This window comes from Haemaphysalis longicornis, unplaced genomic scaffold, assembly GCF_048455015.1.
Source record: "Haemaphysalis longicornis isolate Haplotype H1 unplaced genomic scaffold, Haemaphysalis longicornis Haplotype H1 scaffold_2, whole genome shotgun sequence".
NCBI lineage: Eukaryota > Metazoa > Arthropoda > Arachnida > Ixodida > Ixodidae > Haemaphysalis > Haemaphysalis longicornis.
Genome location: NW_027526295.1, coordinates 205,744,124 through 205,880,674, shown reverse-complemented (window position 1 = coordinate 205,880,674; position 136,551 = coordinate 205,744,124). Strand labels below are relative to the sequence as shown.

Below are 136,551 nucleotides of genomic sequence, written 5' to 3'. Positions count from 1 at the left end.
TTTTGCGTACCTGCACACTATGCGTGCACTTTCATTAAACAGTGCTCGTTTGCGTCGCCGTTACGAATACATGGTGCAGCGTTAGCTTGCCGTTTTGTTGCGTGTCTCAGAGACAAAATGCCGCGACTGTCAGAAGCGTGAAATCTGTTTTGCGATTCCGAAATTAGTGGCCGTAAAACAAAGTGGTCGGGCGAACTAAGAGGCCGCTCGCTTTCCTTGTTTGCTATCACTTTACTTAATTACGCTCTTGCAGCGTACATTCCCAGTTCGCACTTAATAGCCTAGAATGAGGGTCAGCAATGGCCGAGTTCCTTGCAGCCGACACGGCAGAGGGCTGGACGGCAAATGGGGGGGGGGGGGGGGGGGGGGGGGGGGAGGAGGGGGCTTTGAATGCAGAGAGAAAAAAATTACTATTTGACAATAATCTGGCGAAGTGTGAAGATGGGGGAGGGGGGGGGGCAATTCAACTGGAGGACGCCAATTCTCTGTTTTTGTCTCGCTGTCTAACTCCATTTGAAGTCAAAACTGGCGTGTCGGCGTTCATATTCGACGACCCCTGCACTAAAACCAACAGATGTTATAGAAGTACACATCTCTGCAGGCAGCGGGCGTGTGATTTGGTGCGTGTTTTGCGTCCTTTAATAGCGCTTAATTTGATTATTTAATTGGCGCTATTGCCCCACCTACTCGATCGCTAGTATACATGTACCCTGCCGTTCGTAAATCGTGCGGCGTAAAACGTTACGCAAGAATCATTTAGTTTGCGAAAATACGAAACAAAATTTCCACTCGTTTCAAAGGCGGTGCCAGGCCAGCAACCTTTTGCAGTTACCTCAGGATGTAAGATGAGCAGCGTTCCGTGTTCATGCTACTCGTGAACTTTCCTTTTTCGACCGCACGCAAGAAGAAAAAACTGTCACTGTCGTCAAACAGTTAAACCACCCGTCCTAGCGATACTGTCCCACGCCGCGACCACCGCGACAGCTCGCTCAAAAAAAAAAGCCGACAAATCGGCTTCTTTTATCGGATATTATTTTGTTTAGCCTCTGCAGCTACTTTAAGGGCTATTTCATACAGTATGCAGTCATTTAAACCCGCCACAAAGCGCCACAACCAACTTTCACTCTGGATTGTAATTGAAAACACATGAAGGGCGGCGAGGGTCGTCTGCTTTTGTACTACCCAGAGGCGTCGGCCGCTAGGGGCGCTGCATGTCGCCAAAACTCCAGCGCAGGAGGCCTATCCACTTTATCCTGTCACTCCACCTCTACTTCCCTTTCACTGCACTGAGTTGTATGCAGGTGAGCTCCCTGCCGAGCTCAAAATATCCCCACTGTATTTCCTTTCCTTTTCCTCTCCCGCAAACCACAACCCCCCCCCCCCCTTTTCGCCTTCGCGGCGACCCGCGTGTCGTCGTGTGAGGCATGAAATTTTGGTCGCTACTTCCGGTCTGAAATAACCTGCGTTCCGGAAGTCACGTGATGCAAGTGAGGTGTTTATTTTTCAGTAAAACAATAAGATATACCAAGAAAACTTCTACAACATCAAAGTTGTTACAAAAATTACATTTCAATTGCAAGATTGTGAAATACTTAACTCGAACCTATTTCGCGAAAAAGCGAGATATCACGTGACTGCGGTGATCATCTATTGCCCAACGCGATGTCGTCTGCCCAACTCGGCTTCCAGAGGTACATACCTCGCTCGCGAACAACGCTAATCAGTGCGCGTCTGTTGCGTTACCCATGGATGTTCTGGCTTATATTTCCACGTGGTAAGTTTTAAGTACGAGTCATCACCTTACCCTTTTTGCACTTCTACTCTGCCCAGACGATAAAAATTTCTGAGTGGGTAACCGAAAGATGTACCGCCTTTTATCTGCACAAAGATGCGTAATTGGCAAAGCTAAACCAATTAATAATTTCAATTGTGTGACTGCAGACGATCGGTAGCTTTCAAATTCGTAACGAATGATTGAAGCTGAAACAAGAACAAAATCCTCGAGGCGCTTACGTCCTTTGATTAAGGCGAAAAAAAGTTTGGCGTTACTTATGAGCAACTCCTTTGCTGCTACATCGTATTTGTATATCCTTCTTCGCGTTCCTTTCTTCGTCTTGTGGCGCGAATTACTTCGAGGGGCTTCTCCTCTAGTACACCGTGTTTGCGTCTCTTTCTTCCCTCTGCTCAGCCCAAGGACGTCGCGGTCGCGGTGGCTGCATTTCTGATGGAGGCGAAAAACGAAAGCGTCCGGGTGTGCAAGATTTCAGCGCACGTTAAAAATCCCCCGGAGGTAAACATTAATCCGCGGCGCCATCCACTGCGGTGCGCCTCATAGTCCACGTGCAGCTTCGGCGCCTTAAACCTCAAAATCAATCAATCAAACCCCTTTCTTCGCTTTCGTTTCTCGCCCTGCGGCACGGATTACGTCTTTACGTATCCAATTTTACGTTTGCGGCTCAATTTAGGGAATTTTGGGAAGCGGGCGCATCAGCGCCTCGAAGCTCCCGATTCCTGGCCAATCCCTCTCGTGATGTCACTGATATGGGCCACGGGAACAACACCAACAACTTTTGTTCCACCGTCGAGTTTGAGTCGCCCGTTCTCTAGCGGAGCGAGAGAGAGAGGATGAACGTCTTTATGAACAATAAATTAGCAGAGTGGCGTCCTCATTTCAGGACCCCATTGAACCAGAGAAGTGAAGTAGGCCGTTTGGCCTTAAGGGGCGCATGGTTAAGCAACTAACGAAGCAGTGCAGAGAGACATGGGCTGGGCGTCGATTGAAATTCGAGAGGTTCAGAGTAAACTATGCTTTGAGGGGAGGTTGAGAGCAATGGATTAACGACGTAGGTGGACAGCTGAAGTTTTTAGGGACATGTACATGAAAAGCGGGGACACGCAGTGAACAAGGAAGACTAGAAGGCTAACGATCAAATATGAAAAGAACGGCGGAGAAATAAGACAGCCAAGGTAACCAAAAGAAGCAAGGCATACTGAAACAAGAAAACCACACCGGGACACTCGTTTTCCAACGCCTCGCGCTAGAACGTATTTTTTTTTCTCTCCATGGGCAAAAACGCGTATACTAAAATCCCGGTCCATCTCCACTAACGTGAAACCTGGGGAGGTGGCGAAGCATGCCGTGTATAAGTGTATTCTTGGCGCCTTGCCATGGCATTTTTGTCAACGGATATGAAACCGTAGGAAGTAGAGGTATACAGCTTCGCACTCAAATAAATGCTTTTTTTTGTCTTTTTCCTCCATTGTAAGTCTACTTCATTCACCTTCTTGAAACAAGATGTTTGCATGGACCTGGGCGTGTTGCCGATTCTTTTTTTGAGCGGGCTTCTGATAAGACGAACAAATTGTCAAGGTCCCTTCGAGTTCGTCTCAGCGAGAGTTCAATATATGCTAGCGGCAAAAAGGCTTGCGTGATACACGTACAGTGCATGTCAGGATCAAAGAGAAAATTTGTCCGTCCGTACGTGTACGTAAGTGGCAACTCATTGGCATCGTCATCATTAATTGTCACCCACTGCCCCATAATCTCGGGGAGACCTGACTTTCGTGAGGAGAGGAGTAAGCACGCCATCGCTGTCGCACTCCACGTACGCGAAAAGGGCAGAGGTCGTCCTGCTCTTTTTACTGTAGTGGTATTGACAGGGGCAAAGCGATCCCGCTCCTCTTGATAGTGCTACGGATGAGCTGACAATGCCACCCCAAATCTCCTTTTTCATTAAGCACAGTGAAGCCATTACCATATTTGTATACGCCCATGACCAGTCACCGTATAACCTATTCTTGCCAGTACCTCCGAAAGAAGATATTAACCCTGGACTATTTTTTCCTGACCGTGAGGTGACCCATTAGCGTCGTCAATAATTAGGAGTCTAATTATTCATGGCGTTCGTGCCTCACCTTGCCAGTCCGCCGGGTGGTGATCATTGCAGTGCCATCTTTTTTATTGTCTGCCTTTTCATCACGTGCTACATGAGCCTGCAGTGTAAGAGCGATATCTCTTTTACATGGTGTCTGTTCATGATGCGAGGTGGTATCCGCGACCATCACTTGTGCCTGTTCTGGAGCCCCGTTTCTGTAGCTGCCCAAAGTTCGACGACGCCAAAAGCCGAGGCGTTTTATTATCCGGTCCCGCCATGCCGGCAACGGCAACGCTTCGTTTGTCCAAGGCGGTGGCACATGGAAGACTTCCTTTGTCGCCGGTCTGTCGGATGTGCCCCCGTCCCGATCGCCACCCTATATATCTGCCCGCCCTCGCGTCGTGTGTGTAAACATGCTGGGGGGACCTAGTGCACACCGCCACACCGACGCCACTACGCGACGTGTGCGTGAACCGGACCGCTCGAGAAGGAGTGATTGATGAGACTGAAGCGGCACGCAAAACGGGGCGACAAGGCGTGTTATTTGCACTTTGGCGCCATCGACGCTGACTCAGTTGGTGCCAATTCAGCCTGCGGGTATCGAGCGAGCGACAGGAGGGGGGGTGCAGAGGTCGAGACCTGAGCCGTTGTGTTTTAAAGGTTCCCTTCGAAACTGCCTATACAAACGCTTTCACTTTTTCCTTAGCGCCTGAAAGCAATTTCGAAGCTATGGTTATAAAGCGGTATTGAGGAAATAGCCTGCCGCAGCAGTATAGCTTTTAGCGTCTGCTTTTCTTTTGTTGAAATTGTCTTGAAGTGGCTATCGAACCAGTTTATTGCTGCGTATCAAAGCTTGTTGTTATAGTAGTCATGATACCAAAAAAATTGGCTCTAATCCACGCTGTGAAGGTGGTAGGAAAGCAAAGCTTTAAATGACACCCACAACAATTGCCCATTCCACGTCACTTGAATTCACACACGTGACTCTACAAAGAGTGAAACCAGAGATTCTGCCAGCCAATATCTGGAAATCGCAGGGGCGGCTTCCCGAACGCAGCAGCGTCGGCCACGGCCGAGCTAGAGCGGCGGACGCCGCCGCTGTGCATCGGCAGAAAGAAAACAAGTAGGAGTGTCTGTCGAAGGGTGAGACAGCGGAATCTAGCCATCCTGATGTGCTAGCTCGGTGCTACACCACCGCGCCACACAAGCGCAGACATCGAAACGATTCGGCACGTGAGCTTAGTGATTCCCATTTATACCGATTTAAACTAGTTAGTTTAGTAACTTTGATAATTTCGAGAAAGCTGAGCGGACTTTTATAATCGCTGTTTATTTGAACCAGTTGCTCCTTTCGCCTTTTGTAATACCTCTTAAAACACAACCGAATTGGTATTCACCAATTTAGAAAACGGAGTCCCATTTGTGGCAAGCGGCGCGCAAAAAGCGTTTCTCTAGCGGCCAGATGTCTGTAAGTGGTCTCTACATTTTGTTTTCCCGCCCTTTAAACCATTCCTTAAAGGGGCACTGACACAAAAATTTTGCATCTTGTTTTTTTTGTTGCGATAAGTAGCTAGTGACCTACTTATAACCTGTAGAAACCTCATTTGCTTCAGCGTGCGACGGTTGTTTAATTAGAGGCATTTTCAATGCGGCCAGTCGCAGTTTCGGTTTCAGCGAGTGCCGCGAAACCATGGATTTTGTGGATTTTGTGTGAACAAAGCTGACCACGTGACCGTCGGAGGGATATCACAGAGCAGAGCCGCCGTAGCACTGTCGAATCCGCATCGACGGCAGTTTCTGCGAATGCCCCCACGTACTGATCTCGTGAGGCGCTTAATTAAAAAGCGACCGTGGATGTGACGCAGGCGCTGCGAGTGCAAATGCTACCGCGACTAAAGAACGACGCGCGACGCTCGAGACGGTGGGTGGCAAGACGCGCGCTGGGAGCAGCCGGCCGGTCTGCCTACAGGTCCGCCTACAGATGTGTTCGGCTCAGCACTGCGGCGGATATTCGAGTGCCGCTCTCGTAAGCGGCGCAGATGACAATTTTTAATGCAACCTGCCATCGCATCATTAACTTCTTTCTCATGTAAGCCACCATGGTCGGGACTTGGGGACAATTTCGTGCAGCGGTAACAAGCTATCACTTGAGCTACCTGCGCCGGCCTGGGACACTTCGCGGCCGTGGCCGCCGCCTGCACAGCGACCGTGCGGCTAGCGCAGTGGGCTTTTCGTGCCTCCGGCGCGTTTTCGCATCCAATGGTAATAAACAGTAATAGAAACAGAGTGCCTGGAATCGCTGTAGAACTTTGGTCGTGGCCAGCTGCCCGATTAGCTGACGAAATCACGGCGCCTCCGCCGCCTACGATCGGGTCGTTCGTTCTCGAGAGCAGAAGCTCCGCCCTCCGGTCCTCCGATTGGAGCGGCGAGCCGGGCGAGCCGGCGAAAAACGCCGGCAGTGCGGAAGCGGCAAACACAAACTCGTGACGTGTTTGGATGTTGTTTATTTACACAATGTCCTCGGGATGTCGATTGCGCGTGGTCCTCTGCTGGCTGCTCGGTTGCGTTTCGCACACTTTAAAATTGATTTTAAATATGTTCTAGGCTGTATTCGCCGCTGATATTTTGCAGATGATGTATATGTGTTCCCACCAATCTATCTCCGAAGTTATCTCGCCTTCAAAATTTTGTGTCAGTGCCCCTTTAACGTATCTTTGCCGTACGACCACTTAATTCCGTCGGGTCCCGGTTACCCAGGAGGTGCTGCCGTGCGAAGGAAGCGCGCAATGGATGCGAAGCTGCGCCAAAACTGGCCCAAAACAACCGTCGCTAAAGCAGACGACAAAGCCGTCCCGCCGACGCGCCCACCTGTACGACCAGGCACCTGAGCGCGGGAAACGCTGGGTAACCATTATCTGCGCCATCTCCACTGTGCTCCGTGAGTGAAAACCGCCATCCCCTTCGCCAGCCGCGTTAGGAGTCTCTTGTCGCGCACGCCACGAAGAAACCGTTGGCTGGTTCCTACAAGGATCTTCCGACATGCTTTCAAAGTTTTTGAAACGCGATTAGCACTGCAGATCATTGATGCATATTTTAGACGCACAGCCCAATAGCCGAGATGAGAGCGATTCGGTGCACTTGTGTATTAACCACAATAGCCTCACCGCGTCAGATGATCAGCCGGTGCTCTTGGTCTTCTAGAGTTTCTATTGTTTCTATCGCGGGGCGTTTACATGCATTTTCTGCCCTGTTCACTTCGTCCACAGGGTCAGGCTGTTCTACGTACCGCTGCTTCGCCGCACAGCATGGCAATAAAGCATCTGGCGATGACGTCGTGTGAAGTAGCGTCATAAACAGGAGTTACGTCTTTTCCGGCATGGCGTCACTTTTTGTGTGACGTCCCATTTATCTTTAATCATCGACCTCCTCTTCTCTACCACTTTGGGCTTAAATAAAGTTCCTTCTCTCTCTCTCTTTCTCTTTAATGACGGACACTCTTCGAGCCGGTCACATTGACGGGACCTCGTGTGTTTCCTACGCGCCTTTCAAAAGCGAGGCTTCACTATGTCGGGCTGGCAGGGAACAAATCGGCAGAGCAAATATCAGGCCTCTCCTGATATTCCAACTGAATTTTACTATTGTGTGGTCATATCCGCAAAATTCTCTCGTCGATCGGCAACGTTCTGTGACAGAGCAGAGCGGGGAACCGGTCCCGGCGCTAGTGCGTCTGCCCAGAGGTGAAAATACTGGTCGAGCGCATGCACAGGCGTGCGTTCCGGGTACCGTACCGGGACCGGTTAGACAAGAATTTCCATCGTGCACTGGGCGCCGCCATTTTTTTTACGATCGAAGCGCCACCTGACGGGTAATTTTTGGGGACTGGGGCGAGCAGACGACGCCGCAGTCCCGCGCTGTTGCTCCGTGCCACGCGTGGATATCAGACGTACAGGCGGCACCGAAAATCGATAAGTGTCATTTATTCCGTATGTCAGCAGCGACAAGTTCAACAGTGTTTTAAGGAGAACGTTCAAAGCGTCCGAGAGCTGTCAGGTTTGCCCATAAATTCCGTTTCCAACCCCCTAGGCAGCGGGCCACCCCACACGCGTTTTGTCCTGACGGGGGTTGCCTGTGAGGCCACGTTTCGCCGTGCCGGCAGGACGCCCGACTTTTCTTCCCCAATTTATAATTATTTTCTGAATTGCAGGCTGGTTGCCGTTATTGACTTTACTTGGCGATGTACAGAAGCTACTCGTCCGGGCGTGATTACGCCGTTGTTGACTGCACCACCAATCAGCGTAAGCGCAAAGTGCTCATGCAAGAAACCTGTGAAGTGCACCACGAAAAAATAAGTGTCTGCATGTGCGGAGTCTATATACTTATTCGCTGCACAAATTTCGTGAGTCCCTTGAGTGCCGCCGCGAATGGGTCGTCGCCCTGAATCGGAGACTTCGAACGCAAATTTGCCAGAATAAGTATGGTCGTACGCTGCTTTCGGAAACGCTGTTTATTCACCCTCATACCCAATCCTTATCGCACGTTTTTGTTCTGTTAATTTCATCAACGGGAAGCCGACAAAGATCAACCAGACACTTAAGCTGCAGCTCAGGTAAGCGAAAAAATTAGTGCCCTTCCACTCTGTGAAGAAGGATGACCTGCAAAAATTAACGCAGTCCACGGAGTGCACGAACCAAAACACCTTGATCGTAATTTGCGATGGAGAATACTCTGAAGGATTAAAGCTTTGATCAACATGGAGCTGTCTGTGTCCTCCCGCGTCGTAAGCATCTTACTGTTTGTGTAAGGCCGGGTTCAGACTGTTGCCGCAACTATCGTAATAACTTTAAAGAGTGACGTCATTTCACATGTCATCCAACCGAACTGAGTGATATGCCGTTTTTTACGTCCATAGATCACGATACGGCTTTCGCGTAGATATGGTCTGAACATAGCGTAACACACAAACCCATAGCGTAACACACAAACGGAGTCTACCACTAAGGACTCTGGACAGGTCCCATTGGGCCGTTTAACGTCCACGTTTAAACTTCACCAGCACAACGGACATGCCATCCATCAGTACGGGCATGAAACCCATAGCTGCGCGTGCACGCCCCCCTTCTCCCTCCCACTATTCTCCACTACAAACCTGCACCCGCATTAACCGGCAACCAGTCCGGCGCGCGTGCTTAGAAGTGACAGACGCGGTCGAAAATATCTCCTGAAAGCCTTCTGAAAAAGTGATATTGGCTCACGCCGGCGTTCCAAGCGGGAAGTTGCTGTTCATCTGGGAGGGATTCGCCGCTGCTCGACGAGCTGAACTTGAGACGGTGACGGCAGTGCCAGCAGCTTTCCATTGTTTTTGCGCCCATTCGCGCTAGTGTTTGGGCCAACGCTTCAGTTCTTGCTCTTCTTCCTCCAAACGAACGGCATGCATCCGTCCCATAACGATTTAAAACCTGGAAGCCCTTGAGCTCTTTTCTCGCGTACGAACATGTGGTTGTCCCTTTTCCTTCCCCCTCGTATGCATCTTACTGTTTGTGTAACATGCCTGTGTGACACATCAACCCACACCCCAATCACTCGATTAAGGAGGGCAGCCGACTAACCGCATTGAGCCATGTTATTTCGACATCTCTCCCACCAGCACAACCGGCATTTCATCGGTAGCGGCATGAAGCCTAGCTGTGCGTGCACGCCCCCCTATTTCTACCTGCAAACCGTGCACGCATAAACCGGCAACCGGTGATGGCGCATGACGACCGGCGATGACGATCGGCGATGACGACCAACACCACAGGTGGTGTTGCTTGGTGGCGACGCATGAGAAGTGTGAGGGAAAGGCAGTCAGAGAGATGACGCCGTAGCCACAAGAGTCGTACTTGGTGTTGAGTACGACACGTGTGGCTACGGCGTCATCTCTGACTGCCTTCCCCTCACACTTTTCATGCGTCGCCACCAAGGAGCGCCCTCTCCCTGACACTTTCCCCAGACTCTGTTCCATTCTCTGCTAATTCAAACCACGTGATGTTTGCGCGGGAGGTTCAAACACAAAATGCAACAACATGCTCGCTGCTCCCTTGTGCGGGGCTAATCCGAACCACGTGACATTTACGCGTTGGGTTCAAACACGATTTGCAACATGCTGTCCGGCAGCGGCGGCGCACTGCGATCGAGGTAGCAGCAGACTAGCGCACGCAGCCGTGCGTTCGCTGATCACGCGAACACTTCCTGAGACGCAGCAGAAATGCGCCGTGCCGAGAAGACTGCAGCTCGCGCTGCGCACAAATTTCATATTAGGGAGTGTATTAATCGTCAGCGCATTTTTTTACGTCCATCCGTGCTTCTGTTTATTTTTTGCAATCATCTGATAACCGCACACCGCCGTTAGCTGCCGACTGCGCAACTTCGCAAAGGCGAATCGGTGGAGGCGAGGAGGAAAATAGTTGTGAAAGAGGCGTCCGCGGTGCCGTGGGGAGGAGCCCTGGAGCGGCGCCGAGTAAATCGGGGACACCGGAATGAAAACTGGGGGGTTAGACATATACTGCTTTGCATGCAGTAAAAAAATTCCCCCGCATTTCCCCGAGGGGGAGAATGTGAAAGTGCGAATGCACGGTTGTCGGCCCGCTTGCGGCGCTTGCGCTCGGCCCCCGCAGCCCACCCCCCGCACGGGGCACCTTGAGTAATCTTGGTGACGGTACTGGCGATACCGCGGACCCCGAGCCCCCCAACATAAGCTGTGTCCTACCGTGGTGATGTGTTTTTAAGGTGAAGGGTAGAAACCTCTAGCGGTGGCCGTCGGAGCCGTGGTCAAGCTCCGGCCGATGGGCTCCCTGCCTGTCTACCAGGCAGGGAGCTCCGGGACCTCTTTGACTACCAGGGTAAGGTCAAAGGAGAAAGTACCCCCGTCTCCCTGCTTTTCAATGTATCATATGGCATTTTCTAAACCCCCCCAGACGTGATCGGCCCCCGAAAAGGGGCCGCACCGAAGTTTCTTTTCCTCCTTTGCAATCGATCTCTCCCCCAAAGCCTGATAATTTCTCGCGGTTTCTGATCATGGAATCTGTTGACAAGACAAAGCCCATCACTTCCCAATCTGTGTTTCTAATCTCCAAGTTTCTTGAAAGCCTTATCGGAAAGTCGTATAAGGCTAAGAAACTCACAACGGGAGAAGTTTTGATAGAAGTAGAAAGCAAGCAACAATCCTCTAACCTCCTCAAGCAAACGCGCATGGTAGATGTTGACATCAAGATCACGCCCCATCGCAGCCTCAATAGCTGCCAGGGCGTGATCTCTGATCGGGATCTAATGAATGAGACTGAAGCAGACCTGCTCGAGGGCCTCCGAGAGCAGGGCGTGACAGCAGTGAGGCGAATCACCATACGCCGAAATGATGAAATAATTCCAACCAAGCACATAATCGTGACACTTGACCGCTCTAACCTTCCCGAGTCGGTCAACGCAGGCTTCTTGAGATGTCCAATCCGACCCTACGTGCCGAACCCGCGCCGCTGTTTCAAGTGTCAGCGGTTTGGGCACGGCACAACGTCTTGTCGTGGTAAATTGACGTGCGCAAAATGTGCAGCACATGATCATCAAACTGACAATTGTAAATCCGAGAACTTCACCTGTGCCAACTGCCAGGGACCACACGCTGCCTATTCTAGGAGCTGTGGAAAGTTCAAAGAAGAAAAAGAGATCATTGCCTTGAAAGTCAACGAAAACATCTCCTTCCCAGAGGCACGGAAGAGGTTCGCCTCCTTCCCTCTGGGCAGGTACGCCGACGCAGCTCGCCGGGGGGCGGAGCGGCGTCTTGTTTCGGCGGGGACCCAGTACCGAGAGTCGGACTTGGTCCCGCCCCCGCCCCCCCCCCCCCCCCTGGGTTGCCTCTGGTAGCCCAACCCGCCACCACGCCGCTTGCTCAGGCAGCAGCGGTTGTGGTGGCAACCTCTTCTGTCGGGGCCGGTGCCGCTCCCGTCCGTGCCTCCCCATCGTCCAGTGCGTTGGAGTGTGCCATGGACACCACGAGCTCCGCACCGGCTCCCACCGCCACCGCACCGCCCGTGCCACTTCTGGTGCCGCCGACACCACCGGCGGTGGCGGGTCAAACGAAGGGCCCCCGAAGGGGGGCCAAGTCCGGGGGGCCCGGTTCCACGGGCACACCCAGGACATCGGACGACGAGATGGACGTCGTGCCGTTCTTGCCTGCAACGCAGCGCAAGGAGCGGCCTCCGACGTCCAAGCCTACAGATAGGCCGCCCAAAAAGCCCAATCCAAGAGTCACAGCCCCGAAAGACGACACATAAACATACACACTCCAGTAGCTCTCACACTAAATAATGGGAAGAGAAAATATTGTACAATGGAACTGCAGAGGCCTTCTGAATAATCTTGACGACGTGTATGAGATTCTGCATACCAATCAGCCAAGTGTAATGTGTGTTCAGGAAACACATTTGAATTCTAAACAATCAAATTTCTTGAATAGTTACCTGGTATACAGGAAAGACAGGGATGGCTGCACACACTCTTCTGGCGGTGTGGCCATAATCGTCCGGAAATCCTTAGCATGCCACCCTGTCACCTTGAACACTATCCTTGAGGCTGTAGCAATACGCTTAATAATATTTAATAGGTTGATAACGGTATGCTCCATATACATTCCTCCTGATGTTACACTTTTGAGTTCTGACTTCGAGGCGCTGGTTGACCAGCTGCCCGAACCATACATTCTAACAGGCGACCTTAATGCTCACAATTCTCTTTGGGGCTCTTCTCGTACGGATGCCCGAGGTCGCCTGATAGAGAGGTTTCTTACATCCTCTGGAGCATGCCTTTTCAACAATAAACAGCCTACATACCATAACATAGGTCACAACACATACTCATGTCTTGACTTGGCTATTGGCTCCGCAGTTCTCTTTCCTCTTCTCGCGTGGGGTGTGGGCACGGACCCATATGGCAGTGACCATTTCCCCACTTCATTAACGTATATAGGTAAAGGCCCGAGCAGTCCATCTTCCCATAATAGGTTCAATGAAGCACGAGCTAACTGGAACACATTTACAGAGACATCCAAACTACACCACACATCCATAGGACACCTACACGTTGAAGAAGCTACCCAACTCCTCACGGCGCACATCCTCGACGCCGCCGAAAGGTCCATTCCCCACGCCTCTGTTGCCCCGCGCAACCAGCGGAGGCCGTGGTGGAATGAGGACTGTAGGCGGGCGCGAGAGGCCCAGAACAAGGCGTGGGGTATCCTTCGCCGGTACCCCACGTCGAGTAACCTCCTCTTGTTCAAACGGGCCAAGGCGTTAGGAAAACGTGTGCGCCGTGAGGCAAAACGAGAGAGTTGGCGTACATTCATAACATCAATTAACTCCTACACAGACACACGGAAAGTATGGACACGAATACGCAAACTCAAGGGACATCAAACACACAGCCTACCTCTGGTCAGTACAACAGGGGACACACTCGAAGACCAGGCTGACACACTCGCACAACACTTCCAACACGTTTCTAGTTCAGCACACTACACAAACACCTTCATGAAACACAAACTCGTGGCCGAAAAGAAACCTTTACATGACAATGACAGGTCAGCCACCTCTTATAACTCCGAGTTCACGCTTCATGAGCTGAGGGGTGCTCTGAGCACGTGTCAACCCTCAGCTCCAGGCCCAGACAACATTACATATACAATGATACAGAACTTACACACAGACACTCTTGTAACACTTCTTCACCTTTTCAACAAGATATGGCTTTCGGGGCACATTCCAAAGTCTTGGAGGGATGCCATAGTTGTAGCATTCTTGAAAGAAGGGAAGGACCCTTCTTCTCCCGCTAGCTATCGACCCATTGCCCTGACCAGCTGCCTGTGTAAGCTTCTCGAGATGATGATAAACCGGAGGCTCGTGTACTTTTTGGAGTATACGGCCTTCTCGAGAGCTGCCAGGCAGGCTTCAGGGCGGGGCGATCCACGAATGATCAACTTGTGGCACTAGAGTCATATATTAAGGAAGCCTTCATTCATAAACAGTTCTGTTTAACTGTGTTTTTCGACCTAGAAAAGGCCTATGACACCGCTTGGCGTTATGGGATCCTTACTGACCTCAAGTCATTCGGTGTTTCTGGTAATATGTTTAACACCCTTGCTAGCTATTTGTCTGAGAGAACCTTTCGCGTCAGAGTTGGCTCTGCACTGTGAAAGGTACACGTGCAAGAAAATGGCGTGCCGCAAGGCGGAGTTCTAAGCTGCACTCTCTTCATAGTAAAAATGAACTCCCTTGGGAAGGCACTGCCGCCTACAATTTCTTACTCCATGTATGTAGATGACGTACAGATATCTTTTAAATCATGTAATATGTCCATCTGCGAACGTCAAGTCCAGCTCGACGTCAAGAAGCTTGCCGGCTGGGCAGACAAGAATGGGTTTAAATTGAATCCTGCAAAAAGCTCCTGCGTTGTGTTCTCCAGGAAGCGCGGGGTCCATCCGGACCCAGACATTACTCTTAATGGCATGTCGCTTCCTGTGAACAAGGAGCACAAGTTCTTAGGTGTGGTGTTTGATCACAAACTCACATTCATTCCCCACATCAAGGAACTTAAAAATAAATGTCTCGAAACAATGAATATACTTAAGGTTCTCTCCCACCAATCCTATGGTTCCGACAAAGAACTCTTGCTTCGCTTGTATACTGCTTTGGTTGGGTCTCGTTTGGACTATGGCAGTGTGGTGTATGGGTCGGCGACTAAGACAGCCTTGCGAATTCTTGACCCAGTTCTACACCTGGGCCTTCGTCTTTCGTCGGGTGCTTTTCGCACTAGCCCTGCTGAGAGTCTTTATGTTGAGTGTAATAAGTGGAGCCTTGAGAACCAACGAACATACATGGACTTGCTTTATGCTTTTAAAATTTCATCGCTGAATAATCATCCTTTTTATCCTGTCTTTAACGACACATCCACATCTCTGCTCTTTGTAAATCGCCCATCCGTTCCTCTGCCCTTTTCACTTAGAGTGAAAGAGCGAGCCTCGGATCTCAGTGCTTTGTTTTTGGATGTGTACAGGTCATCCCTTTCAAACAGTTTACCGCCTTGGCAAGTTCGTCCTGTGTCGTGCGACCTTTCTTTTATGAAACTTGACAAAAATCGGGTACCGCAGGCTGCAATACTGCAGCACTTTCTGTCTCTGCAGTTTAAATACCCACTTGCAGAATTTTACAGTGACGCGTCTAAAACCTCCACTATGGTCTCCTGCGCTGCTCATGGTCCGAATTTCTGTGCAGCCAGAACCATGAGCGTCCACACGACAATTTTTTCAGCAGAGGCGTATGGGATTTTGCTGATTGTACGGCACATACTTGAAAATCAAATTCCAAAGTCTATCATCTACACAGATTCCTTGAGTGTTGTTCGCGCTCTGTCATCGCATACACCCCCCAAAAACCACATAGTTAATCTTGTATTCAACACTATCATGTCCGTGTATGCACAAAAGCACGAGCTGGTCCTCTGCTGGGTCCCAGGACACGCAGGGATCGCTGGGAATGAGTTGGCAGACGAGAGGGCCGCTGCAGCTGCACTCAGGAACACTGTAGACATTACGACCATACCCTACACAGACCTCAAGCCTCACATAAGACAACACCTGCGCAGAACATGGCAAACACACTGGGACGAACAGACAGACAACAAACTACATGTAATAAAGCCACACTTGGGACGGTACACATCTGACTCACGCAACAGACACACGGAAGTCGCCTTGGGTAGGCTGCGGATAGGGCACACCCATGCGACGCACTCGTATCTGCTGACGGGATCTTTTAGACCCCAGTGCAGCAGGTGCGGAGATGCCCTATCCGTGGTGCACATACTAATCACATGCAAGGCACTTCACACAACACGACACAAACACTTCAGAGAACTCTACAGACAACATATTCCCCTACATCCATCGTTTTTCCTAGGTGACGAAGCCATTGTTTCCGTGAAACGTGTTTTTGAGTATTTGTCGGACGTCAAGTTTTTAAACCTCATTTCCTATCACGCATCATGAAATCTGGCCCTATACACCAGCCATGCTCATTGTCGTTTTGTGATTTTACTTTTGTTTTTGTTGATTTTACTTAGTGTTTAAGGTATCACCTCTCATATACGACTATTGTTTTGGCGCTCTTTGCCCCAGTTGGCCTTGCGCCATAAACATCAAACCATCATCATCATCATCATCCGCAGCCCACCGCCTCGCCGCCTTCTGTTCCATCTCTTCCATCGGGTTTGTAGTATCACGTGTACACCACGCAGTTATCAAGCCGCTATAACGCCGCTGAGTCGCCAACGCACGCCGCTGACGACGTAGTTTGAATGCGTTAAAGATATAAGGCGCGTCACTAACACTGATATCACCGTCGCGTCCGTGGCTTGGTCGGTAGAGCGCCGCGCTGCGGCCGCAAAGTCCTCGGATCGAAACCTGGCGCCGGATGCTGTTTCTTTTTTTAATATAGAGGAGCACTGCGGACGCCGACGCCGCCGCCGGCGGTGGATGGTTTGGGGTCGCTTATAAAGTGCATTCGCACTTAAAAGTTGAGCCGAAAGCGAAATAAAAGCGTCGCGGTGGCGGACCACGCCCGGTCGTGTCGGCAAATATGCCTCCTACGTACGCTCAGAAGTGGGTTGGCGCAATAATGCCTCCGATAGCGCGCGCGATAGTGCAAATTTCTAAGCATGGCTTGCTGCTGTCGGTGCTCGAACGTGTTGTCATTTAATACGCGCTCCCATACCTCATACTGAGTGGGTTGAGAACGGAATTTATGGGCAAACCTGACAGCTGTCGGACGCTTTGAACAACTTGTCGCTGCTGACATGGAATAAATGAAACATCGATTTTCGGTGCCGCCTGGACGTCTCATATCCACGCGCGGCCCGGAGCAACAGCGCGGGACTGCGGCGTCGTCTGCTCGCCCCGCAGTCCCCAAGAATTGCCCGCCAGGTGGTGCTTCGATCGCTAGAAAATGGCCGACCCGGCAAAATTCTGGTCTATAAGGCCGGGTTCAGACTGTTGCCGCAACTGTCGTAATATCTTTAAAGAATGGTGTCACTTCACGTCTCAGCCAATGGAAGTCCGTGACACGGCGCTTTTTACGTTCATAGATCACAATATGGCTTTTACTTCGGTAGTCTGAACATGGCCTAACACTAATGATAGAGTGGAGAGAGTGCGTGGAAAGAGCTGCCTTTAAAATTGTAGCGAGCGACATTGCCGAGACGACGTCAGTCGACACGCCTCCGCCAATGCACTACACACACATCAGAAGAACATACCCTCCTCCACACCACAGTCTTTCCAACCACCAAGCTCACATATATCGGCGTCTACAAACAGAAACCTTCTACAACCACACTATCCTCTCCCACATATCTCCGTCCATTTTCCCCCACAACTGCCCACAATGTGACATCCCTCTCACAACCTACCACCTTGTGTATTCATGTCCCCACCACCCCCACCCCATTCACTGCCCCTCCCTTGAGCAGTGGGAGTCTGCGCTGACCAGCTCAGCGCCGGAGCATCAAATCGCCCTGGTGCAACGAGCCCTGGATTCGGCGCAGGCTCGCGGCCTCCTGGACGTAGGAGGCTGACCACGTCCCTTTCCAGCTCCCTTGGCTGCTCAATAAAATGTTTTTTACCACCACCACCGGTGGCGCGGCGCCTCAGCGGGTCCCGTGGTCCCCGTCAATGCCTGTACGCGTTGTAGAACCGAGTCTGCAGCCAGTGCAGGGGGCAAAATGGTAACTAACGGGAGCGACGGCGTCGCAATGCCGATACTGGTTTACAACAAAACGAGCGACAGGCAGCCAATGCCGCTTCTAGAGCGAGCAAACGTCGCCGCCGAGACGGTTGGAGCTCTAATCACAGCTGCCACGGTGTACGAGGCACGGGCCAGAAACGCTGAAGCCGGAGCAAGGCGTACGTATTGGGCCGAGCCTCGGGTTTGCGTTATATGCTCACGCATTCATAAAGACCCACCAATGGCACTTGAAATAATGTTTATGCCACATCAATCCAAGAAAATAAATGATAAACACTGTGCGATCAATATGGGCTACTCCTGCGGGCCTAGCATACTTTTGCTCTCGCACATTGATGTATACAATTAGAATGAGCCGCACACGCGAGACATGTTCCAAGGTTTCTGCGCAGGAGACTTTTATATGTGGTCACATGAATTCGAACGGAAAGCATGTTTAAATAGCTACAACAGAGTGCGCTGCATTAATCTAAAACAAGTTATATAGCTCCATGAATTTTTAGTTTTACGCGTATAGTATTCTCGCACAACTAATATCGAAGGAGACAGCTTGCTTTGTGCGCAGTTGAAAGCTTATTAAGTGGTTCTGTAGGTTTCAAATTTATTGTAGCTGTACGCCGTAACTCTAGTGGCGTTTTTTTTACGAGTGAAGTGAAAGTCTTGAGCGCGCCGCGACGTATCTGTACAATACTCGCATATAAAGTAATTTATTACTCTGCCAAATATCACTTTTTCTGCTATCGATTTCGTCTGTTCCTAAACGGTCTGCCAAAAACACAAAAAGAAGGCTTCACCTCTCTAAACCTCCTTTATACACAAGAATGGTTCAAACAACGGATCGGGTGTATATGTATATATATATATATATATATATATATATATATATATATATATATATATATTGAGAGGCAATACCAGGAGACTTGGCGGACGACGTTTAGCGGTACCCTGGCAAGAACAGGATCAATTCCGATGGTGATGATGGCGCGTCCGAGAAAGACGAAGAATGATGAAATGGACGCACACAATGAAGCGACGACGACGAAACGTAAAGGCGGTATTGGCCAGTCAATACTTAGCTATGGCCTGATGACGGGACATTTAAGATTCACGCTTGCAATATATGTATATATATATATATATATATATATATATATATATATATATATATATATATATATATATATATATATATATATATATATATATATATATATATATATATATATATATATATATATATATATATGTGTGTGTGTGTGTGTGTGTGTGTGTGTGTGCTATGGGGCGGGGCGGTGAGGTTGAGGGAACAATCACAAAGTGTAGCATTGTTGCAGGTAACGAATTCGCGTGACGTAGCACGTCGATCTTTTTTTTTTTTTTTTTTTTCGCCGCGTTCGGGACCTTTGAGATGACTCTTTCCCCGCTGAGCCACCGTCGTGCGGAACGCCCACGTTCGCGCGGCCGGACGGCGAGATAGCGCAGGACATGGCGCGACGAGAGCCTCACCTTTTACAGCGGAGGACGTTGCGACATGCCGGCGACGCACGAGCGCCTGTACGGAGTGAACGTCTTGCTTTTTATATCACTGAAGTACAGCTATCGTCATTATCGTACGGGTCTGTACTCTTGACGATCGACGGTTTCCGAACGCGGCTTTTGTATTTTTTTGTATCTTACTAAGATTTCGGGACGTTCGATCGGTCTGTCCGATACGTTGTTTGCCCGATCGGCAGGTGCGTTTGTCTGTTGGTGTGTTTGTCCGATATGGTTGCAAAATATATCCTGGTCGGGCTCGTTGTTAGCCTATAAACGGCCGCACATACGTAAACATATGCCAACTCTCGGCTAATGACTACAGCGTAAGGTTATGAGTGGCCACACTTTTCGTTAAAATTCAAGGTTATATTGCCAATACGAATTGGCTATGAAATGGCAGCCGTCGGTGACTATGGTGATGTCTCATTTAGGCCAAACTTTGGAATCTGTGTTACCATTTCAGAAAATTTGTACGTAAATCCCCTGCGGCATCAAATACCACTCGGAAAGCAGGCATGTTCCTCAATTCTTGCCTAGGTCGGAGGTGAATCGGCTCGAATCGCTTTGTTTCTTTGCAGCTAACACCGGGAATATCTGACAAATTTAATTTTTTCTTGTTCAAAAGTTGCTCGGGATGACGGCGTGGGGAAGGCAGAAATTCGTATCAGAAGTGTTAGCAAACGTTGTTCAGGAATCCACAGCAATGAAGTACCAGTGACCTTATTAGGAAAGCGCAGTATCTGCTGTAGATTCTAACGGTGAAGCGTGCATTAAGCTCCTGCTAAAGAAAATGCCCCGGCACACCACCACCCTGCAGACAATTAACTTTTGGGGAAAAACAAGACCTACTTCGTTCACTTCTGGGATGCGTGACGAGGCCTTGTCGAAGGTGGAAGAAAAGAAAACTTTAAAAGGAAAAAAGGAAAGCAGAAATAGACAGGCTTTCGAAGGAGTTCCTGAAATACGCGTAAACTCAGTCTTCCGCCAAGCAACTGGCATTAGTGATGTGAACGCCCCATTGGAAAGATGTGGCGCCGCAGCATGTGGACCATACTGCAGATCCCTCATACACACTAATCCTGGTAACCCATAATGTAACTTCTACACGCAAATAACCTATAGCATAAAGGTAACAATGGAGCTAATTTCATATTTTCTTTATCCCAGTCCATTTCAAGGGTTACAGGCGTGAAAAGTGGTGTAAGTGTTACGTCAGCGATTTATAGGTTACTTTAACAAAATCTGACATGTAACCTTTACGTTGTAACTTATAAAACGCCCTGTACCCTATAAGAGATGTTCGTCGCGCCTTCTCTCCAGGCGGCCGTTGATTTCTCCGTTGCATGACGGGATATAGAGAAATGGCGGCGCCCGCAGGCCCGGTGGCTGCGTTTTCGCGCCACTCGAGCCTTTTAACCGCTGTGATACCCCTACGATGAAGCGAGGATTGCTGTTACAAGACTTGTTTGTCGGCGTGAGTCGTGGAGGCTGCGGCGAGCCCGTTTCTGACTGGCAGCGCTACACGGACCGTTCTTTTACGACCAGCATCAAGTTCGCATGTTGGACCAATGCCCCCGGCGCCAGTAAAAGCGAACTCGGTGAGTATATTCCCGTAACGGTATCCGTGTTTTCATTGGATGTATCTTTTCTGTGGGGGGCTTTTCAATTTGAAATTGCAGCATTCGAGAGGGATTTTCATTACCTGACTGGTGGCTTCGCTGGACGTTTTCTGTTGTCCGCGACGGCAATTGAATGAAATCACGGGCTTCCGTTCGTTGCGTCAGATTAGAGCGGACGATCGGTCAAGCCAGCACATTGTAACAGATAACGGCGCTCGTACCCTGCTTTCTGCTTTGTTTGCGCGCCTTCGTCATGTCTTGAGCGCTTTTTTTACGCTGTTGGCTGCATCGGGCGCACTTGACGAGTTATTGGCCCATGTAATTGTCAGGTAGCTCTGTTTGAATAATTTAATTTTTCACCCATTAAACTCTTATATTATCGCGCTATTCTGTGGGTATTATCATTTTGTTTCAGCCGTCGGAGAATGTTCATTTTTCTCGCTGCATATATTCAGAATGGTGTGTAGTTTATTGTTCTTGTAGTAATATATCCGGTTAAACACAAGGTGTGTGCTGTAGAAAAGTAGTCCACTAAATGCTGCCCCAAATTTCTAAACTCACTTTTGTCCAGCACAAGCCTCTTTTTTTTTTTTACGAAAGATGGCCCTACCGCACAATAAAAAGTTTTCATATTGTAACGTAGTATTTTAGTCACATACTGCCGCTACTGTAGCATGAAGATCGGAAGGAAAAAGTCGAGACGTCGAAGAGGTTTTAAAGGTTAACTTGTTTACTTTACAGATGACATTGGTGACATTTAGCACATATGAATTAGAATGAATACACTTGTTACATAAATTAGAAAGACAGTCAATAGATTCAGAATACTCAACGAAACATGGTTGGCGGGCGAAGGGCTCCCGGCGTCTGGCCCCGACGATCGGCAGCAAGCGGCTCTCCTGGTGTTGCTCGCCCTCTCAATCGCCAGAGGGGCCGCGTTATATTTGCTTTGGGGGGACGCATTGGGGGAAAAAGCGCATCCTAGCGTGTGCGGACTATCGGGAGCAAGTCTTAGGCACACCCGCAGCCAATCAGGAAGACGCTTCTAAGCTCCAATCAGACATGTCCCCGCCAAAGTGAAAAGGACCAAAAACACAGACACAAGGTTTCGACTCGAAAACGCGCGCTTGGAGAATTTACGGGCGTAGAGCAAGTAGTTAGACAAAACGCACTAAAGTAAACAGGGGAAAAGGGAAGGTCGTCGGAAGAACACAGCGGCCCGCGTAGGCGCGCAACGGGGGGTCGGAGACGCCAGTGCGTGCGGTAACAGAAGCCCAGGCGAGGGTTCGCTTCCCCCAACAGCCGTCGTCTCCCGGTCGGCCGACGGGCAGACACACGCGCCGGAGTCGTTTCTCAGAAAAAAGGGCCAGGGCCGAGCCGCGTCCGAAGCGCTTTTACACACAACACTTTGGAGGAAGAGCCCTGGCTGCGGGCACAGAACGCAAAAACCGAACGAACAACATCAAGAGACCTCGGCTTCGCGACAATATGTACAACACTCCTCATTTTTGTCATATTTTTCCTTGAGTGGGTAAATTTGGTGTTAGTCATTTCGAGAGAGCGGGTAATTTTCACCGTGTTAAGTCGGTTCATTATTCTCATTTGCACAAATCAGTCGTTTATTTATTCGCGTGGTATTGCAGGACAAATTGCTTTTTCGCGTGATCCTAGTGTATTGCAGTAAAGCGACTTTACAGAATGGTGGTATGTATGAGCCAGCATGCAGGCTGTTTGATGGTTGTTGTATTTTCGGTGATACAGAAACTCTGATGAATTTGGTTACAGGTTGGGCTGGCCAAGTTACACAAAGACAGGTGCAGGTGTAAAAATGGGTGTTGCACCCCCATCGGTTCCTGGCTGTTCGAAAATTGTGCTTGCATCTGGCTATCTATGCTATGACTTATCAGCACAACTGTTTTTCTTGCAGGCAGTGTTCTTTGAACTGACAACCAGGACTCCCCTGCGTATGACACCAGTTGAAATGAAGTCTGATTTCATTGGAAACAAAGGTGTGAAAATGCGATAACTAAAACATATTCATTCAAATATTCTTTGTAAAGATGGCAACCAGGCCTGCACAGACAAAAGTATGACTCACTTGTAAAAACGCGAGGCCTTTCTTCAAGTGTTATGGTGTTATATTTCGTATGTTATTTTGCCTCATGTTTAGTGACTCTTTCTATCAGTTCTTTACTGCATTTAGGTTATGAATTTACATAACGATGTCCTCAGCATGGAGCTTTGTAGTTTTTGAGCAACTCTAGGTATTCTATAAGATGGGTAGTTTTGCAGAGCCAAGAGGGAAAAGAGCTCTTTTTCGAAAAGAGCTCCGATTACGAAAAAGAGCTCTTTAATAAAGCTCCAGTTATTTGTGACTGCTTGTGTTGTGTTCTTTTCTTCGTCGTCAAGTTTGCGGTGGTTTTTCATTATGAATGTATACCAACTGCCCAGCTGTCAAGCCTATTGCATTTTAACCCAATAACCCTTCCGGTGATTACAAGTACAGACCTCCTGGAAATGCCACTTGAAGATCGGTGCAAGTTCTAGATGGATCCACTCCCACAACACATCTGGACGAAGAAAAAATGTAAGGTGGCGATTCCTTTTTACTAATAGCCGAGGAAGGAACCACCGATCAAAACACTTTACGGAAATGAAAAACTTTTCGGCTTCCACATGGGATCCTTGTTCAAAATGAAACTGCCCGTACGAAGGGAGGGAGGGGGATTTTTAAGTACAGCCAAAAATGTGACGCAGACGGCGTCAGTGTCGTGTAAGCTCGGTTTCTGGGTTTAGTGCGACGTTCGCTCTGTTGCGTGTACTAGTGATTCCACTTGAAGGCGAGGAAATGTTTTAGATGCAAAGCATCTCTTAGTCGACCCTCCGTCGTCCGGCGTCCGCACCTCTCCTCCTCTCCACAACAGCTGTGAAAACGCCGCTCTCTCTCCCCTCCTCCTCCACACCACCTGTGCGCTACGCGCGCTGCTGCTCCTCTCCCCTCTCCCCACCAGCTGTACAATCACGCGCATGCGCGCTGCTCCTCCTCTCCACTACCTCTGCTCTGCAAATAAACCCCGTCCGCGCTCCGCTCAGTTGCTTCTTCGGTACTGCTAGAGTCACTAGATAAGGTATAGTGACACTAGGTACTGCGCTGTCCGATGACTGGAAATGGACGCCGACGATTCCGTCAGCGAACTGGCTGGCACACCTTCAACTAGCGCCAGCCAGCACACTGTCAGAACCGTGAGCACCTCCGAAGACAAGGCAGCACAGAGGAGAGCTCGCGACGCCGAACGTAAATGGCAGCGTCGAGCAGCGGATTCCTCGCTTCGAGAACGAGAAGCCGCTTTGAAACGCCAGCGGCGAGTAGCTGATCCAGATGGCGTTCGGCAACGTGACAACGCTTCGAAACGCCAGCGTCGAACAACGGATTCCTCGCTTTGAGGACGAGAAGCCGCAAAACGTTCCCCACTACTCGATAAATAAAGAAGACATTTAATACGCTACTACACGTGTCTTTACTCTAACAACCAATTCACATGCTACTACTCCACGGCTTTGCATCCCCTCAGGGTTCCCACGTGGGAAGATGGTGTAATTTTTTTTTGTTTTCTCTTTTGCCAATGTATGGGCGGCACCCCAGTTTATCTCGTAGCCCAAAGTTTCTGCCTGTTCTGGGTGCGCATGCAGAAACATTGCGCGCGATAAACTGGAACACGGCACGATTAAAATCCTGGAGGTTTCGCCGGTATCACAGTGGCTTCGCTTGTTCTGAACAATGCGGCCAAATTACTCTGTGTAACGATTTGTGAAGTGATTTGAAATTATTTGAAAGGCCGTAAATCACTCTATCTCTGGTGTGGCCTTTCATGTCAGTCTGTGCCTTCATTTCCGTGCAATATATTTTTTTGTACTGCACATGCCTGTGGTTTGGTGTGAGGGGCTTATGGTTGCACTAAATGTGGTTCTTTTTCTGAAATTTTCTGTAGATGGCTCTTCAAGGTGGGGAAATCCAAGTGACGGCCCCTCACATATACACCTCCATCTACGGCAGCCGGGACAGCTATTTAGACGACCTCGGGAAATCTTCAGCGTGCCCTGATTTTGTGCGTGCTTGGAGGAGGATAAACATCTTTATTGAGGGAAAAGGTTGCGTGGACTCTTCAGGAGGTGAAGTCCTCAGTCCAGGACTTGAATTTTAGATTCCATTGAAAGTTTGCCCAAACGACAGATTGCAATCGGTCTAGAAACTTGTTAGTGCTGCATAAAAAAAAAAAAAACTTGGAGTGGGAATCACAACTCAGGTGGAACTACAAAGAGGAACCTAAGAGGGAAGTGTAAAGATGGATCCGTAAAGACGAATGAATTCCGAGTGTAATATAACAGACTCTTGGTGACACGGAGAATGTAGCGAATCAGTCGTAAACACTGCTTTTTATGAAACAGTAATTTTGTAATAAATGTTCTTTCTACTTTCCCACATTCTGCGTTTCTTCTTGTGCGGAACCATGACAATAACGATGTACTGGGAAGGTGCACATCTGAGAACCATTCCATAAATTTAGCTCAAATTCGAATTCGTAAAATTGTTCGATGGCAGTATCCAAACAATTCGAAATACTTTGCATACATCCGTGCAAACATTGAGGTAAAGAATCTGTATATTTGGCCATGTTTATGAGGCTGTTCACGCAACATTTATTAAATAGGTTTTATAAGGATATATGAATAAACCGAATTTCACCTGGGTATCTAAAGCAATATAGGAAAAATCTAGTACTCATTAGGGAACCATAATAACACTGTGGTGGTTCGCAGCTTTGCTTTTTAATAATAACCCACAAATGTTTCATAATAATAAATGTGAATGTTCAAAACTACTGATGCCAAACTTCTGGAAATGTGCTTCCTGTTAAATGTGCAAACATGTGTGCATGTACTGCAGTTCTTTTTTGATAATCATGAACTAAGTTGTCACAGAAGAATTTTTGGCTTAAGGTTATGTTATCACAACTTTGGCGTTCTTTTGAAGTATGCTATCTAGTGCATGTTTCCACTAAAGCTTGGTTTCACTAAAGCTTAATGTTGCCTAACTAAAGCTCAAATTCATGCCCACAAATTGCTAATAGAACTATCATGCATGTTTGATGCTCGTTTCTTAAACGGCACAACGCTGATGCAAACATCAAGTTTGGTTATGCCTGTTCATGAGACTTAAGCGTTGCCAATACTCGCGAAGATTTTTGAGTGACAACCTGGGTAAAGATTATCGAACACGTAATGCTATGTATGTATATTAGAGAACATTTTCAAGCTTTCTGGCACCGCAATTATAGGAATTATAAAAGAAACTTTTTTTAGCCACAGCCGTGTGGCCGGCAGTTTATTCAAGGGACGAACAAAAGACACCCGAGGCTTCCCGAGTTTAGACGGCGCAATGGAGAGCATGGCCGCACATGTCATCATCTTCTCCTAACGCAATGTTTGTTTACCACGCGGGAAAGGCGCCTTCGGGGTCTCGCCGCAACGGTGCCGGCGAAAGCGCTCGTGGCACGCAACATGACAACTTCCAGGTGTGTGGCTTTGGACGGCGGTAGATGTCACTTATATAAAGGTATACATGCTGAAAGCGGCAACGTAACCTATAACAAAGTAACCCTTACGTGTATACGTATATAAATGTTACTTAAATATTGGTTACTTCTGTACCTCATAAATTATAAGTTACAAAAATTCGAAAATGTGCACCTCTATTAAGGGTTACACAGCTTAGAGTGTACGACCAAACTGGACTAGACGGATCAAGTATAACTCGCCTGCTTCACGAGGATGCCAATACCTCAGCCAGCTGCTAGAATACTTACCACAGAAAAACCTATTTGAGACAAGACAATAACCGTATCTACACTGACTACACGGGCACGGAACCGAATAACGCGGACATCAACGTGGTCATGATGCAGGCACATGCTCAAGCTGCTTTGCTTGCAACTACTCCGCAACACCATACCGGGACCATACCAGATCACATACAAGTTGCCGAAGTTCCTTAACGAAAAAGACCATCTTAACAATTTGTTCTGAATGGGGGGTTAGCCCCGGCTTGACAAGTAGTGGCGGAAATGGGGTTCATGCCAAGGCCCTGTACAAAAATTGAGCCTTGAGAACTTGCCACCCATCATGCAGGCGCGGGAAACATAAAAAAAAAAAAAAAATTGGGGGGGCGGCGGGGAAGTCACGGTAGGTTTTGTTCCCCTGTGGTTACAAGCCCGACACCTCCTGCACGCACACCGCGTCATCTACTGGTTTGCTGTGAACGCTACCTACATTAACAGGGTTACCAGCGCACGCAGGCGGGGACACGGAAGGAAGAAACGACAGGACAAGGTGCTGAACTACAACTGATTTTTTTATTCAGAAAAGAAAGACGTATAAAACCCCGCACACCAAACTTGTATAAAACGGGATATCGTCAAGTCTTGCCTTAAAAAATCCTTTTTGATATCCTGTAACCATTCAGCAGAAACAAAAGTTTCAGTGTCCAGGTTACTCGCCTGATGACAGCGGTCTTTCCGCATCATTTGCTGACATCAATGCCTCGTGCCTTGTTGAAGGACGTCAAACGTGGCGACCAGGAACGCCCGGCGATAGTACCATGGAAAGAAAAATTTGTGGTGCTACCATACATGCGCAGGATTGCGCACGATCTCAAGAAGATTGGTATGCGCGCATGCGTTGACGTCATTTTCTCTGCCCCTAATAAGCTTTCCAAGCTGTGTCCGATGGTAAATCGCGGGCGCAGAGAAAAAGTGGGCTGCCTGAAGAAGAAGCACAGGGAGCAGTTTGTCCAGTGTAACGAAGGCGTTGTTTACTCTCTCTCCCTAAACTGTGGAAAGACTTATATTGGCCTGACGGGTATCGATGCGTCAACGAAAGGCTCAGGTAACGTAAGAACCCCGTGGGAAAGGCTGTTGTTTCGGGGCATTTGGCTTCGCACTGTAGTAAGAAGTCATCACCAGAGAGAAGGATAAGCACGCACGCGAGGTTGTCGAAACGCTTGCAATTGAGCGGCTTAAAGGAGCATTGACACCAATTTTCGGCGTTAATATTATTGCACAGTTCGCTTCCTTCACTCAACAGAATACCCTGGGTGAAATATGAGCGGCCTGCGACGCGAAGAACATAGTTTAATTGGATCTCATTTATCGCGCCGACGGAGCAGCGCGCGGAGCGGCACTCAGCAAATGGACATCAGCGTGACATCATCCAGGGAGAGCCAAAAGAAGTGACGCGGCAGCGCTCGTCAAAAGCTCGTGACGTCACTTAATGCTCACTTCTTGAGCGTGGCCCCACGAGCGGCGAGCGGCGCAACACCCTCTCAAGCGGGCGCCGGTGACGTCCGCACAAAGCGGTGAGGTCAGGCAGGGAGTCTGTCATATGCGCCGTTCGGGATGAAAGCGCGGGAATTTGAAACAAACGATTTTCAGGCTGTTCAATGTAATTAACTATCGCGCGCTCAAGTATTTGAAGTGCTGTTTCAGGTTCGCCAGGCCATTAAGCATCGATAAAAGCAATAAAAGTGTAACATAAAATTTTCGTGTCAGTGCTCCTTTAACGAAAACTGTATAAGCAGTTGCGCTCTCGCAAAAAGAAAATGATTTTCTGGTGCAACGTTTGTAACATGCTGAAGAAGAGAGGATAAGTGTTGACGTCCGGTTGTGTTGGCCATGCTGTTGGATGTGCGGGGTTTTATATGTCTTTCTTTTCCGAAAAAACAAAATCAGTTGTAGTTCAGCGCCTTGTCCTGTCGTTTCTTCCTTTCGTGTCCCCGTCTGCATGCGCTGGAAACCCTGTTAATATGCATCACCAACTAGCCCACCAAGCCATCCTCGTGAACTACGTGTATTGTTTCGAACAACTGCTGAAAAAACTCCCGCTTGTTTGGAATCTGTAACCCTGTACCCGCCGTGGTGGCTCAGTGGCTAAGACGTTGTGCTGCTGAGCACAAAGAGGCGGGTTCGATTCGCGTCCGCGGCGGCCGCTTTTCCTATGGAGGCGAGAATCAACAACGCCCGTGTGTTTGAGATTTCGGCGCACGTCAAAGATCCCCAGGTGGCCAAAATTAATGCGGAGCCCTCCATCAACTAAGGCGCGCCTCATGGCCTGTGCGTCGGCGCGTTAAAACCCCACCATCAATCAATCAGTAACCCGATGGTATACGCCTCGAGCTTCGCGATCGCTGCGCCGCCTGCCGCCGCTTCTCCGCGGCGTTGACGGGATTTGCGCTGCGTGACTGATAGGGGCTCGTGCAGTGTTTTGGTTCTATTTCGCTTCTTTTCGCCTTTCCGCGCCCTAAAAAAAAACTTGTTATGGTGACGACTATAGGCAAAGAGTACGTTTAGGTCACTTAAAAAGCAGCTGCGTCTTTGTAGAGTACGCGATCGCCTGCAAGAGCTACCCGGGGACGCGGTTCTGCGCGCTTCGTCGCCGCTCTTCCAGGCGTCGGCGACGGCAGCAGCATATCACCCATGTCACCTCCAAAACATCAGGCACAGATGAATTCTACTGACGCCTCGTTTAGACCTGGTACTGGCACAATGAGAGGTTGGCTTCATTTTGCAGCGTATTCACCGATGGCTGCAGCACGAGCGGGACAAGATCAACGCAGCCATCCGCAAGTCCCACAAGACGGCACTGGGACTTCTCCACAGCACAAGCAACCGGGCCCTTGCGTCCCTCGGCGTACACAACACACTGGAAGAGGTGTGCGAAGCCCAGCGCTCCGCGCAGCTCGCCCGTCTCGGTACTACCAAAACGGGTCGCCTGATCCTGCAACGGGCCGGCCTCCGCCCGCTACGGACGGAGCCGCTCTCGGAAGACACCCACGAACACAGGAAGATACCCAACGACATTGCCAGACAACTGGTCGTCGCACCGCTCCCGCGCAACGTCCACCCGGACCGCAACAAGGAGCGAAGGCGAACCAGAGCCCGCGCACTCGCGGAGACGTACGCTACAGACAACACGGCGGTATACGTGGACGTCGCCCAACTCCCGGACAGACCCCACACCTTCGTGGCCGTAGTGATCCGCGCCACGGACGGAAGCATCCTGAACGCCTGCAGCTTCCGCTCCCCCGGCGCCGAGCAAGCAGAAGAGGCTGCCATCGCACTGGCGCTACGAAGCGACCCCGACACCACAACCATCCTGAGCGACTCCCGCTCGGCCATCACCAACTTCGCCAGAAGCAGCATCGGGGAAACGGCAGCCCGCCTGCTCCCCACGCGCAAGTCGACCACAACCAACATCAGATGGTTCCCGGCACACGTCGGACCCATCGCCGGAGGAGCGGCCAACCGCAACGAGACAGCAGACGCCGTCGCACGCGAGCTCGCGCACCGTGCGGCGCCCCCCTGCGCCTCGACCGCGGGAGACGTCGGCCTCCAAGCGGAACCGCTGACCACGTACGGCGACATCCTGTCGTGGTACCGAGAGGGGCGCCGAGCGCTGCCTCCGCCTCACCCGAGGCTGGGCAGACGCGAAGGCGTCCTTCTCCGACAACTACAGACCCGCACGGTGCTCACGCCGGCCCTCGCCCGACACGTGTGCCCCGGATACTATGTGCAAGTGCAGTGCAGTGTTTGTGCGCGTGAACCAGCAACTCTAGCCCACATCATGTGGGGCTGTGAAGTGCAGCAAGTCGGTGCCGAGCCGGACTCACTACCGCCAGACATTGTGGACTACATCAGCTCGCCCGACTCTGCGGCGCAGCTGCTCGCCATCCAGCGGCTCGAGGACGCCCTGGCCCGGCAAGAGCGAACGGGGGACCCTCCCGCGGGAGCGGACTCACCTAGTAGCCGACGTCGCGACGCAGGCCCACCCTCGAGGTCTACATAGCCACGAGCTAGATAGGGTGCGGAGAAGCCCTGCGTGGCCAGATCCGCACCCGCACGCCGGATATTCTCAATAAAGTCTTGTTCTCTCTCTCTCTAAAGACGTTCGTCTAAACTTAAGCCAGGTAGGTTTCACTAGACCAACTATACGTGAAATGCACTGCTATTTCGCGAGAAATCGGTGGGGGGGGGGGGGGGGGGGCAGAGAGGGGGACGCCGTGTACAAATGCGGAACGGAATCAAGCAATGAACGTTTTAGTAATCCCACTCATAAATCTCGCGTTCACTTTCCTTTTGTTTTTCTACTTCAACGAACAGCTGATCGTACGGCGGACGCATTTTTGGAAGTATACAGGGTAGGCTGTTCAACAAGCGATGAAATGTGTAGTTGGAAGAGTGTGGTACTATGTGATAAGGCCCTCTGCTTTCAGTTTCTGGTTTATTCTGGCATATGACGATATTTCGAAGAAGCATTTAGTCGCGGACGCGGATTATATTGTAAGCCCGTCTCCGCGCTGCTCGCAGAGGATATATGTAGCAGATGAAGGTCTGCGGGCGCGCACCTCACGACAAGACGACTCTGTCGTGTGCTGATCCCCGAGTATAATTATGCATTGTCCATCGTACTTTTGTTGAATATTCCCGAATTTAACACAGACTGGCTTGTAAATGGTGGTGATTAATATCTGAGGTATAATATTGGCAAACGTAACTGCTGTGCTGTCAGGTATGAGTGCTCCGCTGATTATGTAAGCGCACAAAACTGATTTAAATCGTAGTGTATAGCCGTAGCATGAACATCTGAGGAACCGGTGGTTACGGAGACACGGCTAGTAAATTCAGGTCAGTGTAACTACAATCGGCTCCATCATACGCAGGTTCCGCGACGCTGGACTGTGACGCACACCTAAGATCGCGTGGGAAACATTTACACTCTCGTAAACACACCCCATTTGCGAACAGAGTGACTGCTCCACACAAACATGAATTTCAAACGCCCACAAACGGTAAATCTCAGTCGTGAACGTGCCGCAAAAGCAGCGACGGCACTGGGGAGCGGGGCGCGGACTCCCGCGCCTGCTTTCGAAACGGGCCGCTAGGGGGATTTCAGTGGCGCCCCTACAATTTTAGGGACCTTAGCCCCTACAGGCCGCGCTCGAGGCGTATAGAATCATGGCTTTTGGCGCGAAATATCTGGGTTCGAGCCACAACTGTGCCGAAGTTTTTGCAACACCCGTGATTTTTTTACTATCTTGGCGCAATTCTACACATTTTAGGGGCGAAGCTCCTTAAGTCATGGGTCTGTTCATCCCTTGTGTCTCGTGGTACGTGACCGCCGCATGCTTTCGGAGATGTCGCAAAGTGGGCCGCGTTGCACGCGCAAGAACCGACTGCAACCGGCAGCGCAAACTCGGCACCGGGAGCGCGAGCTTGTCTGTGTTCGCCAACGGAGGCGCGAGCGCACGTGCACTGCGAGGGGGAGATCACGCAAGAGATCACGCCACGAACGCAGGCAGTCGTTCTCGGAGATCGAACGAGACGCAAGGACCTTTGCTCGTTTCCTCTCGTCTTGTTCGGGCACAAGTTCGCCCTAAATAAAAGTTCTTTCTTTACCGTTGTGTCTCATCCTACGTGACAAATTGTGGTGGAGGTGCGGGGTAGTCCTCGATGGCGCGGGGTCTTTCACCAGGTCTGGGCCTGGGAGCATTGACTCCGAAAATAAAAGTTGATTTGTACAATGTACGCGCACAGTCTTACGTCTTTCTTAATGATGTAATGAGCGAACTTTCACGGGAGAGTTACGGTTATCTCCACCTCTCGAGCTTCGCCCCACTTGTCATCATTCATTCCGTGGATATGGCGTGATTTTTTTTCCCTAAATAAGGTGGTTTTGTATTTTTGTAACAGAATATCGTTCCACAGACATATCAGCAGGACCAACGTCCTATACCCTACACACTGATCAGGGCTACCTACTGCCACTAAAACAGGGAATCGTAAAAAGCCAGCGCTGCAAATACCAGAGTCATCCTAGCCCTTTAGGAATTTGATAACGTCACACAACCGCGAATCCTCGGGAAAGAAAACACACCCTGACAAGTGGGTGGGGCTCGTAGAACGAACGCCGAACGGACAACCAGCAGTCAAACATGCCAAGGAAGTCATATGTAAATTACTTAATCATATTAATATATTGTAATGATCGAAAGAATGTGAGATTGTTGTCAGCTCTACTCCGAGATCATTCTTGGCAGGCAGAGGGTGGGCTTGCTCCAGGGGTGTCTTCCCAGTTCTCCTGACGAAGATAGTGAGCCTCCTCGATTATCAGTCCCGAAACGTACGCGGATTGCCGGGGCCCAATCCAGCGCTCGATTTTTCCGTGCTCCCAGTCCGGAATAGTCCGCAGCAGACTGACTGCGGACTACCCAGGACTGTTTAATCGAGGATGCCCAGTATGGTTCCTATAGAAGCGTAGCGAACAGTCTGTGCCTGCCGTCAAGTGCTTTTCCTGGCAGAGCGCGCACACGGAGATGCATGTGTGGTCCGGCTCCGGATTTTGTCTTCGGCACTTGTGACGGCCACTGACATGAGGAGACATTGGTTGGCACGGTGGCCCTTCTCGCGGCAGTTGTGGCGGTAGGGGATTGTTTTTTGATTTGCATATAGAACATCTTGTCCCTGCTCTGTTTTTACACACGTAGAAGGAAACCTTATTGCCTCGTGGTCATCAGTGGGGCTGCTCTTCCGAGAAGACATGTCTGAAACTCGGCACCCAAGAGGCACAGGCATCACAGGACTTCTTCACAGGACTGACATCACAGTGTTGTCAGAAAGATGCATGAGTCAGTCCGTAAAGACTCAGCGGGCCCGGTAGAATTTTCCTTTGCGTGATGCGGTTGAGTTGAGGTCTCTGGAGGCTGGTTCGCGTCCTAGCTACAAGCTCAGCGTCTCTGATTCGGGCCTTCGAGAGAATTATCCCTGCAGTAATGCGGAACTTTGCTCGCGTAAGACGAGTCTGTTCGGGTTGAATTACTATCTTGAAGACTTCTTTTTTTTTTAGTGGAAAAGGTGGTGTTGGAATGTGTGCATTGGCGTCAGGCCTAGTTATTGCCTTTGTTGTGGTTTTGCTTTGTTGTAGCTCGGTGGGAATCAAGCTTGCACTGTGTATTATGCGCGTCTCCTCGCTGACAGCCTGGATCTATTCTTCGTATTCGCCTTGCATACTTTGAATTTACGATCTGCTTTCTTGGGCTTCCATCTCGCAGTATACGAATCGTTGGCGGGCACAGCTGCCGCGCCTGCAGCCACCGCTGCTCCCCGCTTCGCATTCTTGCAGGTGTCGGCGAAGCTATTACAGGATTAACAAGGCGGCTCGGGCCTTGGATCTTCAAAGTACTGCCGCTTACTAATTGCGATAAATTCACTCACAGCCGTCAACTTCGCATCGGCCTGGTCCTGAGAGCTTCTCGGAAATGTTCGTTTCGCTGTTTCTGATGAAGAGGGATTATCCGTTGCTTTGAGGCATGTTCCGGAAACCTTTGTGAAGCGCGAGCATTCAGTTGGCATTATTCCGATGTTGCCTCAAACAGTTCTTCAAAGATTACTTCCAGCAGTGAGATCATTTTTGAACTCTTTAGGCCCTTCTTGCAGTCTTCGTGAGCCACTCCCTTTGCGACGCAGTATAGTAAATATGCGAAAAGTGTGACGCGCAGCCCTCTGTGACTCATTGATGAGTTATTTGTGCATTTGTGTTTTCGTTGTATTGGATTGTATTGGCGACAGCCTCTTGCGAGTCGGAGACTTGCTTTCTTTGGAAGTGAGTTTGTCGGGGACGTCAGATGCTACCTACCCGGTTGCACGGGCGATGTTGCGCCTCCAGTTTCCAAGGGTGCCAGATGGGTAAAATGGAGAAGCGCCAAATCTGGGGCCTCCGTCGCCCAAAAATAGCCACGCCATTCTGGGGCACTCACAATAGCCCAAAACGAGAGAATGGTGGAATTCATTCTCACTGCAAGCGGTAAACTCTTGTTATTACAAAATTGCTTGCTTGTTTGCTTGATTGAATGATTGATTGATTCATCGATCGATCTATTGATTGATTGATTGATCGATAGATTCGTTGATCAAGTGAGTGAGTGAGTGAGTGAGTGAGTGAGTGAGTGATTATGAGATTTAACGCGCCGACACGACACAGGGGATGAGGCGCGCCGTACGGGAGGGCTCCCGATTAATTCTGGCCATCTAGGGATCTTTAATACATGCCGAAGTCTCGAACACACGGGCGTTAGCGCCTTTCCCCTCCATCAGAAAATCAGCCGTCGCGGCCCGTAATCGAACCCGGGGCTATGGGCTCAGCAGCACAACGCCTTACCCACTCAGCCACCGCGGCGGGTGGTTATTCAAAATCGCCTTATTCGAAATCTTGCTTTCTTTTCGAAGTGTTTTATGGTTCTTCATTGCATGTAGTTCATAGAAAACAACTAATCACGGCTTTTAACGAAGTATCTTTTCTAACGCGGCCACTTCCTTCCCGAGGACCACGTTCTGACGAGGGTGTACTGTACGTGGCACTAAGGTGCGGACCACTCAATACAAATTACCTGCTGTTAGCTTCTCCGCCTATTCCAAGTGACGTCGCGCCACTCCTCGTCTGCTACTGCGCATGGCGCACCAAATCATTTTACTGGCCAAGTTTCCTTTGGTTTTTGCATCGTTTTTATGATGGCTTTGGAGTTTACCTTTCCTGTTGCCCTTTGGTATCTCACTGACGTCATCACTGCAATTTTGTGACGCCGCGTCAACTACTTCCACAGTGCTTCATCGCACAAATCTGGTGGTCCTCGTGTAGGTAGCCGCTCTGGTTAACAAAAAAATAAAAATAAAATAAAACGCAATCGACACAACGAAAATAAACCACAAAGACAACAAAGGTAACAAAACAGTGAAATGACAGTGCGCTTTTGCGATAGCAGACGACACTGTGACGCTTCCAAGGACGGAAGACACTCTGGAGGAGAGTTCCTACAATTTCCCTCATTTGTTTGGAGGCAAATAGGATGCCTATCAATAAGCGTTACCGGCCTATTGGCTAGTCCCCTGTGAGGATACGCGCCGTTTAATAGCGGACTATTTCTTGCGTCCGACACAGCCAGTTATTCGGAACTTTCACCTTCAGAGCTGTCGCTGTGAAAAACGGCGATACCACGTGAATGGTAAAAGGGACCAGCTCATTGAAGATAAGGATATACGTTTGAATATTTAGAAACTTGAAACTTGTATACCAGCTTTCGGTCACACGCGCTTGTGAACCCAAAACATATGCGTATACAATTTTTTAGAGAGAAAGACAGGTTGGAAGGATCTGCCTGTACACAACAGCGACAATAAACGGAACATTATGCGGTACACTCAGAATAGTGACCGCTGGCCTATCTTAGGGCGCGTAAAATTGAATAATACAACGTACCCGACGCGGTGGCTCAGTGGCTAAGGCGTTGTGCTGCTGAGCCCTAGGACGCGGGTTCGATTTCCGGCCGCGGCGGCCGCTTTTCTGATGGAGGCGAAAAGCAAAAACGCCCTTGTGTTCGAGATTCGGCGCACGTTAAAGATCCCCAGATGGTCAAAATTAATCCGGAGACCTCCACTACGGCACGCCTCAGCGCCGGCGTTGCGTCGGCGCGTTAAATTCTAATCAATCAATCAGTCAGTCAGTCAGTCAATCAATCAATCAATCAATCAATCAATCAATCAATCAATCAATCAATCAATCAATCAATCAATCAATCAATCAATCAATCAATCAATCAATCAATCAATCAGTCAATCTTCCAATCATTCAATCATTAAATCAATCAATCATTCAATCAATCAGTCGTTCATTCAATCAATCAATCAGTCAATCAATCAATCAGACAATCAGGAATTCTACAACGTTAAACGCAAGCTCCTTTGTCTCAGAGGCGCCTCACACTCCCTAACGCTCCCTGTTTCACCCTGACGACGCATGTACTGAGGCCAAAGCGCCTATCTCAAGTGACTCATTTATGAGTCCAAGATGGGGTCGCTGCGATGGGTGACCGATATGCATATACGGTCTGGAAAAGATACCGGGCAAACAGAAAGGACGCACTTCCTTGTCAAACAACGCTTATACAAAGTGTAAAATGCTAGCTGCAAACAATGACTACATTATTATATTGCGCTTATCTTGCTCCCCCTTCCTTGCGACCTCGTTCTACTTTCTTGTTTTCGGGACGCATGTACGGATGTGCAAATATTCTGCGCGCCAACCATTGCACTCATCCAAGAATCAGATTTTGCCTGGCGACAGGATCGGCTTATGATAATAAAACGAAGTGATGAACGGATTGACGTCCGAATGTAGAGGCACCAACGTTCACCATTGCGTCCCTTTTTAATGGTTAAAGAAGGGAGGAAAGAGAACACTTAACATGCAATAATGGAAATGAAAAGTGAAATAATTAAAATGGCAGTGACTTCTGTATCGCTGATGGACAAGGTGCCATGCAGGGTAGCGAGCTGGGGGTGAAAGTTTGGAGTTAAAAGTTCGAGTTGGGGTTAAAAGGGGCAGATCTTGTGTCACACCGGGTGGGGGGTCGATAGGGGGAGATCTTGGAACATACCCAAGAGGACAGGGGGTTTAGATGCACTGTAGGCTTCTGTTTTATCTTCTGGAGTACTTGTAGAAGGGGAGCGAACTTAGCCTGCATTTACCACTGTTGTGGACAAAATCTTATAGAGCCGCAGTGAACGCTTTTCGTCGCCCCCGGTGATGGCGATACACGCAACCTACATATATATACATACTGTTCGAGCGAGACGATGCTTTCGAACCCGAACTCATGTGTACCGCTGTAACTTCCGGGCAATCTGCAGTGCTGCTGTGTCGCTGGTACGGCAAGGCTTTTGAGTGCAACGTCTTAGCTCTCGTCCCTCGTGTCGGCACCTGCATGCAACTGTCCTCCTTAATTCCTTCTTCCCATATGGAGTTGCCTCAAACCAGCGCAAGCATGAGTCAATGCGCGTAATTTGTCAAAGCTACCACTCTTTTCTTAGAACGACCTACAGTTGCAAAAGTAGCTTCGTAATTCGGGTGTTTGCGTTGCAACGGAGAAAGGAAATTTCCACTCCCTCTCATTTTTTTTTTTTTCAATTGTAGAGTACGATGTGAAGCTCCGCAAAGAAAATGGTCCATCCGTTCGTGCGTACGTTACGTCACGACATCCCCATGACGGGCTGCAAAACTTTCTCCGTGCTGCAAAAACGGACTCCATCGCAAGGGGTTCCGCTTAGTGCACTGCACGGGCTCGGGCCGACCCGAAAGCCCGAGCCCGGCCCGGCCCGCGGGCCAGGCTCGGGCCGGGTAGCACGCAGTTTCTCGGGCCCAAACCGGCCCGGGCAGACCCTGAGGCTCGGCGATCCTGTGCCGCAAATTCTAAATTCTTGACAACAAAAAGTTTTCTTGTTGATCTCTCAGCTTAAGTGAAAACAAAAAAAGCGAAAGGCCAATTCACTACGGCGCCATTAAAAGATGTAATAAAAAGGCTATTGCGCTTAGAAAGCCTTCACATCAATAAAAAAATGTTTTGGCCCCATCAGCATAAGTGGGAGAAAGTGGGCCAGAAAACACGGGCACTCCAGCCACAGACTACAACATGACTGTCTCTTGCCTCTGCTTTTCAAACTAAAACAAAACAGAAAAAAACGTGACCTGGACTTCGCACTGTGTGCAGAGTTTGAAGGACCCATTTTCGAAGCAAAGTCCATAATTTTTCGGGTAAGAATAATTTTAAAACCACGATTAAAGGCAAGAAAGAACAGAAGTGCAGATGAAATAATGCAGCCAACTTAACTAGAGGAAAAGACAAAAAAGAAGTGCTGAAACCTGACGCATCGATCGTCTGCTCAAACAACGAAAGGCGCAATATCTGTTGAAGAATTGCAACACGAAAAAATTATCCTTTTGCTCGCAATCATTTAAGGTATCCTCGGTGTGCCTTGATTTCGAAGTCTGGCAAATGAAGTGACAAATGAAGTTAAGGAGATGCAAATAATGGGGAGTCATAACGGGAGAAGAGTGGGCGGAAAGGGTGCATGTTTGCAAGCACACATATGAACGCACACATATGAATGCCCTTAACCATACCGCGCGTTGTTGCCGATCCCTTCCAACTGCTTTTCTTCATTTTTCTCGCTTGGGTTACTATTTTTTTGCGGGTGTCTGTTGGCAGTAAAAAAACAATTATTTATGTGACAACAGTTGCATCTTATACCGGCAAAGGAAAGCAACTTCTTGTCTGATGTTTTAACATCCCAACAAAATTGAATGGGTTACGCAGTACATTTTTTTTTTCGGTGTGAAGAAATGAGAAAGGCTTGCGAGACTTGAAACTCTCTAATAATAAAATAAAAACCCCACGACAATTGACGCAGTAATAAAGTGATGAATAGCTTTATCGCATGCTACATGCCAAGAAACTCTAGCTTACTATAGTTCATTCCACAAGCTACGTGCAGCACTGCGGAGGCTACATTGTTGTCGCCAGTCCACCCACTGAGCACGCCCAACTCACCGTGAAGGGGGCCTTGAAAGGACATTTCCTTCTCCCTTCTCGGCGGGTTGAACGGCAAGGCCCCGGCGCCTTTTGTCGCTTCCTTTACGGTGACTTAGGAGCCGTCAGAGGGCGGACTGTTGACAACAACAGCCAAGGTAACCAAAAAAGAGGCAAGGCAGATTGAAACGAATAAATGGAGGGAAAAAATGGAAGCTAAAACGTCGTTAGAGATGTACAGGGCTGAGAAGATGAACATCAAAAAGGAAAATTTCTACGATAATTCCCAGGGCAGTGCTTTGCTTTTTGAGGCTAGAGCAGGTTGCCTGCGAACTAAGAGTTTTGTGGGGAAGTATTCACAAAATGATGGGGTATGCGTGGTCTGCGGAAAAGAAACAGAAACTATGCGGCACATCGTGTTAGAATGTGAGGGTATCCATCCAAATCTACATGAAGGGAATATTGGGCTTTCAGAAGCCCTATGATTTAAGGGTATCACAGTGGAAGTTAACTTCAAGGCTGTCGAGGGGACGAAAAGAAGATTAGAATGCTGGTGGACGAAAAGCAGAGAGGGGAATATTGCCTAGGACAGTTACCACCTGTAACAGAAAAAAAAAAGTATTTTGTGCCTAATAAGCTTTTTGTGCCTGCCCTATGCATCGCTAGTATTGAACCAAAAGTGTAAAACATAGGTATATTAGTCCTTTTTGGTAAGATGACATGTCATCACCCCGATACAAAGGGGAAACCAATAGAAATCATCATCATCATCATGTAGCCCCCACAGCGCTGCCCCTAGTTTGTGGAATGAACAATAGGGATTTTTTGTGCACGCCGCAGTGTTGCAATTTGCTTACCCCCCCCCCCCCCCCCCCCTTCCTAGAGTTATAAATACGCACGCCAAGGCGCAACTGATCTGTGCGATGACTATAATGTACCAGCGGTCAGTGAGCCCTTGTTTCGTAAACTATAAGAGGAAAGAAGGTGGACAATATTAAGCTGTGGGATTTTTCTACGCTATTTTTTGTCCCTTTCTCTATTTGAACAAGTAAATTTGCGTGCAATATTTAACGGGCTTCCCAATGTACACATTCACGAGCCCCAGTTGGTATGTATCTAGGCAATGCACATTTAAATGTATTGCACCGCAACGCGGGTTCCAAAAGCAACACGCAAGCTACGGGGAAAGCGGCGTGTCACCCACAAAATACGTGTTCCCGACGAGAAACTTCCCCTCCCGCGAGTCGCATATGTAATTTACTTCCTTTTTCAGGCTGTCACCGTTTCCCTTTGGACTTCGTTTGCTCACCGTCGATTGCAGCCGCCGCCGCTGAAGTGAACGGCGACGGCGACGGTTCGTCGCGACCGCGATGACTACCAAGACAACTCATCGGCATATCCACCAGCGTACGCGCTTTTCCCGCGTACGAGCGGATCCAACTTTCCGGCTCCCAGTCCGCGCGCAGGCCGAAGATGGAAAAGGCGCATGCGCGCGCGACGCATACCCTGACGTCACGATAGTGGTGACGTCACCACAACTTTTTCTCTTCTCTTCGTCTTCTCCACGCTCGCGTGCTTGCACGGCAGCGGGCAGCAGCTCTCCGCGTGTGGTGAGGGAAAGGAAAAAATGGGGGGAATAAGTGGAGGTTGGTGTGGAGTTTGTGCGTGAAGCGTGGAGGGTCGCCACGGACTGGCCGAGGAGGAGAAGCCGCTGCCGGAGTTGCCGTTCGCCTGGACGACTCACCTCGCACCGTCACTTGCCGGGCGTAGGCAGCGTAGGAGCCAGCGCGCCGTTTGCAGCAGTTTCCGTCTCGCGAGCGCGGTCTGCACGCGCCGCCGTAACGTAGAAACTTCAACAAGCGTGTTGTCAACAGTTGGTCGTCGGCGCGTTTGTGTCACGTGGAGTGAGTGCCGCGGACGAGGAGTTCAGGATCGCCGCGTCGATATTTGTGTGGCCGGCTTCGGAAACCGACCGTGGACTGCTACGGAAAAAGCAGGTCATCGCCGAGCGTGGTCGAGATGGCAGCGCGGTGGTGGACGCCGATCGTGTTGTGTGTTTCGTGTTTGCGTGCCGCTGGAGCGAATAACTTGGATACGGAGCACCCAGTCGTGTTCTCAGGCAACGTCGGATCTCACTTCGGTTACACCGTGGAGCTCATCAGCAACCGGGATGGAAACTCGTAAGTTGACGCACAAATCGCACAGCGCTGGCTCAAAACTGCTACATATCGGAATTGCCCTCAGTGGCCGAGTTGATGTGTCTTCACTGCATAGGGACCCTGACTGAAGTAACAGCGCTGGAAAAGACGAAAAGGCACTCGATGAGGCAGCGTAAAATCCACTACACCGTCGGTGTAATCGGAGCATGCCCACTTTTCGGATCGTTAAAAGTCGCGTTCAAGCGAATTGTCCAGCTCCTCCAACTTTTAAAACTCAGACCGCTGCGCGTAACGATTTACGCTTCTTTCAGTGTGGGCGTGCACCGCGCTGTGCCGGATTGCGTTTATTAGTTAGCTGGGCAGATGTGCACCAGGTGTGGACTGGTTTTGCGGGAGGAAAAAAGAAACCTCTGAAGTGAAAGCGAACGTGTTTTTGACTCGGGGATGCTGACGAAAAACATCTGGTGACCTCGCCAGACAGCGAACAGGAGCGGAATACAAGCGCGGCTCTCGAAGAAGCGCCCGCGGACGACTCTTCATCTGCTTGCTTTCGAAGGTGTTTTTCTTGCGGTGACCTTGTCGCAAGCACGCGCGCTCGCAAAGGGAGTCTACATCCGTCCGCGGCGGCGCCCGATCGGAGAGCTTTGCGATTCGATACGACGTCGCATTCGTGCTTGGTTGTTGCCGACTGCAGTGACATTTTGTTTAGCGGTCTTTTTTCCCCCCGCGTGTGTGTGATGGAGATAGAGTTAACTGTAACAGCCAATTAAGGTTGACTGCGAAAAGTTTATTCGCCTGCGCGCATGAGAAAGCAAATAACGCACACGTGATGTCTAAGAACTCTGATCTGTGGGCTAGACGGAGTAGCTTTTCGCATCCAACCGTCGTTCGTGTAGACGATGTGGCTTCATACGTTGTTTATTCTTGGCTATTCTCACCTACCTTGTTAAACAAAACTGTCACAGCTGTAAATGCTTTAGTAGCGCGACACTTTCGTGAAGCAAAGATCATTCCGAACTACCTAGGATATCTAAAAGAACAGTCGAGGTTTATGCTGGAGTTACTACACCTGGCCGTTTCGGACCTCACGTGCAGTATGTGGAAGAGGACCGAAGCGCATTCCCCGAATCGGTAATTACTCTCGCCCTCTCCGAGATGCTCGTCCCGGCACGCCCCTGCCACCCCTGCGCGTTGTACTGGCGCTCGCTTTGAAAATCAACCGGTTCTCCACGCCGGAGCTTGCGCGCTCGTGACGGGCCGGGTCTCGCCGAGAGAGATCGTTGCCCTGCAAGCGGACAGGTGCCCGTCAACTTTCGCAGGGCAAGGAGATTAGCCTCGGTCTTGGGCTCGCCAGGGCTGGCTTCGGGAAACTGGCAACGCAAGCTCGCATAAAGTAAAACCTTCCGAAAGAAACAACTGCTGGGGAACTGTGGAAGCTTTCCAAAAGGTGGAGCCACTGATTACGAAACATCGGCTCCAATTCGACATTTCGTGATGTCTGTGTTCACCGCGCGTTTCTTGTTTTACAAGCCAGGAATGCTAGATGTTCGCAGTGTACAGTCATGAGTATAGACAATTGATTAGTACGCGGCTGGGTCATTACACCCATTCATGTGCTTTGCAGTCTTTGCTGACATCTGCAATGCAAAGATAAAACGGCTGGGCGAATTGCCACCGGACATTTTTAGGTCAAAGCCAGTAATAGAAAGATTTGACGCCTGTCTTGTGGCTCGTAGCACCTGTCCCACTCGGAGGCATCATCAAACGTCCTTCACCTCTGGGGCATCCGGCCCCACGACTTGATAGAAATGAATTGGCTTTATCTTGCCCCCCCCCCCCCTTTCCCCCTTTCCCTCCTCCCTTTATCTCCCTCGATAGTGTCTCAATCAAACAGTTCGTTAACCGGATGCCTTGACATGCAACACTGCTAAACGCATCGTTGCGATGCAATTGGGACTGAGCAATAATGTTGACCTGGGAGTTAATAGACGCCCGTTTTGCGGCACGATCCTCGACCAACACCGGTTAGACTGATTGGGGGGGGGTTTAACGCGCCGACGCTACACAGGCGATGAGGCGGGCCGTAGTGGAGGGCTCCGGATTAATTTTGATCACCTGTGGATCTTTAACGTGCGGCGAAATCTCGAAACACACGGGGGTTTCGCTTTCCGCCTCCACCAGAAAAGCGGCCGCCGCGGTCGGCGAACACCGGGACGGGCGAAATAAATAGTTTGTAGTGGTGGCCCCTTTCGTTCCGGGGTTTCTTTCCAGCTTCCTTGAACGGCGAGGTTTCCGACACGGCCTTGGGCGTCATTGCACGGGCCATAAACCCGTGCACGGTGCTCCACATCTTCCCGGAGTCACGAGTCGAGCCCGCCCAGTGCAGGGCCGAACGTGACGATCTGGAAGGACGGACATGCAGGGCGTGCGCGGTTTTGAAGTGTGCACGTTTGTGTATGCGTGCGTCTTTACAGCCCATCTTCGTTGATTTCGCATCCCCTTCCCTTTCTTCCCACGCCTTTGCGAGGGGCGCAGCTGTCGGCTGTCTGTGAAGAGCTTTTGGGGCTCCCCGTGGCTTCTTTCTGACACGCGGGCGATCTGCTGCATATGCATGCAGTTTCGGAATAACCTAGCCCGGCTCAACTCGTCGCCATGCGTCCGTAACCGGATGCTTCCGCCTTAGCACATTCAGCGGGGCCAAATTTTGCATATGTCTGATAGTTTGAATGCTTTGAGGGATGCCAACGCATCCCTGTCTGGCACCGTTCCCTTTTTTTTCGCCCCGCGAAAGCTGTTTTCTGCACTTCCTGAATGTCTTTTCTGCAAGATACGCCACTTAGAGAATGAAGGGGGTAGAGTGAGGGACGTGAGGGGTTGGATGTTGCCTAATCACTGTTGGTGTGCGCGGAAATAATGGCAGAGTCCATTAAACTCACCCACCCACATAAGCCCGAACGTCGAGTGATTAGGCGCGAACCAGCGCATCCGTAGCATGACCCTGCTCAGTGCAAATGTCAGAGAAAACGCAGAAGGTCGGTATCAGAGCTGACTTGATGCATGGATAGATATTGCGTATGCTTGTGTATGGTTGCTCCACATGCCGCATTAAAAGGAGTAAAGACAACATACAGTTCTGTTGAATTTGAAATAAAAACTAGCCTTTGGTAGACCAGAAAACTTCATTCCAGATCCGAAATGCCTTGTAAAAAAAAAAAAGAAATATGAGAAAAATTATAGCATTTCAAATCCCGCGCTGCACGGCGTTAGAAGTGACGCAGTTGAGGGAGCACTTGTGCCCTAACTCCATGTTAGCATTTAAGTGGTACAAACAAGCAAGTCTAGAGGCAGTACTACAATCGCACAGTCATGTTTATTGGTGGTGGTCGGCGGCCGCCAGTCGCGCAAAGGAGATCCTGTGACGTCATAAAGACCCGGCGAGAGAGCGGGCAGTCTGCTTTATTTGTTTTCATGTGATCATATCTAGATTATTTGTTAAAAGGTTTGCGTTTGCGATAAATTTGGTACCGTTGTTGCGGGACAAAGACGCATTTTTAAGGAATGAATGAATGGCCCCTTTTACGGTCAGTGTCAGCGGACACCCTGGTATAGAGAAAGTGAAACGTGCTTTTAAGTTTACTTTGGAGACGTAAACTGCAAATGAACGCGAAACAACGCACAAGATCGGTGAGTCACCGTCTCTCGGCCTGTCTCAAAACAGGCGCGCGCGACAAAAAGAATGCCAGGAATGCGAAATCCCCACCGCGGAGATGCTCTGTATACCAAATCTGAACAAAACATGGCGTAGCGCGGTGAAAGGGAGGAGGAAAGCTGAGAAAGAACGGAGAAAAGGAAGAAGAGTGGAACAAAAAACGCAGACGACCGACCCAAGCAAGGGCGGCGCCCGAGCGAAACCTGTTGCGGATGCCCGCACCGCTGTTCCTTTTGCTGCGTTCTGTTTTTCTCGTGTCCCCGTCTGCTCGCTTCGTTCGTCGCGTTTCCTCGGCCGTGCCTCGACGACGCGAGCACCCCACATTGCGTGCGGGTGTCATCGCGCCTCGACGGAGTAAATCCGGCGCGTACGTGGTGAGCGTAATTTAACGATGAGTGCCACGGTTAGTGTGAGATAGGGTGGACTTTTCCTATGTTTATCTCCCGTTTGCAGCAATTTTGTCGCGGAGCTTAGCTAGCGGCGCTCTGTCGCACTCGACAGGCTGAGCTGCGCACGCGAGTCTTTCCAATGCTTGAATGGCGACAAATGTGCTCTCCAAAAATACCGCGAATCTGTTTCGCGTTCGTAAGGTGATGCATTGCACTCCCTGATCACCAGAGCATACGCACAGCGCTCAGATACTTGGTCGCCGGCCAGCCAACAAATTAGGCTTAGTTGCGGCAACCGCATCTTGTGCAATTTTTGTATCCCGCTATACTACTTGATGGATAAAATTGAAATACGCATTTCGAACAAAAAGGCAGTCTCAGGATGGAAAAAGTAATGCAGTTTTCTGCATAGGTTGACTCAATTTCGCGCGTGCAAGTGTGCATGCGTCCGAAGCGAGTGATCATAAATCAAAGTGGGGAATGCAAAATCGAGTTCTGTTGATTAGTACAGAAATCGAGGAGTTAAAAATTAAAGACAAGCCGATCTACCTTACGATTGATGTCCGTTGGAATTGGAGGTAGGTTGAATGCATTGCATGCATCTGCCAGGAGTGTTTACATGGCTATGAACAATGGGGTGATTACCCGCCATGCATCCATCACGCCGGGAGGCGATCCTAGCTGCACCGTTTTCAACATATGCGGTGTCGATCATTCTGATCAATATGCCGACGACATCCCTGTATTGTCCTCAGGACGAAACCGTCAGGATCTTCTTGCGAATGTACGGAAGCCTGTCCTGCATGTGTCAGCTCTTTTTGTTGTTGTTTAGAAACTGCGGTCTCGATATTTCGCCTGAGAAGTGCGCCGCTACTGCACTCACCAAGCGGAATACGCCTCGCTGTATTCCAACGGTCGCAGCAAGTTTGATTGCATGTGTTCAGAGCCACTCGTTCCTGGGAAGGACCTTTAATCAGTCAACGTCATGGAATTTGCTAAAACGGAAGATTGAGCGACGTGGTACATCGTTAAAGGGATATAGCCAGCGCAAAACGACGACACACAACAAGGTGCATCTGTTTGTAACCTTCTTGCGTGCCGTCGTTTTGCGCTGGCTATCCCTTTAACGACATGGAGCCTCAACATCCATTGTCTCAAGCAGAAACTCCAGCTTTTAGGGAATTCGCCCAAGATTTGCGCCTACAAGCATCGGTGCACTGCTGTTTGGAAGAGACTTGCAATGGGCACAGAAGGCCTCGTGCGCTTCTTTCAGAAGTGTGGCCTGTTTATAGAAATATCTTTTTTTTTTTTAATTTAGCGTCGTCTGCACATTCATTCGTTTATTCTTCAAAGCTTCTGAAAAAAGACGGCTCTGCTGTGAGCAGGGCTTTTCTCTTAGGTTTAATTAAACACCTCTTACCCGGTTCCCCCTTCCTCTCTGCTGAGGTCAGCCAATTGGCAGACGGCAAGAGTAGTAGGAGTATAATAGCTAACGGATCTGGAGGCATGGAACGAGATTGCGAAGAACCAGGCGAAGGCACGCGGAAGCAATGGGTAAAAAAAAAAAAAAAGAATCTGGATCAGGAAATGTAGTTGGCTGAAGGAAGACAGGAGTGGCGGTATGCCACTGGGCAAGGTCTTCGTTCTTCAGTGAGCATAACGAGCTGCTAATGACGATGTCGTTAAGAGGTTCCGTTAAGCGCAAAAACTAAAATAAAGGACTGCAGTAGAGATTAGCCTCAACAGAAACCTCATCAGAAGAAAAAAAAATCCTGAAGAAAATGAGCTTCTGCCTCGTCCTAGCGCTTAACATTATGCGCTGCATCCAGCTATTCAGCGCGGCCAAGGTGCAGTGTATGTAAAGAGCGACACGTTGCGCTTACTGTTCGGTCCGGAGGTATCTTCCGCGCGTTATGAGCCAGCTCAGCGCACGTGACAACGTCTGCGTCTGCAGCCCACGTAGTATGGCGAGTGCCGTAAACTTATACCTGTACTGTCTGCACTGCGATCGCGTCCTGCGATCAGCTATGCGCATAGCATCGCGGTGTTTGGCATTTTAACGTGCCGCTCCCACGCCGACTGCATGCGGACGATCCACCGTAGGGGATTACAAGGTCGACCAGTAAGGATGCCGCTGCCCTGCGTCTTGCGCATGGAGGAAAGAAAAGCTTAGGAGAGGCCCTGACGTCACACCCAGCGCAGCCGGAAACGCCATTTCTGTAAGTCGAATGGCGGACCATTGGCCCTCCATGCCATTGGCGGACTCTTTTAAATGCAGAGCATTTTAGTAACTCACGATGTCACCCGCGTTGGCGTCCGTAGTCCGCATCACTACGTAGTCCGCACCCTACACTATATAAAGAAATAATACCTTCCGGTGCCAGGTTTCGATCCCACGACTCTGCGGGCGGAACGCAAGGTACACGGCACTTTACCGACTGCTCCACGGAGCCGACACAGAATGGAAGGTTACGCACGCGCCTTATATCCTTGACTCATTCAACCGTCAGCCACAGGTGCGCCCTCTCCCCCGCGTCCTCCTCGCCTTCTCTCCGCTCGCAACACCCTCTCTCGCAGCGTTCGGTTCGCGTTCATGTGGTGGAGAGAGAGAATGCTTTATTTATTTTTTTCGATATATATGTAGAAACACAACGATAGGGTGCGCGGCTGTCGGCCCGCAAGTCACCGTTGTGATGGGGGTTGGGGGAGGGAGGGAAAGATGGTAAGGAGAAAGGAGGAGGGCCAAGGAGGCGATGGCTGTTTACGCTGTACATGCTGTACACAGTTCGTGATCGTTCAGTTTTCGGGCAAACGTTCATATGTTGTCGCACAGGCCCGTCTGAACCACGAAAGAGGCCAGTGCCCTCAGGGCCCTGTCTGTGGAGTGTCGCGGCAGCCTTGGGCGCAGTAGCGGCTCCAACGTTCCCGAGTCGCCGCCCAAACGGCGGTAGCTCGCCTGTAGAGCACTTCTTTCTTCCTTGTAGACGGCACAGTGCAGCAACAGGTGCTCGGCGTCTGCCAACACGTTACAACTTGTGCAGTTGCCGCTCTTGCCTTGCTGCCACTGGGCCCGGGCCGCTGGTGTCCGGGCGCTGCCAGTTCTGAGCCGGTGCAGGACGGCGGCGGCTTGCCTGGATATGCCGTCCGGGACTCGGGCCGGGAGGGGCCCTATCTCCAGTTCTGGATGTTTTAGGGCGATTGTACGGCGGATCAGCAGGCGCGCGTCTTCGAAGGGTAGGACAGTGGGGTTTTGGCTTCTTGCGCCTTTTAGGGCCTCTGCTGCCATTCTGTCCGCCGTTTCGTTCCCCAATATGCCGCAGTGTGCGGGCAACCATTGGTATGTGAGGTCCCAGCCTTGCCGCTGTAGCTTGCCTGCCCTTACCACTATGCTCTTAGCGAGCCCGGGTGCCCGATCTGGGTTCCGCAGGTGGCCCAGTGCGGCTTTAGAGTCACATAGAAAGACGACCCTCTCTGGGTCAGCTGCGCGTCGTTCAAGCAGACCCAGGCCCAGACTGAGTGCCGCCAGCTCGGCAGTTGTTGAGGAAGAATAGAACGAAAGGCGTTCTGCTACACGTTCTTCCTCGCCGCCTGTCACTGCCGCTGCTGCCGCCATCCGCAGTAATGGGTCTACCGAGCCATCAGTGTAGACCCGGTGCCAGCCTTTGTAATTGTCGCCTAGATGCCCTTCGGCAAGCTGACGTGCGGCCATGGTGGGGAGCTCTCGTTTTGGTCGACGTAGCCCTGCTTCCATTTCCACTCGAAGCGGTCTTTCGTCTGGTGGTGGCGGAGATGGCAATGTCACTGGTTCTCCAGCAATTTGGTGGAGAAGGCCAGTCAGTTTACCCAGTTGTGAGTTCTGTCTGCCCTTCACGCGACTCCAGAGCCCCTTCGGGTTCATTGCACCAGGTGTCTCCGCGATGCGGACGAGGTGGCGGAGGGCTCGCTCAGTTGCCGCATTTTGGACCGTGTTCACGCCTGTCTCATTGAGCGTGTGCCGTGATGAGGCTGTCGGCGGCACCCCAAGACAGATACGAAGAGCCCTCCGCTGTGCTCGTTCGAGGCGCACCCATGACCGCTGGTCGAGATGTAGGAGCGGTAGGGCATATAGGGGTCGTGCCAGTACGAGTCCCTTGTAAAGCTGGAGCAGAAGTCTTTGTGATGTACCATGACTCTGTCCCCCAAGCATCCGGAGAATGTTGCTGTGTTTCGCCATGGCCTTGAGGACATTGTTGACAGCGGGTTTCCATGTGGCTTTGTCGTCCAATGTGATGCCTAGGTAAGTGGCTCTTCTTTGCACTGGGATTGGTATGCCTCCCAAGTGTAGTTCCAGTTGGAACTTATGTGTTTGACGGGGGGCTGCACACAATACAACCGATTTGCTTGCTGATAGTTTTAGGCCAAGTGTAGCAAGGAAGTGACGGGTGTTGTTCAGAGCTTTTTGTAGTTGCGTCTGAACGGTGAGGCGCTGGGTTCCGCGGGCGCTTGACCACAGTGCGATGTCGTCAGCGTACACTGCCAGTTGTACCTGGGTCTTGAGGCGTTTGTTGTTCGATATCTGGATGGCCTGTGGGAGGGCGGCAAGTGCTACGCTAAACAGGAGGGGAGACAGCACGCTGCCTTGTGGGACTCCACAAGTGAGGCACTTTAGGTGGCTTGTTTCTCCTGACGCGGAAACGCTGGCAGTTCGGCCTGTCAGAAATGCCTCGATGTAGCGCAGCATCCGTCCCGTGACTCCGCACTGGCGCAGTGCAACAAGGATCTTGTCGTGTCTCACTGCGTCAAAGGCACGTGCGACGTCCAAAAGCACGACACCCGTCGTCCAGCTCTTCTTTTTGCCCTCTTCAAGGGTTGTGGCAATGTCGGCGATAGCGTCAGCCGTACAGCGGTGTCGTCGAAAGCCATAAAAACAGTCTGGGAGTGCCTCTGTTGTCTCGAGGTGATGTGAGAGCCTGCGATGCACCATCCTTTCCAACAGTTTTCCGATGCAAGATGTTAAGGCAATTGGGCGGTACGATGTTGGTTCAGATGCTGGCTTGCCCGGCTTAAGAAGAGGGACCACCTTTGCGGTCTGCCAGCTACTCGGCAGTGCTGCGTCTCGCCATGCTCTGTTCAGCATCTCGAGCAGGGCTGGTCGTAGTTTGGGATCAATGTTTCGTAGGGCTGCTGCAGTAACTCCATCGGGTCCCGGAGCTGTCTTTTTGCGTGGCAAGGTGCGTAGGGCATGCTCCAGCTCCCACATCTCAAAGTCACCGTTTCCTCCTGTCATGGTCCTTGTTGCGGTCGGCGTCCACATATTCCATTCTCTGTACGGTGGGTCATCCACTGGGGGTGGGCAGGGTGGGGTAAGCAGTACGTCTGCCAGTATGTTTACTGCACTCTCTGTGCTGATGCCCAAGGCAATGGCCAGACTCGATATGGGTCTTTGCGGCCCTGGTTTGTTTGCCAGTGTTCGGGCCATGTGCCAGGCACGCGTCGCACCACGTGGGGCGTCAAACGACTCGCATCGCAGGGTCCACTGTTGTCTCGTCAGCTTTAGGGTGTACCTCTTGAAGAGGCCATCTAGCTGGCGGAACTTGACATTGTCTTCTTGTGTGTGTGTCCGTCGAGCCTTCCGTTGCGCCTGTCGTCTCTTAGCTCTTAGTTCCAACCACCGAATGTCGGGGTTTGGTCGGTGTGCTGGTACACTGACTGTCTTCGTAGCTGATGCCAGGGCTGCAGCGAGGTGTTCAGGCGTGAGTTCCGTTCCCTGGAGTTGGGTCAACAGGTAGCGGTACTTGTTCCAGTCGATCACCTTACACCTCTTGGTTGGGGGTTTGGGGGGCGGTCCAATAATGATGGGCATGTGGTCACTCCCCCAACCATCTGGTAGGGGTGTGGCCCTGATGCGGAGGGTCGGTGATGCGATGGTAAGGTCGATGACACTTCCTTCCACTCCTGGGCGGAAGAATGTTGGCTCACCTGATCCACAATTTTGGAGGCCTGCTTGGTCGATGATGTGCTGTAGTTGCCGTCCTCTCTTCGTTGTTCGGCTGTCCCCCCAGGTTTGATTGTGGGCGTTGAAGTCGCCTCCAAATATAATTTCTCCGGGTTCGGATGCTGAGATCTGGGCAAGTACCTGTGGGTGCCAGTGGCCCCTGGGATGTATGTAGGAGGACACCAGCGTCAGGAAGTTGTTTCCTTTCACTACACGCACACCCACAAACTCTGCATTGTCTGTGCAGTGCCCGGAGAGGTCGATGAAGCTGTGGTCTACGTCATTCCTCACAAATATAGCTACCCAAGGGAGCTTGTCTTGAGGTTTGTTCTGGTATGCTGTGTAACCCGGGATCCGTAGCTTAGATGCCTCCATTCTTGGCTCCTGTATAAGCAAGATGTCGTACGGCATTTGCCGCAGCTGTGTTTTCAGGTCTGGTAAACGTTGGCGCATCCCGTTGCAATTCCATTGCAGAATTGAAGGTATCGCAGCTGGTTGTGCATGTTGGATTTGTTTGCTATGGTTCTGCTGCATGTTGCGGTGTTGCCTGTATGCTTGTAGTCATGAGTGTTGTCTGCAGGCGGTGCAGCAGGTGTGCGATGTCCTCAGCCTCGGGCAGGTCCACTATGTACTTCATCATAGCACTGGTGGTGTTGAGGATCACTTTGATTAAAGCCTTTAGTGTGGCCGCAGAGGTCACACTCGTAGTGTCCTCTGCTGTTTGATTGGGTGGAGTCCACTCGGAGAGGTTTTCCTGGGGCTCGAGTGATCCTATAGGGCCGTTCTGTTTGTGGGGGGGTTCTATGGTTCTTCCTCTGTTGTGGGTGTCCCCATGTTTCTCGTTTTGTCCTGAGGGAGGCCTCATGAGAGCAGGGGGAGGTGTGCCAGTCCAAGGACCTGCCCGTTCCGTTAAGGTGTTTTGGGAAGTCCTACTGCTCTCATTGGTCTTGTGATGTTCGATGTTCTTCGCCCTAAAGTGATCTGTCTGGGATGAACTCTCGGTTGTTTTGGGTCTTAATTCTCCACGTGGTTGCCGCTTCGACGCAGCCTGCCTCTGTGGTTGGTTGTATGTGTACGTGCGTTTGTACACTGCCCTGGATTTTCGCTGTTTGGCTGTTTTCCATTCAAGGTGTCCGTCTGTAGTTTCACCTTCATTTCTTTCTCCGTAGGTGTGATTTTTTCTTTGTTCCAGAGCGACTCTGCCTGTTTGGTTATTATGTGCTTCTTGGTCGGTTGTCATTATCTTACACATGGTCTCACTTGATTGGGGGGTCAGACCCTCCAGTGTGCCTTGTTCATTCACCTCGGCTGGGGTATTTGCCTCACTCATAGGGGGAGGCCGACCATCTAGTGAGCTCTGTCCATTCAGCTCAGGTGATGTATTTGCTTCAAGGGCGCCTGTTGTAAGGTGTGGGGGAATCGGGGGGAATTCATCCGGGTTGATTTCCCAGTCTTTCCTGGTACTCCACCTGTTGGTTGGGGGCTTTTGTAGTATGTTATCATCGCGTGTTATGCTTGGCCGTTGTCTCGGCGGATGGATGGTCTCTTTAGAGTTCACTGTTTCGAGCGCCTGTTTTCGGCTGCATCCCGTGTTGGCGACGAGTGTGGCTACCTGCTTGGCCTTCTGAAACGCTGGGCAGCGGCGATCAAATGCGTCATGTAGCAGGGCACAGTTTGGGCACTTTGGGCAGTCTGTTCTAGTGCATGAACCTCTCGTGGCGCGATTTCGGCGCTATTACACTCTCTCGCGAAGGGCATTGGATTGGACTGGATTGGATTGGCTTGGCTTGGCTTGGCTTGGCTTGGATTTGGATTGGGTTGGATTAAAGTGGATTGTGTTGGATTGTGTTGCGTCATAGCCGCGCCACGTTGCGTCGTAGCCTCTCCACGTTGCGTAATAGCCGCGGCAGGGGGTTCACGGCACGTTTCACGTTTCACCATCGACTTCATCGACAATGTCTACGCTGGAAGACAACAATTACAACAACAACAACCAATAAGTAATCCATAAGACTTGCAGGCACGCCCCCCGCGGAAATGCTCTGCATTTGATCGTGCCCCTCGCGAGGGGGATGTTTTGATTTTTTTGCCTCTCTCTCTCGGTGCACCTTCTCCGCCTCCTCCGTCCTGTATCGCCTCTCTTGTCGTCTGCATCTGCCAGCGCCGAGCCGGCGGAAATCAGCTGATAGGCAGGTAGAAGGCCGTTTTGCAGCGCGTGACCGTGAACCTAAACGCGCGGTTACACTGTTACATGTCTTCAGTGTGGCCGCAGCAGGTTTGCGAAGCGGCTCGCTCTAGCAATGCCGCAATGCTCGGTGCCAGGCTGCAAGACGCGATCGGTACCCAAGGAATTGGGCGTCACTTTCCACCGGTTAGTGCATCATTCCGCTGACTAGTATTGCTGTACATTGGTGTGCATTCATCCTTTGTTTGCAATCGCCGCCGTTTATAGGTTCCCAAGCGATGGAGAACGCCGCAAACAGTGGGCGAACGCCGTGCGGCTACCGGACTGGAAAGTGCCCAAGTCTGCGTTGCAGTTTCACTGGCAATCCCAGAGATGACTAGTCAATTAAACGGCCGTTCTATATATATAGGTAAGCAGTACTTCATGCAGATTTCACGCTAAAAAATTGTGGAATGTTTTTACCGTTGTTCGCGTGCCTTCGATAGAATTTTTTGCGAAGGAGGAGGAGGAGGAGGCAAAACGTTTTATTGAGTAAAAAAAAATGAGAGGGTGGGTGGCGTCAATAAACTTTTTTTCGCCAAGTTTCAACTTGTCTCAGTGTCAATAAATTCAAGGTGATATCAGTTGAAAACGTTCATACACTAACCTCGCAGTATGAAGCGTTGAAAAGCGAAATCCAGAGCGAGACCATAAAAAGATCCAGATTCCAGATCCAGCGCTCTTCCAGTCAACAGACGGACACCTACTAAGGTAATAGGACGATGGAATTATATCAACTGGGAATCTACCTTGTAACAGTTGCAAAGGCACTGCCGCGCATTGCCGGCCTAGCAAACTATATATTGCAGCGGCGATAACCAAAAAATTGAGTTGCGAATCGTTCGGTTGCAAGTCGCCTACGTACTGCACACCGTGTATCACTTCCCGAAAATCTACCTGACGGGTGTCCGCGCGTACGACGGGACGGCGCGTTCACGATATCTGCACTTCAATAGGCGCGTCGTCATCGCGACCGGAGCAAAAGCTTGACGCGGTACAAGGTGCACTTGCAAGTAGAAATTGAATGACATATTCACATCGGCGCAGCTGTCGCAACTCGCAGCATCCTTTTCGAGTTCCGCAAGACCACAGCGCAGCAAAGCGAAGCAGCAATCTTCGCAATCGGACGACAAGGCAGGCGCTGCCTTTCCTCCATGACTGGCGAACGGCGGGCGGGCTGTTGCTAGGACGCCGTTGCTAACGCGACTTACAATGGCCGCCGAAAACACGTGACTTCCTCCACACTTTTGCCAATGCGCGGGGATAGCTGGGGGCCTCTCCTAAGCTTTTTTTTCCTCCATGGTCTTGCGCTTTGTGGACGGGTTCGCCATCGTTACCGTTGGCTCGGCTCTGGGTGAAGGCCGTCGTGTCTGTGGCCATAAGTGCAGCACATAAAACTCCCATCGGAACGGTTGAACCCCTCTTACAAAACATAAAGTAATCTCTTGGGCTATTGTAAAATACATTATTCATTGACCCGTTCGTGTGTGTGCATAAAGCAAAGCAAGAAGACATTTTGGTACAGATCGTGTGTCTGGTTCTTGGCTGTATACAGCTGGCGCTTTTTTTAAGCTCTAAGAAAGCGCAACACACAAACGGCCATGCGCTCGACGGATTTGGCGCGTTGAAGAGCCTCGTATTTGTTTAGAGCCCTTTATACATATATATGGTTGAGGCTTGGGCGAGTTGGTTCATGGTTAAAAAAGATGGAAACAGCGCAGAACGGACGATGCTGCGCTTGTGGTTGTCCTTTTTTCATCGTCCTGTGCATCGTCCGTTCTGCGCTGTTTCCTTCTTTGTTAGCCTTCTACCGTAGTGCACGCGTGGTGTATCCAAAATACGATTTCAGTGCATTTAGACTTCATAGGGTTGTTCTATATAAGCTCGAAATAACATAAATGTCATAGGCTGGGCAGGGAATGTTGCGTGTCGGATACAGCAGTGACGTGTACACATTATACACGGCATCGAAATACGGGACGGGAAACAGAGTTAGGATAATGTTACCTTGAGGGACAGGACCATGATATTCGCTGGGAAGGGTGGTATTGTGTTAACGGATGAAAAAAATACTTTACTCCCGGCATTGGAAGATGAAGGGGCAAATGGGTTGTGGCTACTCTGTTTCTCCAATTTGCTTGCGTTAGCCTTATGCGTTTCCTGATCAATGCGAATTTATATGAACGACCGTAGTGATTAAAACGGGACATAGGGTGTGCGCCTTCCCACTCCTATGTCCTCCTCTTCTCCCTCCATATCTTTTATTCCCTGAACGCCGCTCCCCCAGTGCAGGGTAGCAAACCGGGCTTGACCAACACCATCTAGGTGGTGTTGGCTTGACACCTGGTTAACCTCCCGGCATTTCCGGCCTTCTTTCTCCCTCCACTCTCTAGTGGTGTGTGCTCTAAATGGCTTCGTGTTTGGGCACTCTCACAGGACGTGGGTTTGTCCTGCCGGACGGAAGAGCGGGCGTAGTTTGGGGGAGGTGTATTGTTTCTGAAGATGTGAAGTCGAGCTGGTGTGAGCCACGTGTTTGTCTACGCTTGCCGATGGGTTACCAGTTCCTGGCGTTTCACTTCGGGCTTAAGTGACGGTAGATGCCGTTGGATACAAATCTCTTGAGTGTGACGGTAGCAGGATTGGGGTTCTAGACTTGATCACTGGTGTTGGGTGCGTGGAGAAGTGTTGTATGTTGGGGGCATGGTATGTCATTCCATGACATACCGTTGGCGTGGCCGGGGATCCAGTGCACTTTAACTGGTCCTTTGATGGCAGAAAAAAGGGGTTATGCGCTTGGATGGGTGGCGTTTTGGCCCAAGACAATACATGCTTTTTTCGAATCGGTATGATGATGATTCTGGCGGGGTCGGATTGATAAAGCACTGCGGGGAAGCGACATCCATAACGGAGGGAGGTACTTCTTTTGAGCCGGACAAGTTGGCCTGCCTTAATGTTCCCGTCCACACCGCGTCTGAGCTCGCACGTGACTTATTCCTCTCTCGTGTCGCATGGCTGCTGCACCGTTGCAAGATTGAGATAAGCAAGAGGCGAGCTCTTGGCACCTGATATATGGGCACATCCTGGGGAGCCAACCTCGTGAGGGCGATGCGTTCCTGGTCATATCTGCAAGGGTGCGTGCCTCGTCAACGCGCCCCTCGAAGACGCCCGAGCACGCACGCCGCTATATGCCTTGCGATAGCAGAGGTCTCCTTTCGTCCGGGGCAGTGAGCATTCCTTTGGCTCTGCCGCCGCGGCCGCCGGGTTCGTTATCGCTGGAGAGGTGAGGGACAGATGCCATTCCAGCAGGGTTGATTGGATGGCTGCTATATTTTTCTCGCATTGTCCTTCCCTCCAGACACTGCCTCGAGTGTGTCGCTGCGTCGCCCTATCGTGCACCATTTGTTTTCTTCGCACTAGTCTCTTTAACCGCTCTTCAGGACACAGCCCACTACTCACTCACACGCACGCACGTGTGTGCCACACTTCTCGCCAGCCGACCACAGAGGCGGGTTTGAGATAAGAGCTCGTTTTGTGGCGCTCATTTTTCTCCGACTGGTGCCAGGTGCCCTTCCAGGCAGTTACTCTCGGCGCCTCCCTATCTTTCTCACTTCTCTTAATGTAATAACCTTACTAATGACTTTTCTTCGAGATCCCGAGCAGAGATAAACCACGCAGAATCCTCAGGCGCCCAAGCGTAGAGAACCAGGCCCGCGCCAATCGAGCACACGTGCCCCTGCTCTTCTTCGTCTTTCTGGTTGGGCACTCCGCGTTCGCGGGCCCGCAGCGGCGTGATCGAAGCCGCGGTTATTTGGAGAGAAAATATCGCCGGCTTATCTCTTCGAGGGTTCAGCCCCGCTGAAGCGGGAGTCTTATCGCCACGAAGAGCAGTGAACGCCAGCCCCACTTGCAGTGGCTACACGCCCTCGCCTAGCGCGCACGCGGGTCTTGCTAGCTGTGGGCGCGACCTGTTTGAACGCGCGTGGGGCTCAAGCCGTACGCCTCCTTTTGCACGAGGAGCAGGACTCTGTTGTGTTCCGAAGCAGTACTTGGAGACTCTTCCGTCCAATTGTAAGGCGGGGCAGAAACGACGGGAGGGTGGAGCCGAAAACGTTTTTTTTGCGACGGCAGCATGTTATGCCGTGCGCTGCCCGTGACTGTCGCGCTATTTGCTGCTTGCGTTTACTTCCACTTGAAGGGGCCGTCAGCATTGTTTACACAAGGAGCGCTTCCCCTTATCTTTGGCGCGTTGTATTCGTGCTGTTATCTGCGGCGTGGTGCGTGGGGCCATCTGCCGGAATTCTGCGGGTTTTATGGACGAGTTCTGGACGTCTAATGGAAGAATGAGTGTAAAATCTCGAGAACGGCGACGGTGCATAGCATTTCGTGGCGGCAGCGTAAAAGTTCGCTTAAAAAAAAAAAAAAGAGTACTATATACAAACAAACGCACTTGTTTGGTGTTAGATTCAGTTTCCCAATCTTTTTCAGCGGTGTGAATCGGTAATTGGCACTCGGATATTATTGCTGCTGAATTCCATAGAGACATCGTTGTACTTTGTTCTGAGTACTTCCTGTCGCTGGAATATGTTAAGGGGAGCGTTGCGAGGCGCACGGAAGTCACCTCCGGATGGGCAGGCCAAACGCCTTCCAGGCGAGAAAGCCTGTGCACGGTGCCAGCGCATCAAAACGGCTTACAAACTTTTTGTTTTCTCGAATGACTGCAGGCAAAAACAAGAGGCAAATGAAGTATTCAGGAGGTTGTTAATAAGTTGAGGCTATTGTTAGTGGAGTCAACGAGCGAGCCTTCGGTTAACTTGGGAATTGTTGGAATGCCGCTTGCAGTGCCACGGCCGCTCCATCTGGAGATCGAACGGCTGTGGCAGTGCACTCAAGCAGGAGGGGAGAAGGACACGTCTGCCGGGGTCACTGCCAAGGCCTGTCAAAGGGACGAAATGGTGCCCGCACTCAGGGTGACTTTGACAAGCGCGGAGACACGGAATGCTCTTGTCGGCGCCACCGCGACGTGCGCGCAGACGGCGCCGACCTGGAGTTGCGCCCGCGTTGCGTGTGGTGTCCTTGCGCGCGGTCGCTGCCATTGACCGCTGGACAAAGGGAAGGGCGATACGTCCCGCTGCGCCGCCGAGAACGTGGCGTGGCTACTGCACCGGCGGTCGTGCGTGCACTCGCTCTTGACTCCAGCAATGGAGAGGCCCGCGTGGTATAACAGGTTCCTGCATGCTAGTCAGGGAGCGTAAGGCAATACACGCGACAGATTTAGAAGCTGAAGATACGAAGGAACAGAAATACAGAAGCGTTATTCTGCTTCAAAGTGCTCTCGTTTGTTCGTTCTTCTTGTTTAAGCCTCTTTTTGTTTTTTTTGTTCTCGACCAGCCTAAGTGGAGTAGCAGCTGTTAAAAAGGAGAGCGTTATTGATATGCGAGTATTTCTGGCGTCAATGACATTGGAATGGGAAATTTAGAACACCTGCATTCGTTTGAAGATACCCGGTACTGAAATTATAAATTATCCGTTGCGTACTTAAATGCGGGTGCCTGGTTGAAATGTCTCCGCTGTCGTCCGAAGGTTAGACTTCAAGGCTCGGGATTAAATGTTAAACGCTTTGGTGGTTTCAGCAGTACAGGTGGTACTGAATAACAACAAAGCAGAAAGAAAGAAATAAGAAAGAAAAAAAAAAGAGTGGCTACAATTTGCGTCCTATTTGGCGGGATTTTAGTTTGTAGACATCTTGCTAGGTGCCGTCATTCCCATTAAGAGACCCTGAAACACTTTTCCACTTGTTTTTATAATCTAAATGCTTTCAGAACGTAGTCAAAAAACACATCCAGGGCTTAGCATAAGGGGTCACAAAGTACCTCAGACAAAAATTACTGCTCAATGTCCATCAGATAACTTGCTCAAAAGAGCTTTCTCTTTTTCCCGGTCTTGGCGTTCTTTGAGCGCTCGAATTAAGTCATTACAGCGGTGTAGCGGCTGTTGGCCGGCTTTCTGCCAGTTGGAGCAATTAACGCGTTCGATAGCCACTTAAAAAAAATGCCACAAAAGCGAAGCAGCAACGGAAGGCGCATCTGCTGCGACGTGCAAATCACGCAGTGCCGCTTTGGGCTACTTTCGCAGTGCTTTCAGATGCGAAGGAAAAAGTGAAAGCGTTTCTCGGAAGTGTTCCACAGTCCTTTTAAAAGTCAGAGCAACGGCTTTCGCGTATAGTGTTCGGCATTAAATTTTAAATTAATGGGGTCTAAATTCTCGGGAGCGTATCAGGACTCTCCCCGCACAACTGACAATGGCAAGACGCCTCTTTCCTCTCGTTTGTTCGGCGCGCAGTTAAATTGCGCCTGTAGACTAGCTGTGACCGGAAAGGCCAGGTTGGATGCGTAGGATTCTGAAGCAGGCATTGGTGACATCACCGTGTAAGCAAAACGTGTAAAGGTGAGTTATAACAGTCCTTAAAAAAGTAGAGCCGCTTGCACAGTGATTCGAGAGAGCTTTCTTGCGGGGGGAACGCACTAGTTGCGAAAGAGTTCAGTGTTGCCTTGGCGACGGAGCAAACGAGAGTGCAAACAGCTTTGGCAGCGCGATGGAACCACGCTACTCAATCGAAGTGCAGTATAGCTGAAGTGCAGAAAGGAATTTCAGCAGACACATACATAGAGGCACTACGCGGAAAACTGAGGCGTAGAATGAAAAAAAAAAAAGGGAGGAAAGAGAGATGAAGGAGGAGGCCCGCTGGAAATTTCGACGTCAACTGGAGAGTGAACTTGATTGAGGGAAATTACTTGGTTAGTTGTTTGTAATGGTGATTTTAAGGCCTCCGTCCTTGCTGGCGTCGCGAATTTTTCAGGTTCTCACCGCGTCGATTTGGACCCCACAGAGCGTGGGACGCCCTTTCCCCCCCTCGACCGACGGCAGAGGCGGCCCGGCCGGAAGCGGCCCTTTCGTCACAGCGCGCCGCTCTTTGAGCCCGCGGGGCTAACCTTCATCCCCAGTCGGCCGTTGAGTCTTCTTGTTACATAGAAAGGCCCTCTTGCCATGCCTTTCCAATTTGGACGTCCTTCCTGCCAACGGTTTTGTTGTCCTTCGTGTGTTTACGCTTTCCGTCCTGTGCGATAAATTTGAAGCATGTGTCGTCCGGTTTGAAGCGAGCGATGGTTTGTATTATTGCTTTGTCAAGAACAAAACTTTTGGGGTTTCCGGATGGTGTTGTCCCTACCTATAGACGTGGTAGACGCCAACAAAGCTCCGCCAGGTTCACGGGGCTGCTCCCTGCGTTATACAGAGACCGAGGATTATAGACCCGACAGTCGTCCAGTCTGCGCTGACCTTGTTTTTGTTCTTTCGCTCCGTGTTTTTACCACGCGGCATATTGTAACGGTGTAATTTGGTCCAGCACTGCTACGGTCGAAGGATGAGTCCGGCGATGAAACACTCGAAGGTTTTAGAGGTTCAAAAGGTTAACTTGTTTAATTATTGAAACTTCGATTTAAAACATAGAGGCAAAATGTTACAACTGATACATTAAAATAGGAGAAAACAGGCAATCAAGAGTGCTTAACGAAACATAGTTGGCGGGCGAAGGGCTCCCGGCGTCTGGCCCCGACGACCGGCAGCAAGTGGCTCCCCTCGTGCAGCTGCCGCGCGCAAGCGGTCCGGTGGGGGACGTATTGGGAGAAAAAGTGCATCCTGGAGCGTGTGGACGTAATGGAACAAGGCTTTCTGCAGCCAATCCGCGAGACGCTTCTTAGCTCCAATCAGCTATGTTCCCGCCAAAGTGAAAAGGAAAAATCAAACACAGACACAAGGCCGAACCCGAAAACGCGCGCTTGGAGAACCATGGTTTTAAAGAAAGTAGTTTAGACAAAACGCACTAAAGTAAACAGGGAAAAAAAAAGGAAGGTTGTCTGAAGAACACTGAGGACATGGAGCCCGAACGCGACCAGCGCACAGGCCACGGGGGGAATGGAACGCCACTGCGGCGCCGTAACCTAAGCTGAGACGATGGCTCGCTCCCCTCAACAGCCGTCTCCCGGTCGGTCAGCGCGCAGAGACACACTCCGCATGCTCTTAGAAAAAACGGGGCTAGGCGACTGGAGGGGGATGTTACAAAAGAGAAAAGAGCAAACGGAACGGGGGCTTCGCGACAATATGAAAATAGCTTTAAAGAAGGGAAGATGGAAGTAGAAAAACAAAAGAAAGCGGGACGCGAAAATGACAGATAGTCAGGAAAGCAGACAACGGTTATCGATAGTATACGGGTAGGCATGTCGAGATTCGCCCAGTGTCTGTCTTCTTGCACCCAGCGGCTGTAGACGTCCGGCTAATCCCACTGGAGACCAGTCGCCCTGGGCGCGTTGTCCCGAGCTGTCCTTGTTCCCGTGCAGATACGCAGAAGATGCTTGGCATCAGCTTCAGCCGCCGGAGTCGGAAACTTGGGACGAGTTCTTTGTATTTTTGTATGTTCAGTGCATACACTTTGCCCTGCTCAATTTTTTATATTATATAAGCGAAGTTAGTGTGCCCTCTGCAAACCGAGGTTCGTCTGTCTTCGACTCTGCTGGAGCTCGCCAAGATGTGCCTTATGCCTCATGCGAGCTCACTTCAACGCAACTCTTCACGTAACATGGCACTACGCAGGCGTGATGCGAATTTAAGCGCCAGGAAACGTTATTGTTGATTGAAATTGCTGCTTGATTACTTGATTAGCATCTATCTACACACACACACACACACACACACACACACACACACACACATATATATATATATATATATATATATATATATATATATATATATATATATATATATATATATATATATATATATAAATGCCCGGCGGGCATTTTTTCACCACTTTCTTTCTGACTCAAAAAATTCATTTGTTTCTATGACATACTACATTCCCACCTTTGCTTTCCGAGGTTTTCTTGACTCCCAACCCTTATTTTCTATATATCTATCTATATATATATATATATATATATATATATATATATATATATATATATATATATATATATATATATATATATATATATAGAGAGAGAGAGAGAGAATAAGGGTTGGCAGTCAAGAAAACCTCGGAAAGCAAAGGGGAGGTTGTGGTGGGTCATAGAAACAGATGAAGAATTGAAGATTTTTTTGAGTCAGAAAGAAAGTGTTGAAAAAATGCCCGCCGGGTGGGATACGAACCCACGACCTCCAGAATACCGGTCTGGTACGATAACCACTACGCTACCGGCGGGACTGTTTTCCCACCACTTTCTTGGGTATTTGTGTCAAGATATTTTATTTCCTGCACTTGGGGGTGGTAGCCAGCGCCACTCGGACTACTCGGGGTGAAGTGGACCTTCTTTTTAACCCCCGGGCCGTGACTCGAGTGATCGGCCAGCGTTGAACCCTCTTAGGCTACCTTTGGCACCAAGACTGCCAGAACAGAGGCCCTCGCTATGCATGTAGCGAATCATAAATGGGAAATGAGGGCCTCGGTGAATTAAGGCAGAATAAGGGTTGGCAGTCAAGAAAACCTCGGAAAGCAAAGGGGGGAATGCGGTAGGTCATAGAAACAGATGAATTTTTTGAGTCAGAAAGAAAGCGGTGAATATATATATATATATATATATATATATATATACACACCCCGGTGACTTTGGCCGCGCGATCTACGCTGGCTTCTTACACCGCCGAATCCCACATGGTGGGCGGTGGCGCAGACGGTGCGTCAAGTGGCTATTTCAAGAACGACGGTGCCGCCCCGTTTTAAAATTGTTGATTATCTTTGTATACAGCTGACAACACCTTTGCCCAGGTGATTTGCGAACTCACATACGAGCGCTTATCACCCGCCTTGCCGGCGGAAATGTGCGCATGCTGTATCGGGCGTGTCGCTCGAACGAAGATGCGGGGTTTACGACATCGTTGGCCGTTCTGCACGCCACAGTCAGTGACCGCGAATAAATAGTTCCACCGTAGCGGGGTTCGCGAAGGCTTGTTTTCTGCCGCCGCCGCCGCCGCCGCCGCCGAGTTTGTTTTTCTTGATGGCTGGGAAGGTTCGCCAGAGCAACGGCCAGAGAAAGGGAGGAAAAAACAACCTTGTTTTCTTTGACAGTCTGGTTAGTGTCGTTCACTGGCGTCAGCGCGCAATGCTGACTGGCAAATAAACTGGTTGCAGTGTAAAAGGAATGAAAAGACTTTTCTCCTCTTTTTGGTTTTACAGTGGAGCAGCTGTTATAGGGTAAGCGCATCGTTTTTTTTTTTTTTGCGTGCTTAGACCGAGAACATCCGCTCCCCACCCCCCTAACTTCGGCACACCCGCGCCCTTGGGCCACCTGGTCGCCTACGGCGCTTCATATTTTGATATTAGATGGCGTATATTGTCCCTGGGAAAATGTCGCCCTATACATTGCATTTGTGTTCAGAAAGACCACCGACGACGGTTGGCTGGCTGTGATGCCCATCGGGGCCCCGAATACCGTGAGGCGAAAATCGTCGGCGTTGCTACAGTTCCGCTGAACGCTTTCCCGGCGCGGCTGCGCGGTTTGAACGGAAGTTTGTGGCCAACCAATACCCACGAACAGCTCTGCTGGTCATCCACATTCGCAGAGTGGAATGGCGCCGATTTATTTATTTTTTTTTTTGCGTCTAGAGTTGGCGACTTTTTAAAAATAATTAGTAACGCTGATCAGGAACATTGAACACATTGAAACTCTTGAGTTAATGTTTAATTCATAGCGGTCTTCAGTTCTAATTTAAAACGCAGGTGGCACCTTGTCGGCCTGTAATCGAATGCGAAACCATGTAGGAGGTTCCGTTGGGTTTTTAGATGTCTGTACATCATCATCATTTTGTGACGTTATACCACCATGGCAACTGCAGCCTGTTTGTTGTGATGTTTCTTTCATGAAAATAGATAAAAACAGGGTTCCGAGAGCTGCGATTGTGCAGCATTTCTTGTCGCTTCAGGATAAATATAAATGTGCCGAATTCTATAGCGATGCCTCGAAAACTTCAACAACAGTGTCGTGCGCCGCTCATGGTCCCAACTTTAGTGCTTGCAGAACCATGAGTGTACACACCACTATCTTCTCTGCAGAAGCATATGGCATCTTACTCATCGTTCAGCAATATTCTTAAAAAACAAATTCCTAAGACCGTCATCTTCACAGACTCTTTGAGCGTTGTGCGTACATTGTCTTCACACAGACCCAGGAAAAACCACATTGTCAATCTTGTCTTTAATTTCATAATGTCAATATATGCAAATAATTTTCAACTGATCCTGTGCTGGGTTCCAGGCCATGCTGGAATCGCGGGGAATGAGACCGCAGATGAAATGGCCGCCACTGCTGCACTTGCAAACACAATGGACATAACAACAATACCCTACACTGACCTCAAGCCACACATCCGACAACACCTTCGCAAAACATGGCAAGCCGACTGGAATACACAGACAGACAACAAGTTACACATAATAAAGCCCCCCGCACGGGGCACCTTGAGTATTCATGGTGACGGTACTGGCGATACCGCGGACCCCGAGCCCCCCAACATAAGCTGTGACCTACCGTGGTGATGTGTTTTTAAGGTGAAGGGTAGAAACCTGTAACGGTGGCCGTCGGAGCCTTGGTCAAGCTCCGGCCGATGGGCTCCCTGCCTGTCTACCAGGCAGGGAGCTCCGGGACCTCTTTGACTACCAGGGTAACGTCAAAGGAGAAAGTACCCCCGTCTCCCTGCTTTTATACATACTGTATGATATTTTCTCAAACCCCCCCCCTCCAATGATCGGCCTCCCAAAAGAGGCCGCACCGAAGTACTTGCTAAAGAGAAGGCAGAACATTTCTATAAACATCTTGTAGTTCATTCCACAGGGGACACCCCTGTTGGCAAGAAGTCAGTCATTCTTTTGGCTAAATGCATTGAGTCGGTTGTCGGCTCAGACTATGATGCTAAGAAGCTTTCATCCGGAGACCTACTTGTTCAAGTAAAAAGAAAAAATCAAAGCGAAAACCTCCTGAAACAGACCACGTTGGCTGACCTGGCTGTTACTGTGACTCCACATAGAACTCTCAACTCCTCTCAAGGTGTAATCTCAGAAAAGGAATTACAGTCTGAGACAGAGGTGGAACTTCTTCAGGCGCTTCAACCTCAAGGAGTAACTTCTGTCAAACGAATTGTAATCCGCAGAGCAAATGAAGAAATCCCAACCAAGCATCTTGTCCTAACATTTGACTTCACAACCCCACCCGAAAAGGTCAAAGTGGGCTTCCTAAGCTGCAATGTACGACCATATGTCCCTAATCCCAGGCGATGCTTTAAATGCCAACGATACGGCCATGGAACTCAATCATGTCGAGGAAAGCTGACTTGTCCTAAATGTTCAGAGTCCGACCATTCGTCGGATGACTGTCCAAACATCACACTCAAGTGCCCGAACTGCAGTGGTCCACACGCTGCTTATTCGCGAACCTGCCCAAAATTCAAAGCAGAAAAAGAAATACTACAACTAAAAGTAACAGAAAACATCACCTTTGCTGAGGCACGCCAAAAGCACAAGCTGCTTTCGGCTACATCTTATGCAGACGCTGCCCGCCGGGGGCTGGGGCGGCGTTTGGTCAGCACAGCGACACAGTGCAGCCTTGCTGCTGATGTGTTGCTGTCCCAGCCCCCAGCTGAGCAGCCACCTGCTGCCTCTACAACACCTGTAGAGGCTGGGGGGGCCCCGCCTCTTGCCGGACTGCCTTCGGTAGTCCAGCGGTGTCAGGACTCGCCCAGTGTGGCGACTCCAGCAAATGTGGCGATTGGAATCGCCGCTGGGAGCTCTGCCGCTCTCACTGTTTCCTCTTCACCTGCCCTAAGGACACCTGAGGGCAGGGAGATGGAGACGGGAGGGCCCACAGCAGCGCCCATCCTAGCTCCACCGCCTGCCCCGCCCGCGGCGCAGGCAAAGAACACCCGACAGGGTACCAAGTCAAGGGGGCCCAGTCCACTGGTCACCCCCTTGCCTTCAGATGACGACATGGACGTCGAGCCCTTCCGGCTTCCATCCCAGCGGAAGGAACGGGCTGCGGCGTCCAGGACAGTAGAGAAGGCCAGAAAACCCCTTCCAAGAGTCCAAGCCCCAAAAGACCCTACATAAATAGTCACACTCCAGTAGCTCCGAACACATCATAATGGGAAGAGAAAATATTGTTCAATGGAACTGCAGAGGCCTTCTGAATAATCTTGATGACGTGTATGAGATCCTGCATGCCAATCAGCCAAGTGTAATGTGTGTTCAGGAAACACACCTGAATTCCAAAAACACAAATTTCTTGAACAGTTACTTGATATACAGAAAGGACAGGGATGGCTGCACGCACTCTTCTGGGGGTGTGGCCATAATTGCCCGAAAATCTTTAGCATGCCACCCTGTCACTCTGAACACTGTCCTCGAGGCTGTGGCAATTCGAACAATAATATTTAATAGGTTGATAACGGTATGCTCCATATACATTCCTCCTGATGTTGCACTTTCAACCTCTGACTTCGAGGCACTGGTTGACCAGCTGCCCGAACCATACATTCTTACAGGCGACCTTAATGCTCACAACTCTCTTTGGGGCTCTTCTCGCACGGATGCCCGAGGTCGCCTGATAGAGAAATTTCTTACATCTTCAGGAGCATGCCTTTTCAACAATAAACAGCCTACATACCATAACATAGGACACAACACATACTCATATCTTGACTTGGCGATTGCCTCTGCAGTTCTCTTTCCTCTTCTCGAGTGGGGTGTGGGCACTGACCCATATGGCAGTGACCACTTCCCCACCTCACTAACATACATAGGTAAAGGCCCATGCAGTCTATCTTCCCATAATAGGTTCAATGAAGCACGAGCTAACTGGAATACATTTACAGAGACATCCAAACTACACCACACATCCATAGGACACCTACACGTTGAAGAAGCTACCCAACTCCTCACGGCGCACATCCTCGACGCCGCCGAAAAGTCCATTCCCCACGTCTCTGGTGCCCCGCGCAACCAGCGGAGGCCGTGGTGGAATGAGGACTGTAGGCGGGCGCGAGAGGCCCAGAACAAGGCGTGGGGTATCCTTCGTCGGTACCCCACGTCTGGTAACCTCCTCTTGTTCAAACGGGCCAAGGCATACGGAAAACGTGTGCGCCGTGAGGCAAAACGAGAGAGTTGGCGTACATTCATAACATCAATAAACTCCTACACAGACACACGGAAAGTATGGACACGTATACGCAAACTCAAAGGACAACAGACACACAGCCTGCCCCTGGTCAGTACAACAGGGGACACTCTGGAAGACCAGGCTGACACCCTCGCACAACACTTCCAACACGTGTCCAGTTCAGCACACTACACGAACACTTTCCTGAAACATAAAGCCTGTTGTGAAAAGAAGTCCCTACATGACAACAACAAATCACAGACTTCTTACAACTCCCTGTTTTCACTACATGAGCTGAGGGCTGCTCTGAGCACATGTAAACCCTCAGCTCCAGGCCCAGACAACATCACTTACACAATGATACAACACCTGCACGCAGACACTCTTCTAACACTCTTACACCTATATAACATGATTTGGCTTTCGGGGCACATTCCAAACTCTTGGAAGGAGGCTATAGTTGTAGCTTTCCTGAAGGAGGGAAAGGACCCGTCGTCCCCCTCAAGTTACCGTCCTATTGCCCTGACGAGCTGCCTGTGCAAGCTCTTCGAGAAGATGATAAATCGCAGGCTCGTGTACTTCCTTGAGTACAACGGTCTTCTCGAGGGCAGCCAGGCAGGCTTCAGGGCGGGGCGATCCACGAATGATCAACTCGTAGCTCTTGAATCGTATGTTAAGGATGCTTTCGTGCATAAACAGTATGTCGTAACTGTCTTTTTCGACCTCGAGAAGGCCTACGACACCGCTTGGCGCTACGGGATCCTTAGTGACCTGAAGTCTTTCGGTGCTTCGGGCCATATGCTCAACACTCTGGCTAGTTATCTGTCTCACAGAACGTTTCGCGTAAGAGTTGGTAGCGCACTGTCAAGGATTCATGTGCAAGAAAACGGCGTGCCGCAAGGTGGAGTTCTAAGCTGTACTCTTTTTATAATTAAAATGAACTCTCTTGGGAAGGCATTGCCACCTACCATTTCTTACTCTATGTATGTAGACGACGTACAGATATCTTTTAAATCTTGTAATATGTCAATCTGTGAACGTCAGGTCCAGCTTGGTGTTAAAAAACTTGCCAGCTGGGCCGACAAGAATGGTTTTAAACTCAATCCAGGAAAAAGGTCTTGTGTTGTGTTCTCCAAAAAGCGCGGGATCCTTCCGGACCCAGATATTACTCTGAATGGCGTTTCAATTCCTGTTAAAAAGGAGCACAAGTTTTTAGGCATAATATTCGATAACAAGCTAACATTTGTCCCACACTTGAAACATCTTAAGCAAAAATGCCTAAAAACTATGAATATTCTCAAAGTTCTCTCTCACCAGTCATATGGTGCAGACAGGCAACTCCTTCTGCGGGTTTATAGCGCCCTAGTGGGATCCCGCTTGGACTACGGCAGTGTTGTATATGGGTGCGCAACAAAAACGGCACTGAAAATGCTGGACCCGTTGCTGCATTTAGGGCTACGCCTCGCATCTGGTGCTTTTCGCACTAGCCCTGTCCAAAGTCTCTATGTAGAATGCAATAAATGGTCCCTAGATCACCAGAGGGTGTACATGGACGTTTTATATGCCTCAAAAATCATGTCTATGACAAATCATCCTTTTACTCCGACCATTAATGATGCATCCTCACAGCGACTCTTTTTAAATCATCCATCAATCTCCATGCCGTTTCATCTAAGAGTGCGAGAAGAAGCCTCTGAGCTTGAAGTCTCGTTTTCAGGCATTCACAAGACGCCCATCATTGATTCAATTCCACCATGGCATCTCCGCCCTGTGTCATGTGACCTGTCTTTTATGCAGTTTAGCAAGGACAGGTCACCAAGGATTGCGATTCTGCAGCATTTCTTGTTTGTGCAGCATAAGTACCGCTGTGAAGAGTTTTACAGCGATGCGTCCAAGACTGCAACTGCTGTGGCTTGTGCTGCGCATGGGCCAAACTTTAACGTCAGTAAAACAATGAACTTTTGTAGCAGTATATTCACAGCGGAAGCATACGGTATTTTAATGGTAATAAATCACATAGTCCAACATCAAATCGTAAAATCCATCGTGTACACGGACTCTCTTAGCGTTGTACAAGCACTTGCATCAGGAAAGCATTCTAAAAACTTTGTCATCAATCACGTTTTTAAGGCTATCATGTCTGCATATGCATCAAACCTTCAAATAACTTTCTGTTGGGTTCCAGGGCACTCTGGAATTGCCGGGAACGAAACTGCAGATCGAATGGCCACTGCAGCTACACTCTTGAATACAATGGACATTGCAACAGTGCCATACACAGACATGAAGCCACACATCAGACACCAACTTCGCAACAGATGGCAAACACACTGGAGTGAACAAACAGATAACAAGTTACACGTTATAAAACCACGCTTGGGACCATACACCACTGACACACGCAACAGATACACAGAAGTTGCCCTTGCTAGGCTACGGATAGGGCACACACATGTCACACACTCGTATCTCCTCACGGGGTCTTCAAGACCCCAGTGTGGCAGGTGTGGAGATGCCCTATCTGTAGTTCACATACTCATTCAATGCAACGCACTTCACACAACACGACGCAAACACTTCCCACAGCTATACAGACTACACGTCCCACTACACCCAGCGTTTTTCCTCTCTGACAATCCCATGTTTTCTATCAAGTGCGTTTTTAAATATTTAGAAGAAGTTCAATTTTTAGACCTCATTTCATACCACGCGTGATCACTCCCTGGCCCTATACACCAGCCATGCTCATTGTCGTTTTGTTATTTTACTTGTGTTTTTGCTGACTTTTCGTAGTGTTTCAGGTTTCACCCCTCATATATGACTATTGTCTTGGCGCTCTTTGCCCCAGTTGGCCTTGCGCCATAAACATCCAACCATCATCATCATCATCACATAATAAAGCCACACTTAGGACAATACACTAGTGACTCACACAACAGATTCATCGAAGTTGCCCTAGCTAGATTACGGATAGGCCACACACACGCGACACACTCCCATCTGCTCACTGGATCTCCAAGACCCCTGTGTAGCAGGTGTGGGGAGGGCCTATCCGTACTTCACATCCTCATTACATGCAAAGCACTCCAGACAACAAGACGCAACCACTTCCCTCAACTGTACAGACAACACATTCCACTACACCCAGCACTCTTTCTAGCGGATGATCCCGTGATTCCTGTGCAGCGCACTTTTAAGTTTCTCAGTGACATCAAGTTTTTACATCTCATTTCCTATCACGCGTAGTTTTTTAAAGCTTTATTTCATACCACGCACCATCACAACCTGGCCCTTTGCACCAGCCATCCTCACTATCTTTTATTGATTTTACTTTTGTTCTTGCTTACTGATTTCAGTGTCTACGTTTTCACCTCTCATATTTAACCACTGTTTTGGCGCTCTTTGCCCCAGTTGGCCTTGCGCCATTAAAATCCAACCATCATCATCAACCATGTAGGAGGGAATCCTGTAAATAGGTCTCGTGCGGATCGCATACCGCAGGCTATAACTGGAAGCAGAGCTCGAATACATAAAAAATTATCACGAGAATTGTAATATATACAAAATGATACCAGTACAGACCGGACTCCTACAAGTATTATTAAAAAAAAAACACCGATTCTCCCTCTCACAAACAGAAAAACTTTCGTGCGAAAATGAGTCATCTGGTTTTTAGAACAGGTGCTATTTTTGTCACCCAACGTGCCGTGTTTTGATTTTCATTTTTACACTTGGATATATCGATGCGGTGTGCAAATAGCATGGACTTTAAAAAGAAAGGCTGAAAGGATAGGGGAGGGGAGATGCGGTGCTCAGAAAATTTCGTGGGGTGTTCGGGCACCGGAACTGCGCCCCACTGGCTACACCCCTGATCGGGGACAGTGGCGATGCACGCTTTCTAACGTCAAATGGGCGAACTGCAAATACGCGCTAATTATTCACCGCTTGTGATTGGCTTTACCCAAGTCTTCTCAATCCAAGGGAAGAACGTCGTCTGCACACCGCTCTACGGAACTTCCTCAAGACATCCGGCCTCTACCACTTCCTTAAGCTTCCTGCCCCATTGAAGCCATTATTTTATTAGGGGCGAAGCACCTTAAGGCCGAGGCTTGTCCGGCGTCCGTGCTCACAGCACAGCACCGTGTAAATCAAAATACTGTGAACAAAAGGTTCACAAAAGGTTAATAAAAACAAAATAAAAGGTTCACGAGAGAGAGAGAGAGAGAGAGAGAGAGAGAGAGAGAGAGAGAGAGAGAGAGAGAGAGAGAGAGAGAGAGAGAGAGAGAGAGAGAGAGAGAGAGAGAGAGAGATCCTGGAAAGCCGTGCTGCGCATGCGCGAGGAGCATTGGATTGAATTGGATTTGGATTGGATTGGATTGAAATGGATTGGATTGGAGTGGATTCAATTGAATTGTAGTGGATTGGAAGTCGTTTTAGCAGCAGTGAGCACTCTCACGGGTGATTTACAGTAAGAGCGATCCCCAGTGCTTCTCGCACTCGTCATGATTCACTTTCGTGGAGATGTGTGATTTTTTTTTTCTCCAATTTCCCAGTTCGCCAAAGCGTAACATATGTGGCGTTTTTTACTCTTTGTAAATAAAAATGCCTTTCCACCACCGAATCATTCGACACATACCTACTGGAGGAGATTCGCCTATGATGGTGAAATGATTTGGCGAGAGATGAATGGCTGTAACTTCCTTTATTTGTTCACTGGCAGTCGCGATGGGTGCTGGCTTCGTCGAACAGGGAGCACGTCGCGCGCCACTTTTACCTCTAAGTACGCTCGTGCTGATGCGAGACCGCGACAGACGCATACACGACAACAGGGTAGACGCGCAGGACCAGCGCGGCCTGGAATATTTATACATTGATTCAGGGCACTCGCCATGCCATCTGCCACAATCTATTATGCAGCCCACACACGGCGTAATAAATGCAGCTTCGAAGGGCTCCTGGCAGCTTCAACGTGGCTGTTACGTTACGTATACCGTGCATACTCACGGCATGTGGGTTCTCACACACACTCCCACGTTTGCCTGATCGCGGTGTGGCGGGAAGGCTTGCAAAAGCCTTTCGCGGTGCTAGTATGTGGGTTGGAGCGTCTGTAAAAATATTTCTCGGGGCACAGCTAAGCAAAGTGAAGAACTTAGCGAGCAAGTTAAGAACTTAGCGCATATAAAAACCTCATTTTGGAGGCCTCCGTTTGAATACATCACAACCTGTCGCCACAGGCAGCATTATTTGACAGTGCTAAGACCATAATGACGATAGGAGGTCGCGTTCGTACAATCTTGGTTCAAGGTCCCCTGACCATGCCGAGACTTCCCAGGCCACCAATAGCTAAAAAGAAGTTTCGCTCTCGAAAGCTATCGGAATATATTCGCTATAATTACAGTGAATAAAGGTTTCGCCAAATTTATGGTATAAAACGTTTCGTTAGGTTTTGAAAGTTAAACTTGTGCTTTGAATTTTTTGCGGCCTGGAAACATTTTGCATGGCCCAAGGACTTTTGTCCGATACTTTACGTACGCGCGAACGCACAAATTTGGGCTTGGATTTCTTTTTTTTTTTTTTTGTCGGCTCAGTCTTTTCGTCATGCGGTATATGGAAGGAAGTTTAAAAAAAAAAGGCATAGAGAAGAAAGTAGGAACGTATGAGAAAAAAGGGAAATGAAAATTACCGGTAGTGAGGAAAGCAGTAAGAGTGGTCGAGTCTATACAGATAGGCAAGCAGTCCGGTTTTCTGCTCTAAGTTCAGTAGCGACCTGTAATATCTGTCTTCCTGCAACCAGCGGTTGTAGTCATCCGGTTTACCCAACCGGAGGCGAGCCCTTTTGAGAGCGTTGTTCAGCATGCACTATCTTTCTTGCCGGGCGCATTACAGGTCCGTTTCCGGTGGCTGCGGGGATCTATCGTATGCATTGCTCTAAAATTCAGACGTATGCAACCCGTCTGTGCGTCAGCGGTGTTCCGCATTGCCGCTGTCTGTAACACTGCGCACCGGCGGGTTTCCTTCCCGGCCCAGACAGGGCAGCGACGTAAGCAGCAGCACGGAGCCGAAGCGGCAGCGCGCGAGCTGCGTTCAAGGGCGGGGTAAGGTTATTGCGCTGTCAGAACTGACGGAGGGCCTCCCGCGTCCTGTTCGCGGGTCGCTTCCGCTCCAATTGGCATGCGATCACTGCCCTGATCCCCGCACATCACGCCGCCGTTGTGCTCTTTTCCATCAGCACTGGTGGCAGAACCAAGGGACGCGCCGATCGTCCCCCTGTTCCTGTTTCATCAATTCTTCTTCGACATGCTCGTCCCGTCTCTCAAGTATGCAGTAGACTCTCGTTGAGACGAAGTCGGTTGAGACGATATTCGTGGCTAAGACAAACGACACTTTTGCTCTCTTGTAACGTGCACAGTGCAAAAAACCGTCCGCTTAAGACGAATTTCTGGTACTACGAACAAATTTTCGCGGTACCTCGAGCTCATCTCAACGGTAGTTTTACGGTACTTTCGACAACGCTGCGTCCTGCATGTTTATACCTCGCCACATTCCCTTGAAGGAAGGAAAAGAGGTTAAAGAAAAGGCAGGAATGTTAACCAGGATACGGCCTAGTTAGCTATCCTACATGCGGGAAAGGGGAATAATGGGGAAGAAAAGAATAAATCTAAATTTCCGAGGAACTAATCGCGATATCTCTTAAAAACAATTTTAATGCCTGCATGCTGAGTGTCGAGTTTGTGTGCCCATCTTGCACGTTTTGTTTTTTGTTTTTCTCCGGTGTGTCGGGATTTTCACTCGTTAATGTTTTAGTGGGCAGCTTGTCAGCGATTTTAAATTGTGCGCGTGCGTCTCTGTTCCAAATAAGGAAAGGGAAAATGTGGGAGACAACGGCGTTCCGTTCCACAGCTCGTGGAAGTATACTAAAGAGTGAAAAAGGAGCGGGATCAGCCCGCCACGTCGGCGTCAGCGACTTCCCCTCAGAAAAGAGCGTGGCGGATGTAGCAGGCAGTAGGAAGGTGTAGCAAAGTGGATCTGATTGCATTATTTGTAGGGCTTTCCTCAGATGTTGAATGTCAACGGTTCTCTACGTGGAAGAAAGAAAAGAGCAAAGTGTGAAACCAAAACACAAACGTTTCGCATTCAAACAAAGTTTGCACGGAACTGAGTTTGAAATCTTGTTAACAAATAAGAAAGCGAGCAAAAAAAAAATGTATTGTTTTCTATTTGCCAATGCATTGAGTGGGAGTAGGTAGGTAGAGAGAGAGAGAGAGAGAGAGAGAGAGAGAGAGAGAGAGAGAGAGAGAGAGAGAGAGAGAGAGAGCGTAGACGTCGGCCTGGAGCCCTTGTGTCCTACCAGCGTCTTCGGCTCGCTGGATGGCCCAGACTTGATCCGCCGGGTCTGAGCTGAGCGGTACGGCTCGTCACTGGTAATTTTGCGGCTCTGCGGGGTCGATTTGGTGAACTAAATATTTTGCTGGTCGGGGTTTCCTTCCGCACCTGAACGACCCGCGAACTCGGCTAAAGAAAAAAAAAAAAAACCGGGCCATCTCCACTAACGTAAAACCGGGGGAGAGACGAAGTGTGCAGTGTATAGGGGTATTCTTGGCGCCTTGGCGTTTTTGCCACGGAGATGAAATCGTTGCCGGGGGTAGAGGTATACAGCTTTGCTGTGAAAGTCTCGTGTCTTTGAAGCACGAAGCGTTTAGCGCGAGGCGTTGGAGAACGAGTGTCCCGGCGCGTTTCTTTGGTACCCGTTTTTGCCCACACATATGAAACGTTCTAGCGCGAGGCGTTGGAAAACGAGTGTACCGGTGTTTTAGTACCGTGACTACATGAAACGACGACGACAGGAGACGCCGACAGCCCGAGCCCCTAAAAGGAAAAAAAGAAATGTCCTTCACGTGCACCGGCAGGGGCAGGATAAAAATACCTAAATTTAAATATCCTGGGTGTTCTTTGAAGTGCACGCCGAGGGCGCACTTGCAATCTTGTTTTTCGCCTCCGCCTGGAATGAAACAACACCCGCAAGCTAGTGATAGTACAGCAGGACGGCACGGCACCACTCGTGTTTAACTTGGGAACCGCTATCTTATCGTTCCTTCCTGCGTTTTGTATATGCACGTCCCCGCTGGAAATAAAACAAGGGTGCCTCTTGGGAGCTTCAAAGCGGAGAAGCGGCAGTAACGCGGCTGCCGACATCTTTCCGGCCTCTCGTTGGTTTGCTAATCTCGTTAGTCACCGGCTCGGAGGCCGACGTTCCGGAGCTTGTTGTCGGAGTGTGGGGAAAAGATCCACGTGCGCGAAGAGTGGCGGAAATGCAAATATATTCATAAGAACGGGTCTGACATTCCAGAGGAATGTGTTGGTATGTATCGACCGTCTTGATCAGGAACACCGCGCGCTATGAAAATAATTTCGCGAGCCCGAAATCCTGCGAATTTGTTTGGGCTTTTCTGCGAGGCAAAACTCTGGACTTTGTACGCCCAAAAAGAGTTCCCCTGGCGGGACGTCCTTCCATGCGTGCGAAGACACCTTGAAGCCGCTAAAAAGCAAGCTTGTCAGATATATTTAACGTTGGTTGATTTACCGGCGTATGTTTGGTTAATAGAATTGCTCGTACACAGCCCTGTTAAACTATCGGCACCGTTCCTGGTTACTTCACTCACTGGCTCACCCACTTACAAACTTTGCGTACTCGCTGACAGTTGTTATTGGAATTGCTGCTGTCTGTAAAACGTTTCTCCATCATTTGAGCTGTGGTGTGCTATTTGCGCATCTGTCGCATCACTTTAGGCTTCCGCACCCACAATTAGTGAGTATGGTACCCAGTCGTGAGTCCGGAACGTACAAAATTTCCCAAATTATTGTACTATTACAAATATACTATTGCTACCACACGTAACGTTCTGTAACTTCTGCATCCAGAGCTGAAGCTTCTCTCGAGAAACGACAGCGTTGGAAAAGCAACTGACCACGGACCGTTATATTAGTCGACGCCACACTTCGTCAGTCGTTTACAAACAAAAGAATTGTGCTCCACTCCCGCGCCTTGAAACGATAGGCCCATTCCCTGCGAAAACGCTTCGCGCAACGTCGTGTAAACCAACACTGCGTTTAGCGTCTGATGTAAGCAAGACCGTGTCCTCCGATCGCCGTGAAACGACTGTTCAAACCGTATCACTTCGCCTTGTCTCGGGTAGCATGCTCGTGTGTCGGTAACTCGGTATCGTCTTCTCCTCGACACGCGCCCGTCGTAAACAATGCACGAGAACACGGCATGACTCATTGGCGAGGCGGACTTCTTTCGCTTGCCGTCGCACGACGCGCACAAGGGGAGCCATCGTTGCACACCGCCCACACGACAAGGCATATTTCAAGCGTCAGTAACGCGCGCAATCACTCACCACGTTCCTTCTAGGAGCTCAAAATAAATGAGCACGAAACGAGTCGGCAACGGGGGGCCTGCGGTATCTCGAAAACGAACAGCAGTGGGCGGAGGCGAAGGAAGCAGGTCTTGTTACTTGGAGGGTGTCTGGTCGTCGCAGGCGTGGGCAGTAGCGGATGTGAGCTCATTCGGTAGTGCGCTCCTCCAGACGGAGTCCCCGCTGACTGCTTCAGACGCCGTCGCCCTCCGAACTGTACATGTAAATAGTCTGCCGTGATTTACTGGATGACTTGTTACTTTGTGTAGCCGTCGCGCTCCGTCGTGTGCGGTGATCTCACTCATGCGTTCGATTCATCCTAGGACGAGCTCTCTTTTTATTTATGACCGGCTCCGCGCACTTGTTTGTGAATTTGTCCGCAGGGGCAAGTGACACTAAAGCGAGATGGACGACGACAAGACGCTGACAACCAACCGGCTGTTCACGGAGGTCGTGCATTTATGTTACCAACTACAAATAAAGAAACGACGTCAGGGCAGTGATAGGTGGTTTAAGTGCGAATGAAACGTTGCCTGTGTGGCATACGGGATCCTGTGTAAACTTAAGCATGCGGCGAATTCTAGATATCGATATGTTGCGCTTATTTCACTTCATACGTATGCATCGATGTGGTCTTGCACTGTTTGGAGCTTTATTTACCATGCACAACGAGCCTGGGGATACCTTTCCGTTTTCAGTCCTGCCAGCGCGAATCTCGCGCGATTCGCGCGATTGCGGACTTCGTCTGTGAACTTGTTCTGGATGGCCACTAAATCACTGTCAAGCCCAAGTGACTGCATGGAGTGTAGCACGTTGCCACGAGTCGCGAAAGATTGCCAAGGATACTCGAGGGAGGTTTTTCACTCGACAAGGCTGCGGGCATTCGGCATGCGCTGCATTCGACAACTGTGCTTGCGGGTGCGTGCGCTGCATTCGCGAAATCCTTGAAATATATATGCGCTTCAGTCGATGTTGCAACTTCGTTTGAAAACGAACGTTTCGGGCACGCAACGGAATGGAGATTAAAAGGACATGAACGCGCCCTGAGGTAGCTGTATTCCATATTAAATACTTTAGGCTGTTAGTGATGCATTCATTACGCGTTAGTGAAATGCGCCAGGCACGTGGAATTCAGGGTTGCAGAACGGGCGCCGTTCAGATTCAATTCCGCAAAATCAGAAATCGGCGTAATGAAATTCTTTTCCATCCTATACGGACTATATCAAAACTGGAGCCATACCTATAATATCTTGGAATGGCAGGAGCGTTGAATCGCTTCAATCGCTTAGGTAAAAGAAAAGGAAATCCGTGGCTCTTGTTCTATAGCAACAGCATGAGGCAGCCGTTTCACAAGCATCAGCGTAGCGGGAACGGTAAGAAATAACGAGCTGCGTTTCGATATTCCAATGTTGGGGTTCAGGATCCTCATTGAGCCAAGAGCCGCACTTGAGAGTTAATTTTAAATGTTCCACACGCAGAAGCCGACCGTCTTCTCGCTTGCCCAGGGAGTGAAACGATGCGTAGGCTTCAAAAAAAGCAGGATGACGGGACCTCCGGGCGGATAACGACGACCGGTGCTGAAATCGTGCACGCGGTTGCCTTATTGCACCACGAAGGATAACGGCTGCGCGCCTTTCTTCCTGTGTTCCTGTTCCGGTACCACGCGCTCTTTTCACAGCAGAGCTGTTTTAAGCTTGAGCTTGGTCCGTCAGCTTTCGCAAAAAGAAGAAAAGAGAAAAACAGCGCAATTCCGGGAGCGTCCTCCTCGTGAAGAGCGCCCGGCGTTGGCCAGCTCGACCTTCGGGAACACTCTACCCAACGTTCGTGGCCAACAGCCAGTTCACGTGCGCTCGCGCCTGAAGTGGGGAGCACAGACGCCGTGTTCGCGAAGGGAGTTGTCGCGTGTTCTAGCGCGTGCTAACGTGGTTCACTTTGGGAGTGCGAGAGACGTGAAAGGCTGCGGACAAAACGATCCAGGCCTGCCAGTCATGGAGGGCTATCAGCGGCAAGTTCGGAAATTCACTTGCGGTTCTCCGACGAAGGGCCTCTAGAGGGACCGCCAGCTCTGCTGCTTGCTTTGCGCCATTTTTTTTTTTGTGCTGCACTATCTTCTAATCTGCTTGTGTTGTATGTCTCAGCGCCTATATAGGAGGCGACCGTGTCCGCCTATAATTATCCGCCGCCCCTTTTAGTCTCAAGAGTATTATAATCCCGGATTTAGCAAGAAACAAAATTCCTGCACGCTCTGTTATTATCATTTTCCACACGACGCTCTCGAACCACGAGTGGGATTATCCCGCGAAAACTTTCACCGTGCTCTGCACTTCCAGCAAGTCTTCAACTGAAGCTGAAGATATAGTATAGGGGAACCTCGCAGTATACCGAAACTATTGCATTCGTATTCGGTTCAATTAAAATGGCGCCTAATTCCACCCGCATTCAATCCCTCAAGAGCGGCCACAATTCCATCCCGGGCTCGCGAAATAACCTTAAGAAAAAATAAAGGTTCATGTTTGACCTTGTTTTTAACGGCGAAGCTGTTGTCGCTGGACGTATGTTGCGACATCATCAGAAAACCCCGTGTCACAGTTACTCCCGCCGTTTATCGCGCACGTTAGCACGCGTTTTACGAGAAGCGCCCAGCGTCGGCCGGGCTTGCGCGTGGCGCTCGCAAAAAATACCAAGAAAACAGTTCACGTGCGAATACAGCTCGCGCTCTACAGACGCCCAGTTCGCGAAGCCGGTTGCCGCCGGTTTTATCGCGTGCTGACGCGTTCCACTCTGGGAGAAATGTGAAAGCCTGCGGACAAAACGATCCGGGCCCGCCGTTCATGAATGAGGAAGACGGCGATATAGATGGATATGACGATGACTATACTGCCACAGGGAATATTCACGACGGAACATGTAAATAAACAGTTTCCTAATGCAATACATGGTGGTGTGTCCCTTAGTGCTTAAGTACAAAGGAATCCCCGAGCTCCTCTGTGGTAATGCAAGCTTCGCCAATTTTACGCGCCGGAGCTGCACACCTGAGCTATGGGGTTCGCTGTATATTGGAGGGCTCCAAATTTGTTTAGATCACCTGGAATATTTAACGCTCGCCGAAAACTGGACAGGGAAATAACCTTTAATAATGTAACGGAATCATTGTTTCCGATAGGAAACTTTTTTCAACACGGGCGAAACGAATTGTTATGATACCAATAATAAAAATAACGTGGTTGAGACTGGTGATAGCAGGACAACGCTAGAAACCAATTCTGGAAAGGTGCGTGTGACATTTGTAGCAGCTATCGCCCTTTCAAGCGGCTGCAGCGGCGGCAAAGCTGTATGTGGACCCAGAATACAATTTGGGAGTTTTGGATATGTTTTCTCATTTTAAAGCGAAGCTTTACCACTTTCGTCGAGCGATTTCGTGGAGGATGCGCAAATGACCTTTTGACCGGAGACACTCCCGGGCGACACACCCCTCGCAGCGCATCGCGGGATTCGCCGGGCCCGCTGTGGCGCCTGCGGGCTCCGACAGCGGTCGCCACCGCCGCTTTGGCCGAAGCAGCCAACCACCCCCGCAGCCTCCCATGCATGCGGCGCTGGGTCGTTTCGGGCAACGTGACTCGTCTCGCGCCCCGCGAAGAGGAACGGTGCGTTCGCCATGAATGAACGCCGCGTTCGCCCGGCCTCCTCGTCTGAGCGTTGCACGGAACCGAACGGCTTTGAGACGTGGTCAGCAATACAGCTAAATCAAAGGTTAACCAAGCGAAACCGAGACTCAACCAGACTAAGCCACGCTTTTGCTTTGCATATCCAAGGTTAGCGGAGCTAAGCCGCAGCCATTTTTGCCTGACAGAGCAAATGACGCAACGCTCTGATTTCCTGTATACGTGTATCCTCTAAGGCGCATTCGGTGGTGCATACGCGTAGGCCGACACGAGGAAGATATTGATATCTCCTGGAAGTGCATCTGTGCTGGCAAGACACACAGGATGTCCCGACTTCCGTCTCTCCACTGCATAGGTCGCCGCAGAGCCGTGTTCCTCAGAAGATGCCTAGCCTTTTTGGTCGGATGGCGCCTACATGCGAATGCCGCCTGCTCTGGCTGATAGTCCAACTATAGATGCTGCGACATTGGCTCGCGCACTTGCCGCACAAACGAGCAACTATTGGCAAGTTTCACAAGCGTCGCAATCATTATTGGCGCTGTAGTTTAGGACGCAGGACACGGCTTGTGCACGAGCAGAAGGGCGTGTGGGATCAATCACAACCTTCCTTGCATTACGTCGTCGTTATCATTGGAGAATTAGCATCGCAGTGATACACAGATGGCCCCAGGGACGGAAACCTAGCGTTGCCAATTTTCCAATAATCACGCATCGGCTTGTGCGTATAATTCATCGCTATGGTCATTACCAGGGGTTCATCCAGAATTTCGATTTTTTTCGTAAATTCTGATGGTATTTTTTTTTGGGGGGGGGGGGTGTATACCTTGTGGTTGTGGAATCTTTTTTTGGGGGCTGCCGAAATCGTCCTGGGGGGGGGGGGTTGTGGGGTGGGAGGTGTATAAATCCCTGCGCAGTACTGCTCACTGGACAGCGACTCGATGCTGTGGCATCACTGCATCCATATTTTCTAGGAATGTATTTGCAGAAGATGCCAATGCATCGATGTGAAGTGCAACCAGTCGATTGCTTGTACAGAGTGTCGGCGATATTAGATGCAGAGCATCTGATTCACTCGCCTTGTCCCTCCGGCGTCGTCGTCGTTGTTGTCGGCGTTGTCCACCCCTCTGCCATTCTCCTCGCCGCGCGAGCTGCGCTCTCCGCCGCTCTCTGCCGCTCACCCCCTCTCCTCTCCGATAACGAACACTCTCTCGCGAGGGGCTTTGGATTGGATATGATTTGATTTGATTGGATTGGATTGGATTGGATTGGATTGGATTGGCTTGGCTTGGATTCGGTTGGATTGGAATTTGGATTGGATTGGATTAAAGTGGATTGTGTTGGATTGTGTTGCGTCATAGCCGCGGCACGTTGCGTCATAGCCGCAGCAGACGCGCTGGGGCCGGCGCATATGCAGTACTCTCTCTTCCGCGGTTTCCTCTCCTTCGGGCGCGCTGCGCATATAACCGGTGTGCCGTTCTCCGGCGAAGCAACATCCACGCTTGGCTCAAACACCTAGAGTCCACGTCGCTTTACAAGTACGCCAACGTCGTCATCGACTGGGACCAGCTTACGCAGTCCCCTCAACGTTATGCGCGCTATAAAACGCGTTCCCTTCGCCGCTCCGCCTATGCGTCGCATCTACACAGGGGTTCCCGCGAGGGGAGGTGGGAGTTTTTTTAATGGTGGTGACGATGACCACGACAACGACGATAATAATACAGTAATAATAAAACTAGCAATATTAACAATACAAGTTAGCATACAATTATTAAGAACGCTCGTTGCGACTTCAGCGCATGTAGCTGCATGGGGGCGATTTTGAATGTTTTTTGGCCAAACCCTCGTGCAGACGAAAACGGAAACGGCGATGATTGTTTTCACTGACCATCCTCACGTCTACCAAGACGACGGCTGCTATTGTGCTAATTAACAATTGGCTTCCTGGCCAATCTCCGGCCACGACGAAGCTACATTCCGTTTTCAAGTCACTGCAGCCCGGGCACTTCCTGTTACACCTAGCGGCGTCTGGTGGCTTGCTTTTAACACTGTTGCAGTCTCCTAGATCGACTGCTAAAACGAGCTGGCTGGTCGGTCTCTGTGGCCTCAAGGGTAGCTCTCTTCGCGGCTTCTAACGCTTACACCCAGGGTTCGAGCCCGATAAAATCTACCTTTACTTTAATTCCCGGGATTTTTTTTATTGGACAAATTCTCCCTAGATCAGTTTTACGCGTTCTTTTCGTAAATAAGGGCGTTTAGTAGCTATTAGGTCAGTTTAGGTGCGTAAAGGAGGCTATCGCCACGTTCAGTTGGTTATGTATCGCACCGGAAGTGCCAGACCTGTACTGACTAGGAAACGGAATGTCGCGTCGACGAAAGCCGACAACATTGTCGACCGTTGTTGCCTTTTCAGATTGGACTGGTTTCTCAATAGCTTTCGCTATGTGTTCGTCATCATTTCAGTAACGGCAACCCCAGGAAACTTCCTCCAAGAGCCCGAAGGCTCCCGAGTGTTTTTTGATTCGGGGCGCCGGCCCTACCCGGGCAAGGGGGGCGCTGGGCTAATCAGAGTCCCGAGGGAATTCTGCTCGCCACACGCCCCGTCGCCTTCGTCCTGCGTCTAGTAGAGGACAGTGAGGTGCGAGTCTGCAATGGTTGTTTTGTGCGTACAGAACGAGCGTGCTCACTCAACAACGCAGCTTGAACAGCTGCGATGTAATGAAATAATTGCCGTAATAAGATGCGCAGCCGTCACGTTGTGAGAGGAAAGCGTCGCATTTCTTTTTTACCGTTGTTCGTACCCTTCGAGCCAAATTTAACGCGACGGTGGACGAATAGCAAGATGCGAATATAGCACATTGCTCGCCGGCTCGTATCGGCGCTATCCACATTCTTGTCCGCGCTGATTCCGACGGGTGACTAACGGCGGTAACGTTATCTCAGCGCGTACTTTCTTGCTTTGATGTTACTTCCATGCAGTCGACTTGGCAAAGCGATAAGGTCACAACGGACGACGCCGCCTCGTCAAAGAGAAAGACTCTTATGACCTCTCCGTGGGCCACTTGGCCGGCTATCGCGCACGCACGCACTTGCCTTCCCTCATTCTCGGTTGAGCCTTCGCGCGCCTTTGAAGGGTCACGGCAGTGACTCATCTCTCGCTAGTTGCGTTAGTGTGCACCACAACTCGCGTGACCCTTTATCTAACGGTTTAGCGAAGTTCAGATATGACGATGATGACGAATGGACCCTTTATCTAACGGGTTAGCGAAGTTCAGATATGACGATGATGACGAATGGCTTCTCGTTTGGACAAAAATGATGGCATGCGCTATCTCGCTTTCAAAAGTTGTTTACCTGCTGCTAATATTTCTTCGACCTATGACCTTCGACCTATGACCTATGACCTTTTGAGTTGAGATTGTGCTGTTAAGGTAACTGGTCGTGGCAGCTATCGATCGTACACCAATACTCTTTTTGCTAATGTCCGCTGCAGCTCAGTAAAATGATACCGTCAGCGGTAAAACGCAGTGCCTCAGGAAGGTGGGCGTTCCTAAAAATTATGGATGGATTCTTTGGTATTCCATTGTTTCCGTATCTTTCCCAGTGCATACACGCGTGTCATTCTGTGGCGAGTATTTGCTCGCACAGGTCCTTGGCCCCGGGCAGTCAGCTCGACCTATAATTTATTGTCGTTTCATTTGTTTGAGTTTATCGAAGATGCTGTTTCTCTGAGGCGAAATCAGCGTGGTGCGACTGACGTTCCAGGTCTAAAAGCTGCATGAAATGAGCGCCAACATTAAACGGTCTCGGGAGAATTTGTTTCGAAAAAAAAAAAAAATATTGCAGCTTTCCCAGAAACTGGTGTGGCTTCCCGGGTAAACGCTGCCTTAGCAGCTTGACAAAGCCCTGGAAACCACATACAAGGCAATAGCAGCAAGCGCAGGAAAGTGTAATGCAATTCCGATTACTTAATCATGTTGAGTAACAGTGGAGTAGAGTAAACGAAGGCCCGGCGCCTTTTGTAATAGCATTTTTTATGCGGTGGAACAAGCGTTACGGAAGGACAGACAAATTTCCTCCTTGAGTGTATGCATAAAAATGCTTACAGATTTATCAAAAGGACCGTTTTATTAAGGCGACGTCTTTAGACGCCGCGTGGCAAGGATATTACAGACAAGTTCGTTTCCTTTTAATTTTTCGTTTTATCCTTGCTCAGGTCGGTATTTGTTCGACGTGCCTCCAAGTTGTAAGGACGTTTTCTTTTCCGTCTACACTAGCAAGGCTGTTTGCGTTGTTCCGCTACCCCAACTGTTCGTTACCCCAAGTTTATCTTCACGCGTTAAATTAAGCTGCAAGGAGCCTCGCGCGGACTTGCGTAACGTCGACGTGCACGAAAAAAAGAAAAACGAGGAAATCGTTGCGGTGTTTTTCCTGAGAAAGGCACGCGTGGAAACCTCGAGAGTGTGTCGGCTTCCAACTCCTGATTCTGTGTAGCTCCTCCTTATTTACATGCGACGATGTGACTGTGGGGTGTTTGAGTCATTTCGACAGCCGTTGAAACTGCATTAAATAGCGGACCAATATTCGCCTGAAGGGTTCGTGTCCGACGGCTGTGGCAGCTATGGCTTGCAGTCGACGGCACTTTGATTGATTAATTGTAGGGTTGCGCCGAAATCTCGTACACACGGGCGTGTTTGCTTTTCGCCTCCATCAGAAAGGCGGCCGCTGCGGACGGAAATCGAACCCGCGTCCTCGTGCTCAGCAGCACAACGCCTTAGCCCGTCGACGGCACCTGATACCGATAAGCATGTATGAAAAGTTGGGTATCAACGAAGGCGCGACGCCGCCGCGTCTTGCTCTTCGCGAGCGTGTCTTAATCCGTTATATGGAGTGACTGAAAGAGCGGAGGTGTTGGCGCATCGTGGACAAATAGCATATTAGCCCACGTTTCGTGCGATATCTTTACATCGGCGATAGTTGATCCTTATGAGTAGTATCGCTTTTCTACGTGCCCCGACCACATTCCGAAGTTGTGGCGAGGTCAGGGCATCGGCAGGTATGAAAACGCGCCCATTAGTGCCGGAAACTTGACTCAGCCGCACGTGAGTCGTAGATTTTTCTCCTCCATGGGTGGCCGCGCGATTACCTAAGTGTTCAGTCCCACCCCCACCCCTATATTTTTGCTTTTGACAGGACGTGCCTCGCATAGCGAAAAACGGAAGCTGTCGTCATGTGCCATTAACTTTGGACTGCAAGAACCAAGACCGCATAAAAGAAAAAGTGCCACTGAAGAGTAATAGTAATAATAAAAGCAACTAGGAAGGAAACCCGGGAGGTGATTCATTGTGAAGGGGGAGCCGCCATCAGCGTTCGGGGAAAACATCTTGCGCAACCCTAGAGAAATAAGTTACCACAGGTAACTGCAGCAGAAATGGGCCCGCAATCGAACTGCTGGAGACGCTGCAGACGGCGGTCGTAAGGACGGGAGGGGAGGGGAGCTCTTCGGAAGTGTCCGGTCTGTTTCGGGTTCGGGGCGGGGGCGGCCGGGGGGAAACGGCCACCACGCGCGCATCTCAAGAGGAAAACTGACCGAGCGGCTTTTTGATACCTTTGCCCCGTGGCTGGGCCGGGCGCTTATTCGGGCGCGCTGACCTCAATCGAGGCGGCTGGCGCCAACGCCCGCGTGACGAGAAGGCCGTAAAACTGACGCTCACCGCTGCACTGTCTCGCAGCACGCCGACACGTTCTCTTTGTCTCCTGAGAACGACCCGAATCAGGGGCCATTAAGAAAGAATACAACTTGAAAGCGCTAGTCGTTGGCAACTCACTCGGTTCCATTTTAACCACGAAAAACGTTTTTAACAAAATAAAACGCGAGAAATATTAAAACATTTTCACATTTCCGGCTACAGGGGCGTAATATGGGCAGAAGTGATGAATAGAGGGCAGCACTATGTTATCAGTGTGTCTACTGCACGTTAGCATTCAAGTGATGTGATCAAACAGAACTATACAATCGCCCAGTCTTGTGACTTGGCTGTGGCATAGGTCGACTGCCGCATTCGCGCAAGGAAGATTATGTGATGTCAGAGAGAAATCTCCGGAAAATGGCGGGGGAGAGAGTCGCCACTGCTTCACGTGCTTTTTTTTTTTAAATATCTAGATTAATCGTTCCAAGTTTGAGATAAAATTGGTGGCATTGTTCTTGGGACAAGGCATTTAATGAACCGAACTTGTGTTTTATCTTTATGGCGCCTTTTCTTTCGACCAGTCGCTGTTGCCGGGTCACTTGCTTGCGGCTATCGTAGAACGCGCGTTCTCCCAATCTCGTGCCAGCTCCTTCATCCAGCAGCCGCTCAGGGGGGCCTTCCTGCCGGCTGGTGAATCATCACCGGGCGGAGACGCAAGTGTGACTGCGCCCGCGAAGAATGCCCTCCGCGCCTGTCCCCGATTTCGCTGGCAGAAAAAAAGGGCCCCGCTAGGCACACAGCCCCCTCCGGGCTCGCTCGCGCCTGATTACTAATGCACAGACACGCGCGGTAGGCCTCTGAGATAAGTTGCCAAAAGGGTGATGATGGCACTGACTGACGCAGACGTTCACAGGACAGCCGCGAAAGCAGCTCGATGCACACTGTTTGAATGCTCGGAACAAGCATAAAAGCAGGCTTAACGTTGACCCTGATACACGCACGCACGCACGCACATGTCGTCCGCAGACCAAAATATCAATATGCGGAAGAGTCGAGTAGATGAACGGATAAAACTAACGGGAGGAAGCGCTGGGAGAGGAAGAATCAGTTGCACCGTGCACTTCGTACCGCTCAATGTCATGCCATCTGGGCCTTGTTCTCGTGAGCGTGCTTTTTCAACCCTAAATTATGGGGTCGTCTTTATGCCTCTTTTACTTGTTCATTTGTACTGCTCGGATCTTCTCCACAGCAGCTTCGTATGTTGTATTCATTTGCCTCCCATATATTTTCTATTGCGGGAGTGGTTTCGGACTGCCCATGAATGGCTCGAAACTTGAAACTGTTCTGGATTGGCAAATAAAAGTCAGCGAAGTGTTGGTGCTCCAAGGGGACTTTCTGCACGAATGTTAATGATTAGATTCCCTATCGACGCGCCCCGAAACCCTAAACTAAGCAAGGAAGAGGAAATAACCACGGGCCGGATTCTCTAAAACGGCTGCCGCCATTTTGAAACGACACGGTATTGGCTCGCAAATGCGTACATTCCTCTGCTCGGAAGTCTTGTGGAGAGACTGGAAGTAGCACAGCGCGCGTTCCTCTGTTCCGGGTCGGGTGCAGGGACCAGAACAGGGCTCTGCACCAGACCGGCACCTGGCTAGGCGCGCTCCCTCCAGATTTCTTTTTCTTGCCTCCATGGGAGCAGACAATAACGGGCTGTTTCTTTATGGCGCGGTCGTGAACAAACTGGAAGTTTGGAATCGCTAATCAAACCGTGTGGGTCTTACCTACGGCGCAGACACAGATCATGGCATGGACTCTTGCTTCACAATGAAAGTGACGGTAACTGGACATCTTGAAATCACCTGAACCATCAATGTCACCTTAAGAAACGGCGGACTCGATTTGTTTGCAATTCTTCGGACTTCAAAAATAATAGCGCCGTTCTCGGGCCAGTCAAGAAATGGCGCAGCATTAGCCCTCATTCACACAGCCGTCACCTTCTCCGTCACGGCACCGTCACGTCAACAAAAATCGACGTTGACGGAACGAAGAAGTGTTCAGACTGGATCTACACGGGAGCTTTCCGTCAGATTACAGGGTCGTCTGCCTAGTGATCAGTTTAGAGCCTAGACTTGAGCGTTTTTAATCTAAAAAGTAAGGAAAATGGTTCGGGCTCACTTTTCGCGAAATTTAGCCGTAAAAATTTGTTTTCTGATTAGCTGGTTTAGCGCGGGCCATGGTCCCGTCACGTTGACGTGACGGAAACGTAGAGCTCGGCCTCCCGTCACCGGCACACCGTTTTACGGCGAGAAATCGGTCGAAAAACGGCGCCCATGACGGAAGACGGTGACGGGACGGTGACGTGACGGGGTGAAAAACGGCTGTGGGAATGAGGGCTTACCCCCGCTCGTAACGCCGGTCTTCGCTTCGCCTCCGATGCACGTAGATTTAGTCCCCTGTCGTTATTCCGCTGTGGCCATTTGATAGCTACCTTATCGTCAAAAAATTACGATAGCCAGTTGAAATGCTATGACATCCACCTGAAATCCTTTATTCGCGTCAAAACTGGCACGAGTGCACCGTCGACGATTGGAGCGAAGCCTTCACGGTCCCTTCCGAACAAATGCACGTCATGCACTTCACAATTTGTTCATTGAAAGGTTAGCCAGATTTGTTTCTAGCAGCTTCGCGCGGGAAGCGCGTTACGTAGTTCGCCCCTAAAATAGTTACATTCCGGGGAAGTGGCGCAACTGCGTGCATGTACAGTCGGCTAAATCTTTAACCAGCGTGCGTGAGCGGCGATTTTTCTGTCTCACGACGTTCTTAACCACGAACAGCCTAGCAGACGATGAGCCCAGCTGAGCGCGGTTTCTGAGCATGCACTTAATCTCGACCTCTTTGCAACTTGACTTCCGTCATACGGCGCTGAGGCATGAAAAGTCGCAGCTTGCGCACGCTAGCTAATGATTTGGCCGACTGTACAGCCTTTGAAATTTTTAATAATATAGCGGGAGCAACGACCGGTCGTCATGTCGGTGCCTTATCACGGTGTTCACCGGCAAAATAGGCGAGGGTACGCCTATTTTGCCGGTCGTCTGCTCCGCTGTTCTTCTCAGGGAAACAGGGAAACACACCCGCTGTATTTCTTATCTTGCAAGGCCGTTTCGCTGCCACCAAAGGTAGCTAAGCAGCGTGGGGCACAAGTTTTTATTTTTATCAGATTTGTTATTTATCGCATTATATCGCGCAGCGGCCCAAGGACATTCCGACCATAAAACCGTTCCTGTTCTACTTTTATTTATCTTTTCAGTGGCATTATCCTCACGCTGTAGTGGGCAAGTAATCCGAAATAAAAATCAAACGCGCATTTGATATGCGCATGCGCTTTAAATAACTACGGTTTCTCGCGAACAAAGTCATTCAGATGCACTGGCAGGGTATGTGCCACTCTCAAGGAAACAGCGTAGCAGTCGACATTCATACAGCAGATAGCTCTATGCACCGCACACATTTACACGGACTCAACGGCGGCCATACGGGATTTGCGACGTGTAGCCTCCAACTCGTCTGTCTCAAGAGACATTCATGACCTGCTGGACACGTGGCCCTGCCCTCTCCGACTGTCGTGGATACGGCGTAATACTATCACCGCTCATATTGCGGCGGATAGTTTCTGTCACGTTACGTCGGTTCCACGGCCCCTGCCCTTGCTGACAACTGACCCACATGACCAACTTGTCCAACTAAAGGAAGATCTGCGTCGCGCCACACGTGCTCTCATCCCCCCGTGTGGAACAGACCTTCCCAGTGGGCTCGCTCGCTGGGAGGAGGTCCTGCTGCGTAGACTACGAGTTGGGGTGGCCCTCTCTCCTGCGGTAACCCGGGCGTGGCCACCTCGATACCATGCCCCGTTTTCCACGACCTGCCCCTTCTGTGCGGCTCCTGCCGAAGAAGCCGACACCAACCACCTGCTATGGACGTGCCCTTCACTGAGTGCAGCGAGATCCCGGCACCTTCGCGGCACAGGCCTGCATCCGGGGAGACCCCCCGATCTTCAGCGATGGCTGTGGGGGCCCCACCACCGCTGTCTTCTGGACTTCATCCGGGAAACGGGTGCAAACTTGTACCTGTAGGAACTTATGCCAAAGGGCATACTGTCGCAATTAAAAAAAAAAAAAAAAGATAGCTCTATGCGCGTGCGCGTACTCTAGCCTATTTCGCTGCTGAACACCGTGATAAGGCGCTGACATGCCGATCGGTCGTCGCTCCCACTGTATTATTAAAAATTTGGGGGGCTGTACATCGTGCAACTCGGCGGCGCATTTGGCCGAGCACACTGCACGCGCAGCGGAGTACAGCCGGTAAAAGGCTTGTCTATAACACAGCTTTCGTACTCTCAGCCCTATCCTGCCACGACGGAGCGGGATTTGAATAAAACGACTGCAAAATTCTGAAGTCTTAGCCCTTCGCTTTTGCCTCCGACGTGTTTGGAACGAGTATGTTTCGGCAGTTTTCGGTAGTAGCTGGTTGAAGTTGTAATCGCTGTTATAGACAAGCGTTTTACCGACTGTACACACTAGACCGTTAGCTGCAGCGCGCCGCTGAAATGCGACGCCGTGCCCCTTTCTGTGCGGACGCGGCGCCGCCAGCCGTCGGCGGGCCGGAAGTCGCACGTGCGGCTGTACGCGCACGATTGCGACTCGCACGTTGTGTTGTCGAGGTGTGTAGTCTCGCCGGCGTCTGGCCCGTAGTGAGCGTGCGAGCGACGAGTGGCTGTTGGCGCATTTCAATAGTACTTGACAGCACTAAGCAAACAAGTGGCGATGGTTCGTGGGGAATGAAAGAATGCCGTGAAAAAAAAAAAGAAAACAAGTTCGCTGTTAAATATGTTGTCAGGGGATGAAGTAAATGATTACCGGCCAAACATTTTTGGGGGCTGCAAATTTTAGCATAAGGTGAAGTTACTATTAAGGGAAATAATGGTTAATAAGTATTGGTTCATTTGTTATTGGTGCTATGATACAGACAGATTGTAATTGATACAGTTGGTTATTTTATCCAGATTTGGCCGAATCGATCCCCATGTGTTGATTGGTGGCACCGTACGATTGTTTATATACCATGATATTTTGAGAAACGCCGCTCATCACGAACGCAACAATCAAGGACTTTACAACTGAAAAGGCGAATATTTAGTGTCTTAAAGCAAACGTAAGTACAGCAGGGGGCAATTGGCCGAGCAATTTAGATGCCTTATTTAAAAACCTGAAAGAACAGCCGGGCAGTGAAGAATGCCAAGGAGGGCATAGAGGGAAATAGAAATTTTGAGATGCTAAGAAAGGAGAAAGTAGAGTCAAACACGTGCATTGAAAATGGGATCAACACCCGAAACCTTCAGGTAGCATGTCCGGTGCCTTGCCAATTCAAGTACTGTGGTGTCTGTACTCTCCTCCACAATCTGGCCATTTGTGTGCATGTTAGTGGGTGTGTACTATGCTCATGGGTGCTGGTCAGTGTCGCTCCAACAAGTCGGTGCGCAGGGAACCTTCATTTTAACTCGCCATGACTTTAACATCCAAGACCTGTCAAGAGCACTGCACTGCACCACCAGTGGCACCGAGACTGCCAGAATCAAGGCCCTCACCATGCACACACATTGTTGTTGAATCAACATGGAACGCGGATGGCTAGGGGTCAAAGGTAGGAAGAGTGCACGTTTTGACGAAGGACAGACAGAATCACAGACCGCAAGTGCTTGTGGTGGGGGATTCTGTCTGTCCTTCATCAAAATGTGCGCTCTTCCTACCTTTGTATCTTCCACCAACTAGCCCAACATGAATGCTGAAGAGGGTTTACGGGAAGTAGTGGGTTCTTAGCTCACTACCTTCAGATAATGCGTCCGGTGCTTTTCCAAAGTAGCTACTAGGGCAACTGTGCTACCCTACACTTTGTGGTGTGGTTAGATGTGTGTGTGTGTTTGTGTGTGTGTTGTATGTGTACACGCACACATACATGCACGCATGTACCGTAGAAGATCATTAAACAAAAATCTTCGAGACAAAACAGATGAATCAGCATTTATGGTTTTTTAAAATCAGCTTTTAAAATGAACTTTGACGAAGGTATACATGCATTTTTGGCAGCTTGCCTCTTCTCGTTTAATTGCTGTTTCTCGTTGTTCCGTGCTGCTTGTTTGTATCTTTTCATTGTGCAGGAAATAAGATCATGTCTCGTCCCTATTTTCGCAGGGTCCTGGTGTCGGCAATCAAGGACAACTCAACAAACCCAAATCTGGCAAAGGTGTACCAGCCAGGCAGCTTGAAGAAGTGTAAACCCATTACAGGGCAATGCACCGAAGTGCACATCAACCCGCTGGGTGAGTAGTGCATTGTCAACATATTTTTGGTTGAGGTGTTGTGGTGAAATTCCTGGGCGACTGCAGTGGGAAGCCAATGAGGAGGTTCTACAAAGTGGAAAAATACAGCCCGACATCAGTAGTGGAAAAGCTGTCAGTTTAAGAAAGCTCGTGTTTTGTCCAGGTCAATGTGATTCATCTATGCCAAGGGACGCATTCTACTATTCTTACTTCATTTCGGCGTGAAAATACCACGCCGTGTCTTGCAAGCCAAACAAAAGTATGAAATAAAAATTACTGTGGCTCTGATTTGGCACGTCGCTTCCAAACTGGCTGCTGTTGCCTTTCCTTCAGGGGCTGCGCATAGCCTGCCAGCACAGTTTTATTTCCTGTGTTGATACCCCCTTCCATAACACCATGGACCCGTGACCCAGCAGCGGTGCTTCACAGTGAAGCACCCGTTGTTCATTCTGAAGGGAGAAGGAGTTTGAAATCCTGACTGTTCTGCTTGTCAAACAGTTTGTGTTGTGTTTTATTAATTGAAAAGAGATAAAAAAAAAAACGCTGGCTCTTCGTGAGCAAGCCATTTCAGCTGAATCACTTGAAAGAAGAATAAAACGGAAAAGAAGAAGATGGCAGAAACATACGGGTCCCACGCAGAAAGCCAAAAGGAAATAAGAAAAAGAAATTGTATTCAATCTACAGCTTCATGTGTGCAGTTCAGAGCACGAGCTATTGGAAAACAAACATACCACTTGCGCATGAAATACAGTTCTCAAAGGCCAAGCTTCATATATGTATAAATTTAAATTCGAGCTACGAGCTATACCGACCTAGTATCTATGAAAAAGTCTTGAAGTGCTTGGAGGGCACTTTTTCGTTTTAAAGGTTGTTACCAAGATCTAAGAATTTTAATGACACTTAGTGACCATGGAGGTGTGCTCATGCTTGACCGTACCATTGCACTCTGGGCACTCGTTCAGGTTATGCTGAACAGCTGCGTCTAGGGACCCGCAGTACGACCACTCGGAAGACAAGGCTCGGGAATACAGTGTACAAACCTTGGCCTGTAAGCTATGTCGTCTTGGGCGGTGATGGAGGGATTACAAACCTCGATTTATGGACAGGTTTTTGGGAAGTAGGTACAAGGATCTAGTATATAAGGAAAAGTTCTTTTTCTGTAATTTTGTCAAACCAGCTACCTGCGGCTATGTGGAAGCTTCTGTATGTTGTACTGTGAATTGGCAACAGCAGACGTGGCTGTTTATGGAGTGCATTACAGCCACTAATCCACCGTCTATTTCATTTCCACTGATGGCCAAATGACTCCGGACTTATTGAAAGTAAACCTTGTGGCCAACATGCTGTGAAAGAGTGAGGGCTTGAGCTGTTTTATATGCAAGAGACCAGCTGTGTTCACAAGAGTACAACTGAAGTAAGCAGTGTTTCCAGTGCTGCATTTTGATCAGAGTAAATCACCGAAATGTGAATTGCACGGTCTACACTGGTTTGAATTTGGTGAGCTGTGTAGAACTGGCGGTGAATGACTACGAGATTGCCTGTAAAGAAAGAGAAGGGCAGTTTTAGCAGGGGTTGGCGGCACCCCGGGGGCCACACTGATATTGAACCAAAAAAGTTTGTCTTTGCAGTTATGATGATGGAAATTGGGGGGTGTATGTATTTTCATTCCGATTGTAGATATAAAATTTGTTTTTATGTAAAACGATCCTATATTCAAATTTATTTGGATGTTTATATTTGACTTTCTGGCAGCCTTTGTAAAAAAAACTGCTGGAAGGATGCAGCTGAACAAAGTACCAGTGAACTGTGCACAAAATCTGGTCTCTAGCAGAAGTTACACGACTGTTTGAAGTTTGGGCTTGAAAGGTGGCAACCATAAAAACCGGCTTTGCCTTCCAGGGGCCCTATTCTCGACTGCACAAATTGCCGGCAATTCAGGCAATTTTCCGGAAGTCTTTTCTGATTGGCTTTCAATTTTGGTCACGCGCTTCCGGTTGACAAAGTGGTTGTGTGTGCTGTCGTCATTTTGACGTTTTATGACGTTTACGGACACCAGTTCTGAAGTTTGCCTTATTTCTCGTTACTAAAGGCGCATAATTCTTAGCCGGCAATGAAAAACCAGGCTAAATGCAGCGGACATGACAACGTAAGCCTGTCTTTGCTATTCAACAACAATACTGCTTGTAATACACACCCCCTCTGTGATTGGCTGAGAAGGCGTGACGTAATTTAAACAGTTGGCGGGAACGATTGCGTCATGCATTGGCAACTTCAGCCTGCGTAAAAGTGACGTAATGCTACGTAACAGCTTGAAAATGGCGGCTGTTTTTGTCGCAAAATACAAGCAAAATAGGGCAAAAAATTGCCCCGACTTACGGCGCCGCGAAATGTGCGGCAATTTGCAGCAGGCGCAGTTTCGCATGCGCGCTGTTTAAAGCATGTTTCCTACCGAAACAAATTATAGTTTAAACTGCTTCCAAGTCAGCGATCATGGAGCATACAAATAACGTGCAGTATTTTGCTTTTATGTTTGGCAATAAAATAAAAATTATTTGTTTGGCGTAACAGCAACATAAGAGGGCAGTACAATCCTCTCCATGACAAAGAGAACCCAATGCATGGCATTTGTCCATACTTGTCCTAGTAAGCTGTTGGGTCACATGATCGAACTCAAGAGAAAAATAACAATGAAAAGTGACTATTTAGTTCATTACAGCGCTGATGGCAGTCGAGCTTGACGAATGAGTGAATCGGCGACATCGGTGCGCTCCACGGTTATCAGGCGTAGCGCTTCGGTGCTCTTATGTATCATAGAAGCGATGGTCGCGGCCACGGAGCAAGAATCTTGCTCCGTGGTCGCGGCCGTCTTTTTCTGTGATCACGCCATAAACTTGTAACATAGCAGCAGACGATGGCGTGGCGGCGGTGGCGGCAGGGAAGGTGATAACGCAACAAAGCTTGCATTGAAGCAGTGAGCCCAGCTATGTTACTAAAAGCGATTGAAAGAAATAAATAGATACGGTAAAAAAATTGTGTGATGTTCTTTAGCTCGACATCCGCCTTTCGCTCGCTTTTGGATCAACGTTACTCGATCGCCTTGTGGTGTTGACTTGTCAGCCTCAGCTACCGTCTAAATTTTTATAGTACATGCCAAGTGTTTTTATATCTTTCTTGCACAATATTTGATACCTTGGTAGCGATCTTTATGAGTGACTCGTCAAATTACACTGCATGTCGTCATAGCTATAGGTGCAGCACGTCACTGATTGCTTACGTCGTGCTTACGCAAAAAAACATGGGCGAAATGCCGGCAATTTGTGCAGTCGAGAATAGGGCCCCAGTTCCTAATTTCAAACAGTCGTAACTTCTGTTGAAGACCATATAGAATGATAATGCTAGTCTTATCGCACTCCTTGATTTGTGCACAGTTCACTGGTACCTTGTTCAGCTGCATCCCTCCAGCAGTTTTTCTACAAAGGCTGTCAAAAAGTCAAATATAAACATCCAAACAAATTTGAATATAGTCGTTTTACACAAAAACTAATTTTATATTTACAATCAGAATGAAACATCATACACCCCCCAATTTTCATCATCGTAACTGGAAAGATAAACTTTTTTGGTCAAAGACCCATGCGCCCCTTTAACAATAGCCCTTTCTTTGGGCTTTGGAACTGTCTGCGGTGGATCGAGCAGGACACACAGGACAGATGTCTGTCCCTGTTCATGCAGGTGGCAGCAAAGAGAAAGGTCACGGACGCGACGGTGGCAGTTTTCGTGAGTCCCCAAGCTTGTAACATGCAAAATGCTGTTGATGCATTTGTAGATGCCACCCATTGCAAAGGTTGGGCATTTGCGCTGACTGACTGATTTTGACTGACATAGCTGACTGATTGCCTGTCGGATGTGACTGCGTGATTGCCTGACTGACTGACTGACTTGCTGGCTTGATTGATTGAGTGCTTGCTTGATCGCCAGCCCGCCCAGAACCACTGGGGCTGCAGACTCCAAATTTGGAATATAAATTTCTTCCATGACATTGCGGAATTTTTCAGAATTTCAACCCTAAATGCATGAAAGAAAAACTAAAATGTGGGTTCTCGCAAATTTTGCAGTGTTTCTTAGGCTCGCAAAGGTGCCACATTTCTTTTATTATTATTTTTTTTTTGCGTCCGAAGGTCCCTCGTGCAAATGTCTGAAACATATTACAAGGTTCTTTAGAAATTCCACTTTTAACAGGGTGGAATGAATAACTCCTTGCTGAAATGTGCTTTTACAACTCCCAAGGAAACACTTACCGCATAAGTCTATTGAATTTTTGTTTGGGTCTTATGATTACTCGTACTAAAGTCCCTCGATCGGCGTTTAGCTGATGAAGGTTAACTCGTACAAACGTTAGAACAAATTTCACTGTGTTTTTCAATTTCACCATTAATGGGCTTACACTCACAGCACATACACTATGTCTGAGACTCCAAAAGTTATCGTCACATGGCTTCTTGCATCTGAATTTCGCCATTGAAATGTCTAATATCTAATTTTGGGATTATTATAGATTTTATCCCCTGGACTAAACATTATTTTGCTAATCCTGTAGTACCTTGAGCTTGTAGCGTTATTGAGATTTATTTGTGTGTTTTCTAAGATTGTGTCTTAAGATATGTGCATAAATTTATCAATCAAATATTTTAGAAATTCCTCTAAAATGGTTAATTGTTCTTTCATATGTCTACCAATAATTCTTAAGCCTGTGAATTTAAAGAATTGGTTTTTATGGCTTATTTGTAAAATAGTAAAAATACAAATTTCATGGCTTGTTGAAATTTGTAAAAATCTTGTTTTGTAGAATCATTGTTTAGCCTCTCTATGTCTAAATTCTGGAAATTTGAAAAAAAAAAAAAAAAAAACGCTTTCCCTCCATGGCTTAGCAGCACAATAAGATGAGTTTTTTGGGGAAATTTTACCACTCGGGGTGCACAGAAGGGCAACAGGTTTTCACAAATACCCAAACGACTAAAGCGCTCAAACTAATTGCTTGTGCCTGAAAATTTCCTGCACAAATTCTTAAAAATTAATTTTCCTAATCAATTCTGAAATGGCAGGAATTGACTGCATGGACTGGACTTCTATACCAGCACCATTGGGGATAAATGTGGATGCAGTGTGCCACTGTGGTGGTGACCACTGTGGTGGTGACTACTGTGCCACACAAATTTCACACATGCGTTTTTGCGGTGTTGCTTCTTCTGCGCCTGTATTTTTGTTTTCACATTACATGCATTTCTGACGTGTATTTGCTTTGAAAAACGAAATTCAGGTTAAGCTTGAAATAGGTGCTTGTGCTTTAAAAATTGTTGTGAGTAGCTGTGTGCAAAATAATTCAAATTTTACTTCTTCTTCAGTTTTCCTAATTACAGTACACTCTCGATAAATGGAACTTCAAGGGACAGAAAAAAATTAATTCCGTTTAGCAGGAGCTCCATTTACTGAGATAGATATGTGAACTTTCCAAATTTATGTGCATACACGCTCTCAATACCATTTTATGGAACTCCAAGCACTTGAAGGTCATTTTAGCTAATAGTTTTTAAGAAAGCAAGAGTACTACAAGAGGTTGAGGCACAGCATTCACGCAGTTGATTTGGCAACAATGAGTCGCTGTGCACTAAAAAATGCATCAATTATTTTTGTTTGAGTCCTTGCAACTGAATCTTCATGGAGGGTAGAGGCCTCAACTTCGCTAGTGCGTACGAGCCACCGAATTCAGAAGACGGCAACTCGGTAATGAAGGGCGAATAGCACCACGATGGCATGAACAAGGCAGCAGGCGCTGGGCCCTGTAACCTCGGCGTCTTAAATTGAGACCGAACAACTGGAACAAGAACTGCAATGTTGCGTTCGTTGTGCTAACATGGCTGACCACTTACGAGACGAAGCTTACGAGGCCAATGAGGCTAAAAAAAACATGGAGGAAGAAATAGAACAAAAGAGGAAACAGCCGGAACCGTAAAAAGCCGATTCTCATGCCAGTGGGTTTCACAAGTTTCATTTCTGGTTCCATTTACACGGAGACGCGGAAATTTTAGTTCCGATTGCCGAGAGTTTTTTTTACGTTATCTGAATACAAAACCAACCAACTTACAGGCTACTGTTCCGTTTAAGCGGCAATTCTGTTTAAGGGATTTCCGTTTATCGAGAGTCTACTGTATTAAGAAGGAGAGATTATCAAGATACTTTAATTATCTGTCATTTTTTCTCACCTGAGTAAGAAAAGGCCCCTTGTGTCTACCTGTGCGGGTTACCTGAATGGCAGTTCTTGCGTTTGGGGGAGCCTGGAAAAGGGGTTTAAATAGGTGCGTCTGACCGTTCAAATTGACAGGGTGGTCACACCGCTTGCTTTTGTGTTCCAACAGGGTCCGACAACGTTGACGATGTGGATGACGAGTACCAGTATGAGCCGCTACACGACGACATGCACCTGGGAATGTCTATGGTCGTTCAACCTGGTCCCGATGGCAGGGTCATCGTAAGTTATCTTACTCGTCTCAAGCGTTGAAAAAGTATGCGTGCCTGCAAAAGGAATCAAACGGAAAAGAAACTCCGTTTTAATTTTTTTTGGCGAGGTTTAACATGCGTTTTTTTCAAAAATGAATGTAAGAATAACTGCAGCACAATTCACAATGATTTACTCTTTTCTTATGCCCCCCCTCGCAGGTTTGCGCACCAAAGTGGAAAAACCAGAAGTACAAGACTGTCATGTACATGATGAACGGAATCTGCTATGTCCTCAGCCATGACCTCAACAAGGCTGAGGCGCTGCGGCCACTTATAAGGAAAAGTGAGTCGGTGGTGTGGGTGCATTAACTGTCTCGCATTTGAGTCTGCCTGACTGACCACCACAAGAGGTGGGGCGGTCAACGCAGGCACAAGAAAAAGAGTGCAAAATACAAGTTGCCAAGTTTACATGTGGGAGCAGATATTTTTGGAAATGTCTGTTACATCTGCATGCTGGCTGCACATACACTTGAGCTCCCACCCCCGTCAGTATATATTCCTTGTATGCTTTTACGAGTCGAATGTTTGGAAAGCTAAGCCCCTGTTTCGTGCCTTACTTCATATTTGGAAGCCACGTTCCTTTCCAGACAACATCCTACTGCACGCAGTCAATGAAAGTGACCTTCTGTGCGGACAAGCTGTTTCTCGGATTGTGCGTAGTTTGCTTCCCTAAAAGTTTTTATGCCTGCACTGCATTTTTTTTGTTCTTTTTTCGATGTTTTGCGTTTTCAGTCCCCGCAAGTGCGACTTCTCACTTACATAAACTGGCGTTAATTGCACTTCGTGCCTGTCCAGTGGCTGTTTCTCTGTTGTTTAGTGCTTTAGATGCCGACTGTGTTTCGCATCAAACCGACCTGTTTCCAAACTCTGCCGAAAATCACATTTTCAGGCCTTCAAGTGACGCTACGGCCTGGCTCCCATGACCCTGAAAGCTACAACCTCGCGGTGGGAGAGTTTGGCTTTTCAATGAGCCTATCTGACGTAAGTGCAGCTGGGCCGTTGGTAGTAATCTACCAGCCTACCTAGTAGTAGTAGTACAGTTGAACCTCGTTAAAACGAATACTGATATAGCGAATTATGGGCTATAGCGAACTAAGTACGATCTTCGGTTGGTCACGCTTTATATCAATGGCTCTTATTCTTTTATAACAAAACTGAATTTGTGAGCCGTGCGCAATATCGGATATAACGAAGAAATATTTGACCAGGAGGCTGAGAAGCTACTTGGAAAAACCCTCTGGCATCCGAAACTGCAGAAAAAGTATAAAGGCCCTTTTGTTCGTGGACACTGTGGAAAACTGCATCCTGCTCAGTGCTGTGAGTATCCACCGGATGAAAATCACATCCCTCATCAAATATATAACGACTCGGGCCTGTTACATCATGTGAACCTTGTTTTGTTGTAAATTCACGTACTCATGTTCCGGTTCATTGAGGTTGAAATGCAACAAGGAGAAAGGTAAGGGTTACCTATTTATAGTGGGTTGGAAGCCTAGAAATGCATTTTTGTATCAAGTATTTTTGTGCGAGCCAGATTGTCGATTTGTTAAAGCCGATTTTTACCCATATTGTATCGGGATTGTACCGGGACAGCAATCGGGATTGTACCAGGACAGCAAATTATCGGGACAGCAAATTAGTTCGTTACACTCGATATTCGTTATAACGAATATCGAGTGTAACGAACTAATTTGCTGTCCCGATACAATTCGTTATAACGAGGTTTGACTGATATCCTGTGCTAAGGATAGTCAATAAGCACCTTTGACTGTGGTGGTGTGACAGCCTGTTTTATGAAGTTTGCTACCTGGATTTTGTGTCTTTTTGAAAACAGTACCCGGAAACTTTGTCAAGCTCTCTAGAGCTTCTATTTCCGAAGCCCACTGCTCTTTGGAGTGGAAATAAACAAATTGAAATTGAAAAGTTGCCATATACATTTCTCTCACACTTGCATGTCCCTACCGCACTGCTTTTTATTAAAAAAGAAATAAACTGCTTAGACAAGCTGTATCAATGTCCTCTTACTATTCAGAATTTGTGGCTTCATAAATCATAGTGAGAGAAAATGTATGGTGGTGGTTGTTCATTTTTATGCTTTAGATATCTTCCGCTTTACAGACTGCTTCTGCAGCCACGCGGGGTATACCTATTTGAACTCATTACACTGCTGTGTACTGATTATGTAAACTAGCCAACTTGTTTTTGCACTTTGGGCACCTTCAACATGATAAGAGTGTTTGGTATCTGATTGTTACCTTTGGGTTTTTTTTTTCAGGACAACCAGCTTATTATGGGCACGCCAGGAACTATGGATTGGACAGGTAATATTTTTGTTCTGCTACCCTCTTCGCCATCAGTAGTGCTGAATTTTATACTTACACACTTTGTTTTATAGGGAAACAAAGTTGCGCTCAAAGAGTACATTCTATAGAGTGCAGATTAACTTTTAAAGTGTTGCAAAATTACTGCGGCACTATTATTTCTTTTAATATTGTTTGAAGCGCATAATGAGCTCTAGCAACTAGCACCATTTATGCTAAAGATTTCTTGGCAATGATAATTGAGTGTCGCATTGCACAAAAGTATTGAACATACGTGATCGACTGACCTTCTAACACTACAATAGCATTGGCTATATCACTCAATCGCTCAAGTATATGTGGCTTTCTTTGCTGTCACTGTGAGACAGTCAAGAAGTACCTACTTTCCATGAGAGGGCGACTGGCTGCCACCAACAGACTTGAGACAAGAATAGGAGGGGAAAGAATGGAGCAGAACTGGCGTTCAAAATGCCACAACATTGCTGAAACAGTTTAATAATAACTGCGAAGTCTATAAACAGAATCTATCTTCTGCCTCTGGCTGTTTGTTACAAATTTGTCTTACATTTACGCCTAACATCAATTTCAGTTATAGCTGGCCTATCGTGTGATACGGACGAGGCTTATGTTTCTGATAATTTGCGTATGTAAAATTTCGAGAGAGGGCTCACGTGTGGGTTGAGTGCATAAACTGACGATACGAGGGAATCTGTAACATACCATTTGACGATGAATGGTGCAAATCAGCGGCAACAACATCAACCACTGCTTCTTCTTCTTTTTGTCTTTTTGCTGCTGGCAGGATCCTTGGTGAAGTACAGCATAGCCAACAACTCCGATAAGCTGAGCCCGGACTTTGACATTCGTGGCCTGCTGGATAGCACGAAAGTGGAGAAGATACAGCAGTATATCGGTAAGTGAGATTGCGCCCAATCACCTGTTTTTGAAAGAGCTAGCTTTATTGCATTGGGTACATTCCTGCATAAACTGCACATGAACATTGCCCATTTCTTCGGCCTTCCATTTTCTGCCAGGATATAGCGTGGCTGTGGGACGTTTCTTTGAGAGTGTGGGCCTTTCCATGGTTGCCGGAGCACCGAGGGAGACCGAGGACCGCAAAGGCGCTGTAAGTGCAGCGAGTGTCCCGTACACCTGAACAAATTACGTAAATCCTTAAAGGAGTACTACGAAATTATCGTGTTACGTTTTTTTTTGCAGCCATGTGTGCCTACCAACCAACTAATCGTAGAATGACACATTAGACGGTTGAGCACAGCGTAAAAATTAATTTATGGCACCGTTTATTCGTGTCAGTTTCGGTTTCAACAAAATGAACGCCGAGTGGCCGCCATGACAGGAGGTATCGCGTGACGTCACCATTCTTGCCGTACCGCTGCTGCCCGGGACGCGCGCGCGAGCGAGCGCACGCTTGTGCCCAGACCGGCTGAGGTCTTCACCGTCCCCACGCACGCGGGCAGCATGACATCAGTCCCAAAACCATGACGTGATACACACGCCGGAGCAGCGTGCCCTAACCACAGCCAGCGCGTCGGCTTCGTCACGGGAGCCCCGACGTCGGCAGTTTGGGGCAAGAAGCAGATGATGTCATGTCAGCTCACTCTGGGCTTTCTCGTGCGGGCGAAGATTAAAATGGATTTAAAATATGTTACGCCGAACGGTTGCTGTTTAAACTTGAAGTGAGATATATCCTGATAAAAAGGAAGCATTTTACATAGTTATCTCAGCTTTGAAATTTCGTTTGAGTACTCCTTTAAAAGTGCAATGAGCTTTCTCTTCTTGCCGCACACCTTCTGTAGCTTGGGCGAAGTGATGCAGGAATGATGCAGGACTACATGCAAAACTACCTGCACGTTTAAAGCTAAGATGGAACCACTGCGTTTGGACGAGGATTCATGGTGACATCTTGGGAAGGATGGATACCAGGGGTGGGGCCAGGGGAGGTTGGTCAGTGCGAGCTTTGAGGGTACTTGGGCGTGAGTAGCTGTTTTCTACCCCTAAGTCTGCTAGTTTACAATCTACTGGGCAGAAATGAAGTGGTTGCTACTCCTTGCTGAGGGTGTTAAAGGAGTACTCAAACGAAATTTCAAAGCTGAGATAACTACGTAAAATGCTTCCTTTTTATCAGGAGATATCTCCCAGCAAGTTTCAACAGCAACCGTTCGGCGTAATAGATTTTAAATCCATTTTAATCTTGGCCCGCGCGAGAAAGCCCAGAGTGGGTCAGCATGACATCATCTGCTCCTTGCCCCAAACTGCCGACATCGGGGATCCTGTGACGAAGTCGACGCGCTGGCTGTGGTTGGCACGCGTTGCTCCGGCGTGTGTACATGTAATGGTTTTGGGACTGACGTTATGCTGCCCGGGCGCGTGTGGACGGTGAAGACCTCGGCGGGTCTGAGCGCGCGCATGTGTTCGCCCGTGCGCACGTCCAGACCGGCAGCGGTACAGAAGGAATGGTGACATCACGTGATACCTCCTGTCATGGCGGCCGCTCGGCGTTCGTTTTGTCGAAACTGAAGCTGACACGAATAAACGATGCCGTAAATGAATATTTACGCTGCGCTCGACCGTCTAATGTGTCGTTCTATGATTAGTGAACTGGTAGGCATGCATAGCAGCGAAAAAAACGTCACGCGAAAATTTCGTGTCAGTAAGCCTTAAAGTTAAGTTTGGTTGTGTTAAAGGTGGTCAATTGCTTCAACTGCAAACTGATTAACCTTTGCTTTTGTTTACAGGTGTACTTCTTCACTCAGCAGTCTCCTCAGTCGAGCACCCTGAGGGTTTTGATGAAGAAAGAGGGTGAACAGGTCAGTCTCACCGTCTTGTCTACCTGATGTGAGAGTTGATGCCTCCCCCGAAGGCAGTAAAATGTTCGGCACCACTTTGAGGTGACTGTTAGGTCAACTGTTAATTGGGGTGTAAACAAAAGTTGGTTTATTCAGGAAAGAATGGCTGTTTGGCCAAAGTGGCAGACATTGGACAGCCATTATTAACATGATATGTCGATCGAGTTAACATGAGTGAATAAGAACTTGGGCTCAAACAGCAAAAGGCTTGCTAAGTAGGGAGCAATATGTTCACCTATGACAATCAAAGCTTGTGGGAACAAATGTCACGACTCACTGGAATGCATGTTTTGGTCCAACTCATTGTTTTAAATTTCCTAGCGAAAGTGTCACTGAAGCCACTTAAGTTTGGTTTAAAATGAACTGGCTGTACTGGTTTCACACCTGTGAACAAGGTCTTCTTGCATCTCTTCAATGGTGATAAAATGAGCTTGCATGATTTATCTGGACACTATTCAGTTTGACTGGCATTCAGTGGAAGAAAATGGTTCAGATCAAGTCTTTAGTGCAAGCTGTCAAAAATTTATAGGTAGGAAATTTGTAGGAAAAATTTATAGGAAATTTCTTCTCAAACTGCATGCAAGTTTCTGAAAGCAGGCTAGACTTACAAATGCTTATAATCACAAGTTTTATCATGGAGATTAGGGTTTAATTTTTAAAGCAGTACGTTATAGCTAGAGTGTTTGCTGTATTGTTATGGCGGCAACATAAAAGATATTATTGCGCAGTGTACATAAGCAGTTGTTGCTAGGCCATCAATAAAAGTGCGCAAGAATAATGTGCTGGAATAATGCGGATAAAATTTGTGCTGGAGTAGTGTGGTTTGTGTGGATTTGTGTGGAATAATGTGTGCCATTAGTACCTGGAATTAAATTGTTATCCAGGTCTTTTAATTAAACTGGGTAACAAATCCACTTCGTGTACCAATAGTGCATGCATGTACAGTAGCCGACCGATTTTTCGGATCTGGACGAGAACAAAAATAGTCAGAATAAAAAAGCAGTCTGAAAAATCTGCGAGTCATTACTCCTATGGGACAACTTGCGGTTCCTCGGGAAAGTCCGAAATATCCAGCAAGTATGAATTTTCGCAGTCCGACAAAACGGTCGGCTACTGTATTTCCAAGCAGTGTGGAAATGTTCACAGGTGCGTTGTGAGAACCTGGCATGGCGCCATCTATTGGTTGTCTTTCGGATAAAAATAATCAAACAGGCCTTGTGGTCATTGCGTCGGGATAACGATATAGTGGGAAATGAGGCGCACTTGGATAATGAGAAAGAACAACTAGGATTGCATACATACGGCATATTCCAGCCGTGAAGAGCTTTGTTGACATGGTCGAGGTGCTCGTTTTCTTTACACTTTTTTCTTCTTTCTTTTGCAGATGGGTTCTTACTTCGGTGCGTCTGTGGTGGCTGTAGATTTGAATAATGACAGCTTCTCTGACTTGATCGTCGGTGCTCCTTTCTACTCGCTTCGTTCTACCAGTGGTGACGAAGGAAGAGCCTACGTCTACCTAAGCAATGGAGCCGTAAGTGTTTTTTGGGTGTCTTGCGGAAGAAGTTCCAATTTTGTTCTGCTGTGTGCCATTGTAGAGATCTGTTATAGTGGGCTTAGGTTGTGCAGTGTACCTCTATCTATTTTTTCAACCTTCGGTGGGGTTCAATCCTCGTGTTGGAACTGCTTTTTCACTGGTCCTAAGCACCCAGTCTTTTTTTGGAACGGAAATAGAAGAAAAACTGCCTATACAAATAGAATTTATCATTGTACAGGTAGCAAATAAGATATTTCTTATGCTAATATTTGAACAAACTAGCACTGGTTCTTGTTTAATGGATCAATCATTGCCATTAGGGCCTGGTCGATCGCTGCATATGTCTGCGCGGCAAAAGGAGGAACGGCTACACTTAGTGAGGGTTTATTTACGTCATAGCGAGGGGTTGGGCATTACGAAATGTCGTCTCGCTTTAGATGCATTTAGTACTAGTCACAGTTAGGAACTAAGTGTTCTTTCAGATTACAGTGCAAGTCTAGCGGGTTGAGAAGATTCTTTTGGTGTGTTTGAGTACCCTGTTTTTGTGGTTAGTCTTGAACCTACAGAAGTGCATTGTTGTTCTATCCGTTCTGCCGCAGAGTTTGTCACTGCAAAGCCGATTAATGGGATCGTCCATCCCAGGCGCTCGGTTCGCAACCACCATCGTCAATGTTGGTGACCTTGACCTTGACGGGTACCCAGGTGATAATTTTCTCGATAATTTGACTCGGGTTTGAGGTACATGTGCCCGGGATAAGCAATATTTGCACCCTGTGGCCCGTGCGCTCTTCCCTGAACAATCGCAACAGCGGGCAGAATGAGCAACGTTAAACGAAAATTTCAAGTTTTAAGCTGAGATGCTTACTGGCAAGAAAATTATTACACACGCATATGCATGCATGAATGAATGGGCGAATGTTGTATGCAAGCAACATATTAATTTGGTGGTACTGTGGCACTCTATGGCAGGAAAGGTGCTAATAGCACAGGTATGGGCTGAACAGTTTTGCGGACAGATTGCATTTGTGTGCTTCTGAATCCTTAATTGGCCTTTCTGGCACTTCATATCTACCTTTACATGGTACCGTCCAACTAAAAATACTACTATATTCGTACTGAAATGCCAGTGTGTTTGCACCAACAATAAGTTTACTGGAAACAAGGTAAACAAAACTTTAAGCTCCCTTTGTGTCCAGTAAAAGAAGCAGAAGAACGTACTGGCCATAGCACCAATTCTTATACTACAATTAATAATAAATACCTAAGTGACCATGTAAATAGTTTGGCATTAATTATAAGACATTAGCTCTTCTTTTGAGTCAAGTGCAGCTCTTTCTTGCTACCATGAAAGCTGATGTTTCTTTAACCAAAATCGTGTTCTGGTGCCAAAACGATCATACCATTGTTATAAATGTAACTGTCGCCATTGCCTTTACTGACACCTGAAGTAGTCGGCAGCATTACACAGCTTTTACTGTATTCTTCATGGTTGTTGCATGGAGAACTAGTCAGTTTTTGTTTTGTGAAGTCCTCAGGCACAATATTCTGTTTTTACGAGAATGAAAAGTCAGGACAAAATTTATGGATGAAAAGACAGTAAGACCTAGAAGTATGAAAAACAGCTTTCGACGTCATCAGTCAATATATCCCCCTTTGTTTTGTCTTAATGTGCTCTGCAAATTAACACTAAGCACAGTCGTGATGAGGTGTCGTAATTTATTTCAGACGTTGCCATCGGCGCACCTTATGAACATGGCTACGGTGCTGTGTACATCTACAATGGTGGGAAGAATGGTCTTCGAACTATGTTTAGCCAGGTAAGATAGTTTTGACTGCAAACATAAGTGCTGTCATTATAATGACAGCACTTGTGTACATGTAAGATATACGGAGGAGGACATTCTAGCTCAAATCGAGAAAAAGCTACAGCAATTCTGAGTATTTTCTACTAATAAATAGGCATGATTCTTATGCCGCTTCTCTGTTTCATCAACCTTCGATTTTGTTGGTGGCATTGAAGGAACATGGCAACGCAGACAGAATCTTGTTTTTCTTCTTTTTTCGATCTTCTTTTAAAGGAGCACTGACACGAAAATTTTATGTTACACTTTTATTGCTTTTATCGATGCTTAATGGTCTGGCGAACCTGAAACAGCACTTCAAATACTTCAGCGCGCGATAGTTTATTACATTGAACGGCCTGAAAATCGTTTGTTTCAAATTCCCGCGCTTTCATCCCGAACGGCGCATATGACAGCCTCCCGGTTTGACCTCACCGCTTTGTGCGGACGTCACCGGCGCCCGCTTGAGAGGGTGTTGCGCCCCCTCGCCGCTCGTGGGGCCGCACGCGTGAAGTGACGTCACGAGTTTTTGGCGAGCGCTGTCGCGTCACTTCTTTTTCCTCTCCTGGAGTGATGTCACGCTGATGTCCATTTGCCGAGTGCCGCTCCGCGCGCTGCTTTGTCGGCGCGATAAATGCGATCCAATTGAACTATGTTCTTCGCGTCGCAGGCCGCTCATATTTCAGCCAGGGTATTCTGTTGAGTGAAGGAAGCGAACTGTGCAATAATATTAACGCCGAAAATTGGTGTCAGTGCTCCTTTAAGTACCACGTGAGGGCATTGGATGATCGAGGTAGACCATCATGATTTTGCAAGTCCATTTTTAATTTGGTTGTATTTTTATATCCATTGTTTTTTCTTTCCCTCACGATGATTACGTTTAAACTGTTGCAAAATTAAAGGTCTTAACTTTGCCAATTGCGCATTTTTGTGCAGATACAAGCCATTACACTGTGTTGGGGTACTCGGCTAAGAATGTTTTTGCATTAAAAGAAGTCTGGGTAGGCGGGGTAGGTAAATTAAAGGGCGAATAGCAGATAGATCATGCAGGCAGCGATGTGGCTTTCGAGGGACAAAATGAGAAATAGAGGGATGCAGAAGGCCCCCAGGAGGGATGTGATAAGAAAATTTGAGGCAAAGAAAAGAGTTGGCTAAGGCAAAATGAGATTGCGCAGGAGTCACTGCAAGTAAATAACCTTCATCCTTCACTGGACTGGACATCTGGTCATTGCTGCTGCTGCTGATGGTGATGGGGAGATTATGTCTATATAATAATCGACCAGACGAGAAATAGACTTTGTGATGTTGTTTTTGTTGGCAGCGTATCGAGGCGAGACATATGGACCGCCTGCCCCAGGGCTTTGGAATCAGCATATCTAAAGCGGTGGACATTGACGACAACAACTATCCTGGTGCGTGAGTGAAGGTTTTATGGGTTCATTGTATGTTTGTCTAAATTGCTAAATTTTTTCTTAGGATGTTTTGTGCGGGTAACTTTACTTTCTGGATCGCTACAAAAGGAATACAGCATAATTTAGATACTCCTGGTTTGTCACAAAGCAAAACAAATTTCATGCTATAAGCTACAACTTTTGGAACAAGTCAAGTTGGTGGGGCTTGAACAGCTAGAAAAACATTATGATGTTGTCTGCTCTAGCAATTTATTCCTTTTCTTGTATTTTGAATGTGAGGAGAATGGTAGAGCCAGTTCTTCATTAGCAAGCACCTTGTAAATTTTTTCAAGTGCTTTTTTCTTATTTTTATCGTGTTACTCAATACTGCTGGACAGTAGTAGTTCTTGTGCAATGAATGTTGAGGCCTGTTATGCAACGAAACAAGCCTAACAAACATGGAAAGACTGTTGCACTGTAGACAACAATGTTGGTAAAAGCATTATTTTCGGTTATGAGACACTTTCGGCCGACTCTAAATGCATGCCCTGTGGTATATGAAGCCCTGAGAGAAACCCATAATTGTGAGTGCTTCGCTCATCTAAATGTCTTTTTCTGTACTTTTTTCCAGACATTGTCATAGGAGCCTATGAGTCAAATTTGGCTTACCTCCTGAGGTAAGTCACCTATACTATTTTTTGTCGAATATTTAGTCATTGTTTCGGTGTTTGGTCAAAAAACATTTCTTTATCATTGGTGCATCAAAAATAAGTGCTTTAAGTGAATTGCAGTCTGCAAACAGGAGAGTCTTCTATACTGTGACTTCACTAACAAATTTATTTCCTCTTTTTATTTTAGGGCATTTCCGATTGCTCACGCCAAAGGCTGGATCGAGATTCCAACACAACATATGTCTACCAAGACACCAAACTGCATTAGGAAGAACATTTCCTTTTTCTGTTTCACGGTGAATGCATGCATCTTCTACGACGGAAAGTTCGTCCCTGACGAACTAGGTACGTCCTCCTTGGGTTCTCTAACAATTTTCAGATTATGATGAGCTCGTGTTATTAATTTTTTTCTTGGTTTGTTTTCTACAACTTTTACTTGAAGGAGAGAATTTTTTTATTATTGCCATTTTCTTTATTAATCCATATTTTTCACTAGTACCAACTCCCATGTTGCGCATAAAAGAAATATTTGACACATTTTGCTTGAGTGCTTAATTGCACCAATAGCTTTGGCCTCTTGTTGTTGCATCACTGCATCAGCCCTGCATTTGCACTGCACTGGGGTCTATTCGGCTCCATACTATCAGTCCTCGAACGGCGATTGTGACTCCTGTAGGTGGCTCATTTTGTAAGTTACCCAAAATGACAACTCCGTCACACGCACAAACCGAGTCTGGAACGAATGCTTTTTAGTCTTTTTAGTACAGTAAATTCTTTCTGGATCGCTTATAACTTAAACTAGGAGGGGTGTACATCATTGTGCAAATATAAGTGATTAAAAGACACTGACTGTGTTGGTTGTATACACTTGTATTGATAAATCATTGATCGAATGAGCATCTATTTCTGAAAAGGGTGGCTAGCTACTGGCATCTTTCGTTTTTTTTTTTCCCTAATGAAATGAGTGACCTTTTTTGTGTATTCAGTTCCTCTGCATCCATTCCATGCGGTATCACCATGATGAGCAGCAGCACATGTGCTAAATTGCTGTAGTAGCTGGCCCTGTGAGGTCTGAAATTGTGTGGCACAGTGAGCCCCAAGTCACCCTAAAAAAATTTTGACTTTATTCGATGCAGAGTTTGGATACACGCTGGAAATCGACACCAAGAAGCAGGAGTCCCACCGAGGTGGCTTTGAAGAGGCGAACGGAATAATGGCCACGAGCGTCTACAAGGAACGTTCTCTGCACAGGGGCAAGCAGAACTGCATGTCGGAAGTTGCCCTCATTGATGTAAGTTGTGCGTGCGTGACTTCCCTTCTCTCGCTGCATTTGTGCACGCACGCACATGTCTCTGATGTGCGAAGGCGGTAGCATTACACGTTACCCTCCTGTGTCCCTGAGGGGGGCTCCTTCCAGCTGCTTGGTGGTGAGCCACTTGGTTTAACAGGCCGGCACAAGCACTCGCCAGCTGTCCCATTAACGGCACAAGCCACCGAAGCACTGGATGGCGGTCAACTCGAGAAACAGCCTCTGAGGATGAAAAATTGACTGGGCAACCAAGAAGAGCTCAAATCACATGCATGAATGAGCAGGGAGCGCGAAGTGGGAGAGTCAGGGCATGCAAAAAATGACCATGGAACGCGCTGCTCTCACTCATGAGTGGGAAGAACAGCAGTTTCTTTGTAAGCGAAGCCTTGCGAGTGATAAGCGTGCATGTGACCTGAGGGATAGGTGCTCGGCCCAGTCTAGTAGTAATTGCGCGTGTGACTGCATGCAAGTGAGATTGGGTGGGAGGAAGGACTACGTCCCACCTACCTGCGTGGCCTATGGATTGCTGCAAATTGGTTTAACTTGAGTTCATCGTAAGGAAGAGGGGAATACAAAGTTATTCTCGCCACACCGGGAGAGAACCTCCGAGCGCAACACTCCAGGCATGGGGGATCAACTTTCATATCCCCACAGTGTCAGCAGTTCTTGTGCGATCTTGGCAGGACTTCCTAATGTGAATGGGAACACACATGTGCTGTGCTCAGTGTTTGGGTCGAATTTTGTCAATCCCGTGCTTCCTTTAGTGCTTTCTTATATGCCCGTAACAGTGTACGTATCCATTAGAGAAGCCAACTCGCCGCAGGCACTGAGTGGGGAAAATGAAGGCTGGTCCCACTCGCAGTTTCTCGTTTACTGTTTCGTTTATTTTCGCTTGTGGCGAAGTAGAATTTTAAAGTGGTGGGAAGCCATTTGCCTTGAAATGCTTCAATATGTGCACTTTGACCCCTAAGTGATGAGCACCATATTACCGTATTTACTCTAATCTAACGCGGCCTCGATTGTAACGCGCACCCACTTTTTGCGGTCCAAAGAAGAAAAAACACTATGTCCTCGATTGTAACGCGCACTAGACTTTCGTTATTTAATACAAAAATGCAACTTTTCCTCACTTGGAACAAGCAAGGTTTATTCCAAAGGTGGCACGAAATGAAATGTGCTGGTTATTGCCGGCAAGACAGTCACCACCACGACGGCAGTCTGGGCCAGCGATGGACTCTGTTGTTATGTGTCTCTTAGCCGCCCGCTGGTGCTGCTGCATGTACTCCACCAGCAGGTCTTTTATTTGGGGATATCGCCCCCTCTTTGGTCCGCTGAACCCTTTTCATGTCACCTTGCTTGCGAAAATTTTCACTTCCTGTTTTGCACCAGTCCCGCACCCAAGTGTCCGAAACACTGAACGCACATGACGTAGCCTGATTTCTATCGTTTTCCACGCACAAGATTACTTTCTTCTTATTAAACACAGCATCGTGGTGAACCCGCTGTGTCTTCGCAGTGGGAAATTTTATGGCGGAAAGAACAGAGGAACGCAAAAAAGATTATGCAGACAACAAAGGCAAACATGCGCCAACTACAAAGCGCTGGCTACGCGTTCAGTAGTCAAGTAGCCATCTTGAAACGTTGGTGGCGATACGGCGCCGCAGTTTTGAGTCTTACTCGATTGTAATGCACATGTGATTTTGGGACCTGTTTTGCCGGAAAAAAGGTGTGCGTTAGATTCGAGTAAATGCGGTACCTCTCCCAATGTAATGTGAGGAATACGAGGCCTCAGTAGCGGAATTTTGCCTGAAATTTAAGGAAAACTGTTACGTTCAGCAACGATTTGAGAACACTGTTTCTCTCGACTAGACACAATTTCACTACATTGTTATCTCAGAACATTGTCTCAGTAACTTTTTAGCTGCCTAACAGTCATTGCAGTGCACGCACATATTCAGTCCATACAAAATTGGGAGCCATTGCTCTTTAGCACTGTCAGGAGAGCCTATTATGGCACTGCACACGACTATGACAACAGCAGAGATAAGCTACAGAGAAAAAATGTTAACATTTTGGGGTTCATGGTTCCTACCTCGGTATTTTGGTGCGTGCACTGCATATGGTAGTTTTGTTCTCCGACGCTGGTATTCGTGGCACTAGAAAAATTCACTTGAGAAGTCGTGAAATAGTTGCGGTGCCTTATTTGTCTCTCTTTCTCTCTTTTTTTTTGTTGCAGGGAAATGTCACGGACCTGCTGACCCCGTTCGAGTTTCGCTTGACGTTCAACTTGACAAGAAACACTTCGAAGGCAGATCACCGCTCGTTCTGCCGTAAATGTCCCGTTTTAGATCCAAGCACAATCACAGTAGTGACTAACCGAGTAAGTGAAATTGGGAACGTTGCGTTATTGACTAGGCACTGTTGTCTCACTCCAGGCTTCCATTGTCACAATGATGTACTAAAAATAGCACCAACATAGGTCATTGCTTTTGGACATGTTGTGTGATAGTGTTGTGATGTGTTTAAAAGACAGTGTTGCTGCATTTTTGTAGTGTGGCATTAAAAATGGCTGTGAGATGGCAGCCATTTTTTTCCCAGGGAAGAAAAAAAAATTTTTTATGCATGCTACATGCTAATTGTCTTTTACATATAAACAATTGTCTTTTACATATAAACAATATAAACATACAAACAACATAAACAATTCCACAAATTTTTGTCATTGGCAGTGTCTACCACTTGAGACGTGCTAATTTTCTATATGAAATGTTCAACAAAAATCTAAAAAGAAAACACAAAAAGAACTGATCTTGAAGCTCGCTAATGTAAAACTTACGTGCATTGTAATGTACTTTGTTCTTAGGCATTGAGTTTTCCAGATTATATTGTTTCAGGTTGTTTTGCTTCAGTTATTAAGAAGAGTACTCCTTTTGTCTGAAAAATATTTGCGCATGGTAAAAGAAAAGGGCCTAACATTTTTAATAGGAGCAGGGTGCCAGAACTTCCAGCAAAATGGGAGTGTAGCAATTTGGCCGCACTACCGTGCAAAGTGCCCGTTAATTTACATCACTGAATAACTGCTGGTCCTGCAGCAACCTTCTTTTTCTGGTTGAACATTCTGTTGTTGTCAGAGTTTTACAAAAACCTGTATTCATCCTGCGCTTTTCTTTATTTTTCGCCCACCTATTATAGACAGCCTTCCAAGTTGCATGTGGCCCCGACAACATGTGCATCGCTGATCTGGAGCTCAAGGCCACCATTGAAAAACACGAGTAAGCACCAAATTTTCTGCAATATTGCCCTTGCAGGGTGGGGGGGCCGTCACTACAATGCCACTTTAGTGTTGCTTACCATGCAGCACAGTGCGTTTGAAATGCATGCCAATAAGCAAAAAAAAAAAAAAAAAAAAAAAAAAAAATTATGGTTGATCTGTCTTTTATAGGAATCGGCAAAACACGAAAGTGAAAGGGGCCTTCACAGGAGCAGTTGATTGTTAAAGGAACCTCCTTCATGTGCCAAGGGTTCATGAGCCTGACCCTGAGAAACATACAAGAAACGAAAAACAGTGGAGGGTGCCTCAATTCACGCGCGTCCCCCGTACGCGAAAGTGCTGGCATCGAGGCGCCAACTGTCGGCGCTCATTAGCGTCATGATGCGCTACTTCGCTTCGCCTCTCCTCGATGGCAGGCCATCTGAATGAGTCATAGGGAAGGACATAAGGCGCGTTCATAGAGCTGCTTACGTAGCGCAGTTGGCAGAGTGCTTGTACCTCCCATTGTGGCGAGAGAGTTCGTGGGCTCGAAACCGGGCGCCGCCGCGTCAGTGGAACTTTTTCTGGCAACATCACTTCCGTGACGGATATGATGTGACTGAGATCTTAATGTACCCGGGCATAAAACACTTTCGTGTTAAAAAAAAAAATGCAGCTTCGATACAAGTAATTACACAGTGCTTATAACTTCCTTTAGTGTTTCTTTAACTGAGTAATCCCCGGGAAAACTTGCTTTCCTCACAGGGACAACTCTCCGTTAGTGGTGGGTGGGGACAGCCTGGCATCGCTCAACATCCACGTGAAGAACCGTGGGGAGGAACCTGCGTATCTTGCACGGGTGGAGATCCACCTGTCGGAGAACGTGGACATCATCAACGTGGCCAACTGCGAGACCAAGACCAACTCGTCCCTGCTGTGCGACGTGGGAAACCCCCTGCACAAAGGAGCTGAGGTAGGAGTTGTCTGAAAAATAAAAGCCATTCCACTCAATGGGAAAGCCGTCGGAAGTGCAGAGCAGTGATTCGCCATAATGGGCTGTAGCGCCGTTTTCCGCTCACTGCTACCACCCAGTGCAATTCAAATTTCCCGCCTTCGCAGTGCTCGCGCGCCCCCTGCCTGAAACTGCGCCAGCGGGAGTTCTGTTCTTTTTGTGCTTGCTTTTCCTCCCGCACGTGCCGGCGTTGCCCTGCCACTTTTTTCCCCTTACTATCGTAAAAACCAACCCAACGAGCGTTCCTAACTAAATGAACGCGGGTCCGGCCGGTTAGTTATGTATATTTCACCTCAAATATACCTACAGTTTTCTTTGCGCTAAACAACGGGGAGATGTATGACAAGTGCCAGCGGTTCACGAGTTTCGAACGCTTATGATGATATAAACCGCTTGGCTTTCGAAACCTCTGGGTTACGCCACGACAACAGCTGCTACAACGGAACGCTGTGGGGCTCTACTTGGGTCCAGCAAGCAAGCTACGACAAGTCGAGCTCCTAAAGTACTGTGCACTTAAAAGATGTGCTTGGTGACTGAGTAGTGGTATGTTGGTGTTTTTGGTACAGTGGCTTGGAGGCTAAAGAGTGCCAGGTCTAGTTGAGTGGTCTGCCAGAATTGCGTGAGGTAAAAATTAATGAGATAAATGTGAAGTGGGTAAAAGTTATTAGCATGTGGGTGCAAAAAGCCTTCACATTTTGTATTGAGGATCTTTTACACTCGCATACTCTGACAGACCACTCAACTAGACCTAGCCTTCTTTGGCCTCCAAACCCTTGCACCGTAAGCACCAACAAGCTACTGTTTAATTACGGAGTGCCTGAAATGTACCAGGGCTGTGATGACAAGGCTGCTTACAAAAAAAATTGAGGGTCCAATGCGAATGTGCACTAACTTACAAGCAAATATTCTTTTCTTTTCTCAACAAAAAGAGACAGTGGAAAGTGTTTAAGTCGCCCTGCAGGCTTCAATTTTTTTTTTTTTTTCAAATAGTACTGCTTGCTTACACACATGTAACTGACGGGCATATTAAGATTGTCAAGGCACAATTTATATTCGTCCATTGTTCATGCGCATTTGTTTCTGTTTTGGCATGTTTTACTGCTGCCTCAGCCCCTATACAGTCGTCCAGGTCTGAACTACCGGTTTTTGAAGGCCAGTCGTTTTCATTTTCAGTCGTCGCTTACCGTCAAGCTGGGCCTGACGAAGATACAAAAGAAGCTGGAAATCCAAGTTGTTGCCAAGACGGATAGCGTGGATTCGGACTTGAGCAACAACCAAGTTCTCATCGCGCTGCCGCTCATCTATCGGGGTGACATTTCGCTTCAAGGGTGAGTCCTTTTGTTTGTGCCTGCCTACTGGCATTTAAATTGAGAGCAAGGCTGAGCCTTGTCGCAAAAGATCTTTGCTTCGGGGCTCCACTGCTTGTTCCGCTAAATAATGTGCCACAGTTCAGCTTAAAGAGAAGAACCATGCATTGCTGTACTTCTCATGAGGACTGTGCTTCTACTTCTCGTTCTTTCCCCATGATTAGTGAGGAGTGATAGGAGAGTGATCTTGATCCCATTCATTGCTTTGCACCTTGGCATTAGAGGGAAAAAGGGGTGTTGTCATCTCTAAATCACTGAAGAGGTTGTCATAATGATGGCCAGGACATTGCGTTATGATGTATGTACAGGAACTTTTTCTTGGAGTCAGTCATACTGACTCATACATTGTATTCTAAGACTACATTTTCCTGTTCAAGAATGCATATGTACTTGTTGTATGAGTGACTCCAAAGCTTTTTTTTTTTTTTTTTAACTTTAGCCGCTGCACTTTAGTTGGAGGATAACTCGAGCAGTTTCAGGTAAAGTGTGTGCTTCTCCACCCAGAGTCTGTCTTGGTTCTTGATTCATTTCGCAATCACCTGACCTTTGAAGTGAAAAAGAAGATGTAGGAAACTCGAATGCAGCTTGTTGTTATTCCCGAAAGTGCGATGTCCGTGCTGTAGCCATTCAATGTTGGTCTGAACGAACCCTTCGAAGATAGTATGGGGCAGCTGTGGGAAGGACTAGATGTGGGAAGATCAGGCCTTGATGCCTTTGGGTAGGATAAAGCGACCAAGCACCGCAAAGATCACCAAGTGGTGGCCCAGAACATGGTGTAGCCTTTCGCGTGACATGGTTGTTTGCATGGCAGCGAAGGGTTCTTTACCTAATGGCCTGGATGCTACGGAGGACGACTTGATCAGGGAGCAAGAAAGTGACTAGTAGGAGGACTCCAGCACTGACAACGATGGTGGCAAAAGCAGGGGGTGAAATTCGGGGGGAAGGGGGGAAGGGGGGGGGGGAGAATTTAATCACTGATGGCAAAAGCAATGAGTAAAAAGAACTTCTTAAAAAAAAAGTGGCCAGCATTGGCCTGTATTTGTTGCAAATAGAGGTACTTTTACCCTCTTCATTTCTTCACAGTACATGTAGTTTTTTTTTCTGGGTGTCATGAAAGTCACCCCTTGCAAATTATAATCATGGTATTGTTAAATTTGAACTATTAAGGTTGTAAATGCATGGCATCTGGTCCGTAGGGAGTCCTGTTTATCATATATTCAGTGTCACTATTTGAGTCACTACTGGGGCCAAATCCGACTGGGTGCCGGAAGGGCGCCGGAAGATATCCGGTGGGGTTGATTTCCCGTGGGGTCTACGGAATGTCACCGAATTATAGCCAAAACTTATTCGTGCGACCGCTGGCTGGGTGGCGTTTTCGCTTCAAGCCGATTGCGTGAGACCCTGCGGGAAATCAACCCTGCCGGATATCTTCCGGCGCCCTTCCGGCACCCGGTAGGATTCGGCCCCTGGTGTCGCATTCGTTCAGCTCATTCGGTTCTCTCCACATCTGCAATTGCTTACAGGGCAGCTTCTGTGAGCCAGCTGATCTACAACGAGTCCACGGATATTGTGCCTCTGGTGCACACCTTCACGGTGAGTGCATCAGTGAGACCGGGAGCAGCAGTGAGCACACCAGTGACTAACACATTTGCGGGGAAAAATATTGTTGGTGGCAGGGCATTACATTCGCAAGATTCTGAGTTCAAGGTTGGGCAAGAGGCACTTTGAGCCAGGATAGCACTTGTTCCTTTTTGTTGACACACAGAAAGTGAATTTGAAATTTCGATTTCAGAGGTCAGATACAGGATGGGGCGAAGTTTGTTTCGCGACACAGCTGTAGTTTCTCTTATTCAAGTCACTGGTGTCATGACATGAACATGATCATGTTTATGCTAGTTCGCAAATTTTTTAATGCATATCCTTTCTTGTCCTTTTCTCTTTTTGTTTCTTCACAGCTGGTAAAATACTATGACAGCCCAATTGACAGAGTGGCTATCACGATATCTGTGCCACTGAGGATAGCAGGAAAGAAGGAGAAGTTCATGACACTACAGAGCGTGATGGTGAGTCCTTCTTGTTAAACCTTCCACATAGTGGGCTTCCTAACGTCGCCACTTCAAGGCGAACTGCAGTGGAAATTCTTCTCGGCCAAATTTTTTCTCATCATGGGTGAGGGGCAGACAAACTGAGCTCTGACATGACTGGTTAGCCAATCACAAGCATTTGAAATTCCTTCTAAGCCAACGATTGTACACTTGCCAATGTTGAATGCAAGTAGCTGTTGGCACTCAACATTTAAAAATAGCTGAGTTTAGCTGGTGCCATGCTTGAATGTATTTCAGGCATCATATTTTGTACCTTGGAGTGTTTTAGTCAGGCTGTGTGGTAATGGCGTTTTCACAACATCAAAATTTCTATTGCTGTAGCCTGTGATACAGTTCTTTCATCGTATTTCATGAGGAAAAAAGCATGCCTAATTTTTATTAGTGCGTTTTATGATGCATAGTAGCCCTAGATGTGTAAGTCTGTAAGTTGGACAACACCAGCCAGCCATTTGAACAAAGCTTATCAGCTCACAGAATTCACTTTGAAAAAAAGCCAGTCTTTGCTCTACTGGGTTAGCTTATTGTTGATAGAAGAAAAAAATGGTGTTCAATTTGAGAGTAGAATTTTATTTACAAGATAAGTACAGGTGTGCATTGTTGCTATAGGTGCCCAGGTTTTTACCTACATGTGTACTGGGAATTACGTGCTACAGAGATCAGAGGTCTTCTTTTTTTTCGGAGGTGGCCATGGCAATGAAGGCACTAGATGTTTTTGTGTTAATTATTTATACTTTCGCCTTTTGATCTCACTCAGCAGCGCAAGTACCTCTGTCATACATGCTCTAATAAAAGTCTACGCCACCTGTCTTGCTGGCAGAATAAATTGCACTGTAAGCAGCTACAGGTATATCCATACACTTAAAATGGGCCTGTGAGCTTTTTTCTTGTAACGATTCTGTTATCAGAATTATGATGATAATGATGATGATGGTGATGGTGATGCTATTATCAAGACTGATGAGGCATCATGAGGGTTTTGTTCTTAAAATTTCCCCAACCACAGTTCTGTTCAAAAGGTTACTCATTTGGTACACTCCGCTTTAGCATTGAGTTGACTTTTCTTTTTAGTAAACTTGCACCAGTCTTGTTTTCCAGAAACTCTAATCTTTTTCTTGCAAAAGCGTGTTGGTAAAAGCCGCCGATGATCAATTAGTTTTCCTCAGTTTAGTCAGCTGTAAGCAAACTTTGTAGGATTCAATAAATATACCAGAGACCAAAGCTGTAAAAGTTGGTGTCATCTGGATGTCTGTTGCATCCAGCATTTGCTGTAACAAAGAGAAATTAAAGGTGCAAATACTTGCTTATAGCTGGAGTCGCGGTATTTCCTAATGGCGCCACGCAGGCTGACGATGGCAGTCGGACAAAAGTGGGTGGCAGCTGCAACACTTCAATGGCCACCCTGCGCCGGCGGTCTTCTCCGGTCACTGCACTTCCTCCCACCACGAGGCAGCGGAGGGACATCAACCCACTCTCCGTGCTGGAGGGTCGCTTCCCTGCAGCGAAGGTCAAGACCCTGACCCTGGTGAGCTCTTTGATACATACCAAAGTGTGACATTTGGGTGCATGCGCCATTCATTTCGGGAGTAGTGGGGAAAATGTGAATGTGTAACAGTGGGGTACAACAATTTCCACCCACGAGACCTATCTTAGCAGAGACAAGTGTGCCTTTTTGGGTTATTTTGACGGTTTCTAAGCGATTCTGCTGATTATCTAAATGTGGCGGTGTCTTATCTCCTGGTTCAACCAATAGTTTCTCACAATGATCAGCTAAGCTTAATAAAAGCATACCTTTCAGTGTAATATATTATTCATGTGTGTGTTTTCTGGTCATTTATTGTTTTTGTAAACTTTTTTTTTTTGCTTTGCCTTATAAATCGGGACTTGCAGAATTACAGACCGTGTTTACATGGCTGCAACAGAAGTGCAACAAACCAAGTTTCTGTTGCGATGATGTCATGTAAACGGCACAGTGCACTTTGAAGTTGCAGTGAACAGCGTCAACAGGCCTGAATGCGTTATCCCGCTGTTGGGCTAGTCGCTACGATGCGAAACGCAGCCGTAGTTGCAATATACTGCATTGGTGTTTCTATTGAAATTAAATTTCAAGACTGTGAGCTTTGTTTCACAGTTGTGAGAAATTAATCCCATTGTAAATCAAGGATGTCATTTGTGTTTTAACAGAGTAAGTTGCCTCTGGTTTCAGTGACCAAGTAATTTGCTCTCACATTCATTGATTTGATGCTTGTTGTGCCAAGTATTGACGAAACCGCAAGAGATCATGATTAATGTTAACAATCTGCGTCAACTTTTCTGGGTTAGCATTGCTATGTGTATTCTACCAATCTTGCTACCCATGTAAACACAGTAGTGAGAAAATTTTTGTTTCCCCTGTGATGCGATAGCAACATTTATGTGTGCTTTTCCTTTTTGCCAGGACTGTTCGGGTGCGGAGTGCGTTAGCTTCACTTGCCACATGGGCCCATTCGCTCAGAGGAACAAGGTGGCCAAGATAGAACTGAGCATGATTCTAAACGTCACCAAGATTATGGAGCAAGTGGTAAGGAAAGCGTGTCTTTTCACTTGCTTTTAATGTACATAGTTCAACAAAGGCATTTTGAGTTTTCCAGACACCCTTTTACGTCCCTATTATTAATCGATTAAGACACGCAGATGCCTTATAAACGATTTTGTTTCATTGCAATAAAACTGTTTTATCAAGCAAATTGTCATGTAGACAGGAAAGAGACCAGGTTCACATTCAAAATTAAGTTTATTGGAGCAAACCTGTGCTCTTCAGTGAACTGGCAGAAAGAACAAAATAAGAAAAAGCAGTCAAACAGAGTGACATGCACAGTCAAGAGTTGGCGAATTGACTGTTGCGTTGTTTGCTCTGCACGCATTTATCTCCAGAGCATGGTCCTTTTTGGCATCATCCAGTCATATTGAGATCAATGTCAATTAAGTAAGAATAGTCTAGGCGAGTGATAGCAGTTATAACCTTTTTCCTGTCAACGAGATAACCAGGCATGGCCTTATGCAAGAAGAAATAGACATTCTGCTTTCAGCACGAGAGAAGATAATTTTGGAACAAGGCAGTGGCAACAAAACAAAGACAAACCTGTTCACAAAGCCTTGTAAACTTGTCAGAACCATTAATGTGCTATCCATGGCAACTCCAGTTCTAAACAGTGCTGTAAATGGTTACTCTTTTGAAAAGCTGCATTTGATAATTCAGAGTCATAATTTTAATTGACTCCCTCATTCAACTCAACAGGGGATTCCGGACACAGTGGAAATCATCTCCGGTGGCTCCGTTACCATTTTGGACGACACTGAGTTCACCCACTATGTCAAGGAGCAACCCAAGCAGGCAACGGTACGTGAACTTACTGTGGCACCTTTGTGTTTAGCAGATGTTGGCCATGGCACACTTTGTGTCCAGTAGTCTAACACAAAGCTTCTTCTCTCATGGCATCAACTACTTCAAAATACCCCTACAACTTGTGGGTTGTGTCACACGCATACACTCCTTTTGTCGGAGTCAAAAACACTTATGCATAGCCTCAGTTGGTAACATGTCTCAAGATTATGCCAGCAGGTCACATGAAGCAGGTAACTCATAAGTTGTAGCACCACTTTATGAGCTCCATATCCACATCACTGTAGCAGCAGAAATAGTGTTGCATTTCATACTGTGCAATCCCATACAGTTTCTGTTATAGTGATTGGCAGCATCAAAACCCGATTGCTGGTTCTGGAATAACTTAAAGTGGCCACGCAGACAAAATACAAGTTTGTTTTATTCAAAAGATTTGGTGTTTTGTAGTGCCCCCAGTGCTTGTCCGGAAGCAAACGATGCTTTATTTACTGAGAAATTAATCGATTTAAGTTAGAATTTTGATTCTCCGCCAAATCGTGTGTTTTCGCAACGTCTGCAATGACATCACAAGAAACGCTCTGCAGCCGATTGCGAAGCCTCGTTTTACAGTTAGTGGACTTAGGTGGCACCACCATACTGCAAAGGGCCGCTTTCTGCCTTTGCTTTGTTTTTGACCGTATTTGTACATGGCTTGTTTTTGCTAAGGTAGAAAAGAATCGTTTTGTGAAACATGGTGTTCGTTCGACAAGTATGGTCACGTAAGACACCGTACCGTTGCTTACGCCAAATGGCCAGTGTTGTCTAAGACAACCCCAAAGCGCCGCAGTGCTGTTCAGCTGAAACAAGCATAGTGCACGCAGTACCAACAGCAGTACGCAGCGGTACTTCTATGCTTGTGTGTACTTTTGTAACTTCCACTGTTTACCCCACCATTCTTGCCTCTATGAAAAGAATGTGCCCTTAATTTAAGCGCAAATAGCTCGTTCAGCAAGTTTATAAGCCCTGCCTAATTTGCACTTGCTTTTGCCGGCCTCAGCCAATCGCAGAGCTGTTGCATATGACATCATAGGTGCTGTTGCGGGAAATGAGCTAGTGGGTTGCATGGCCATTCCCCTTTTTCTTAATTAAATAGCTTATTTGTGCGGAGTTTAGGTTAAAAGTGGTGTCAGTATGATTCTAGTGAGACAATCTTTCGAATGAATTAAACTTGTGTATTGTCTGCATGGCTCTTTTAAAACAATTGTCAAGATGAACTTTGCATTTCATACGTCTAGGCATGAAATGCTCCAAAGAGTTTTCACCCAGCCACCACCAAGCCCGGCAACTAGATACAATCTTATCTGTGTGTTATTCCTCTTCTCCTGCAGATTGTGACCTCGCTAGTCAAGGAAGGTCCTCCCGCACCGTATGCCCTTCCCTGGTGGGCCTACCTCCTCATCGTGCTGGGGGGACTGCTGCTACTTCTGGTCATCATCCTTGTACTTTACAAGGTATGTGTGCCCGTAAAACATTGCTACTCACTTTGGCACCTGCTGATTCAGTGGGGAAAGAAGAGCAGTGATACGTGCTCCTTGTCTCTTAGCACTGACGTTATTCTGAGTTAATAATGCCGATGATAATTGTTATCTAGATGTCAAGGGTTTAAGCAGTAATAAATGCCAGGGCATGATCTCTTAATAAGTCACTCGTGCATGAAAATACAGAAGTGCTTAACAGCGTAAAAAAAAGGAAAAGTAGAAGCCTCTTTTATTTTTCAGTTTCTATTATTCTTGCGTGTTTATGACTCTGTCACATTATGGATTCATGGTGTTGGGTCTTTGTTATGGCAGGGGGCCAAGCCAGCAATTTTTCAGTTTGTTGTCTTATGACAAACAACTTAATTTTTACCCCAAGGCATCAGCTCCTGCACGTTTTGCAGGTGATATGTGGTTCTACATTAAAACGATTATACCCTTTTGCAGTATTCTACGATTGGTTGCAAAAAACCCCTCATAGTCTCACCTCACAGCAGTGACTTTCAAAAGCGTTTAGCAGTAGCTTAATTCAACAAAAAATGAAGGAAGCTCACACTTAGCGTACAAGGCTTGGAAGGTAGTGAAGTTGTGCGCAACCTTCGCAACTATCACGACGGTTTAAGTCCACAATTGCAACCGATTTGCTTCATCTTCACTGCCGCAACTACCTTTACTTCCTCATTGTTGCTACAAGTGATAATCATTGAACATCACCCCGGAGGAATGTACGCTATGATGTGTCTTTCTCGTTCCGAGCAAGTGTTATTATGATTGCGGTGACCACTGGAGTCTTTCTTGTTCCGAGCAAGTGTTACCACGATTGCGGTGTAGCTGGAATGTTTTTTTGGCCAATCTTGGCCAATCTCCTCAAGTGGATATGCTTCCCTTGACAAAAGTGCGCCAGGGACGCTGGGCGGTTGCCGCGAGGCACGCGCACACGAGTGCTCGGCATTTTCTTAGTCTTCTTAACTGCCGGGTGGTCGCAGCAGTTGTGGCCAATCTCCCTTAGTGGGTGTGCTTGGCTTGACAAACATGCATGGCAGCCGTCGCGAGGCACGCACACACGAGCGTTAGGCATTTTCTTGGTTTGTTAACTGCCTGGCGGTCACCGCGAGTCCCATGCTCACGTGCGCGTGTTCGGCAATTGGTATTTTTAACTGCGGACACAAAAAATTACGATTTGCTAAACAGCTTCGCTGTCAAAAGCATAGCTGAATAGATGGAGGTGGGCCGCACTTTTTAACGTTTCCTTCCAATCTACGCCTTGCAGTGTGGCTTCTTCAGGAGAAAGGAGAAAGAGGAATTGGAGCGCTCCAAGCGAGAGTCTTTGGCCGCCAGCAGTGCGCCCCACTCGCCCACCACAGAGGCCCTGCCCAGCATTCCGACGGACGACCCCGAGGTCCGAACAAGCCTTCTACGTCCAGAAGAGGGCAACAGTGCGTGAGACGGACGTCCAGGTCTGCCGTTCTCACAGGGATGCTCACGCGTTGCATCTGCGCTAGTCACATTGTAGAAAAACCTCGCCAGCATCGTGTGCAAGACACTTACGTCTGCCGTCTTGACTTGCCTGCCAACTGACTGCCCACCCTTCTGGTACAATCTTTCCCTCTACGGTGATAGCACGGTGCCTTCTTTGGCACAAAGTGCCCAGTTGTTTGTATACCAACGGGGAATGTACTGCTCACAGTCGTGACTTAACCTTGTTATCACCAGGAACCTCCAGTTATATTTCACCTTATTAGGACTTTGGTTAGAAAACAAAAACGACATATGACTCATGGGAAAACCGAACTTGGCTTGTTTAAATTGAGGAATTAATGAAATTCAGTTTTATTGAAGTGAATTTTAGATCTAGAAGCCAGCAAGGGGATAAACAAACTTACAAGACATTCCAAAGGGTTAGTGGTTTATGTGGCGGTCGGGCATTCGGCTTACTCTGATAGCTATATACGGGCACAGGTGAAAATCTAATAGTGCTGATGTCTTGCAGAAGCAGCCTCTCTTTAGCTATGCAAGTGCTTTTTGGTAGAAAGTGCCTGTCGATTGCAAAATAGCAGCTCATAGCTCTGTGCCACGTTGCCCACACTTAAAATTGCTTGCAATGCAGTATTGCACCATGAAAACAGTGTTCTTCCAGTTTGCCGCTTGTACATTTCTCAGGAAAGGTCTATTCCGAATGCTATAGTACTACTAAGCGTTTAAAGGGTCATGAAGAAAAGATGCAAGTTTGGTTTTATTAAAAAGGCTGCTCTGTCCCGATCACCAATTTTATCGCAAGCTTCGAATAAGTAATCGAAATATTAAACAAAACAGCTCTTTCAAATTGAACAAGGTTGTACTTTGCCTTCACGGCCCCTTTAAGTGATGAACAACCGGGCAATAGGAATAGGCAGGGAAAGCATGAAGACTCTGCTCAGCGTCCTCGTATATTTATTGGGTTTGTTGCATGCATGCTGCCAAGCGCTGCACGACGTGATGTGGTGCATTTGTAATACCAAGCTGTGACAGCGCAATGCTGAGTGCTTTGTAGCAGGGCTGTAGCGTACTGCTGTATTATGTCTATTACTACAATGTGAATGTATATGGCTGTTGCAGTCTTTTGCCACTTGAGGGTACTTGTACCAATATTGACAATGTCATGAGCTCTGTTCTCACTGTTTTAACGGGTTTCTATACAATATGTTTGAACCGCGGCGGCGACAACATTGTGGCAGTTTTGGTTGTGTACCCCATTGGATCAAAGCAGTTTTTAACGGTGTTTGAAAGTTGAGAGTAGGTTTGCTTTTTTTAAGTAGGCACAGCTGGTATGGCCTGTCTGCAAGTTGTGAAAGCAAAAGAGGGCTCTCAAGAGTAACTCCAGGTTTGTGCCAAGAGCAGACACTTCGGTACTCTCATTATGCAAATTTTTTTAGTGAGCTGGCTGTGGACGCTCTCTTACCAATATAGCACACTGAACTGCTTTCAAACGGGGTAGTGAGAGGGGGTTTGAGCCCCAGCACTGTTTTTACCCCAGAATGCCTTTGATGTGAAAGTATTAAGTGGGCCATTGAGCGAAAAAGCCGGTGTCGCTGTCTGTAACGGTGAAATGGCTCCTAGACCTCGTGTCTTAAGCGTTCCATAGCACCAAGCACTCCATACTTCGTTCACACCGGCACACTGTGTATGAAGGGAGCAGGAGAACGCAGCCAAATGAGTAAACAAATAGGCAGAGAAATCCACCATCATTGTCGGCTCTCCCAATACGAGGCGGCTGGAACGAGCTGTGGTGCAACGTGTAAGAAAGCGATGGAAGCCACTCGAAAGTGTAAGGTAGAAGCGGATCACCAAGCAAATTGTGCCATGTGGCTAGAGGACAAAGCTCTTCGAGAATGCGGGGCGAAAGCAAGGCGTCTCCGGCATTCAATCGGACAATAATGCTTTAACATTCAGGATGCCTAACTAAAAGTGCTTAGTTGTCCTGGGACTATTTTTTTTTGTGGCTGGCTTCACATTTCAGGTTGGTTGGGAAAAAGTGTCGCTTGGAAAAGCACCCTCCCACCTCACGAGATCACTGTTTAGGCTAGTGTGTTTAGGTTAGAGTGAAAGCACTGTGCTTGTTTAGATCTAATATGCCCTTGACCATATTTTTGTGCTATAAGTGGAGGGGTGAAAATGTCTACCTTGCAGTGGCTGCCTCTATAGGTGAAAAGTGGTCTTTATTGGAATGCAGCATAGCCAGGCAAGACCAAGCTCGAAAATTTTGTAACTTGCTTTTTGTCGATGTACTATAGTGTGCTTTATGACTGTAACAAGGTTGTGCAAGGTTGTTTACTGGTATTAGTGGTGATGTGATGATCTCCTGTGATCTCTGATTAACGTGGCTTATGCCGCAACGGTGCCTTACCGGAAGATTTTTCCAATGTGCATTGGCAGCACTAGCCCTGAAAAGAAAAAAAAAAGTAACCCTAGACAAATATACAGGAGCCATATTGTGCAAATGTTGTGAAAGTAATCTATCTGTGCTGCACTCTATCCTTGCTAACCATCACAGCCGTTGGTACAACGAACAGTGTCTAAATAGAATGGTTCATCAAAACAGGGGCTCAAATATCTCAGCCCTTGTTTTGCGGGAAACGCGCAACTCCATTCTTGCTTTTTTGTAAAAGCCGAAATGTGGAAGAAAACTTCACTGTACAATTTCAAAGCTTTAGTATATGTTCCAGTATTTTTGCTTGGAACAAAATTTAAAGCTGCAACAAGAAAAGTGTTCTTTGTTAATGTGTAGTAGCTTTGTTCAGGGATGTTGCTTGTAAATAGTTCTAATAGTTCTAAAGGTTGCTGTAGTAGGTGGTGTGTTGTTTTCGAGGTGTGGGTGGTTTCGTTACACGTGCTTTTAGTAGTGCTAAGTTCCTGCAGACAGGCATCACACTTTGATTTTGTAGAGGTTTACCTGGCGTATACAGTTTAACCTCGATGTAACGAACTTCAATGTAACGAAACCCTCGATGTAACGAACCACGGAATTTTTTGTAACTTCAAGTGTATGCACACCATGTATTTTCACCCTCTGTGTAACGAAGTCCCGTTTGCCGGAATTTCAATGTAACGAAGTTTCATGGAGAACGAGGCACGATATTTAAGTTGGAGAAGTAGATTTTGGGAGACGCAAGCGCCGAAATGGGGTCCCAATAAAACGCGAACGGCGACACGGGTCGCCCAATGCCGCGGATGCAGCCAGCCACGGAGTCTTGCCTACTAACTGCGTGGCGTGCATACACGGCTGGCGCAGTTTCTGTCGGAGCTTAATCGTCTACGGCTTAATCGGCATCAGCGTGAACCGCACGCAGCGTTTTCTCCCTGCAAAAACGCAAAACGCGCCCCGCAAGCCACAGGCGCGCTGACGCAGCCGCGGAGACCACCTGCGCGATGCGGGTAGCTCCAGCGACCGCTTCTAACCTCTCGCTGAAACGCAACTCGAGGGGCATATGAGAGGGGCGTGCGAGAAAAAAAGGTGATAACGTGGGCGGAATTTTCATTGTAAAACGTGACACGCGCCGCTTACGAAAGCGCCCATCAAATATCCTCCGCGGTGGTAAGCCTAAGCCACCGGCGTTGCCGCCGCCGCCGCCGCCGCAAGCCGCCGCTTTGCACTTCGTTCGAGTTCGCTCATGCTTGTTGGGTTTCGTCGTCCCAGCAGGCATTTGTGAATCTTTACGAGCCTTGCACGCGCGTTTTTTTTTTTTTTTTTTTTCACACCGGCGTCCGCGATTGCGTGCCGGCGGCGGGAAGTGACTCGCGCTGCGCCACGCTGCGCGCAGCAGTGGGAGGAGCCTGACCAGTTTCGCCAATGGGGAGGCGCGCACCCTATGGCGGGAACTTCGAAGCGCTCGGGGATGCCGGCTGGCTAGACGATAAGGCCGCCGCGAAGGATGTTTGATGGGCGCTCTCGTAGGCGGCGCGTATGAAGTTTTACAGTGAAAATTTCGCCCACGTTATCCGCTTTTTTTTTTCGCATACCCCTCTCGTTTGCCCCTCGAGTTGCGTTTCAGCGAGCGGTTAGAATCGGTCGCTGGAGCTACCCGCATCGCGCGGGTGGTCTCCGCGGCTGCGTCAGCGCGCCTGTGGCTTCCGGGGCGCGTTTTTTCGGGAAGAAAACGCTCCATGCGGATCACGCTGATGCCCGCGTAGACGATTAAGCACCGATAGAAACAGAAACAGTGCGCCGGCCGTGTATGCGCGCCACGTTTTCTTTCTTTTTTTTTTTTTTTCAGGAAACGCTTCACGGGATGAACACTTCATTATAACCGCGAATTTCAATGTAGCGAAATTTCAATGTAACGAAGTAAATTACGAATTTTACCGACTTCGTTACATCGAGGTTTAACTGTAATTGCCTGGCAAATTGTTTCGTGCGTTTTCTACGCTGAATTCAGTGTCCACGTGTCAAAGTTTGTCGTGTGCTTTTAGAAAAAAGTAAAGATCGTCATGTTAACAGACTTGGGATAAAAGGATGAAATATCTTTACATTTGGTAATACAACAGTACTTGCAAAGCAGGCACAGTGTGTAGGATTTTCCAATGGGAGTTTCAGTTTTTAGCTTTTGGTCACAGTACTTGATGTCGAAGACATTTTCAGGCACCTCATCTAAAGCATTGGCCAGAAGATATGCAGGGATCATGTCTGGCTTTTATATCATTATTACTGCACCTTCACGTGTGGCTGGCATGTGGCCTTGCTCATTCTTCTCGTAGCTTATCAGTCACCCTTATTTTTCGCACATTGCATGTTATCGTGACGAGCACATACCTCTGTAAAGTGCAAGCTATCAGCAAAAATAGTAATCTGAAGACTAATCTGTATAGTAATAGTAATCTGAAGAGAGCAATAGGCAGTTAAAGTGGAGCTAAAGTGTTCTGGAGTTAAAGTGCTCAAAATAAACTTTTTTAACCAACAAAATAGATTCTACAGCTCTTGAGAAATAATGATCTGTGTAATCGCAAGAAAAATTTATTGAAAAGCCAAGTCGAGTAATCTGCAGTGTGGTAAAGTAATTTTTTTGCTCCCTGCCTGTAACATTTACCTGTCGGGCTAGCAGTCTTTCCATGGCTTTTTTTTTAGCAGTTGTGTTTGCTTTTTATTGTGCAGTAATCAATGATTAGATGTTTCTGCATGCAATACTTTCTACTGGGTAGATTCTGTTTTTGAGCAGATAGTTGGGAAGGGAAATATGGCCAATAATCATTAATTCAATCGTTTCATTGCCATAAGCTTTTCTCAGATTTTGCGAGGTTGTAAAAAATCTGAACTTAGTTATACTTACACCTTATGTGAGTTGAAAATGCAAATACTTACATAAAAAGATCCTTTGCATGTGCTCAGCAGTGCTAAGCCTTTCTTGTACGTTTATTTACTACATGGCCTGTAGCTAATCCTGGTAACCTTGACCAGTTATTTTTGTGGATTGTAATTCTCCTTGTCAATCACTACCATTTTGTCCTTCACTGGGTGGTTTTATACTTTCCTTGGAGTAACTTATCGAAGCTTTAGGAAGCAAGACATTAGGCTGGATTTAGCTGCAGTCAACAGTGAAAAACGGTTTTAATTAATCCAGCTAAAAAGAAACGCTGCTGCATTCTTGACATTTTTTTTCGTCTGGTGCAAGCACCTTGCATTGCTTATTCACTGCCTGTGAATGTTTATTAGAGTCTTGGAATGTGTTTTTTTAAGACTTTAGAGCCGTGCCTTGCATCGTAGCTTGCTTGCTGGACCCAAGCAGAGCCACAGGGCGTTCCGTTGTAGCCACTGTCGTTGCAGCGTAACCTGGAGGCTTCGAAAGCCAAGCAGTTTATATAGTCATAAGCGTTCGAAATTCGTGAACCGCTGGCGCTTGTCATACATCTCCCCGTTTAGTGCTAAGAAAACTGTAGGTACATTTGAGGCAAAATATACATAATTAACCGGAACGCTCGTTGGGTTGGTTTTTATGATCGTAAGCAAAAAAAAGTGGCAGTGCAACGCCGGCACGTGTGGGAGAAAAAGGAAGCACAAAAAGAACAGAACTCTCGCTGGCGCAGTTTCAGGGAGGAGGCGCGCGAGCACTGCGAAGGCAGGAAATTTGAAATGCGTTGGGTGGTGACAGTGGGCGGATAACGGTGCAACAGTCCATTATGGCAAATCACTGCTCTGCACTTGTGACAGCTTTCACATTGAATGGAACAGCTTCAGTTTTTTCTCTTGGCAGAGATGTTGCAGAATTGAATGAAATGTGGCTGATGAACGCCATATTGTGTTACAATGACAGCATTGTTCTCTGACCAAAATGTTGAAATTAGCTTGAATTACCTGGAAGTCCGAATCATCGCCCTAGTTGTGGTTATTGCGAGTCAACGCTTAAGGGGTATGGACGCTAACGCAACTCTGTGGTGTGATATGCCTTCTGAGGTCGTGAGAAGGTGTTTATAATTGTAATATGCTCGGACACATGCCAGTTTGTTATGTTTCGTGCTATTTTTGTTTCTGTCTTTGGTAGGACACCCCTCCGCATACGTGGATGCCTGCATTTTAAGACTGCCATTTGTAGTATGCCTTTGCGAAGCCAGTTGAATCGATGATCAATTCAGCATTACTTTAGTGGATATATATTTACCTCGTAGGTGTGTTGCTGCAAGGTCGTACGACTTAATATTCACGCATCGTGTGATCGGGGGAGATGTACAGGGTGATTGTTTGTTATTTATGACAGATCATATGATTGTCAAAGAGTATTTCTTATATCTGTTTCTCATCACAAATAGATCACACTCGCTCATTTACTGCCAAAGCATGCGGCTTCATAGTTTGGTGTTGAGTGAAGATGTCTTTTTTTTCCTATGTTCAGCATCATTCGCGGGGCTTTTGTTTTTTTCGTGTGAGAATAGCGCGGTTATATGTCTCTATGATGCCATTTTATTCACATGTTCACATTGTCTTTGTAGAAACAGAATCACAAAGCCAAAATAAATAACTTTACTGTTTTCTTAATTGCATGGCTGATGACTTGCTGTTTTTTTCGAAAAAAAAAATTGTGTCTCATTTCAGGGCCACTCTTAAGTGCAAAAGCAAACAAGACGTGCTCGCCATTTGGAACATGGTGTCAAAAGTGAAGGCAGCAAGCATCACCGGTTCATCGATGCCATCGTTGCTCCAAACACAACTACATAGGGAATGTGGCTTGGAAGGGGATTGGCTGAGGATTTTCTCTGCTACCTGCTAACAGTAATAGGCGCAAAGAATGTGGGTGCTCACAAGCTTGATAACATCAGCTCTTCTTTACACACAGAGACTGCTTGAATATGTGCTAGCGCTTTACTGCAAGCAACAAAGTCTCATGCGTCATTCTTAACAAATATCTTTAGCAGCATATGTAGCAATGTACGGTTAAAAAAATGACAGGCCTGCTAAGCAAACAAGAATGCTAGCTGAACAGATGCATGTAGTGTATGATTGCAAGGAAGAATTTCCTCTTATTATCAAACAAATCACAGCAGACTAGACAGCATAATCAAACAGAGCGAACTGTTTCCAGCAAACTACCATGCTCACCAGCAGTCAGTCACAATCGATTCTCAAGTTCCCCATTGGTAACACCCTCCAAGGCCCATTGTCTGCTGCTACTTGTGAGAACGAAGCATACTCATACTTCCACCCTGATGTCAACCACGCAGGAGAGGCCTTTTTGGCTTCTCCTGCGTTGTAATCAAGTTATCAAACAATGATCAGAAAACGAGGGTATAATAGATAAAACCAGTTCAAAATAAGCTAACATGATTTAAACTAATTTAAATAACAGGAATAGTCAGGTTTTTTTCATTAATAACAGGAATTTGTTAAATTCCCTCTCGAAATTGGTTTCAAATGCCAGGTTTTCTCCTGTAAAGCATACTTTTTAGCATGCTGCGGCGTGTGACACGAAGACAACTTATGGCCAGTCTGTCTCATTCAATTAATTGAGCTTAAATTCGGTTCAACACAAGAGAGGGTGCCACCGCCTCAGCAAGCGCACGATTGCTCCTCCCACCGGCGCCCAATGAACGCGTGCCTTGTGGCAAGATAGAGACTTGCGATCTTTGAATACATTATACACTGCATGTTTCGCCCCTCCCCAGGTCTCGCGTTAGTCGAGGTGGCCCGGTATTTTATTTAGGTGCGGAGCACCTTAGGACCGCACAATGTCCGTCCGCGTCCATGCCCGTAGGATTTACAATCGCAAAAAATCACACAGGCACCGGCAGGATTCGAGCCTGTGTCTGGTAGACCAGACAGAGTTAGTGTCAGTCGTCTTGCTAAGTTGCACATTGGGCTACGACCGCGAGTTAGCACCCGAGAGTCAAACGACTTACTCCCTCGCCTGTAACGGTGCGGAGTACCTAAGGACCTCCCAATGTCCGTCCGCGTCCATCTGAGCGCACACCACCATCAAGCGAAAATCAAGCGAAATTCGATTTGAGCCGTGAGTTGCAGTTTCATTTAGGGAATAATCAAGGTGCAACTGACGGCTCAAATCGAATGACGGTCGGGGCGCAAATCGGATATCACTCGAGGCGCAACTTGGATGTCAATTCGAGTCCCCGTACTCCGCACCCTCGCCATCATCCACGGAGTGGAGATGCTGACATTTTTCATCTGCATTTGTGCCGCCTTGGACAGGAGCGCACGCTAAACCATGAACTTGCCCTGCACTCGTGTGCGACGGCGATTGAACGGTACAGTTCAGGTGCCGCAAGCTGCACTATGAGATGAATGGCGAAATCCTGTACCACAGCTGAACTAGTTCATGCGGTGCAGGTGAATCGAACGTACCCCACTACATCCACGTGCGCGCTCGCACACAGGAAAAAAAAATATCTTTAACGTGCGGCCAACAAGTTCGAACCCAGATCCACATTGAAATGATGCCATTTAATGACGGCCCTCCTATACGACGGATCTGAAAATCAGGTACAGAGCTTCAACAGCTAGACCTCTTCTAGCTAGCTACCAACACGAGCAAGTGTAAAGAATTGTAGTCAGCAAGAACCGTGCTAGCCTGCATTTTGCTTGTAATGGTTGTTTTATGCTCTTGGTGTTCTTCTTTAATTGTTGTTTTTATATCGCGATCTTGCAAGTGGAGGGATCTAGACAAATCCAGAAGCATGGTTTTTGAGAACTAGTAGACCGCATAGATTATAAGCAGGACCAGGGCCGTACCCAGATGGGGGGTTTGGGGGTTCGAACCCCACCCGAAATTTTTCCAGGCAGCACGTAAACAATACTTACTGTTGCTTTCAGCAAAACTACCCCCTTCCCAAAATTCATACCCCCCCGAAAAAAATTTCTGGGTACGGCCCTGAGCAGGACCATAGCGAACATTTGTTAACGGCCAACTGCACTGCAAATGTCGACGCCCGAAAACCCTAATTCTGTTCAGGCTGCTTAAAAGAAAGCAATACACAAAATACAACAGCTGAAACAAACGCGTGCAAAGTGCAAAGACTAACGAAACTCGCCGATTTGGCAACTGAAATTGAGAGGAGCGCGGCCATAACGGCCAAGCCGAAGTGACGTTTGTGCGATCCGCCGGCAGGTGCAGCATCGTCTGCTACTGAGCTAGGTATTTTAAATATCATAAGTATATGAGTCAAGTCCAAGTTGGTTTGGTGGTACGTACTGTACGTTCTAAATAAACTTGGCCGAGGTGAAGTTTCAGTGCAGTTGGGCTTAAAAGGAACTGGAACTGGAAGATTACCCCTGCAGTCAAATGTGCAGAGCTTCAGCTATTTTCTAGATTCTCCAGTTGGCCTTGTGGGGGCGTCCCTAGCTTCGTACATCAACAATAATGTCAGGTCGATAAAAGTGGAGCCCCCCTCCTTACTTAGGAGACCAACATAGAGTACATCAACTCAACGGACCTTCGCTACTGCCACAGGCAGGAGGCATCGTGAAGACACATGGTGTGGCTATTTAATCGTAGGGAAGAACATGCAGTGTTAGATTTCTTTTGGTAATGGTTGCTTTATGCTCTCGATGCTCCCTCCCTGCCCCCCAACGCTGTACCTAAAACATTCTTGCCAGGGAAACCATCAACACAGTAAAACGTTGCGAATATAAATTTGCATTTGATTATAGTATTAGTATATAAAATTTTGCACGCTACTAGTAAATATTCAATACAGATATGGCCGCTTGCCTTCGGCGTCGCAGGCCCGATCTTCTACCGGTTCTGTTCGCGGCGCTGTTCTTCGTACGCTTCGTTCTCCCCTTGCTCCCTCATACCAGGCGCGTACGCATCCCCGCAAGCGGCGCTTAGTCACACTCACGATAGAGTGTACTGCTAGTACACTCTACTCACGCTGCGAAAGAATCAACTTCCTTTTCCTCTTTCTCCTTCACACCTGGCGCATGCGCACTCCCTGCAGGCTGCGCATCGTCACACTCACGATAAAGTGTACTCCTAGTACACTCTACTCACACTGCATGTAAAAGAATCATACCTTCCCTATCCTCACAGCTGGCGTGTGCGCACTTCCCGCAGGCTGCGCTTCGTCACACTCACAATAGAGTGTACTTCTAATTCACTCAACTCACGCTGCAAAATAGTCATACTTCCCCTTACTTTTGCTCCTTCACAACTGGCACGTGCTCACTCCCGGCAGGCTTCGCTTCATCCCACTCACGCTAAAGTGTACTTCTAGTACACTCTACTCACGCTGCATGCAAAAGAATCATACCTTCCATTTCCTCTTGCCCCTCACAGCTGAAGTGTGCACACTCCCCGCAGGCTGCGCTTCGTCACACCCACGAAAGTGTACTTCTAGTACACTCTAC

The 136,551-nt window shown here is 48.1% G+C and overlaps 2 protein-coding genes across 3 annotated transcripts; one reads left to right on the top strand and one right to left on the bottom strand.

Annotated features, from left to right (window-relative positions):
• The first annotated feature begins 40,965 nt into the window (after positions 1–40,965).
• Positions 40,966–132,729, top strand: LOC144169810 (integrin alpha-9-like). Of its 2 annotated transcripts, XM_077699169.1 has the most exons (28): positions 40,966–41,499; positions 92,986–93,113; positions 96,846–96,890; positions 99,527–99,639; positions 99,828–99,951; positions 100,558–100,649; positions 101,944–101,989; positions 102,792–102,902; positions 103,024–103,115; positions 104,746–104,817; positions 106,241–106,387; positions 106,990–107,092; positions 108,116–108,207; positions 109,553–109,643; positions 110,254–110,299; positions 110,481–110,638; positions 111,430–111,584; positions 113,839–113,982; positions 114,795–114,874; positions 115,618–115,825; positions 117,038–117,192; positions 118,755–118,824; positions 119,187–119,294; positions 120,679–120,858; positions 121,771–121,893; positions 122,611–122,712; positions 124,083–124,205; positions 125,500–132,729. In XM_077699169.1, exons 1-28 carry the CDS (start codon positions 41,339–41,341, stop codon positions 125,671–125,673), a joined length of 3,243 nt encoding a protein of 1,080 aa, XP_077555295.1. In that variant the 5' UTR covers positions 40,966–41,338; the 3' UTR covers positions 125,674–132,729. The 2 variants fall into 2 exon arrangements, with proteins under 2 accessions (XP_077555295.1, XP_077555296.1); XM_077699170.1 differs by lacking the exon at positions 96,846–96,890 and having other exon boundaries at positions 40,967–41,499.
• Positions 48,245–49,770, bottom strand: LOC144169811 (uncharacterized). Its single transcript, XM_077699171.1, has one exon. It carries the CDS (start codon positions 49,760–49,762, stop codon positions 48,392–48,394), a length of 1,371 nt encoding a protein of 456 aa, XP_077555297.1. The 5' UTR covers positions 49,763–49,770; the 3' UTR covers positions 48,245–48,391.
• Positions 132,730–136,551: the final 3,822 nt, after the last annotated feature.

What these genes read in the sequence shown, in the direction of transcription:
- LOC144169810 (XM_077699169.1), top strand. Translation starts at nt 41,339, where the DNA reads ATGGCAGCGCGGTGGTGGACGCCGATCGTGTTGTGTGTTTCGTGTTTG. An exon ending in GTCCCGATGGCAGGGTCATC is followed by an intron (nt 99,640 to 99,827) that starts GTAAGTTATCTT and finishes CCCCCCTCGCAG; the next exon opens with GTTTGCGCACCAAAGTGGAA. An exon ending in TTTCAATGAGCCTATCTGAC is followed by an intron (nt 100,650 to 101,943) that starts GTAAGTGCAGCT and finishes TTTTTTTTTCAG; the next exon opens with GACAACCAGCTTATTATGGG.
- LOC144169811 (XM_077699171.1), bottom strand. Translation starts at nt 49,762, where the DNA reads ATGCTTGGGGGACAGAGTCATGGTACATCACAAAGACTTCTGCTCCAG.